Source organism: Drosophila willistoni, chromosome 3R, assembly GCF_018902025.1.
Source record: "Drosophila willistoni isolate 14030-0811.24 chromosome 3R, UCI_dwil_1.1, whole genome shotgun sequence".
Taxonomy (NCBI): domain Eukaryota; kingdom Metazoa; phylum Arthropoda; class Insecta; order Diptera; family Drosophilidae; genus Drosophila; species Drosophila willistoni.
Genome location: NC_061086.1, coordinates 30,209,040 through 30,341,028, shown reverse-complemented (window position 1 = coordinate 30,341,028; position 131,989 = coordinate 30,209,040). Strand labels below are relative to the sequence as shown.

General features: G+C 39.1%; 2 protein-coding genes across 4 annotated transcripts; both read right to left on the bottom strand.

The window, feature by feature from the left end:
- Positions 1-65,460: 65,460 nt before the first annotated feature.
- Positions 65,461-103,203, bottom strand: LOC6649581 (nucleolysin TIA-1). 3 transcript variants are annotated; one of them, XM_023179706.2, is made up of 8 exons: positions 102,424-103,203; positions 78,829-78,916; positions 76,346-76,421; positions 76,172-76,268; positions 69,934-70,123; positions 69,476-69,871; positions 68,966-69,119; positions 65,461-65,608 (listed from the first exon to the last, which is right to left on the bottom strand). In XM_023179706.2, the coding sequence occupies exons 1-8, from the start codon at positions 102,956-102,958 to the stop codon at positions 65,567-65,569; spliced, it is 1,578 nt and encodes a 525-aa protein (XP_023035474.1). In that variant the 5' UTR covers positions 102,959-103,203; the 3' UTR covers positions 65,461-65,566. The 3 variants fall into 3 exon arrangements, with proteins under 3 accessions (XP_023035474.1, XP_002072055.1, XP_023035475.1); XM_002072019.4 differs by lacking the exon at positions 65,461-65,608 and adding an exon at positions 67,282-67,779; XM_023179707.2 differs by lacking the exon at positions 65,461-65,608 and adding an exon at positions 67,282-67,758.
- A 2,841-nt stretch (positions 103,204-106,044) lies between these two features.
- On the bottom strand, positions 106,045-131,522 carry LOC111519359 (protein masquerade). Its single transcript, XM_047011637.1, has 4 exons — positions 131,426-131,522; positions 122,722-123,734; positions 109,558-109,756; positions 106,045-106,091 (listed from the first exon to the last, which is right to left on the bottom strand). The coding sequence occupies exons 2-4, from the start codon at positions 123,649-123,651 to the stop codon at positions 106,045-106,047; spliced, it is 1,176 nt and encodes a 391-aa protein (XP_046867593.1). The 5' UTR covers positions 123,652-123,734; positions 131,426-131,522.
- Between the last annotated feature and the right edge of the window lie 467 nt (positions 131,523-131,989).

The following is a 131,989-nucleotide window of genomic DNA, read 5'->3' as shown; positions in this document are numbered from 1 at the left end:
CCACAAAAATTTTAGTAAACAATAAAGTAAACGACGCAATTTTTGTGTTATCAAGTTAAACAATATCTAGAATTTCCATAAGACTCTTTTAGCCCTTACACTAATCGAAACCCAAACTATTTTTTATAGCCCATGAGAATAAGCACTACTGACTTTTGGTTAACAAATGTCTACAGAAGTATCTACACGAAAAGGCTTAATCAAAACCATTTTCATCCAACTTCAACTAACTAAAATGATTTCATCAACGAAATTGCGCTTTAAATATCAAATCTATTTGTATTAGACTAATCAACGAAGCATTATAAGCATATTGGCAGAGTTGTTTTTCTTTCATATCTAACAATAATAAAAGAAAATGTAGAACATTTTGCAAATGATAGAAATTTAAGACTCTAAGTAAATTGATGGAGCATGTAGACAGGCTAAGGGCTGGTGAACATCGCATTTACAAGGGAAATAAGTGAAATATTAATGCTTGTTTTTCGGCAAGTCTTTCTTTTTTTTTTTAAGTCGGGCGGGCGGGCAGGCAGGCAGACAGACAGTCGAAGGTGCTGCCTAATGGAGGTCACACTTGGCCCTTTAAATTTTTTAATAGGTGTGTCAGATAATGAAAATAAGCACTCGGTTGGGGAGTTTTTTTTGGCTGCTTTAGATGAGGTTGAGAAGCAACGAGCTGGCAGAGATACAACGGTAAGACTACGTATACATACGTATTCAGGCATAGCCGCATCCCTGGTGTCCTCTCAGAGGAGTGTGTGTGTGTGTGTGTGAGGGGTTTGTTGTAAATTTTGTGTAGCAACATTTCGAGCTGCGGCCGCCTGTCACAGTGTTTTTGTTTTCTTTGCCCTCTGGATGGGCTGCAGTGCGCCATTCTCATTTGATGCCACTGCTGGCTCGGTCGCTTGCTCGGTCGCTCGCTCTCTCGCTGGTTGATGTTGATGGTTTGTAGGCCGCCGCCATTTGCCTTTTAACTTGGCTAACGATAATTTGTTTGGCAACTGCCGGCAACTGAAACGATGCCGACCCGTAATGAATTTTTATGCTCCTTTAATGTACTTTACGCAGATCTAAAATTATGTGACCAAAGTGACCCCCCACACCTCTGTTATACACACTGTGAGCTTTAGCTTCAGGTCTCTGCTAACGATTAACACTTTATTGCATTAGAGTATATACATATATATGCAGAAATAAAGTCATTGTCAGAAAAAAAAAACCGATTTCCTTCTTCTTGACTTCATTCTAATTCTGCTGACACATTTATCACTTGAATCTGTATAGCAATCGGTCCACACTCGAAATGAAATATATTTCACTTGTCTCTCGTCTGTGTGGTGTGAAGAGTAAAATTATGAGGGCCAGTAATGGGAAACGAAAGCGTGAACATTTACAGCGAATAATGTGATGTAAAGAACTAGAATTGTGTGAATTTAAGTTGAGTTAGTGCAGCCATTTGAAATCAAATGAAATCTATAAGTTATGATAGGGACTACTAACTCCGCCTTTTGGGCTTTGGACTACAGAGATATTTGAATATTAGTTTAGTATTCAGTAGAGTTGGCAATCCTATCATATTTGAGCTGTGGCTGGCTTTCCTCTGATTTGCTTTGGCTTTGCTCTGTGGCCAAGGCCAATTGCCTGCCACGCGCCTTGTGAATTCCGTTATAAATGGCTCTAGTTCCATCGATCTGTCGCGACCCCTTCCCATTCCCAGCTATCGTATTCGAATGTGCATAGCTTTGGCAAATTTACTGTTTAAGTAATATTTTGTTACACCAAAAGGATGGGATGGGTGAGCAATTGGGTGGGTAGCAGCAGCAACATTAGCAACTGCAGGCAGCAACAGCAACAGCAGCAGCGGCAGCCCGGCTGGTTTACACTTACTGCACATAACTGTGTAATTTATATTGCCCATTTCGCTTTGACTCACTCGCACACTCCCAAAGTGCTTTTGTGCGACAAAGTAAATTGTAAAATGTCACCCATAAAGCGTAAATTGTAACAAAAAGCACTCCAGGCCACGCAGTGATTTAAATTTTGTAGTCTGTAGGCTTTGGCTGTAAAGTTATACGACACACATACACACACATACAGACATACATATACAGAATGTACATATATATATATATATATCGTTCCTCTGTTTCGTTGCCCATTCGCCCCATTGTCAGTGCAAAACGCAGCTGGCAGAGCGGTCTGGGCCTACAAGACACTTGGCAGCAATGGCGACAAGTTTTTGTATGTGCCCCCTCTTTGCCGAAGGGGGAGAGAGTGTGGGGTAGATGGTGGTTTGAAGCTTGGCTAGCCTGTAACTGCCAACCCGAAACTGTATCTGCGTGTCCACAATTTACACAATTCATAATTCATGCGAAAATATTGTTCATACAATATATAGACGATGGCAATGTCGGCGCATATAAATTTCTGCATTTTGTAACCAGCGGCAGCGACCGCATCTGCAGCTCCTATGTAATTGTAATTGTATCTGCATATACATATATATGTATCTCTATCTGCAGCTCTGAATCTCTGCTGTGTGTGTGTGTGTGTATCTATGTTTGCCGGTTTTGTATTTAATTGAGTTTTGGTATGCAAAACTCTAGGCCAAAGTGACAAATTGATTATCAATGCTCATGCTTTATGCAGGGCAAAATGGCTTTAAATTTCATTTAAAATGTATCTTCAAAAAAATCTATAAAAATATATTCCAACCCAAAAAAAAAAAATAACCAACTAACCCAAACTGCAGCCAAACTGGCAGCTTCTTGGATGGCTAGCTGGCTGGCTGGTAAATTAAAACGGAAACAATTTATTTCACGCACTATTGAACTTTAGAATGAACGATTTTTCTTTGCCGCAATTTGAGCAAATATTAATTTTATTTTTGTATTTTTTCTTCCTGCAGCTGACGTACTCGTCGCCGCCGCCGTCGTATTCATGAACCTATCCGCAAAAGTCTGGCATTTTCCTTTATTTTACAACTCTGACTGTGTGTGTGCAGGCAGAGTTTTTTGTTCGTTCTTCATTTTGCTTCGGTTTTTTTTTCCAATTTTTTTTATGTGTTTTCTTTTTTTTTTTTTTGCCTCTATACTTTCCTACAGTCGAGGACAATCAATTTTTCTTCATCACAAAATTGCATTCTTCAAACAGAAAGGAGACGATGAAGAGAAAGAGAAAAGGATGGGGACATGGAGTTGGTTGAGGTGGCGGGAGAACACAAAAATTCGCACTTTATTCATTTCCGCAAGCGCCCCGGGCGCATAAAATGCTCTCTGTCATTTGACTGGCCACGATCCGGACTTCAGAGCTCGACCACGGCTTGGTGGTTCTGGCTGTGCTCTATTCTGTTCTGCGTCTGCTTCTGTATTCATTAATCAACTTTCAAATCTTGCCACTACAAACGAGATGTACACACGTGGATGAAAGGGGCCGCGGTGTGCTGTGCTGTGCCGTTGGAGGGGAAATAAACAACGGATCAGGCCGGCAGCGTCAAGGGGTAGTGGGGCTGGTCATGGGGGATGGTTATTTTGCACTAATTTGCGGCCGCGCCATTGTCGGTGACTGACAGTTGCAACAAGCAGCGACAACCTGTACATGTAGAAACCATGTTCCTCTTTCATTTGCCAATCGCTCTTTCCCTCACAGCATGCTTCTTCTGTCTTGCAAACGTTCACTCATTCTGTTTGTATCATTTACGCGTAGTGAATTAAATCGCCTTCGCCACAGTCCAGTTGACCAGCTGACCACATGGCGTATGCGTGTTGCTCCATCACTCACCGACCGGCAGTTACAGTTAGCGAGTGTCAGTTTTCATTTGCGTCAATTGTTTGCAACTGGTTAAAGTTTGAAAAGCAACATCAGAGTCCTTCTCTCTCTCTCTTTCTCAGTCTGTATCTCCCTTGATACTTGCTTTAGGTGAAGTCTTTGCAAAGCTGCCTTGAGTATGTTTCTTCCCATACTCCCCGCCCACTTCTCCACATCTGACAGTCATTAACAACCGGAGATGAGTTTGGTTTAATGCGGTTGCCGTTTACAAATGGAATTTTTTAGTGGTCCGGCTAGCAGTCAAAATGCCAGTAGCAACCAACTTCCCAGCATTGCTTGAAGGATTTCGGTAACGGAAGTCACTCCATTGCCATTGACTGCGTGCCAACGAGTCGGTCCGTCAGTGGAATGTGTGTGTGTCTGTGTGTGTGTGTGTGTGTGTGCATTTCACAAATTCTTTAATACCTCGTTTATTTCCAAATATCGTACAGTCATTATTCCTCCATGGCTGCTAATTCAAATGAAAAACAAGGATCAAAATTATTTTTAGAGATATTTATTCTGCCTAAAGAGGATAATCTTGCTACAGAGAGCCCTATGAGGGTATTTCAAAGCGAAGGTAAGGAAAGTATTCAAAATTTATCAATTGATAATTGGAATTTTCTCATTGAAGAGGCCTATATTTGCGGAGCCTTAAAATATTATCACGAGAGAAGAAGTTGAAGAATAAACTATTTTAACTCAATATTTTTATAGCTTAGCATAATATCAGATCTAGCTTGATAATTCAAAGTAAGTTAAGCTTGTATCTAGTCAAAATATGTTCATTATTTTAAAATATTCTTAGAGTACAAGAATTTTGAAAGCGACACTTATCTTACTCACTTGACTCCTCATTCTTGGCTAAATAAAAACTTATTTAATTTTCAAAATTTATGATTATAAGGTAGTAAGAAGCCCCAAATTTTACTTTCTCATCTCTTTATAATTCTCTACTTAGGTCTAAAACGTACGCATATGAAAAGATAAAAAAACTAATTAAAAATCTTCAGAATTTTTCCACTTTTCGAGCGGGTATGTATTTTGCATGCCTTTTTGGTTGTAAAATTTTCTCTGTAGGAGTCGACGACATTGCTTGGCAAAGTTTTCATTAGCCACATTTAGGTTGAAATTAAAAACGAAAAAAAAAACATACAAAGTTTGAGGCGAATCTTTTACACTTGCATGGCAAGCATCGTCGCCTACTTATGGCAAAATTTTTCGACAAACTATTTATGCAGTGGAAAGTTTATGGCAGGCCCATCCCTACTCATCCATTCAGTAGGTCCGTGTCCGAGTACAAGTCCGAGTGCTCAACTATTTATGTTAGAACTGCAAAGCGTAGCCGAAACCAATGAAATTTTCTAAAATACTTACGACAACGCGCAAAGTGCACTTTCACCCCATCAACCTCTTACCACCCACCCACGAGTGCACCCTTTATAAGTGGGTGGGGCTCTGAGTGGGACGGCCTATGATGCTTGCTCTCTGTGTGGGCGGTAGCCACCACCTGGTCATAGACTTTGACTTTACTTAGTTGGCTTTTACCTTAAGTTTCCAGTGATTTTGCCAGCCAGGATAGGGGCTGGGGGAAGGCAACACACATATTTTCTTTCTTAGCTCAACCTTAGCCACTTGGCCTGTTCTTATGATTTTACTTGGGCTTGTTCAGGTGGATGGTTTGCCTGGCGTGCGAGTATGGAATGAATAGGTCGTGTATGTGCATATTTTAGAAGCGTTAAGCTCGGTGTATAAGTGCGTGTAAGAGCGTCTGGGGAGGAAGAAGTTTTTAGACTCTTTTCAACTCCCAAGAACTAAAGTCAATGGTCAATTTGTTTGAGATTTGCAGATTTGGTATAGCCCTGGGGCTTGGGCTAATTAAAATTGCATTAAAGCTGAACCTAAATTTACTTTAAAAGAAGGACTCACTTCTGGGTTTTGGCCTTCGCCTCTGCTTTGCTCTGCTCCGCTTTGCTCTGCTCAGTTAGCTAACCAAGCGAAACGCGAACCCCGGCTCCATACAAATTGCAGTCAACATGGTGCGTAAGTCAACCGGAACTGGCAAAGACAAAATGAAATACACATGGGCATAGGCATGAGATCAAGATGGAAGCCCAAGGAGGTGGCGGCGGCGGCGGCGACGGCAGCAGCACATTAGGCCAGGCAGTGACAAATAAACAGTGACAGAAGGCAAACAAACGAGGACGAGCTGAGCAAAATGACAGAGAATGACTGCCAGCGAGAACGGGAGCGAGGCCAATTCGTTGTCATCAGTTCAACTTCATTTTGGACTTGGTGTAATATTGTAAGCAGCAACGAAAACATTGCAGACATATGAAATATTAAATATGTATGTACCTACATACATACATATATATGTTTGAATCTAATATGTATGTAAGTAGGTTTGCCCACAAATACAAAGACACGGGAGACATAGAGACAGACATACACGCACACGATATAAACAATCATTTGGCCCCAAATGTCTGCGAATATACATATACATAAATTTGTGTGTATGCATGTGTGTGTGTGTGTGTGTGTGTGTGTGTGTGTCTGTGTATGTTGTCTGTCTAGTAGAGAAGCCTGCAAAAAGGAAATGACAGGCTGATGATCCCATTTCCGAGTGGTAAGTTATGCCAAGGCAGCAACCAAAAGCAGCAACACCAACAAAAGTAAAATGTGCGGAACAACCTTCAATGGGACAGAATCGACTTGTGTGCATTCGCTGCCTTTTCACTATACTGCAAGCCATAGAAGCTTTATACAGAGAAACGCTGCCTCCTATCAGGGGCATATGATTCTATGAGTGTGAATGGAGTAGGAGGAAAATGTGGGTTAAATTGATGGCAACCAGCAGCACAAGGAGCAGCAGCTAGAGTCCTTTTCATTATAATTTAAGCACAGCAACATGACAACGTGGTTAACTTTTGCTTTTTTCCCCTCATTTTGTTACTTTGTTGCTGTGATCAGTGACTGCAGGGACTTTGCCGTTGCTGTTACATTCTGGTGAAATGAAATTGCCTCAAAATGTTTCCCCACTTTTATTTTTTTTCTCTTCTCTTGTTGGTGGCCTTTGACATGTCTTTATATCTATATGTATCGGTGTATCCTTGTATGTGTTTGTGTGCTGGGTGTTTGTGTGCAAAGGTTGAAGCATTTAATGAGCTGAAATTTGGAACGTGTGTCCTTGATATACCAAAAAACAAAAAGCGCCACAAAAAAAACAAGGAAGCAGCAAGTCCTTTAAATGAAATTGAGGGCACTCTAATGAGACACTCTCAGGCAGCGTCGTTGAATTGAAAATCATTTCAATATGAACTTATTGTTTGCCATTAAAATGAGTCACAAATTATTTCAAATATTCCGATTCAGTTTGATGCTGTGACCTCTTGTGTGGTTAATATTTAATACAAACAAAAAAAGAAGAGAAAAATATGAAATTTAAGCACTTAATCACCCAATTCCCCCTCCCCCCCTCCATTGTAAACATGTTAATTAAATTGTACGGAAATAAATTTGCATGCAATCAAATTTAAGAACTGACATTCCGCCCGAACCACAGAACCACAGAAGAAAATCCGCATCACACCCACAGAGAGAGTGAAAGGCCAAGCCCACTCCTTCTCTTGGGCTTTAAGCGGGTGACATGTGCTCGCAATTTGTATGCGTAAAACAAATACTTACACTTATCCCATACAAATGTACATACATACAAACATACATATATGTGAATGTATTTGTAAGACGTTTTTTGGGGTGAACCAAAAGCATGAGTTTCTTATAAAGGATAATTTGGTTTGGTTAATATTTCGTTTTGACAAAAAGTGTTAAGCTTAATTTTCCAGAGAATGGAAAAGGGGATAAAACAAAGCATATTTTATTTATATTAGTTTATTGTAAAGTTTGCAATTTAATTGATAGACATGGCGGTTAATATTTAAATGAGTTTCCTAACAAAAATCTTTTAGATTTTAGGTTTAATTTTGAAGAAACTTCTTTCTCGCTTAACAAAAAATCATCTATAAAAGTCGTCTCTTATAATATAGGATATTATTTAACACAATGCTTTTAAAAAATCATAGATTTAAATTATGTAAGCACTTTTGAGCATATCAATATATTTATGAATGTTTGAATGCACAAACAAAGAACTAAAGATCCAAGCTGATCTCATCTCAGAGACCTACAAACAGCCAAGTTGAACGATAACTGAAAACTGTTTCTTACATCAGTTTGAGACCATCCTAATTTAATATACATATTCATACTAGCGTATTTATACATGTATGTAGAGGCCTCTTTATTATTTATTTTTATGCTTTACAATATTTATGCTTTTTGTCAGCATTTCGCATACGAAACAGCAAAAATCGTCTTGATGGGCAGCGCATTTAATTAATGAAGAATCCGCCGAACAATCACGGTCCGGCAGTGGCTGAGCCAATGGCCAGCAACGGGGATTATACATTGGAGGAGGGAGAGTGAACAAGCTATTGTTGGGGGTAGAGGATGAAGGGAAACGCATTAAGCCTTTGACATGCGCCAATCGTAAATCTTGACCAACATATCTGAGCAATGTTTGCCCAATGCCCCAGGGCAAAATGGGCTGTCCAGGCAGCGATGGCATCACATGTTACCAAAAAAAAAACAAGAAAAAATTTACTGGGCGAATTGCTTTGTACTTTGACATGAGGCAGCCAGCCAGCCAGTCGGCCAGTCAGTCAGTCAGTCAGTCAGTCAGTCAGTTGGTGGGCTGGCTGAAACAGCGGCGGCATTGACAAGGGCGCCTATGCAAATATTTAGTAAATGAATCAGCGCTTTGCGACTGTTATCATTTATGCCCTGTGCGCGCGGCCCCATCTCGAGGCCCAATCTCTGCTCGTCTCGCCTTGTGTCCCGTTTTGGTTGCTTGGCATTTTTCGGTTTCGCCCCAGAAAACAGAGAGAACGGACTCTGACAGGCGACAGCGAATTTGTCAATTTGTAGCAATGACTGTAAACAGACTGAAGGCTTCTGGACGGGCCGACCCAATGCCCCCTGCGTTACCCTTGCCAAGCGTTGCACATGCGGCCCCAACTAAAATTTATGGCCCAGCTCTTGGTGACGCACTTGTCCGGCCATGGTTGGTGCTGGAGCTGCCCCGAAGCGGCTATGCATACAAAACGCTGCGGCAATTATCTCAAATGCAAATGCTCTGCCCTGGTCTATGAGGAGAACGGAGAGCGGGAAATGGTACGAGACAAGGCGAGGACCGAGGGCATTAGCTAAGCACGTAATGAATTGTCTTTTTGGCCATTCGATAAATTTGCAACTCTATGAAGCTGGCTACGAGCTGGCGACCAGCTCGCACAAGCTATGTAGATGTAGATCCAGCTGCAGCAAAAGTGGCATCTGATTCGGATTTCGTATACGGGGGATTCGGCATTGGCATAATGATGATTCGGCTTGGGCTTCGGTATATACATATACACACATACGTATATATATTTTATTTTGGGTAAGGGGTGATTTTGGTGTGCAATCTCGCATGCCTTCACTGCCACTTTAGTGAGGCGCCCTGAAGCGTTCGGGCGCCGTAGAGTATGCAACGTTTTATGGCGCGCGAGAGAAGAGAAGCCAAGAGCCAGGGCGTAATTAAAAATCATAAGAAATGGAATACAAACAGAAATAAACATGCCATAGCCGAGAGCATAAAAGCAGATCCCTCCATGCCAGCAGTTTTCTTTCTCTCCCTCTCTCTCTCTCTTATTTTTTTGTGTGTGTGTTTTTTTTTATTTATATGTATCTGTAGCTGTTTCTCTGTATTTCTATCTGTGAATGTGTAAGCGCAATAAAAATATGCCAAAAGGAAAAGCAAGGCCAAAAAGGAAATAAAAATAAAAGCTCGGGAATAAAATAAATTGCACTCAAAAATCCTTTTTCCGTGCCTGCAACTCATTACAAATTTTATTACATAGCGGCACACAGAGGCCCAAAAATAAAAAAAAAAAAAACAGAGGCAGAGAGAGAGAGAGGGAGAGAGAGAAAAAAAAACAGCATCAGCCAGATACACACACAGAGATCCAGTTACAGTGCCGACCCCCCCTCATACCCCCAGATAACTGCATATCAGCATGGATAGACTGACATTTAATGCAAACACTTGATGTTGCTCATTAAAAGGAATTCATCGTGCGCATTGGAGCTGCTTCTGGCCAGCCAAAAAAAAAAAAAACATATACAACTAACACACACACACTCATACAAACAAACAGATATTTATATGTAACATCTCAGTCTCAAAAGTGAATAGAACTTGTTGCCGTATAAACAGCAGCAGCAGCGCGAGTAGCAACCAAAATACAGCCAAAGACAAGACAAGGCATCGCAATGACTGCCAGGCAACAGTATTAAGCATACCATGTACATACATATGTGAGGGGGAGGGGGAGGGGGTAGTTCTCCTCACAATCCCCAATACCCTCTAGCATTTAAGTGCTGCTGTTTCTGCTGCTGCTGCTGCCGCTGGTTGCCTTTGGCACTGCGACTGGCTGCTGTCTTGTCACCTGCAGCCGGTGACGACTGCAGCAATGGCAACTAGCAAACGATGGCAACATGACTACAACTTGTCTACATTGCGTCTTCTTGTCTGTAGTTGTAGTCAGACATGTGTATGGCGAGGAGGCAACAGCAGCAGCTGCTGTCTTACTGCCAGGACCGGATTATCTATCGGACTTAATGGATGCCATGGATATCATGGGCAACTTCTATTGACATTTGTCATGAATTATTTCATCTCGAGAAGGTTTAATGAACATTAATCTCACAAATGAAAACTCTAGATGTAGAATTTTGAAGAGAAACGTAGATTTGTCCTTCCATTTAATAGCAGATAATTTGAAATTCGATTCTATTAACCACTTTTGGGTTATGCGAATTCATAATTTAATCTGTGTCTCTTTTTTCTGTACTATGAACTTATACCTCATTGCGCTCCTGTTGCTGAATGATGCCATTGTGAATTCTCTTGGTTGCTCTTGTGCGCTGCGTCTCATTTATTTCATATACTTACTTCTCCCACTTACTTAACGCATTACGTGGAAATTCATATGCGTACCAGAAGTATCAACTTTTTCCTTTTTGGAGTCGGATGTGATTATAAAGAGCATTTTGAACGCCAACTGCATAAGTGTATATCTATCTGTGTGTGTGTGTGTGTATCTGTATGTGTGTGACTTTCTCTATGCAAAGAGATATTAGTATGAATGCAAAAAACATAACTGCTAGCATTTTTAAATCCTTTAAGTCCTTTTGGCCAAAGAAATCAAAGAACTCTTCAATTTTCAAGAATTAAATCTGACTCACTTTTTGTTTTGCTTTGCATGGGATGATAAGTTTTTACATATATGACCGGTTTTTTTTTGCGGAAAAGGGTGAGGGAGGGTCCTGTCAAATGTCAAACTTATCATTTTCATTGTCCTGAGCAATACAAAAGTTTTTATTCATATTTTATACATTTCTTTTATGCTCCAATCAAGGCCTATAAATATGCTCTCTCATATACGCTACAATCAAGCTGTATATGGTATATATAACATGTCTGAATGTATGTGTGTGTGTGTGTGTGTGTGTATAATATGTATCTGTGTATATTGTGTTGGAGAAGAGAAAAACCCAAGTATGTCAAATTAACAATGTCATCAAAGCGATTTAACATGTTGGCGCTCCATACTCTGGCCATGTCTTTTCTCTGCCGGCGATTACAAAGCAAATCTTTTCAAAGCTTTTAACAAACATGCTCAGCCATATAAACACACATCACACGCACACACACACGCACACACACACACACACACACAGGCACAAAGGCAAGCCAATAACTTTGAATTAAAATGCGTTTATTCCGGCTCTTTACACGCTTCACTGTGGGGTCATCAGACGAGGACGACGAAGAAGAAGAAGAAGAAGAACAAGACGAAGAAGAAGTAGTAAAAGCTCGGCAATTGAAATTGGGCGACAAAATTCTGAGCGTGGGTGGCGAAAAAATCTTAACCCAAATAACTTGGAAAACTATTCAAAACATTTACTTAATATTCGCAAACGGAGCCGAGAAAAGAAAGAAAGAAAGTGGCAAGGGAAGCGTGGAATATGGCACACACACACACAAACACAACCACATACACATTCAGACACTCATACTCACTATCTCTCTTGCTCTCTCTCTCTCTCTCTCTTCAAATGAAAGCATTTTGTAATCCTTTGTTATCTTGATCTCTTTTCGGTCACATACATTCTAACACACTCGCATACACACACACACAGCATCGCCCTTCCACTTGCTGATGTTTAATATTAAATCATATTAAAATATTCAAAAGGCTCGCTAAGCATTTATAAACATTAGCACGCAAACATGGACGCGAGACCAAAAACACGTTGGCAAACATGGATAAGCCACCAGCCCAGGCCAACCCCCTGCCCCTTACCCCTGCCCCTCTCCCCTTTCCCATACACATACTACGAACAGCCAGCAGGCAGCAGCCACCAGCCAGCAGCTAAGAGCCAAGTGCTAGGAGATTGTGCGCCTAAATGTATGCAATGCCAGAATCCTAAAAGCGTCACACAGCGAGTCAGCAAGTTGGCAAATACACACACACACATACACACACACACACACTTTCTCTCTCTATCTAGGTGTGTGTGTGTTAGCGAGATACCGCCCAACCCCCTTTTTACAAAATTGTTTGCAAGCATTTTTGAATAATTTTCACAAGTGTGTGTGTGTGTGTGTGTGTGTGTGTTTGTGTTTGTGTATGTGTGTGTGCCTAAAACTCTTTCCAAGCATAAACTGCATGAGTTGTGCTAAGAGAGTGTTTAGAGCTAGCTTAAAAATTCATCAACGGCATGACAAGTGCGGCCGCAAGGCCCTTCTCCCCCTCCCAACGCTTGGGCCGCCTTTCCTTTTTGGCGCCCGCATCGTTTTTCAAGCATTTTTACGATTATTGGTGCCTAATGGCTCAGCGGCGGCAACTTTTTAGCCTAAAGTCACTCAAAGACAAATAGTTTTGTTTGTCAAAGCATTTTTTTGCATTTGTATGATGAGTAGATGAGACACTGAATTCCCTTTTAGCTTTTGACTTGACTTTAAACACAAAAAGTGCCACAGCAGCATTAAAAGTTATGCGAATGAATGATTTACAATGAAAGACAACAAATTTGATGACTACCCTTAACAATCTAATGATAAGTTTTATATTCAAATTGAGGTCTATAAACGACTTCGTTTTGTTTAAAAGAATATTTTGTATTTCAAACATATATAAATGTAGTTGAGCTAACAACATGAAACTTGAAAATATTAATGACAGACCCAGGTCTTGTTTTATGAGGCAGTTAAATATTATGAAAAAATATCAAAGAACGGACGGACGGACAGACAGACATGGCTATATCGACTCAGCTTCTCATGCTGATCAAGAATATATATACTTTATGGGGTCGGAAACGTCTCCTTCTGTGCGTAACAAACATCTGACCAATTTTATAATACCCTCTGCAAGGGTATAAAAAGGAAGCACAAAACTCTAAAGCTTTGATGAGAATCAAAGAGTCTGATAATAGAGAAATACTTTTGAGAATGTCAAGTAAATACTTAAAAAAATGTTAAAAACTAATTCTTTAAAATATATTCTACGCAGGAAATCTGGCATTTTAGGAGAAAATAGTTCTTGGATATCGAAAAAATGCTTTTCATCATTAACTAAACTGTTTACTGGCCCTTTAGGAGAGTCGAAATAAGTACAGTCGATCTATGGACTCATTAACTTATGTATCTAGTAGAAATTTTCTGTCGATCTATGGACTCATTAACTTATGTGTCTAGTAGATATTTTCTGTTAATTTATAACTAAATGAATTTTAAATTCAAATTCAGTGTATACAACTTAAATCTGAAGCTTTTAATGCACTCTACCTGGAGAGGATTAGTTGCAAGGCCGAAACTATTTATGCTTAAAATTAACAAGAGGTGCAATTTGCAGCCATAGTTTCTGAAAACTCATAAAAGCAGCGTATGAATGCATTGGCCTTGGTTAAAAGATGGTTTTTGTAGTGCTTTTTTTTCCCCCGATTTCCTTGTTTGGACTTAGTAGAGAGTAGTTGAATGAACAGCCGCAATTAGCTGCACATTTCTTTTGCTGCAACTTTATCTCAGAGCAAACAACACACGACAATGAATAGTAGAAGTAGTAGTTGCTGTTGTTGTTGATGGCTATGGCCAAACATGGTGCACGAAAATCCAAAGAACATTTAACACTTGCTGAATGAGAACGAGCACATAAATCTATGGCAGTCTGGAGAGTTGTTGCAGCATCAGGTGCGGCAACAAAAGCCGAAGTAGTAGCAGCAGCAGCACCAAAAGAAAGCAGCGCAAGTTGCATTTAATTAAACTTAAACATTTTCATTGTCAAGCGAAAAATAATTAGTTGTGTGAGGCGGAGAGTCAAGACGATAGGCAGGACTTTTGGGTGAGATTGCTGTATGTATGTATATATCTACATATATTGCTCTTGTCTGCTGTGTGTGTGTGTGCAACGGAAGTAATATGCCTGGCACATGCCGACAAACGGCAAGCGGGAAGTTTCAAAATTAAAATGAATGCACAGGCAAGACTCCAGAGAGCGAGAGAGAGAGAAGACGATGGCACGACAATGGGAGCCGCTAAAAAGTAGTAACACATCCAAGACTTTTGCAGCAACAGACATTTACAAGCGCCAGCGAGCAAAACACACATCCAAGACAACGGATGGCAGTTATAAACGACAAAGTCACATGCATGAGGTTGTCAAGAAACTAACTAACAAAAAAAAAAATAAAAGAGTAAAACTATGAAAACACTGGGTAAAAGGATCCCCAACTAGTTCTCTGGCAGCAGCTTAAGGAAATCTGGAGAAGGACGATGGGGAAACCTAGACCCAAACCAAGCGATGCTGTCGAAATAATGTGCACAATTAACTAACTGCGCCTGCAAGCGACACCAGCAGCCAACCAACCAGCCAGCCAACCAGAACGAGGACTTCACACAAGTTTACCAAGGATCGGGGCCAAAGGCGGCTGCAACATTATATATTTAGTTAAGGTATTAGCAGCGCTCACACACAAGCAAACTCCAACACTGCTCACCACAATTAGGATGAAAACTATCGAATAGCTTTTGTAGGTCATGGTTTTCATTTGACTTTAATGTTGTTAATAAATACGAATTAAGCAATTAAATTTTAATTAATTGGTTAATTTAATTATTCTTCACTATTTCTATGTTGACTAGTGTAACGAGAAAGCCGCACAACTTTTTGCAAAGTCTGCCTGCATGGATTAATTAAATTAGAGCCACGTCAAGCAGCAGTCTCCTCTCCACTCCTCTCCCCTCCTCAGCCACCACATTGAGACACATTACAATTTTCTCGCGGATTTTCTTAATAACATTTTCCCCTGGTTTTTGGCTATGGCAATCGATGGACTTAATATTTTACACATCATTCACAGGAACTCGATGCGCTGCCAAGCAGGCAGGCCGCGGCTCCAGCTAATAAATTAATGCTAATTATGTTTTCAATTAGGCAACAAAGGCTAATTTAATATTTTACCATGTCGGCCATGTCTCTCTGTCTGCCTGTCTGCCTGTCGGTCGGTCGGTCGGTTGTCGTCAGTAGTATGCGTGTGTAGTAAGTTTGCGCCTCTGATTGATGTGCGTCGCAATTTTTCGCGTGATTTGAAACTGCAAAAAACATGACACCGTGTTGCAGGGCATTCTAGGCAGAGTAAGGGGCATGGGCAGAGGGGGTTGAGGGTTGAGTTGCGTGGTTGGGCTCATTGGCTGCTGGGAGTCTAATGGCAAATGGCTGTATACAGTTTGCTTCTCTCTCTCTCTCTCTCTCTAGAGTTTCTTTTTTCCGCTTTTTGTTCTTTTTTGCTGATATGTTGGATCGGCCAGGCCTCTCCACTCGTTGGGCTTTTGGGCGTAAATTTAATGGAAATTCTCGGCATAGTCAGAGCATCAAATCAATATGTCATGAGAAGGGCTACCCTGATGCCGCTTGATGTTGCTGCAACAGCAACAACAGAAACATGCTGATGTGTTAACGGTGTAGAGAGTGAGATGAAAGAGAAGAAGTGTAAGTGGCAGAGGGCAAAATATACAGAAGGCATCAAAAGGCATGCATATTAGAAGCAGGACCGGATATAGACCCACTTAGGGTCATCATTTCTCTATTGAAAATCGAGAAATATCAATCATAATGTGAGATCATTTTGAAAGTATTATATATGTATTTTAATATGGCCTGCCTTTTCTAGGAATATTAAAAGTATCATGAACCAATGAGATGAAGTATAGTTGATTGACAAAATAGTTTGACTATGTAAACGCTATTGAAAGCAATAATAATTTACTCTACAAGTTTATTTATTTTCCTGCTAGCTCTGCTTGTTATTACTTATTAGCTAAACTAATAGATTTAACTCCATTCAGCACTTTCAAAACATCATTAAGTAGACTGACAATTTCATAGCCAGTTTACTTTATTCATGAATTCGTTTAAGATTCCATAATGAAAGGGCTAACCGCCTTTTTAATCTTCCATGGACATTTTTCTTTGCAAATGAAAAAGAGAAGACAGGATATGAAATCTTCTTTTTCCTATTTTTTGAAACATTGACACTCTAACTGAAAAACCGCCCTTGGTTTAGCTATGACTCGTTATTGCGTATACGCAATGTTGTGCACACTTTAGATGATCAATGAGTGAAAGGTAGAATAGTTCAATTTATAAGCTACTATAGAAATGTATGTTTGAAAAGCAATTTCAATGGAGGATTAACAAAACAATTGATTCACAATGGAAATGTCAACTCTTTGACTAATCTGTCATTTTATTTATTTAGGTGTAGGGTATTCAGCATATAGAATAGGCTTTAATCTCTGTAAAAATGCCAGTTAGCTTTGTGTTGAGTATAGGCTAAGAGATGGAGAACAGTTGGGAGGGTGTAGGAAAAATGATATGGAAAAAGTTGCCTTGCATGTGCCTAAATCGTTGATTTACGATTCACGCCACACTGAGGAGCCACCGCCGAATCAGTATACCAGCAACAACAACATGGAGAAGGGAGATGTGGAAGCGAGTGTGTGTGTGTGTGTGAGTGTGCGTGTGTGTGAGTGTGTGTGTGTGGTGGCAATGGCACTGGCACGCATAACAAACGCGCAGGCAGCCGTGCAAACCACTTTGGCGGGCAATGCGTTGCCGTTGGCCGTATCCTTCTGACACTGCGGCTCCTGCATACACTGTGAATGTTTTTGCTGCAACGCATAATAAAGAATTTTAAAATTTATTACATGTCTCCAGCCAATATTTCACTTTGACATGCAATGTCGCGAAATGAAGCTGTCCAGTTGTGGCTGTTGCCCAACTTGTCCATGTCTATGTCCGCTCTCTCTCTGCCGCCTTCTCCGATGCCGCCGCTTACATCTTGATCGGACCGAAGTAAATTTGCTTGCCATGCCCAGAATGAACTGCGCCAGCTGCTTGGGCTGCCAATTAAAATAACGCGCACAAAGAACTGACTGAGTTACCCGCCATCAATCAATATATCTTTTTTGGTTAATTAAAAGTGTACGACCCTTTCATGTGTTGTAGATGAGAAATGCCCGCCAAAGTCAGATGGGTCCATCAAGGTAGAGTAGACTTCCCATTCCCCATTAGCCGAACTGGTAATTGGCTTAGCATTGGTCTCAGGCCCCTTTCAATTTTATGCGTGTGCAAATGAAAAGGAAATGTTATCGTTTAATTTTATTTTTGCCATTGGCTTCATTTCATAATGACTGACAGACAGATTGACAGAGGGTTGGGGCAAATAAGGCCATTGCCGCGATTCGCGATGCCTCGTCTAGCGACACATTGCATCGCATCGCATCGCATCGCGTCTTTTGCCCATAACTTGATCCTGCACATTGCAAAAGTGGCGTGGCGTTTAAACATAATTAAAGACAAACAACCGAACACAGTAGCCATCAAGAGAAGCATCCCATTTCGTGGCATGTTCCTGGTTGGCATTGGCAACGCATGAAAGCAAATAAAGGCTATAACCGGATCAGGAGGCACCCAGTGCACATGGACCATGGAAATCTTTGCTATATAAAGAAATGGTAACCCAAAAATTCTGCATCATATTTTTACGCAATTAATAAAGGAAACTCCCAATGCCAATGGCAGTGTTTTTACCATTATGTCTTTCAGTTGACACCCTCTTTGGACGCTCCCTTCTGGTGCAACCCATTACTTCGACATGTGGAACTATGCCTCTTTTCTCAGATGCAATGGGGCAGCAATTTCGAACATCATTTTACTTTCATTATGCTTTTAACCTTGCAGTTTGATAGCAGCTGCAGCAACTGCTGACTGCCACACCTCAATCTTTGGCCTACCTCTTTGCTTTCTTTGGCAATTCTCAGGTGTGTGAGTGTGTGTGTGTGTGTGTGTGTTGGCAAAAAAAACATTGCGTGGGCTTGAGCCAAAGCTGTCTATGTGGACTTCCGCTCGCTCGGGCAGCAAAACGAGCAGAAGTTGTTGTTCAATTTTCCATTTTTAGTTGGCAGCCGTTTTTCCCCCAGAGTAAGAGCGAGAACTGAGCACCATGTAAGATAATGGCAAACATGGCCAGAATGAGAATATGTAGAAGAGTTCTACGCATCTGTATGTGTGTGCGAGGTGTGTTGAAAGCTATGCAAAAACTGAAAACAAACAGAATGCGGCTAAACACAAACACCTTTGATAGATGTACACACCTTCATCTGTTATCATAGGTGTAGCCAGTTTACTCTAATCGAAAAGATATCAAGGACAAAGGAAAACCATAGTGCAATAGAGATTGAGTTTGTCTTCTTGAGATTCAATCAAACGTCACTTCAAGTTAACGCAACTTTCAAAAAGGGGACCCAATCCCCTATTCCTAAGCCCATGGCACCTTATATTTTAGCATAAAAAAGGGCGACGAGTGAGGTAAAGAGAGCCGGCATTTGTCTGTGTTTATAAAAGTCAGCCAAACGCAGTGCCAGAGACTGAGGCAGAGGCATAGAAACCACTTGGCGTGCCCCCAATACGCCAGCTGAACAACATGGCCACCCACGACCACCATCAGCTCCTCCTTGCCCACTCAAATGTTCAAAGTAAAAATTATATGCGATTTTCCCGCTCTGCTCCTACTACCTGACGTTCTCTCTGTATGTCTCTTTTTTCCGCTCGTTCTCTCTCTCTCTCTCTCGCTCTGTCTTTCCCTCACTCTCTCTTTTGCTCTTGCAAAACTGTGCCAACAAACCATAATTAATATACAATTTTTTTTTTGTTCTGTATTTCTTTTGCGAGCTACTTTTTTTCTTTTTTCGCTTTTTCTCTGTTGTATAGTTTGAATTTCGAAAAGCTTTTCCCTCTGCCGCTTTGTCGACCATCTTGTTTAAGCTATATGCAATACGAATTCATATGTGTCTGTGTGCGTATATATATGTGTTATGCATTTGTGTGGCTGTATGTACTTATATATGATTGTGTTTGTGTTTGTATTTATGCTACAATGCATTCTATATAACTCAAACATGTTTAAGAGTTTAAGTGTTTGGTTTGATTTTCAATCAATGAGACCAGCGTAGCGGGAGAAAGTAGGCGGGAGTAGGCGATAGAGAGAGAGCGGAATATAGGTTTGGTAAAGTAAAATCTGTTAAACCAATAAGTATGCTATGAATAATACCATCCACACACACACACACACATAACAAGCATGTTGAATGGTGGATTTACCATAAAGTTTCTTTCTCATTAGGAAGCTTTCATGGTGACTCGAATTGTAGTTTCAATTAAAAATTATATACCTCAATTCATTTATCTAATTTTAAATCGTTGACCAAACAGTATAAAAAAACTGATTAACGTTGTAATATACAATTTATAGCATTTCTAACAATTAACATAGGCACTGACTCTTTGAAACTCCCTTCATATTACACTAACGACGGCGCATTTCCAGTACTGATTAATTTTGGTTTGGGCATTTGAAAATGAAAATAAGTTATCAATAAATCTCACACTAGGTTAAGTAAGTCATATTTTGGCTTAAATAAACAGTTACTTAGGTATTTAATTGCATTCAACATGACACGAGTAAAAGAAGAATTTGTTATGATAAATAAAATGAGTTTACATTACAAATATACTAACAATTCAAAAACAAAGTGTTTAATTTTCTTCTCTTACCCATTGAAGTGTACATTCTACGATCTCTCTACAGATCGATTTATTTACATATATTTTTTAAGAAATTACTGAAACTGTTGAGATTTATTGCTCATCTGAAATTGTCTGTTAAGCTATGTGTGTAAATTTTTCGTTTGGTTACCATTGCACACATTCATCGTGCTCTCCATTGTTCACAATAAACACAAAAATTCTTCGTGTCCGCCAAGGCGTTGTACGCAAATGAAAGGCAAACAGAAAGCGGCTACGGCTACGGCTCCGGTACAATTCTGTTTTTTTTTTCCGCCGAACCAAGTGGACACGAACGGCTGCATAAGCGTTGCAAACATACACACACACATACAACAAAGTCAACAGCGGGCAAAAAAAACGAACAGAAAACTGACGGTAGTGACGGTTGCATGTGTGCGGTCGTGAGAGGATCCCAATACCAACAAGAAGAGACCTCGTGAGCAGAGTAAGCAGAAGAGGAAGTGCAAATAAAGTTGCAAACGCCAACGTCAGCAATGTCAGCAGCAGCAGCAGCAGCAGCAGCAGCTCCAACACCAACAACAATAGCCAACAACAATATTGACTGACCTTCCACATTGGCCGCAGTAAATTGCGCTGGGTAATTTCCAGTATTTTTGCTTGCTACAAGAGCGAAAGCGAGAGCAATAGCCAAAGAGCCAAAGCTAGTGGCAACGGCTACAATAACAATATTTCTGCATTTTTATTGATAAAGCCATAAATAAAGCTGCTGGACGGCAGCATAGATGGGCCACTCAAAATGGCTTACATATGCGTATGTCATACATAATCAAAAGATTAGAAACTGCTGCTGCTGCTCTGGTTTCTTCTAACTGCGGGGGCTCCGCAGTTTTGGCAACTTTCTTTGCCAACAACAAGTGCAGGCAATAAAACGTTTGCAGAATAACAACAACTAAAAGCATTCAGCTACAAATGCTCCACTTGGACAGGCATCAAGAAAAATTCGAAAGGAAGTTGCCGCCTGTTCCCCTTGAAATTGTATGCGTCTGTGTGTGTGTCTGTGTCTGCCACAAACTGATGCAGCAACAATAAAACAATAAAGGACGCAGCCAGCCAAAACAGAATCCAAGTTGGCCAACATAACACAGAAGAAAATGGCAATGTCGCAAGTGGCAAAGAAATAGAAAGGGGTTGTTGCCTTTGAATCCGAGAATGTGAAAGGCAATAGGGTGTCTTAAAAAAGCAGCAGCAGATCCTGCGTACATGTCCTTAACCAACACACACGCGCACACACACATTCATTCACACTGAAACTCGCACTTTTCCGTTTGCAATGAAATTCGGTGCCAAATGTTGCATTTATTTTGTGAGTTTCCGCTTGTTGGGTAGACCAAGCGACAGTGTGGCAACTCAACGTCAGAAAGGTAGCCATTTAATGTGAGCAAATGCAACTGTCCCAGTTGAGTTCAAGATAACCCCATGAAATATACAAGGCATTGTCTAAGTGGTCTCAGCTTTACCTTTGTTTCGATAATGAATAACAATATCTTGTACATTATTAAAGATAAAAGTGATTTAAAGTGGGATTATTCTTTTGTAATTGGTTTGGATTTGTCTTAAACTTGACATATTTAAAATTTGTGGGCTCTTATGATTCGATTCTTCTATAAAAATAATAATAAGTATAACGGGCTGATATAAGAGACAACTAACTTGCCCATAATGATAGTTTTCATTCATTCGTCTATTACATTATTTAATTCAATAGTTTAGTACTTATTTTGTTATATTTCTAATATAGTCGCGCCAAACAGACAGAAATAACCATGATATTTGAGCAAAGTAAGACGACACGTGTCCAAATGGATAAATATTTATAAACTTTGCCATCATCTAGTTTAGTAAAGCGATAAATTTATGGCGACATATTTTAACAAAGTTATGCTGATAGTCAGCTGTCTTCGAGGCAGAGCGGGATAGAGAAAGAGAGAGAGAGAGAGAGAGACAGAGAATGGACATCCCACAAGTTCATCAAAGCATCACGCGTTGACCTTAATACGAATACTAGTATATATTACCATCTCTGAATTCAAGACTATTACAATGTAATCGCTATCTGCACTTAATTTGCGCATTTCTTTTGCCATAGCAAAGACAATTACTGTAAGTGACCGAAATTTCTCCAATTGCTGGACAAGTTTCAATCTCCCCCGCCCCGCTCGGCTACTCACACCCACGCACAATGTCTTCATAACAGCCTCTCCTTCGTCTCTGAAGTAAGTGGCACACTTACACCCGAAAATTCCAGGCCGTTTCTAGTGTGGCTAAGGCACCTTAACCCTTCGTCGTTTGCCAAGCAGCAGCAGCAGCCTTCAGGCACTTTAACCACATGTGTTTTTCTTTGGCAAAGGAGTGAACTAACTTGGTCCGCTTCATGAGTAGCTGTTGTTTGTCCAAATGGGGGGCGAGACTTCATATTAGAAGGCCGAGTGTGGGGCCAGGCAGTTGGAAATGAAGAGCAAGTGGGATAGAAACAGAAAACGAAATGTGTGAGAGAGAGAAACAGTTTTCTTTCACAGCCTTTCACTGACTTAACTGGCAGCATCTGGACCGAATGACTTTGTTAAGAGTTTTCGAAGCGCAATTTTCTTTACTCCAACTCTGACCTAATCCTACTTTTCTTACTCCATCCTGTCTTCCTCATTTTCTTACTACTTGGCTGTGTGTGTGTATTTGTGTGTGTAGACATTCTCACACTCTGCTAAGTACCTAACAGGACAATGGCTTCAGGATGACGAATAAAAGTGTCACTTTCTATGGCAATTTCATAATTGCATAAGTGTAACTGGTCAAGTGCCTTGCAATAGTTTTTCGCTCCGCCTCTGTTCCCTGTCACCCTGGCTTTTGTTTGCTCGGCATAAATTTTTATTTAGTGCCCACTTTTCCTAAAAGTTACTTACAAAGTGAAGTTTTAGCTGCAGCACTCACACATTCTGTGGTCAATGCCATAAATTTCTTGTACTGCCTCTGTCAAGTTTGCCCATCTTTTTCTCTCTTCTCCAACCATCACCCCTACTTCCACCCACCCCCTCAAGCTCTACCCATTGTGTCTGACGTTGTTCATCTCTTTTTGGGTAAAGTGCTTGGAAGTTTGCATGTCTGTGAGTTGTCTTAGTTTATGTGCTGGCTGCTACCATTTTCCGGTTGCAAACTTAAAACTTGCCTACAATCTACAATTTTTTATACGTTTTTGGTCTGCCACAGTTTCAATTAACCTGTTAGAGCATCACCGAGAGGGATAAGCAGAAGACTGTCTATGTTTTATGTTTGCAATTATTAAAATGGCAAACGACTTTGCGCATAAAGATTTTGATATGCACTACCTCTAATCAATTCGCAAAAGGGTTTCGTATATATTTTCAATCAAGAGGAAATATCTGTGAATGATAAATACACGATTACTGATGCGCTTTTGCGAGGATGCCTTTGATTGACACTTTTTGGGATCAACACTTATGAAATATTTGAAGCGACACGAGAGCAGAAATCCATTTGGGAGTGCAAACAGTTTTCAAAGTGTCCACCAGACACACCAATGGGAGGGCGAATTGCAATTAACACAGCCACAACACCCTCCTCCCCTTAGTGTTTGTATCCTGTATGTTTGAGTGTGTGTGTCCTATAGATTGGATCCACACTTTTTTGCCTTTGGTCATCAAATGCCAAAAGTGTTCACTCATCGTCAAAGGACTTTGAGTTCCCCGCTGAAAGCGATAAGGCAATTAGAAAATTCATCGCTGACCAGCCACGCAGGTGCATCCAAGCGATGTCAATTATTTGGATTTCCCTTATTTTTTTGTGCGGATGGGAGTACCTTTCCTTTTTTTTTTATGTTTCTGGTGTTTGTTTGTGTATTTTTTGTCAATATTCCATCAACGCCGCCGCCGCCGCCGCCACCGACGCCACCGCCTAATGGACCAACCGACTCTGAAGATGACTTGCTGTCGTATCCCTATGTCTGGGTTATTTTACTTCTTTGCCTGTTTTTATTTTCCTTCCCGTCTGTTTTTTGTCTTTGTTTTGTTTTCTTATTTGTCTTTCACTGCTGTTCCGCTGTCGTTTTGTTTAGAGATGAATATGCAAATATTTTGGTAAAAGCAAAAAAAAACTGCCTTGTAAAATGGCAACGGAGCACGGCCATTTCGCGGCGAGGATGTTGTGCCGCAGGATGCGCATCATTTCCGCTTAAAATGCAGCATAAAACGGTTTCTTTTTCCTTGCAGCTTCACCAACAGCTCCGCAAATTGAAAAAGGGGAAAGAACCACACATAATGACAACTAGATACGTGGTAGAGCAAAAAGAGGTAGGCGGAGTGCAGGAAGCTTGTAATGGCCCTGCACTTGGTGCATTGGACATTTAATATGCGCCGCATCATTAAACGAAAAATCAAAAAATACGTTGCAAAATATTTCAAATCGAATCGCGAGTCTTTCGCTAAAAGAGTTCCCATGCTCGCTGCTTCTATCAGCCTTTTATGGCGGGGGCAAGAAGAATTGAAGTGCTGACCAAGCGACGACGAGCTGTGGCATCTTCTACTCAACGTTCTGCCGAGCTTGCCAGCTTCGAATGGTTTGAGTTTTGTGTGTTTTTCTGTTGTTGCACGAATTAAATGGGCGCTTTGAATTTTTTACGATGCGCACTAAAAATCCAATTTAATGAACATTTAAGAGACACACTGGGCAACTGCCAAGACGATGCAGGAAGGCCACACGTAAGCCGGCATTGAGATTACTTATACGTAACGTGAACGGGAAAAAGGGCTGCCACTGCCTTATCCTTTTTAATGTAATTGCTTTTTTAAGAAGTGCGGCGGCGGTTGCTTCTTCTTCTTCTTCTTCTGATACTACTCTTCCTCTTTACAAAAATCTTATGATGATCATTATGATGTTCACGACGTTGCCTGCCATCTTACACTGAGCACAACGAATAATTGTTTCTAAAAATTATTTAAAATGTATGATATTTCGCAGAGCTTATTTATTTGAAGCACTTTATGGTTCCATCATTACCTCATTGATTGAAACATAAACTTACTAACTAATATATATAAGTTAGCTTTGTTTCATAAATTGTAAATCTTGTCTGAATATCTGAATATGAAGAAATTGGTCTAAAAAACACATTTGTTGCTCAAATTAATGCACTTTAAAAGGTTTTGATTTGATGAAAAGAATTTACATCACTTGGAAATTTTTTAAGTGAAGAAAAAAAGGCAAATATCCAGAAACGAAACAGCTTTTCAATTGTCAGAGTCGAACTATATGTAGACGTGAATCTTTAAATACCAATAAAACCGATGACTCAACAGAATTCAATATATTTAATATATACACCAACTATAAAGTAACTTTAAATTAAAGCAGAATTTAATGATTCTTATAAAGTATTTCTAAAGTATTCTACAATGCATATGAATTCAATTTTTGGATTGTGTATCATAAACATACGTTTTTAAGAGAAAATTCCTCGTAGGAGAAAAACTTATCCTGAAACAACAAAGATCCTAATATCCGATAATAGACGACAGAATTAGTTTTCCGAAATGAGACATGAATATGTTTGGGAGTGACATAAATACCTTTCCAAGAAGATATTCCACCCACGACCTTTGAAATCTTGTTTTTCTGGCATTTTGATAATGGTTTCGCTGCACGGAAACTACTAGCGGATAAGTAGAAAACTTTTTATGATAATAATGGAAATGAATTGGCCAATGGCAACGAAGAATGCTGCAGCTGCAGCAGCTCCAGGGTCATTCCCATAGTCTGCTCTGTGGCAATTGAATGCAGCTGCAGCTATTTGAAAGCACACACACACACAAATTGATGTTGCCACATGTGGAAAGAGGTTTCATTTTGCAAACGGCATTTCCGCGGGCCAAGACGATTCTTGGCTAATAATTATGAGCCAACATTTGCTGTAGAATTATATGCAATTAGTTGGCACAGCTTTAAATGACTTTCGAGTGCGTGCGGATTGGTATTTAAAAACTTTTGGCACTTTATTGAAAGTGTGGTCAAATTAGGTAGAGAATTGCAAATTGGAAACCGCAAATGGCATTTACCCAGCATCGAGTACAAGAGGCCATAGAGGGGGGGAGTTGGGGGCGAATGGAAGTGAATGGATGGGGTGTGTATCTTGTTCAAGTTAAAGGTCTCGACATAGGCCAGTCAATTAGCAGCTGCCTTTTCTCTTATTTGCTGTCACTGTAACTAGAAGCCAGCCTCTAAAATGAGATAAAATAAAACGCAAATTGGAATGTTGTCAGAGAATGTTGCACTTCAGTGTGTGTGTGTGTGTGTGTGTGTGTGTATTGTGCATTGTGTGGGTCTGTATGTATGTGTGTGTGTGTGTGTATACTGGGTGTACTGTCTTGTATTTACATGCAAATATGCAAAGCCTTCTACTAAGGAGAAAGCCAAGTGGACGACTGGAGAGGCAAATGGCAACTGTGTGTACCTTTCACAGTTGTCAATATGCTTACTTAGCTGAAGCTTAAGCTGAAGTCCAAGCCTCTCCTGGGTTGAAGGTTGCTCTGCATCACTAGCTATGCACATGCATATATATATATATATATCTGTTTGAAAGAGTGTGTGTATAACATTTTATAACGACATTGCTAAAAAGGGAATAAGATGACTAGAACAGCATTTCATTTCAAAATGTTGACTTAATGTGTTTCAGGCAACGAAAATATACAAAATAAATGTGTGTGCACCTGAATATACTATTGATTTACAAGCATCGATCGGTAGATTAAGCACTGTTTTGTTTTTTAAATAGGACTTACAAATCTCTCTGTCGTTTGCCACTCTCCATCAACTGCTTCGAAGCTTGGAGCAACAACAACAATAGCGAAATTAGCATGAGATATTTTTGTATATCCCTTGCGCAAATTTTGACACGTGCAGCCGCACACAGGTTGCCATTGATACACACACACACACACACATACACATTTAAGAGCATTGGAACAGGAGGATACGTTTAGCCCACTAAAGTTAATGCCGAGGTCCCCCAATCTTATGCCTTTTCAAGTAGAATCCGCACACATGACGACCAAAAACCTGAAAGCGTTGAGGGAGTAGATCTTATGCCTGTCTCTCTCTCACTCTCTCTACTTATCTCTCTCGTTCCCCATTTTGGATTGTGTGTATATGGATTTTTGTGTAATTTAAAACCTCGTAATGTACACTTTCGCCTTGGGCATTTTACTTACAATACACATGTAAACATAGCACTCACACATCCAACAGATGAAGAGGAGCACAAACGCGCGCAGGATTCACTTCGTGTCAGGTATAGGCCGTTCCGCTCTGTATACAAAATTGTCAGATGACGCTTGAGCTTTGCTTACCGAAAACCGGAGAAGATTCAAGCAAAGAAAACCAACCAAAAAAAAAACGAAAGAAAAAAACGAAATCCCGTGAAAGTAAACTGAACTGATTTTACCTCTTTATTGTCAAGGGGTTGAGGTAGTGTATATATACACTGAACAAATATTTGTTTAAATGAAGATGCAGTACACATTCTTTTCTAGCAATTCATTTTAAAATATGAATTCGATAAACCATAAAAACAACATTATTATAAACTCTTTAAAAACAATTAATAATATAAAAACGTAACATCAGTTGGAAAAAATATGAAATCGACGTCGATTTTCGTTTTGTAAAGTAAAACAAATTGAAAAATTGATCAAATTAAAGACATTTGATCATTTGTACCTATTGAAAAATATTTGATATCTAATAGCTCAAAAGAAAGTTTACTCATATTTAAGACTTTGAGCTCCAACAATTTCTTAAAGATCCATTCGCTTTTTATTCTTTCTCAATTCATCCAAAATTTTATGTTTTTTTACAGTGTAAAAGTGTCAATTCCAATGACTGTGTGCCTCCATCAGGCTTAGGCAAACACTGGCGGCGACATTGACACCAGTCAACAGTGTTACCCGCAATATAGAGCCACCATAACACTCTATTGCGACCTCCATTTGGCTGATGTTCCTTTACCATCTAGCTGCAAAGAGAGCTAAGTGACGGCAAATATTCAAATATGTTTTTGATGTGATTTGTTGCCTTTCCCACTCAATTTGCTGCGACACTTTTAGGCTCTGGCTCTTCATTTTCATCTTCAGCTACGGCTTGAGACGCGAATCAGGCCTTTTATTATTGTTGGTGGTGTTGTTGTTCTTGTTGTTGTTGTCAGCGGCAACACTTCAACCGCTGCCATTAGCGGCAGCTGCAGCCACCGCAGCAACAACAAAAGCCAAAGTGGAGAAACACTTTTGAAATCGAAGACATTTTGCTAGCCCCGCGGTCATGTTGAGTAGAGTGTTACTTTTCACTTTCCTAGCCGTAAATTGCCAAAGGGATATTACGCGGTTTGCCTTCATTTTATTATATATGTATATATACTCACAAACACACACACACACACACACACACACACACACACACGCACTCTTACTTCCTACATTTTTATCGATGCCGTTGCCGTTGCCCTTGCCGATCCTTTCTTCTCTGTCGTCCTGTCATTGTTTGCATAGCTTTTTTTGTGGTTTTTTTTTGGTTGCCTTTGCTCCTAGGTGGCTGGCAGCCTGTATTTGTTTGGGTCTTCTCTCTCACTCTCTCTCTTTCTCTCTCTTACACAATTTGAAGGTATTGTGTTTATTTTCTTTAACTTTTTTCCTTCCTTTCTTTTTGTTTTTTTTTTTGTTGTTTGTGTGTTGATTTTTTGTTTTGCCTGTTTCTGCTGTTCTTTGCTGGCTTTTAATTTCCATGCCACAATTACCATGGCCACCCCAAAATGCAGCGGCCGCAATTAATTACAGCGCTGATATCATGCCACTACCACAGTTGCTCGTCGCTTCTAGTTCATACCCTTTTAAAGCCGCACATCCCTCCCCGCACCCCCTTTGATGTCCTAGACCTGCGATAAAACTTTCGCAAATGTAATTTTAACAAAACCGCATCGCCGCCTGCTCAAGACAGTGAATGTTGTCGACTGCGACGCCAAACCGCCGCAACCTCAAAACAGACCCCGCCGAATGGAATGGAACATCTTGGCTAAATCAGCGCAAGTTTGTTTTAATTATAGCAATCGAGCACATGCAATTTCCGCCCAAAAACCCTATTCGATTCAATAATGAAGCCAGAGCTAGGGCCCCATCATGATTAACCAAGATAAGTGCACACACACACACACGCTTAGAAACAGGCAAAGAATGTAAAAGGAAACGTTTTTCATAATTCTAATGGAAGTTTTACTGTGATTCCATTCGAAAATTATGTCAATATCTGTTATTTATGGTATTTGCTCTCAATGCCTGATCTAAATGTCGTTCTAAGTTATATTTACTCACCCATTTCAAAAACTTCTTATGTGAAATTTGTAGGTAAACTGATTTTAAATCAAAAATGGAGTTTCCATCAGTTTGAGTCAACGAACCATCGATTTGACAGGGCATGGTTAAATCCTTTGGCCTGTCAATATGCCAGCACCGCTATTTGTATGAGAGGCCACCCACTTAAGAGCTCTGTAAGTTGGCTTAAAGCACGGCAGCTTAATACGCACACCTAACGGATACTTTATGGCCAAGAGTTGCAGGAGACAACAAAGGGAACAGCAGCAGCAGCAGCTTAAGGGGTGGCTGAGGGAATCAAGGTCTTGTCCACCTAATGGAATGCGAGTCAGCTTAATGTGCTGCCAGCTTGTCGTTGATGTTGCTTATGTTCTTGTTGTTGTTGTTTGTTGTTCTTGGGCATTTGTAGGTTATGTATTTATTACAGTTGTTTCACACAACTTTTTGCCAGGAAATCTATGAGCGTGCGTGTTTTGTTGCGGATCGTATTTGTGTATACCCAAGTGGCAAAGGACTACAACAGGCAATCCGTAATAATCATAATAATGAAAACACTTTTAGCTTCTAACTTATTATTAGCTTTATTTTACAGTTGTCAGCCAAAGCAGCGCCCCTAGCATTTACAAAGAGCAACTTGAATGTATGTTTGTGTCGTCCTTGCCAAGCTCAAGCTTAACCTGAACTTGATAGGATAGGGTAGGGTAGGGTAGGGGGATCTATGTAATATTGAAGTACCTGATGAAGGTGTGTTTGTTGTGTACGATGTGTGTGTGTATGTGTGCACGGGTCACGCCCACTTTTTACTGCATTTAATTCTCCAGTGAAGTATTTAATTTTATGACATGAGATCCTTGTGTGCGTACAGTAGCCTTAGCCAAGGACCACGAGCAACAAACAGAGAGGGCGCAATATACTCTGATAGAGTGAGAGAGAGAGAGAGAGTGAATGCGAGGGCATGGCCCTTGGAGTACAACAAATATGAAATGACTGTCATTTCTTGCATTTAGGGGCACTTTGGGGAGTACTTTGCAGCATGTAACACCCAATACTTACACACACACACACACACACACAGTCACACACACACAGTCACACCTGGTACATGCCTGTTTGGCTCTGCTTTAGCCTCGGCATCATTAGCGTTAGCGTTATGTCGCGTTATGTTATGTTCTGCAATGTTGCTCTTGTTGTTGTTATTGTTGCTCCAGCTTTAGAAAGTGAGAGAAAGTTGAAGAAAGGGAGAGACGTGCTCTCACTCATGCCTGTGGCAGGGTTATCTAATAATTATGCAGCATATAAATGTTTTCTTTGTGCCACCATTTTCAGTCTCTCCTCCTCTTTACCACCTCTCAAACCCTTTTTTATTAACATTCATATGCAAAAGTTTCATAACAATGCGGCAAGGGCGGTTCCATCCCCCTGCACCCCCCCAAACACCACTCTAAGCTAAACTTTCCTCCTTCTTTATTTCATTTCAGCCTGCCTTGTATCGCTCATTAGCTGCTTGCCTTGTTGAAATTTTTCGGTTTTGTGGCACTCTGTGGGGAGGAGGAGGAGGAGAGGGCAAGGGGGGGCCCTCTCATCGTGGCAACTTTCATTTCTTTGCCATAATTTGTTTCATGCTCGTAAATTTATTTCGATAATTGCTTTGCTGCTTGTGAGTTTCATAAAGGTGCAAATAGAGTTATTTGCAGGCAGTGTACAGACACTCGCTCCTATCCCCATCCATCCGACTCTTTCCATGCGTTTTTTTTTTTTGCGGAGTTCTGGCCAAGCCAAGCCGACAAAATTGTGTGAAAATATTAAAATAATAGTTGTAATTTATAACCAAATTGCCAAGAACATTAAAAACTCTTCTTGCTGTTGTTGTTGTTGTTGTTGCTGCTGTTGCTGTGGACCATTAAAAAAGTGTATGCTAATTAAATAGCTTGTGCCATTCGGTTAAGGAGAAGAAGGCTGCCAGCCAAGCTACATAGATGGCAGAAAGGCAACAAACAATGCCAAGATAATGATATTATAAAAATTATATCATAATTTACGGGTAATATCTTCCATGTCTTCCATGCCAACCACCGGCGTATTGCTCTTAATTGAATTGAATTTGATCCAACTTCATAATGTTCTGGCTAAAAATTTACACATTTCTAATTTGCACTTAATTAAAACTTAAAGGCCAACGAAAAAAAAGGGCCAAAAAAACGAGAAAAAAACCTGAATGAAGACTGACTCAAATGGAATTTCATTGCACTTGGCCAGCATCCAGAATGTAAGACCAACAAAATTTCATGACCAGAAGAGACCGACCACCTCCGCCGCTGCCGTTCGTTGTCATAAATATTTATGCGGCAGAGTGTGGCACACTATAGCCAAATGCAATGCAACGCTAAGCCTTGCCTCACCTCCACTCGCCCCGCCTCTCCCGGGTGGCCTGGCCGGAAAAGTGAACAGCCGGAAACGTAAATGAAACTAAAATCAATTTGGAGGCTGCTGATAGCAATCGCTTAGATTGAGATTAAACAAGAGAGACCCAAAAAAACGAAAAAAAAGAATGGAAGAGAATCCAACGTTTCGCTGGCCAAAAACAATGAGATTCCATAAGGCAAATATTTGCCAAGAAAGGGAGCAAAAATGAAAAGCGAAAGAGCAAAAGGAAAAAAATAAATATATAGAGGTATAAAGCAATTGGTTTGGTTGATATCCCTGTGAGTCTATTTTTTATGTATCTTCATTTGGCAGCGTGAAAACGAAAACCTGTAAAAACACTTCACTCCCACAGCTACAGCTACAGCTCCAGCTCCACTTCATCAGCTGCCATTTTTTTGGGTCGGGGAAAGGCGGTTGGGCAGCCGTCGGGATAATGCATAAAATTATGTAAATATTCAGAAATTATCATTTAATTTCTAAAATTGTTTATGTTTATGCACGGTAATAAGCAACCAGCAGCGGGCACCATCCCAGCATCAGCACCCACCATACCAAAAAAGAATCCACCTACCCTCTTTGCCCCGCTCTCAACGTGGCTCTGGCCCTAGTTACCAGTATACAATTTCAACACACTTCAACTTAATTAAAAATTACTTTACAAACGCGAAATACTTTTAATTATTTTCGGTTCAACGAGAGAGGAATGCAGAAGAAGCTGTCCGGGCTAATGCCAAAGTGAGATAAATATTGTTATAGCTGATAGAGAACGCCCATCCACCCCCACACACCGCCACACCCCCACCCACTTTGCCCACAATAATATTATTGTTTTTGCATAGAATTTTCTGGGCTACCCAAAGGTAGCGCCACCCTTCCCTCCTCCACTCCCCCTTCATCAAATAAATAGATGTTTAAAAAATATAGGAAAAAATTCACTTTTTTTTTTTGCTGCTAGGGAAAAACTGCATCACTAACTAGGGTTCGGAATTCGCTCGCTTTTGTATTATTTAGGCCATAAAGCAATTTATGAATAACGGAAAATAAAATAAGAAAACAAAAAAAAAAAGAAGAAACCAAAACAGTATAGCTGAAGAGGGGACGACTGCGGCGGCAGCAGCAATGGAAATCTCTAAGTGGAAACGCAGTTGATGGCTGGCTCCATTGATTTTCCATTCGATTTTACTCATTCGTTTTTATGATTTGCCTGCAAATCGAAACACTCAACTGAAATCGCGCTCGGTAATGGTTGATTGCGCGATAGGGGGCTATGCCCTTCATATAAACCCCGAGACCCCCGCCCCCCCATCGATGCGCCAGTATAGGTCACAAGCTCACCAAATACGCCACGTGATTCGCATTATTTGCAATTTTTGGTTTTTACTTCATTCTTTTTCCTTTTGTATGCCCCTTTTTTACGCGAAATCCCATAAAGACTGCGCGCCATGACAAAAAAAAAGGGTCGCGTTTTTCTATTGTTTAACCTTAACCGCAAAATGAGTAGCTATATCCAATAAAAGTAACAAAAGATTCAGGTATTCTTTAACCAAACCGAAAATCAATCAAAGACTGATTGTCATCTGCTGTTCTAACTGCAAATTTTAGTTGATGAAGCAGACTAAACAGTAATTAAATTTTTACTACAATAAATAGAAGAGGAAATGATTGGATAAATATTGAGGGTTTAATAGAAACATTCTTTGGAAAAGAGTTTATTCTACAATTATTATTTTACAATTATGTAAGGCAAAATAAAATTTATAGGCAATAATGTACTTGATAAGTTTCAAATAGTTGATCGTGGATATCAAAAGTATGAAAGAAGTCCAATAAGTTGACATCTTTCGGTTGTTAATAATCTTAAAAGAAGCTATCTAAATCTTCTATTGGTATAGACATATATATGTGTAGGCGGTGGCAAGTTAAATCATTTAAAGATTGGAACGAAGTTAATATAAGAAAGTTTTCAATCAAGAAATCACAAATAAATATCTGACATTTAATTTCAAAACCCAAATATACAAACTCTAATCAACTACCCACATAATGAATATAAAAGTATAAATTCTAGTGAAAATTTCGAATTTATAATAAAATAAATGTAAAAATCAAGACTCACTCTACACTCTACTCAAATTCCACAAATTGTCTACCATATTAGAGACAGAAGAGAGAAGGCTCTTCATTTTTTGAAGAATTAACTCAAAAGTGGTTCATCTTCAGCAGTAACTGTGCTTTTTATTACAAGTTTACAACAAAAATAATAAAGTTGCTTATACTCATGTTACAGAAAACGGCGACTTCAAAATGTCCTTATGGTCCTTGCTATATAAAAGGCACTATGGATATTTTTTGAAGTACTGTTTATCCAACAGAAATCATATGAAAGCAGAATTGAATGACACAATACATTCCAATAATAAATAGTTCTAAAGATTTCTCTCCCTCTGTCTCTCTCTCTTTATGTCTCTCTCTCTCACTTTCTCCATTCAATTACATTAATGTGGGTGTAGAAAATGGCACAAAAGTTGCCATTGATGAGATAAGGCACACCGTTTTCTCTACTTTCATTCGCCAATGTTGTGATTTATCTATATAACCCAACCGACGACACATTTGCCCTTTCAGTTGTAATTGTATTGAGTGAAGAGGTCTTGCTCCTCTTCACTACTAATGCTCATAACAATTCCTTCATTTCTATTTTCTTATACTTATAGATTTAGTTGATTCGAAAGAGTGGTCCAAGTACAATTGAATTGCATGCAATTTCCGTTCATGCTGTTAGATTTAATAGATTTGATAAATAGCAGCAGTAGTTTTGGCTAGAAAACTTGAAGCTCTGTCTCTGAAGCATCTGCCAAGACCATTGCGTCAAATGAAAAGCACTTCACACCTAGCTGCCAAAAAAAAAAAAACAACAAAAAACAAGCAAAATAATAAAAAGGAATATCAAATGGAAAGGGGAAAAGCCACACAAGCCAAGGCCCGCCACTCAGAAAGCCTGCTAGCTGGCCAAAAATGCTGTACGCTTTTAATTAAAAGTAATGTCATACAATTCCATTACACAAGACCCAAAAATGTGTGTGCGATACACATTTACATATCAAGCATCCAGGAGCTCCAAGCCAGCTAGAAATATCTGGTTGTCGACCATATACTCCTCCAGTCACTGCTTGGGCCTGCTTTGCTATGTTCTGTCATTTGTATTTGTTTTATTTTCCTGCCGGCAGAGCGCACTTCAAATGTTGCCCACTGGCAAAGTGACAACGAAAGTAAATTAATGTGCGTGCATATGTCCCCTTAGACCTTCAGACCAGGACCTCAACTCAGCTCAACCCCCTGCTACCTCAGGAAGACTCTGTATATGTGTGTGTGTGTGTGTGTGTGTGTGTGTGTGGTTTTTGTCGTTGGCTTTTCAGGTAATTTATTGCGTTCAAACATAATGGAAAATATTTTTGCTACCCTTCTATTACGAGAGAACAGTCGACATAACAGACAAAACTCTAGCACTTTGATGACGATGACGAGGACAAGACATTAGCATTAGGTTTATATTCACACACACACACACATACACATCAACTGTCATCAGGTTGATCACCTGACACAAGTTCTGAAATAAAGGGGAGGGCAAAATACATACATATTGGGTATATTAGTTGACCCAAATATAAACAAATTGCCTGCTCATACGTTTTCATTTCGTCTGATGCATTTAGTTAGCAACAATGTGGTTTCTATTCGACATTCTCCCCCTCTTACTCCTTCTCCTCCTCCTCCTCGTCGTCGTCCTCCACCGGTTTGAGTGGGCTCTCCCTTATCGATATCTTACTTAAAAACGAATTGACATTAATTGAAGGCATGCCAATGGCAAACAAAACTAAATAAATAACATCGCCTGGCCAAGGAATGTGTGGAACGTTATCCTCCTCTATACGAGCACTCTGGCACTCTGACATCTAGCATTGTTCTCCACTTCCCCACTTGGAGCAGATATCTCTTAGTGTCACTATTGACTGGAGGCTTTGAAGCAAACCAGATATTGCGGCGGCCTTCCAAGTTTCAACATGGCAAATTCAATTGTCGTTTGATGCGGCAAGAGCAAGCAGCCAAACCACAGCATAAGCAGACCTCCTCCGTGCCCAACCACATCAAGGAGCAAAAGGTGGGTAGCAGCAGCAGCAGCGGCAACAACAGCAACAGCATATTTGTTCAATGTCCTGGCATTCACCTGATGAATTTATCACAGCGTATGCTTTCAGAAGACTCACTCACTTCTCCCGCTCTAACTCTTCTCCGCCTCCATTTTTTGGACTTGGCGTCTCTATCTTCTGTTCAACGACTGTTGTCGTTGTCTGCTAAATTGGTTTTCTTTTTGTCAATTGGGGATTTCGATTGTTGCAAAAGGCCAAAGCGACGACATTGGTGTCGTCCTGGCCCTCATACCGTCGTCCCGTATAGTCGTAGTCGCTGGATTGGCAAAAGAAATGCCAACATAAGTATTAAGTAAAATAAAATCTGAGAAAAAATGGCTGGCAGGCATCGTAATGGCAACAAACAGAGCCAAGCTACCACGGCTAACGCTAAGGCTCAAAGAGAGAGAAGGAGAGAGAGACAGAGAGAGAGCGAGAGAAAGTCCATCCTCCTCGACCAAGGCCCGTAGAGACAAACTGCCGGCAAGAAGTTAAGCGCACAAACATGAATGGGGTCAGCTAATGCTGGGCTACTCCACCACTGCAAACCGAATCCAAATACCAATACCAATCCCAAGACCGAGACCAAGACCAAGCTCAATTGAGAATTGATAAAGTTGAAGGCAGAGAAAATTTTATCCCGTTTCTTCGTGGCGATGGCCCCGAAGGCAATGAGTAAACAATGACATAATGACAAGTGGCGGAGAGTTTAAGTGATAAATAATTAATTGATTTTTGTTGCAACAAAAGCAGAGACACTGCCACTGTAGCGAAGCGGTGCGGTGGGGCAATGTCGGTAGGGGGTTTTGGAACCATTTGAGGAAGAGAGATAGAGAGAGAGAGAGAGAGAGAAAGCAGAAAGAAGTTCGAACCCAACAACGAGATAAGTTAAAGGTAGATTAAGATAAATGGCAGCTCGTTCTACAAAAGTCTGTCGCATCTGCCCAGGCAATGCTCATTCGCTCCACCCTCCCCCCCCCCACCTCACCCACCTATTGTAGTTCTGCTGTTGTATTTGTTGTTGGTTTTTTTAAACACGAATTTGCTAGAATGCCTTGTTTGTTCCTTCGCTTGTTTCGCATAATAAAACAGCAGTCGGATGAGCATTGTAAGAAGAGTAGACAGAGAGAAAGAGAGAGAGAGGGTGAGAGAGAGAGAGAAGAAAGGCCGCCGTATCAACCAGGCCGCTTTGGTCCAGCCTCTTGGGTGCGTTTGGCCAGTTGTGTCCTTTTTATTGGCCCAGAAGCGACAGTGTCCGGAAGTTGTGCTGTTTATTTCCGCTAGCGTTTGATTTTGGAATTGGTATTTTTATGGACCTGGTCGTCGTTGTAGCCGTTCGTTTTAGCTTCTGCTCTAGCAGTAAAGGATTTGGCCAGTGCATAAAACATTAATGAACCAAGTTTAGTTTCGTTACGGATTAGAAGTTCACAGGTCGATGAGGTTGTGCTTTAATTATAGCAATGTCTCTTTTGTGCATAAAATATATATATCTATCTATCTATCTATCTGGCCATCTAAATTCCTATTCATTATTTAATTCACACTCTTACCACCTAAAAATAGTCTATTAAAACCAAGTGAAGCGTGTCCTTAACTCCAAATCGATTTCCCACTTTCCGACTCTCGCTTGTTCCCCTAGGACCAAAGCATTTCATAATCACAATAACTACACTCGAACACAATTTTTTGGTTGACACTATGGAATAATATTAAGACCTAGAACATTTCCTACACTCTTTCCTGTTAAACTCTGTGATTTATAGTTAGAAAATTGTTTTACTTGTTTTGCTTTTAAACTTTAATGTTCTTCCAAGTATTTCTTTAATATTCAATACACTGAAAACTAGCAGCTCATTGGTAAATTCAAAAGAACTGATCAATGTTAACGTGGCCTCTATTGTTAGAGTAAAATAAGCGCTGATTGTTATCTCAATGTCGGCGAACAACAGTAACAAAAACCACGGGGTTTAGGTAAAGAGAGAGAGAGAGAGAAGGAATGAAAAAGGCAAATCGAAAATACAAAAAGCAAACACAAATACGCAGAGTCGACGACATCTATGGCGAGGTGGGGTAGGCGGAGTAGGGCATTTCATTAATTTTCAGCACGCAGGCCAAAAGCTAAGGCCAAAAGCCTGAAAGCGTCACCAGACTGTGGCTTTGGAAAGGGCGTGAGTACATACATACATATGTAAGCATGTAACACCTCTCCCCGTCATTCATATCCCTGTCCCCCGATCGCTAGGCCTACTCCTAGTCCCAGTCAGTGGCTTGGCCGCAAAGAGGCAAAAAGCCTCCTACACGTGTCTGTGCCAAAATCGGCTGAAGTGTAGTCCCAAGTGAATAATTTGTTATCAGCGCATAATCAACGAGACAGCCACAACACACACATGCACACAAAGCACACATAACCGGGTGGAGCCGCTTAGCTAGCTCAGAGGGCACTGGGTCACCAAGTATTCCAGGTATACAGCAGGCAGGGAAAAAAAAGACACCCCTCCACCTCCACCAAAAAAAGAGGAAAAAAGGTAAGGTCCTGGTCGTTTTACTTAACGCTGGCACACACACACGCACACACACACACACTCTTTGTATTTGTACATATGAATGAATGTTTGTTGTTTGTGCGGTATAAAAAGGTTGCCGCCATCAAAATAATTACGATACAAGTTCAAAATACATGCTGATGTTGTGTTGTGTTATAGCCCAAGCACCACCTCTTAACCAGTGAGTGAGTGAGTGTGTGTGTGTGTGTGTGTGTGTGTGTGTGTGGTGCTGAGTGCGTTTGTGTGTAGCAATGCGTGTGCACAGCAACAAAAAGTCATTTAGTTAAAAACCCGACTTTTTATTTGCGCTGCGGGCTGCCCCCAAAGCCGACACACACACACCCATACCCTTCGTCACATCACACTCCAGACTTATATAACCTATACCAAATGCTCATGCTCCCATGCAGTGCCCCATGGAGCCAACCAGGCGTTGAACACTTCATCAACTCATCAGAGCGCGCCCTTTTTTGCATGTCCTTAACCATTTAACGGCGTCGGGCATACTCATGAGTTCCCATTTGTTGCCCCGGCTGCTTTTCGTATACAATTTTTGTTTGTTTTTCATGCATCATCCCGCCCTAAACGCCAATCCCGCCCACTCCGTGCTGCTGGTCGTATCACCTCTGACCCTACTCTTCACCCACACCTCTGCCTCTCTCTGGCCTACACATGCATGAAACATAAAATACACAAAATTACTCTTATGAAAATTAATAAGTTAACTTTTTTCTACGCTTGAGTTCTCCAGGTCTCGCGTAATACATACATATGTATTTGTATGTGTGCGTGTGTACATATATTTTCTCTGTATTAATAATATTTTTCCTTTTTCTTTTTTATTCTTTTGGTTTGTGTGTGTTCTTTTCTTTTTGCGCTTCATTTGAACACATTTGCCCCCGTGTAATGAAAGTAATTGAAATTAAAAGTAAAGAAACGTGTTGCAGTGTCTGTGTATATGTATATATATATGTAAATGTCCGCATGTGTTTGTGTGTGTGTGTGTCTGTGCACTTCGTTAGCTGCTCCAAATTAATCCCTAAAGTAATTAGAAAAAAAGAAAATTTCCAAATGAGTTCGAGTAGCAAACAGACATGGGAAAGGGGAAAAGCTACTCGACTCGTGTGGGGACGGTGAGGAGGCAAAAAGGTTTCGTGCTAAGTGCATATTTTGCACGCGTTTTCCAAAACTTAAGTACCATGGCAACGGTTAATGGTGGCTGTGCTGGATTTGGCTAAGGCGTGGCAAGAATATTTCAATATTTCTAAAACAAACGTCAATGCCATTCACACGAATGGCAATGATGACAACACGTCACAAGTTTCACTCAGTTTGACTTAAGCCAAAATTCTTCAAGTGACCTATAAATACTTAATTATTTTAGGTACACATCGGTTAACAAAGAACTCATTTGCTAAGCCTTAAATATAGTAAAACTTATTAGTTTATAATAAGCAACTAACAAGTGTGACATTAGGAAAAATACAAAGTTATGGTACAACGCGATCTAGAGATGTTTAAGCGGGATTCTTTCTCCCTCAATACTTTTAGTGTTATACTTTCTTATAGGTGCGAAAAATTTTTGTCCTGGAGCTTAAAAAAATATCCATGTTGCATATCCCTAGGACATAATTTGCAAGACGTATTCATCCCATTCAAAAATTCCTAGATGCTCCAAGACTATATAAATCATATAGATTCTAAATTTAAGTCTGAAACATGAATATGGCTTTTTATATTATTAAGCGGAAGCAATTTTTCAAGAAAATTATAAGTATTTAGTGATTAATCTGTCTCTTCTCCAACATGATCCAAGCAATCCGAACACTCACCTATACCCCAAGACTATTCCAGTTTAACTGCAGTGAGCCTTGAGTATCTTTAACTAGTTTTTCTATTTTTTAGATAACTACACTGAAATTGTTAGACACTTTCATGGTCTCTAAGAGCCTCTGCTGTCCTCAGCAATAACTTCTTTGCTGACTATACGACAGATTTTTGTGGCATTTTGTTTACTTTACTGTGTCAATATCAATTGACAGTTGACATTCCCTGATTATAAGCCCATATCTTTGAATTTGAACTAGGAAAAAGTGAAAGGCAATATTGCATGCAACAGACTGAAGCGTTGGCGGTGCAATTTAAAGAACCACACACACACACACACACACACAAACACGTGTGCGTTGCCGCATGCTTCCGGTTTATTTACTTTTGGAAAATGCAAAGTTTAACTGGCAAGCAGGCGAAAGTTGCATTGCTGCAACTAGTCCATACATTTCGGTTTTCCCATTTCAGGTTACAGTTTTCCCTTTTGGTTCACTAACTGCCTTATACCGAAAAGTCACAGTTTTTGGCATGAGCGTAACTTTTCGCGTAGCGGCAAAAAAAGAAAAAGAAAGAGAAATGAAAGAAGAAAGTGGCCACAACGACGGCAGTGGGAAAAAGTTATGACTGCCAGCGGAAACGGAAACGTTTTGGCAGCGTGTGAAATGCCGAGCCGAAAACTAAAATGTCGCGCTCAAAAAGTTATGACTGTCGTTAATTTTCGCCCCCTTTGCAATCTGCTAGTTTTAGAGTCAATGCTTGAACAAAGCCAACTTGAATGCAAAATGCAAGTGCAGCTCTTTGAGTATAATTCTCATTTAATTTCGATTTCCTCGATCACAGCTTGTGGGTGTGTGTGTGTGTGCTGAGGGTGTTAACGGAGAGCGGGTAGGGGCATTAGCATTGTAGTGACAAATAACCAAAGATTTTCATAGCATTTGGCAGTGTTTATCTCCTGCATTAGGCCACGCCATTGGCCGCTACCAATCCAATTCAGCTGGGTTCCTGGCCACGGCTCAAAGCCGTTTCTCACAATGGTCAAAACAATGCAAGTGGTCGAGAGGCAATGCTATGGCGGATGGCGGATGCCATTGCCATTCAACGATAGCTCGCATATTCGCTTATTGACGGGCCCCATTGCTTACTCTGAAGCTCACCCAGAGCTGGGTGAGGGTCAGAGAGAGAGTGCAGGGTGTTTTCAGTTGGTCGGTTAGACAGTTGGTGGCTTCCGCACACAACATTTATCATATTTCGCGTAAGGGTCGCGTAGCGAACGATGCGCGTACCCTCGAGTCCAAAGTCCAACATTAAGTTCCAGGTATTTGCAACTCTTCGACAAAGGATTTTTGGCTGCAATCGCGACCATAAATTATCCGTTCACCATTGCGTCCCCGGTGCGCCGTATTTGTAGTTGTTGCTGGAGCTGTTGTAATGGTGTCTACTTAGCGCATAATTAGCTACATGAAGTTTGATAAAAGGGGGCGGGTCCATTGCGATGAGGTGCCTAAATTAGCTTTGGAGTGAACAGAAAAGGAAAAAAAAGCATCTAACAGAACCTCACGAAATGATGAATGTGGTAATAATGTTCAGGGAAGCGGAGCATTATTTATGGGCCTCCAAACAAAGGTCGCTTTAATCCTCTTTAACTCACACAAAGGCAAAACCAATTGCCACAAGTTTGCAAAATTAATCTCTCATCATGTAATCGAGCCTCTTTTTAAACCTCAACTAGAGCCGCATGACAGACTGAGTTAAGTATTGTGTTAAACAGAAAACCAACTTCATATCCTTTTCCTTTGACCTTTGCTATAAACCCAAACTGAGAACTTTAACAAACGTCCGATATCAGATATTAATTCTCCCCTAAAACTTACATTACTTTTTGTGTAAGAATTTAGTTTCTTGAGTTTTATATCTAGAAACTCTGAAGATCTAGCATTTATACTTTTTTAATAAGTTGGAAATCTAAAAGTATTTTAATTTATTTGCAATTTGTTACATTTTTTAAAACTGAAATATGGAAAGCTTTTGGTAAATTGTTTCAAATAATCGAACAAATCTTGCTTGCTGCCCAACATGAATGCAAAAAATTAAATTGCGACTTTTTGAAAATGTAGAGCATTAAAAACTGAGCAGTTTTCTTCCGATACAGACCTTATATAAATAAATACTATAAAGAATCATTTAGGCAATAACGAATTGGGGGATAAAAAAAAATTGTTTGGAGGGGCAAATTGAAAGGAATGAACAACAGAAAGGAAAACAGTAAACATATCCCTTCGATGGCTGCTGTTGTAGCCTGGCCACAGATTCGTAAATGTATCTTCTTATGTATCTGTGTGTGTGTGTGTGTGTATGTGTATGTGTATGTCTGTGTTTTTCTGTGGGTGCGTGTATCGTTTGGTTGTTTGCACTTGAAGGCATTAAAAAGTTTTTCCTTTGAATAAACGTGAATGAAGTCGTGTGAAATCAATTGTAAACAATGTATCAATGCAAACGCAAACACACCCTGTCTGTCGCTTGTATTGTTAAAGCAAACACACCAAATACACACACACACACATTGAGGATAAAGAGCCGATAATCATAATCAGCTTGCGCTCTCCACGTAAATGTTGTGGGTTTTTTTTCTGTGTCGAGTATCAAATGAAATCCGTTAAATGACACCATTTGTGAAAATTAAAGCGAGCGTTGCACCTGTCATTAACCAAAGCCGAGATGGTTATAATGGTGAATGGTTGCTTGGTTTTGTTGGAGTTAAGTCTTTGTAGGAATGCAACTGCAATTGCAATTTCAACATGAAATAAATAAAATGACTAAGGCTATAATTTTTAAAGACAAAGGCCATGGCCACACATTCACACAGTGTAGAGCTTCCGTTTTGTTCTCTTTTATTTCTAGCCAGAGCTGGAGCTGAAGCTGGCTCCAGTGTGTGACACACAAATATTGTAATCATAAATTTTCATAAACAATTTGCGCTCGCTTGCAGTCCGGCTGTGACTTTGGGACCACGACATTTATAATAATTAATTGTGCGCAAATATATGCCCGCAAATGGTCAGCGGAGGCAGTACAATCTCGTGCCTTCCGTTCCCGTTCTAATGAAAGGCGCCCGGGTGTCGGCCCCTGTGCAAGCTGTGAGTTATTTGTGTCGCTTTGCCATCTCTGTCTCTCACTCTATGTCTGCTTCTCTCTTACAACACACTCACACACTTTTCCACATGCATTGCAATAGAATTTACAGCTCTCGTTTCGGTTGACCCTAGCCGCGTCAGCGGTCAGCAAAGGTGCTCCACGATGCTGTAAAGTCGCAAAACGGATGGTAGAAACAACAACAAAAAACATAGCATACTTTTGTGCGTGGCAGTGGAAACTGAATACTTCCTGGGGTGAACAGGATGAATTGGATGGAGTGAGAGGCTATCTTAGCAGCCATCTTTTTGGGGACCCGCTCAACGCAAAAACCAACAAATTGCAACATTTATTCTGCAAGATGAATGGTCGCTTGACAATTTATATGTGTGGCCATAATTTTGGCCTTCCTGGGTTCTCGTTCTCAGCCTGCGGTATGAGAGTCATTCCTGTGCACGCAATGGTGTCTATGCGAGTGTGTGTGTGTGTGTGACACCAACTCTGACTCCAACTCAATTTCCTTACGGCCGTTTGTCGCTTCTCATAATAGCCAAAAATTAAAAACAGTAACCACCACAAGACACACGGCTCGCCAGGGAAATGCTACAAAGGGAATGGAATGCTATGCCAAGGCTCGGGCAACGTGTGATATAAATTGCTAAATAAAATAAACGAGCGACAGTTGAGCAAACCCTCAAGAAAAAAACCAAACCAAAACAAACTGCCATCAAAATGATTGCAAGAGAAAAACAAAAGAAGAGAAAAGAAAATTAAACGCAATTAAAAGCGATAAAAGCAAATGGAAGTGACTTTAATCGGCATGGCGACAGCATTTAATAGACATCAAAAAAAGAAAATAAAGATTCGATGGACAACAACAAGAAGTTAAAGAATAGATTACTTAATTTTAAATTTCCTTAAAGGTAGATCTTATTGAGAATTTTTAGACCAAGCCAATAAATGTCCCATAATATGTTAAATTAGAGTCAGAGCTTATGTTAAAATTAAATACTGGCCCTTAGCGAAATGATCTGCAATCATAAGTTATTAAACAATCGTCTTATTTTGTCCTCCCTTCCAAATTCATTGAGATTATTGCATTATCTCTATGCGCAATATTTCAAATGCATAAAATCGACTGCCCCAAGATATGGAATTAAATAAATCTTCCTGTACCCTGTGGGTCTATTTTGAATTACATTCCATGTTCTTTGACCTGATTACGTTAGCCTTAAATGTGTAATTAGTATAGAGTTTTCCCCCTATAACCCATTTAGTTTTAGTTACTTGTGTGTTGTGAGTTTCTGAATAAACGAAAATCATTACGAAGATCCCGTAGATTCTTTTGCTCTTGTGAATATGAATTTAAAACACGTAAAATAGCTTTTGGCCCAACTTCTAATAAAAATGGCAAAGTTTACATCATAAAAAAAAGTTTATCCCAATTTAACGCAACTTTGATTACCTTTCTAAGTTAGCAAACGAATGTTTGTGTGTTCAGACCAATTTTGATCGAGCTGACAGTTTTGTTTTAAATATCAACAAACTGCTCCTTATAAGCTTTCATTATATGTACTTTCTGTTGTTTCTCTCTCTCTTTCTCTCACACACTTTCTCTGCCCCATAGTGGGTTGCTTTGTCTTGGTTTTGGCCTCGCATTATTGCCATTTCGGCAGTTAATTTTGAATTGTCACTGAGCACGTTAGGTGTCGCTGTGCCGCTAAACAGCAGGACAGCCCATGGACTAAAGTGATGTGGAGATGGCAACGGGTAAGGAATCGGAGGGGCAGAGGCATTGACTGTTCATTATTATCGTCGTGTTATGCACATTCCTCGACAATTAACACGCGAGGCACTTAAGCAAACAGCGACGGCGACGACGACGACGATTTCGATGGCGATGGCGACGGCGACCAAGTGGCTGCATAAATGGGACCCACTTCGATAAAACGTTCGATATACCTGCCCCACACAACATACCTATATCCAAATGTATATATATGTTGGTATAATGCCCTCCTGTTGGTAGTCCTGGACGGGCATGCCGGCTCCTGTGCGTGCTGTTGTTGTTGTTGTTGTAAATGCTGGCGTTTGTCTGCTCATGGTTTGATTTATTTGTGTTTTTTTTTCTTTTTTTTTTTTGGTTCTTCTGTTTGTTACGTTTACGTTTCCGTTTTTCCTTTCGTTTTGCTGCTTTTGTTAGCTAAGCCAGTCCTGTAAACCTGAACACCTGTTGTCCTGCCGAGTCAGTCCTGCGTGAGCTGGCGACTTTATTTGGCCTGGATTTTAATTGCCCTTTGTTGTTGTCGTCGGCGTTGTCGTTGCCGTTGTCGTTGTCGTTTGTACGGCTCATTTATTTACATTTTGTTAACATAAACAATGCGTAAAAGTTCGATGGCTTTGCCCAGCGGGGTTACTACTCGATTGAGTAGGCGGAAGGTGGCAGCAGTTGTCCACGATAATTTTGATTACCAGTCCTTTTTTTCCCGTGCGTGTTGGCCTGCTGCTAATAAGCTGCTCAACTATTTCTATATCGTTTGGCCAGACGTCCAGGAAATTGGCCATTGTGGCGCCAAATGTGTGTGTGTGTGTGTATATAATTTATGCACGCCATGTAAATATTCAATATTGACGCGACTTTTTTGTACCTCCCCCATCCGACTATCACAAAAATAGTGCTTGAACAAATGTCAATTAAAATTAATTTGCATTGCTCAGCACCCCAAAAATGGTTGTGAGAGTCCTGCAAGTCGATGGTGCAATCATAAAATCACGTTAAGGACAGTCATTGTTCATTGGGGTGTAATTCCGGCTTTCTACTCCTTTTTAGCCTGGGACTGAGTCCCGAATATGAAAAAAGGAATACAAAAGAAATTTGCTGAAAAATTTCGATTCAACTTTCTGTGGTGTTTACGCATCTAGAAAATTGCGCAATTTCCTATGCCTTCCAGATAGGCAAGAGAAATTTATGCGCAATACTTTTTGGCAGATTCATTAAATGTTCTCTCCACGCTGCAAATGCAAATTTAAACATAAATTTCATCTCAACAGGCAAAAATGAGAAACTCCCCATGTCAGGGGAGAGCTACAACATGTATCTGTGTACATTAGATTGGATTTTTATTGCAAATGAATAACTCTACCTAAATATTTTCAGTCTGACTGAAATAAAGGACTAATTTCCTCTTGATGCATGAGTTTAAACAAACAATGAGAAAGCATAAAAGATATTCCATCCTTAATTATGTGAAATATGTTGGTATCTCACTACAGCAAGCGTCTCATGGGTTTATGTTTGTTTAGTAAAATCGAAATACATGGCCACAGCTCGAATTGCTTCAATTTAGAGTTATTTGTAAATGCAACTAATTTAACAAAGACAAAGGGGACAAACTACTCCAGGCCTTAATTATAAGCTCCGTTCTGCAAGGGTTCGGATTCGCCTCGCCTTTGTTTCATGCAATTGCTTAGAAGGAAACGTAGAGAAAGAGAGTGTAAACTAGTGCTCCGATTGAGAAAAATCTGCTTAATTAACAGGAAACTAGAGCAGGCAAATACAGTTTTGAATTTCGTTTGATGTTTTCAAAAGGCGAGCGAGCACAGTTGGCTTTTGTTTTCTAGGAATTGGTAAAATTATCTATACAAGTGCATCTCAAATGCTTAGCTGCTTTTGTTCATTTAATGATATTACGTACAAGGGTAATTGCAATTGATGGAATCGAATAGCCAAAGAAAGAAAGATGCAATTATTTAAAGATTTAACAATGCTTCGAACTATGATGAATCAAAATTCATCAAGAGACGCTGATAGAATTCAAATGAAAACGATTGAAAGAGGAAATACGGAAAAAAGGGACCAAAAGCGCAAGCGTCACAACGTTGCCAATGGAGGCAACCGCAACAGCAACACCAACAAGAAGAGCAACAAAAATAGCAGGCAAGGACCTTTTGCTTGTTACAGCAATTCGAGGTCTATTCGAAATTCTTGTCCTTGTTTGCCGTTGTACTACTCGTTGTCGTCAATAAGTCAAAAGTTGGAATTTCATTATGCCCGCCTAAAAGTAGGCAACGCATTTTGGCATACAAACAGGCCGCAAGCTTGACGCTATGGGAGAAGGGAAAACGATGACGACGACGACAACGACGACTAACTGAAACTAAAACCAACTGCCGCGTTGCCATTGCCATTGGTTGATGAACCAACCGCTAAACTGCCTTACTGACTGCCTCATGCCCATGCCAAAAAGACAGAAGCGGAAGAGGCGGGCGAGAGCGAGAGATAATATGCGCTGCAAATTTGTCATTTTGCCAAACATTGTAGTCTGGGGTTTTGAGTTAGTAACCGACAACTGACTACATAGAGAAGGACGACAAGGCTAAAACCCAAGTCGCGCTGCTGCAACAATAAGCGACAAAAAATAAAACTGAATCAAGTTTCAAAGCGGGAAGAAAATAAAAATTGAAAAGGCCTGACATTCGTTGCCAGTTAAATGATAAGGAATGGGGGGGGGCAGAATGAGTGTAAGGAAGATAGCTAGAGCGCTAGAGGGTTACAGCGATTGGAAGTGTTTTCATGTTGAGAACGCAAGTGGAAAATTAAATTCTTGTTTCGCACGTCATTTAAATTCGACAAAGCCAATGTGTCAGTGTGTGTGTGTGTGAGGATAAGACAAGGCGTTTAATTTCATTTTGTGGCATTCTCTGTCTGTCATTCAATGCAGCAGCAACTACTAGCAATAGCAGCAGACGCCAGCGATTTACTCCTTTGCAAAACTTTACTCATTCTCCATTTGGCATTGCTATTGAGACAGGCCACAAGGCCATAATGGTTCGCGAAGGCTTCGAAATAAATGCAATCAGGCATAAGCCTGACGACAAGGCAAGAGAGACAAACAACTTATATACAATAATGATCCAGTGAGTGGGAGGGGTGGGGCGGGTGACGGCTAATGCTGAGTGAGTTAGCGTTAACATTTAAAGTGCGCTTGACACGAAACTCCTTCAAGCTCAATCTCTCGCCTCTCTAACGCTCCACACAAATTGTATCGCATCGAATGTTTTGTCGCAGTTGGCGCCTTAAAATGGCAACACAAAGCAATTATTTGGGTGGCTTGCATATCGCGTGGTTTGGGCATCTTCTGATGTTCGGTCACTGCCACAATGATGAAGTCGTAAAGTCGTAAAAATTATTTTGTGACAAATCGTCCACGTACGTGAGCCTCATTTAAATGTGTGAGTCCCCAAAAAATGTTATTAACAATTCAACGAGCTATCCCAAACAGTAGTTCGTTGGCTTAGATGGGTCAAGGGGATGATGAAGGGGGGCGGAATACGTATCATCGTTGAGTGGAATAAAGTCCAATGGTGGATGATGTTGGTTCAAAAGGCCAAGCCCAAGTCGAAACCGCTGAAAAGTGCGCATCAAACTATTTCAACTATTTTGCCACGCACATGTCGCCTGCTTGCCTGCCCGACTACTTCACCCCCTCTCACAAGATCCTCTTGCTTCTTCTCTCCTACTCCTACTTCACTTAGGGAATGCTAACAACAACGTGACATGGCTGAAAAAAGGGCACGACTCAGAGTGAGAAGTGAGTTTCTTTTTGGGGGGTGAGGGGTCTTTGGGCTCTGATGCCATTGCTTGGGGATGAACTGGATTGGGTTCAGTCACTCAGTGAGTGATGTAATATGCGACTATGATGAGAACTTGCTTACAGTTTGCTAAGCTGTCGCCGTCGACGTAGCCGTCGCCTGCATGTGCCGTTGTGCATGTGATATGAGAATCGACTTGCCCCTTTTATCAGAGCAAGAAGTAAGGGGGGCACTGGAACGTTTTAAAATAGCGCACGCCACAAAGGCTCTTGCCACACACACACACACACACACACACACACACACACACACACTTTTCTGCCATAAGCGTCAAATTGCGTGCCATGGAAATTGTGCGTGAAATGTAAAATATATTCATCCTCCCCCTCCACCACCATCCGCCCAACTATACATGCTCTCCTGCCAAACGCAACCCCAACAGCAACACTGTCATTCACTGCCATTGCTGCATTGCTGGGCCATGGAGTCGGCTCTTGGTTATGTTGCCGCTAAAATAACATAGGGCAAGTTTGAGGCACTCCCTCCCTCCCCTTTTTTCCCCTGTATCAGCAAAAGTCCTTGGACACCGCATGCACATACTAGACATAAACATACATCGTCCTTTTAAGTAAATTAAGCATAAAAACGTTAAGTGGAAGCCATTACGCGGCCGCCAGCCTTTGGTCAGACAGCATTTACGTTGACATTTCAACGTTCTTTAGCAGCTCTTTAATATATTTATCGTCTATTTTTACCATAAAGAAAGATTTCCACACTACAACTTTCACTGTTTCTTACTCTTGTTATATAATCTTTTGTTTATCTTTCCATTTAATGGATTAATTTGTGCATCCAATTAGGTGCTTGCATACACCTTTAGTTGGATTCTGTTTTCGTTATTGATCTTATTTACTAAATTACCTAATTATTTAATTAAATTTACTAAAAATGTAATGGGCAACATTATGTACTTAATAGTTTAAGGTGTTTGCTTGAGAGATAATATAATGTTTACTTTACTAATATGTTACCTTTTCTTTCGTGTGTGTGTGTGTGTGTGTGTGTGTTTACCGTAAATATAAAATCTAAAATTACTTACAACTTATTTGATTAGGCTCAATTGAATGTGGTCTAGACAACATTAAATAATACTTTGATTGGACAAATTTATGCTAATGTAGTCTAGACTAAGAATGTTAATTAAAGAATTCAATAAATTGTACGTGTTTATTGTAGTTAGTAAGTATACAACACTCGTTTGTGTTTTTATTCCATTTTCATTCAGGAACTCCCTACAATTTCAATTATACCTTAATGTTGCAGCATAAAGTGGCAAGAGGTTGGACCTTTCCTTCACTTGAAATTTACTTAACATACTCAGGAAATAAAAATGTTTTAAAAAAGACTAAGCGATTCATTTGAAAAACATTTGTTTAAAAGGAGAAGAGATCCTATCACACGCAATCCAAGAGACATTCATCTGATCGGTGAAATATTTACTGAGATTCTACATCATAATCCTTTATGTTGGCCATAAAAATGTTTAGATATGAAGTAAAGACTATACAAAAAAGATTGATTTTCATTAACCGCTTAGGACTCTTTATCACAATAAAATATAACTTAAGATATTTATAGTAACACAAAATGAAAGCTATTAAAACTTGTATATTTATTTCATATTCTCGTAAACCCTTTAGATGAATAATTCATAATTAGGTAGTCACCTAATCCAAACTCTATACTTTAAACTATAAAAGAAATTGATAAAGAGACTTTAATGATTTTCATTCATTTTATTTGCCATAAAAAAAAAAAGTTATTGTCAGTGGCTGGTTTTATTGTCATTATTATTATTCAAGTTAATATCAAATGTTTTGCATATCTTGGTTGCTAGTCTTTCCACCTTTCCACTCACTAACAACTAACTTTTAGCTATAAATAATGATTATTTCATGACTTACGCCTAACCCTCGCAACTGTCGCACAGTTGATGCAAAAATTATGACCCCTTTCATTCAATGAAGCGTTGAGCATACCATCATAGATCAGTCCCTGTCATGGAAGGTCCGGGAGGTGGGCAGGTAAGGGGGCTACTAAAAGTTGGACTAGTTGAGTCAGTCATAAAAACGACCATAAACTTTTTTCCACTTGTTTCGGCAACTGCTTCAATGCTCATTTAATTTTTTCAACACGAATCGTTTTCCATATCGTGGTAAAAGACTATTAGCCATTGTAACCTACTCGTCCCGAACTGCCTGGCAAACGATGCGTAACGGAAGCTTGTCATTTGGCCAAAATGTTCGGAGTGAAAGAGAGAGTGAGGAGAAAAAATAAAAAGGAAGGCGGCTAACGACGTCGACGTCGACGCCAACAAGGCATTGATTAGCGCGTGCCATTTGCCTATCATAAATGTCATAAATTGATTGTCGTAAAGAAATGTAAACGAAAGTTTATTTGTTTTATGCGTGGCGCGGGCATTGACAAAATCAACAAAACATTTTACAGTCACTAAAAATGAAATACAATACGCGACAGACAGGCAGACAGACAAGTCTTGTTCAAGTAACTTGCGTAATGAGCAAGCAAGCAACTCACTGACTTTGGGGATCCATAAAACCAATTTTTACTGCACATCGACAATGCCTTACATACACCATAAATTGGAGTATAAATCAATGGAAAATGCTTGACGCGCCTACATGTCGTATACGCAATTAAATGGCCACAAATATTGAACCGAAAATTGTGAAAATGGAAATCGACAATGGCGTGTGATAAAATAGAGTGATAGATATAGAGAAGGGGTTCAGTGGGAGTTCAGAAAATGAAGAAAAATCACCGAGAAAAGGTGGCAATGTTTCGAATTGTCACGCTAATTGTCTTACATGTAGCCAGTTTTTGGATGATTGATTTTGTCGGCTTCTTGGTAGCTGTCGCTCACAGCAGATAGCTGGTAATAATAAGAGAGAGAGGGAGAGAGGGGGCACAAAAAGGGGCGTGTCCATTCTATATGCTATCAAAAGCATTTCGTGTTAGCAATGTTGCTTTGAAGTCAGGCGGCTGTCACTTACATACCATGACACTTTGGTGACTTTAGCTTGTAATTGATTAACTTTGATTTCGAATTATTATTGGAATGCCTGAGACCGAAAGAGAGAGAGAGAGAGAGAGAGAAAGGGACAGATTGAGAGAGATAATGAAATAAGGAAAGCTCAAACTCTAAATCCCAACAAAATATATGCAAAACATAAAGCCAACAATTCGTAAAACTATAAATACATTTTGTTGGAACATTTCAAATGCATAATTTTCACATGGACGAAATAATTCTCAAAATGTTAGAACTAAAGCCATAAATATTTGTATATTTCTCTAGCATCAGGAATTATAAAGATGCCTTACGGCTTAACAGTAAGGTAGAGATATATGTATGTATGCAAATATAATATATGTATATATACATACATACATATATTTGTAGATGTTCTCATATGGTAAAAAGAAGGTTTTGGGCCAAGGTAAAAGTTTTTAGCCAAATACGTTTTATTAATCAGTGTGAATGTAAATGTGAGAATGTGAGACTGTATTCTTGTGCATGTTTGCCACTTGACTGCACACACACACACACACACACACAGAGAATAAGGAGAGAGACAGCGAGATACAACAACATAGTCTTGACTGTGCTTACACATATTTATAAATGCATAAATTGAAGGTAAATTCGCAAAGAAAACATTTCCCATCACTTTATATTAAAACTTTTGCCTCCGCCCATTTTGGTTGTTCATCTTTTTTCAACTGACTCTCTCTTTCTCTTTCTATCTATCTCTGCAGTTGGCTGTGTCTGTATGTGTGTGAGTGTATTTTTCTTATGGCCATCTGCCGCTCCTCCCATCATATGCATGTATATTTGTGTCTGTGTGTTTGTATGTGTGTGTGCCAGTCTCCTCTGGTCTATGTTGTTTGCTTTTAATTTTCGAATTTTGAAATAATGCCTGCAGTTATTTGCTTAAGTGTGCGTATAAAAATCAAGTATACGCACTGATAACGTACCATTTTAGGCATATGTATATGTATACTCTACATATTTACTATACATATGTATATATGCAATGTGTCTGTGTGTGTGAGTGAAATATCATATCACTTGTCACTGGCTTAGACTTGGTAAGTCTAAACAACAAAAAAAGGGGTTTATCTCTCTTTCACAGTTCTATGCCGCTTTGGACTGCCCCTGTACAGTCTCAGTATGAAACACTTTTTTTGGGGGCATCTTTTTGGTAATCGACATGAGTAAATCACCTCAGACAGAAGGCTCTAGCATATGCTATGGTTCCCATTAAATTAATTAACAAGGCATCAAGGCTGGAAAAAAAGAAAAATGCATCATGTACAATGTACAATGTACAATGCCAATACCAAATGCCAATTAAGTCAAGAATGGTCTGTAAATGTTGCGAATTGTGCTGTTTGTCAAACAAAACGAAAGAAGCCAACAAACAGAAGTGCATTGACAAACAAGGATAAAACCAATTACTGCCAATATCTGCTACAGTAAAGTCAAACCGATATGAGGAGCATAAAAACAGAAACCACAAATCCCAATATGAATGCCAATCATTTCTTAATGACAAGCAGAAAGTTTGCGCCAATTTGGCGAGAGCAAAAGGAATGCCAAATGCGCAGCTAACTAATCTAATTAGGCAAACACTTACCCACACACACACACGCTGAGTGAGTGAGTGAAAGAGAGAGAGAGAGCTGTATGTGCGTGCGCCTCATAAAATTAATTTTATGACAATGCATAAAAATGTTGCATGAAATTAATGAGCAAAAACTAGATATGAATCAAAAGGGAATGAAAGAGATAGCCAAGGCTAACATTAAGGATGAGGCAACAACTACTTAAATATTCAATGACCGCAATTGACATTTATTTCGGTACAACAAAGGATAATGGAAATAAATGCAATTAATTGAATTTATTGTTGCATTTGTTGCCTTTCTGGCTGGCAATAAGCTTATGCGCGTCGTTAAAGTCAAAGACAAAGAGAAAGATAAGTAACTCACACATACATACACATACATGCAACAAGGATAATAGCTAATTGGAACTGGGCCTTGGGGGAATGAGAGAGAGGATCTGTTTTTTTTTCTCTGCTTTCTCTCTCCCAATCCCTCTGCGTGTGTGTACAAATTTATGGGCTTTAAATTACGCATGTCCTTTCACCATAAATCATAGTCAACTAGTCAGCCAGTCATCTGGTCATCTGGTTATCTGGTCAGACAGTCATCTAGTACATGATATGGAATGTCCTTTGCCATCATTCCATTGGCCATTGGCCAAATGCAATATTCACATCTATTTCAAGTATTGCCCGCACACGGCAAGTGTTTGGGATACAAATGTAAATGGTGAAGGCAACAGCAAACATTAAAAGCATCATCATGCTCTAGACATACCAGGCTCAAGAGGAGAGAGAGTATCACCAAGGGAATAAAAGAGTGAGAGAGTAAGAGACTTTTGGCTTTATTTTGCTTTGCCATTGCCCGCTGACCATTCATCCGGATCCGGCTCTTCCACTTGCAAGTCGTAGTATTCCTTTCCTTTTGCTACCGTCGTTGCACATTGTCACCGGAAGTGGCACACAACCGCATAGCAGGACACACATCAGCTCGCACATACGAATGCAAACACACAGATGGCCACAATCCTAGTGTCATTTAGCCGTTGACATGGCAACCCACCGACTTCCTATGGCTTTGGCTTCTTTAGCTTCTCTGCTTGTGCCTTGGCTGCTCTTTGTTGCCATTGTTGTTGTTGTTGCCTTCATCTCATTGCCATTGCAAATTCTATGCAATTTCTTATTTTGTTTATGTGTCAGGCAACATTGGCATGCAACGCATGCGTGTGGCACATGCCACAATCCATGGACTCTAGTCGAGCAGGTCCCCGCATTGTGGGTTATCATCGACGCGCTTCTCTGCTTGTTCTTCTCAATCTCCTGAACTATGCCATGGCAAGCGATTAAAGCGGACCGATGAGCATCATCATTTTTAGATATATACCACAATGGCTCAGTCCCAAGTTTTTATGGCACGAATTGCGAGAGCCCCATCAAAAGCTGCAAGGTCTGCCATAAAATGCATAAACGTAGCGCGCGGACTCAGACTTCACATTCATTGGTTGCACAATGTCATTACCATTACCGGCTCCAGCCTCTTCACCTGGCTTCACCTGGCGCTGCTTCTCATCTTCATTCGCCTTTTGCTCACATTAGATGTCAGGTAGGTTTTTTTTGTTGTGGGGCGTTGAATTTTTGCGGCGGTGATAAATTTCATTGTCTTGGCCGCAACCTTGCTAGAATATTTGACTCCACTTTTTTGTCCTCTCTCAGTTCATCTTGCAATCAAGTGTGTGTGTGTGTGTGTGTGTGTGGGCATCGGTTAAATCCAACAAACGACATAGAACTGCCAAACCAAATCACAATGAGTGTCACTCGAGTTTCGTCGTTTCATCAAGCTCTGTTTTGTCCATCTCTCATTCTATATCCATTTCGCTTCTCCCATAGGGGGTTTTTTTTTTTGCTGCTGCTCTCTCTCCACCCATTCCCAGCTGCGGGCTAACGAATTTTGACAGGTGCCATTATTAGTTCAACACTCTGGCCATTTTTTTGTTGCCTTTTGCTCTTGTTGTTGTCGTCGTTGTGGTGTAGCGGTTGAGTTTGGGTTGTTGTTTTTTTTGCGGGTCCAGTGCGTTCTAGAATTTTATGGCCATAAGAGTTTTACTTCTCAGATGGATGACAGCAATAAAAGGACACACCGACACACACACATATGTATGTAGGGAAAGAGAAACGAAACCTTGGCCGTTTTATCACACGAACACACATTGCTCATACGCAACGTTAGCCACAGGCATTCTGGCTTCCCTTGGCCTCACTGGCTGCACTAATTAAACTTGTGCTTGGCTGTTATTATGGCTGCATTGCATGGCATCGGTTAATGTGAGTTACACCATCGCACAGACATACATTTAGGACACGCCCACAGGCAGCCCACCTGTTTTTATGTCGTCGTTTTCGTAGTCGTCGCCGTCGCCGTCGTCGTCGTCGTCGGCATTGTCTTTGACGAGAAGCAGACTACTAACTAACCAGAAGCGGACTGGGGAGGCTGCGGTAAGAGCGTTAAGCATTTATGTGTGCGCGTCTAATTAAAATAAGTTCGCATGGCAATGACACTTCAAAGTCTAAATTGTCCTTATGGCTTATTTCGTTTCAGCTTTGGTCAACCCCCGAGGGCCACAAAGAGCAAGAGAGAGAGAGAGAGAGAGACAGAGACAGAGGGGGAGACCCATGGGTAAGCGAAACAACATCAAGGGACAACATTAAAAGACCGTGTAATGTCTCTGGGCCTGCATCGTCTGACACACACACACAAACACACACCTTAAAAGCAGATACGTAATTATAATATTTTTTATTGGCTTATCTGATATGCCAGCAACAAGGAAATGGCATAAATTCTCTGTGTCTCTGCGTCTCGTCCTTTTGGCCTTCGTTTCTCGTTTAGCTACAGAAAAAGCTTTGATTTGCCGCACTGGGAGAATAAAATGTAATGAAAACGGAAACTTGAATGCTCTTGCTCTTTCTTCTGCCTTGTGAACCTAATAAAATATTATGTGGACTTTATTTTATATTCGTTTTGATAGTTTCTACGTATTTGCTTCCATTATCATTTACTACTACTTCATATGTATGTTGTGGGGGTATACATGACATTTGCTTATCTAGGAGCATTATCAAATTTCATCGCCTTGTTTTAAGCAAAGGCGGCAACGGCAACCGTTTTGACCAATTCAACATGCTTTCTCTCAGTTAATGGCTCATTTTGTAGTCAGTCCATTTGCAGCAATGGAATTGTTTCATTTTTATGAATTTTAATATACTAAGTATCTTTGTGTGTTTCATTTCACTATAAGAAAACACGCCCAGCTATGCTCAGCTTTTCTTTTTTTGTTTCCTTTTTTTGTATGTCGTTTTATGCCTGACCCAGGTGGGCGCCACAGAGGGCCAGAGACAGAGGGCCAGAGTCGAAGTCAGACCTTCAGCTCGAGTCACAACAGTTGATAATATAAATGGAAAAACGAAAGGTCGACATTTATTGTGGGTCTTTATCTGCAAAGGACATTTGTTCTCTTTGGTGTTATGAGTCGGAGGATATTTTGGCTACTTATACCACAGTGCAGGACATAGATATGTGTCTGCAAAAAATTGTTCGCTTCATTATGTTCCGTTGTTGTTGTTCTTGTGGAGATTGTTTTTGTCCATTGTCCTGTTTAGCTTGTGTTTTCCTTTGAGAGGGTGGCATCAGTATCTGTTTGGGCATCATAAGCGTCCGGTAATATGCCAAGCCAAAATATTGTTACACGTGTCTGCCCACTATAAAAGAGACAGTAAGTATTGTCCAGCCCTTGCTCTCCAGACCCATAAATTGTTACCCACAAGTACTTAATATGTTAATGATGGTTGCAAGTTGCCGAAATCTTGATGTTTGGCCAATTAGTGGGACATCTTTTTGGTAGAAATTCAAATGCGGAATTCACATCTTAGTCTATAGCGGCCAGAGGAGCAATCGATTCATTTTGTGTCCCATTTTCCCCAATGTCTGCTAAGTGCCATGGCAGGACGATGATCTGGCAGCCACTGCCACTGCATGTGGTCCCCTGTGGCCCGTCATGCTGTGTTCCATTTCGTGCTTTGTGTTGAGCTCAAAAATGCTGTTCAGTGCTTTGCTATTTGCGCATTTCCGGTTTCCGTTGCAACTGCACGTTCTCCTTTTGCAAGTATCCTTTTATGCAGAGAATTCTTCCTGGTTCCTCTCTCTCTCTCACACTACTCCTCTCTTTTAAAGTGCCAACTTCTGGCAGACAAAATATTATTAGCTAAACATGTGACAAGACAAAGAGGCAGATTTTAAAAAGGTTTATTTCTGAACCCAAGATGAATACTCAGCCATATGTATTTGATTAGTTTTAGGTTTCACCTAGAATATGTCACTTTGCTTTCGTTTAACTACATGATATGGCCTACACGAGTTTAAATTTCACTTTTTATCCTCAAATGTGGGTCTATCTATAAAAAGAAATTCAAATCAACACATGTAAAAGCCGGGACAGGCGGGACGTGGGTGAAATGGCGCCTCAGTGAAATCAAAGTCAGATGTAAGTAAATAAAACATATTGTTTCTCTTATAGGAAGACATTTTGCAAAATTGCGTCGATTTGCAATGCAAATCAAACGTAGCACCATTATTTTGCTTACACGCACACACACACACACACACACACACAAACGCACATATCCACATTCACAGAGAAATGAAAGTAAAAACCTCGACGCATATGTTGTTTCAAAATGCAGCCATGGTACTGCCAGGGATCATGGGCTGGGAAAGAGGGGGAGGGAGAGCCAGAACCAACCGAGAACAGATATACGAACATCTGCCCTGTTTGTATATGTTAGTGCTGGAAATCTTTGTGATAATAACGCACACACTCACTCACTCACTCGCACACACACACTCGCACACACAGCCATACAGAAACGCAGGTATACAATAAATATAAATGGTGGATGGGAGTGAGAGTGTGCGGGAAAGGGGACGACGAGTGTGCGGGCTTTAACCTGCGGCAAAATGCGAAACAAGAAAAACACACAAAGCAGCCGCGGCGCAAAAACAAGACACAATACAGCAACAACAAAGAGAAAATATATACATGGCTATATATACTATATGTTGGTAGGTATAAAAAAGGAAAGAAAAAAAAAAGAAATTTGGCAACAAAAAAAATATGTTTTAAACATTTCTTGCTTTTTTATATTTTCTCCCCGTTTTGCATTTTTCTTTTTGCCATTTTCCTTTCTTTTTTTTTTTTTTGGTTATTGCTGTTGTTGTTGCTGTTGGCCTGTTTTTTCTCAGTGGCATACAGTTGCCGGCAGGCTGGCATTTTGGCGTTTCTTTTTCTGTTTTTGTAAATTTTTGATTTGTTATTGTTGCACGTGTTGTCTTTTGCCTCTGTTATGACAATCCATCCCCCCCAGCATCCATCTCAATGGGTAGGCAAGCAGGTGGTAGGCAGTGGCAAAAGCTGGTCGTGAGATTGCGAATGGAATGGGTCATGCGGGATGCGGCATTGCGAGTAAGAGTGGCATAAATGTTTTTAACGAACTCACCTGTAGGGCATACGCATAAGTAGCAGAACGGCTTCTTTACTGTGGAATACTATCCGCGCCCACCACATCTCACCGACATAATGTCAACTGTACAAAAATAACAACAACAGATGTCCATTGGATATAAACCAGAGGCTCTGATTTTATTTATCACCGATGTTCACGTTTTGTATACTCTACGAATTTTTCTCTCTGAAATTAAAATGGATAAAAGTTTTCAAGCATTTACCTTAACATGTGAACAAAAAAAAGTATAGCATACTTATGAGCGAAAATTTTCCCATCAATTCAACAATTTCAGTAATCCCCTTCCAGTTAACATTTTAAAATGTTAAAAATAGTAGAAAAATCTGTAACCCTTTGTCAAGTGTGTTTAGTGTTTAATAACCCATTAACTAAGTAAATGAAAAATGCATTTTTCTATTTTTACAAAATTTTTTTTGGTTTCATTTATTTGTTTCTCTTCAATATATTTATGTATACATAATATAATTTTTGTTGTTTATTTGTTTGCTTATGTTTTGTTTGCATTTTCTTTTCTGTTTTTTTTTTTTTACGGTTCTTTAAAATTATTTTTTTGTTTTCTCATTTTGTTTTTGTTTTTCCTCTGTTCTTGTTTTTATTGCAGTTGTTGTTGTTGTTGCTGCTGCCACCAATTGGTGTGTTTTATCCCCTATTTAGTTATGTTTTGGTTTTGGTTTTTGTTTTTGTTTTGTATGTATGTATATTTTCTCTATGCATTTTGCATTTTGCAACTTTCTTGCTTTCTGCACATTTCGCTTACTTTTTGTATAATATTTTACTTGTTCATATTATTTTGTTATTATATTTCCTTTTTTTTTTTGGTTTGGAGGTTTTTGTTATACATAATAATGTTTTCTTTTTTGTTTTTTGTATTGTTATTTTTGGCGCGTTGGTATACAAATACGCAACCAAAAAATTTTCTTTGACTTTGTTTCACTTTTAACTATAAATTTGTTTCATTTTACTTTCATTTTTTTTTGTTATTTGATTAACTTTTCATTTAATATTCGTTATTTTGTGTTTTTGTTTTCCCAGTGTTTTCTTATGCAAACGATAATGTCTGTGTGTGTGTGTGAGGGTAATGTTGATGTTGTTGTCTGTATCTGCCATATTTGTTATATTAATATATAGTATTATATTTATATATAATATATTTTCTTGTTCTTGCTTCTGTGTATATTTAATACTTAGCTTATGTATTAGGTTTCCAATTTTCGTCTTTTTTTTACTGTTTGTTTTATAATTCGCTACAATATTTTTGCATCATTCTTTTTTTTTTTGCTTTTTTTCTTTATGTCCTTTTCGTTCTGTTTACTCACGTGTTATGTATGTATGTAAGTATGTATGTATGTAGTTCTTGTCCTAAAACACATTCAAACATGCTTAAATTTCTACAAAATATTTGCAATACTGCAGTCGATATCTATACTTTGTTTACTTTATTTATTTGCTATTTACTTAACATATTTTATGTCCGTATATAAACACATATCTATGTAGAGATGTATGTACTATGTATATGCTTTTTGCTTCCATTCTCATTCCTTCATTACAGGGACCAACCAAAGTCATCGCACAGCAAAACATTTTGACTCCAATCTTTTACCAATAATGAATGAAAAATTTGGAATCTATTTATGCATAAGCTGACATTTCTCTTGGGTCAAATAACCTAAATATTTATATTTTATGCGCTAAGGACCCAATTTATTTTTGTGAGGGTTTAATGATCATTGAAAACTCAACTAAATGAAATCGTTTGTGAAACAGTTTAGGTCACTTTTATATATCAAGATTGATGAATTGCTAAATTAGTTGGCAATAAATTGACCAATTGCGAATTATTTCCAGTTATTAAAATCAAATTGCTCTGCTGTACGTGAACGATATGGATGAACTGTATGAATGTATGTTTGTATATATATTATATCGATATCTCTCTATATATGTTGCGTGTGAGTGTGTGTGTGTGTGTTGTTGAGTGTTTTGTCGAATAGATTACTTTTAGCCAAAACATTTCGTTTTTGCTTTTTTGTGTTTGTTTTGCTAGCAGTTTTTGGTTGTTTGCTCATCGTTTTGATTTTTTCATTTTCTACATTTGCATTTGATTTTGTTTACAATCTTACTATAATTTTAATTGCATAATATGTGCACACACCTACACACTCAAACACTGTGTGTGTGTGTGTGTCTGTGCTTGTGTGTGGCATATGTATACATACGTTTGTTTTGGTTTATTGCACAAAAATATGTTATGGTTAAATTGCCATCATCCTATATATATATATTTATATATAGAATATGTATCTTTTAAGTTGATTTCTTTTGTTTTTGTCAATTTTGTCTGGCTTTTTGATTTGGTTCCAACGATTTCCTAGCTTGGCTTATATGGCTAGTACATTTAAGATGCATACACACACATACATAAATATATATATATATAGATATATATATGTATATGTTTGTGTATCTATGTATATATTCACTATAGATTCGACAATGTCAAGCAAAATACAAATTTCATTATTTTTTGCCCTTTGAGTTTATTTTCACACACACTTATAATTCTGGTTAATATTTCTATTTTGATGTATAAATATGTTATGTACCATGGAATTAATTCTACATACATTCAGGTATGCAGAATTCTAGGTATGAATGTATCTTGTATGTGTGTGTGTGTGTGTGTGTGTGAGTATATATATGTATATTGCTGCAGCTTAAATAATACTTGTATTTGATTGATTTTCGGTTTTATTTTTGTAGTTTGTTTTCCTTTCATTCCATCTTTATTTTTTTTAAAACTAATATATATTTTTTGGTTTTATCTCGTTTTTAGTTAATTCATGCTACATTTTCTTTTTCTTTCCCACTCACACACAAAGCTGTCTCTCTCTCTATCTCAGGCGTGTCTCACAAAATTTAGCTACACCTCAAATTGACTAATTCCTAATTGTAGTCTCTAATTGTAAACTATTGTACAATGTACCATATAATTTAGTGTGTGCAAATTGATAACTAGAAATCATTCAATCGAGAAACTGACAAACGACTGTAAATGCTGAACAAATTAACCTTTCTGGTAAGCACAATAATAATAATGGAGATGATAACGATGATGATAATGATGATAACTAAAGAAAATCACAATTTATGTAAAGGGAAACTGAATTCAACTGGTTGACTGCTCTTTTATGTTCTATTTGCTTTGTTTTCCATACTCTTGCTATTAAAATTAGGAATATTTGTCCTCGTTTGATCACAAGTTAACAATTTAAGTAAATGAAGCAAAGTTTTTCAGAGTCTTGTTTCGCTCTCTTGTTAACTGGAAGTAAACTAATCCCAAAGGATCAAGGTTATGGTTAAAAGAACTTTGAAAATATATGTATGGACAATGTTGGCGGACCACTAGATCATATTAATTTCAAGTCCTAGCAATAGGCAAGAGTATGGCCACTGCGGCACAGCCGTAGTTTAAGTCCAGTTTAGCTCTGGTTACTTCTTAATTTAAATCCCCGGACTTCCTATTTACCTATTTTTAGTTATCTGCTTTATTTTTTGTTTTATTTATTGTATATAGACGACTATACGTTAATTATCTTGCATATTCTTTTGCCAAAGTGTATAAATACTTACATATGTATATAAATGTCTTAGCACACTCAAATATTTATAAAGTTACACAACATAAATACACTCCTATATGTATACATACATACATATATATAGGTATGTGTGTATGCGTATATATATATGCATTTATATGTATACTTATATTTGTTTTTCTTTTTTATTTTTCTTTGCTTATATTACTTTTTTAACTCTTATCTAACAATTTAGCATTGATTGGTTTAGTTTTTTTTTTTTCATTTTCCACATGTTTTTTCTTCTTTTTGCCGCCTCTTGCTTCAAATAATCAACTCTTCACTAGATTCTATGTGCCAAACTACCCATTTAACTCTTTACTGATATGTAGCGCAAACATTAACAAACAAACCAATAATATTTTTTTTGTATTTTGTTATTCTTCTCTCTTTACTTTTTACTTTTTGAGTATTTCTTACGTTTTATTTTTGTTCTTAATCATAAATTTTGCTTTTGTAAATGTTAATTTTTAATTATAGCCAAACTCTTCATCTTCTTTCATTTTTCTCTACAACTTTCAGTTTATCTTTTGTTTTTTGTTTAATATTCTTTCGCTCTTTGTTTTTTTGTTTTTTTTTTTTGCTTTGGTCAACAACGTTTTTAATCATTTTTTTTTCATTTAGTTTTTTGGTTTGCCTAACATAAAGTTTTTAAATAATTTATTTCTTTTGCATATAGAAAATGAAACGATAAGGAATAACATAAAAATGCAATTCTCTGCTCTCATACTTATCGATGAGTTTATGCCTCTCTGACTCTTTTTTGTTTGTTTTTGGTTTTGCTTGTTTTGTTTTGGTTAAAATCACACAATCTACATTACATCTAAGTCATTCTGTAGTGGTTAATACATACATATATACCTAATGTGTTTGTTTTGTTTGTATGAGTGTATGTATTTATGTATGCCTTCTGTTTTCACTCCTGTTTTCTTTTACGTTTCCCGGGTTCTAGCCACCATATCTGTGCTTAAAAATGTGTTAATATACATACAATACAATACGAGCTGCACCTAATCTCTATAGTTATGTTTGCGGTTAAAAATCTGTGAGCGTCCTAGACTAACACTAGACAACATAAGAATATACATACATATATATCGCCATATATATATATCGCTAATCATTTATAACCAATTTTTTTGTTGAGGGGAATGCCTTTCTTTCCATTCAAATGTACATACAACTTCAAATTGTTTCTTGGTAAACTATTTATATATAGATCCTTATTTAGTTATTTATTACTTGTTACTTTTCCTGTCCGGGTGTGTGAGTGTGTGTGTGTGTGTAGGTGTAAGTGGGTGTGGGGTCTTTGTATTTGCATTTCTATCATTTTAATTGGGTTTGCTTTGAACATTTAATTGGAATTCATTATCCAACACACATGTAACACAATACATATACAATGAATATAAATTATCGTTCTGGCATTTTTACTTTTTATACACGCATCTATGAATGTGTGTGTGTGTGTTGGTGTGTGTGTGGTTGTTTTCCTTTTTATATTTTTTAAACTTTTAGTTGTAGATTTTTATGACTAGTTTATGTTTCACATTCATGGTACTGTTTGGTTAGCTAACACTTATAGATGCCAGACATAGATACTTACACACACACACACAAAAGGAGACACTCAGAGACAAACACACACACACACACACATGCATAGTGACTTAGCTCGGCATGATTTACGGGCGGGAAGGGCGCTTCAAGTGCTATAAAATGTACTTAAGTATAACCAATGTAGTTCTGTTTTCTGCCATTATCGTTTATGTATATATACCATAATATACTTATTCAATTAGAATATATATATATATATATATATATATATATATATATGTATATCTATATGTATCTGTGTTGAATTGATTAATGTTTGATTGATGTGACTGATATTGAATGCATTCTATTTCTGTGTATCAGTTTGTGTCTAATTGTGATTAACATTTCTCTTGCTTCTGTTGCATGTATAGACTTTGTGTATATATATGTATATTGTGTTTGTGTGGGTGTTAGTGAATGATTGTTTGTATGTATGTAACTACTATGTACTATTGCTTGTACGTAACTATATAGTTCTGTGGTTGTGGTTATTATTATTGCTGTTGGACACGCTTTCATAGTGAATTTTGTTGCTTAGCGGCATTCACATTTTTGAATATGGATAAGTTGGTTTTTGCTTATACCTTAGTTAATGTACGAATATCAACTACTATATCCATTTTGCTAATAATATCAATTAATATCATTCGATGGCATACTTTGATTGTTTTCAATATTCTTTATATATATAAGTATATAATAATAATTTCTTCATTTATTTTAGTTTTCTTCTTTTTTTTTTTTTTTCTGAATATCAATATCTGGGTATGTGTCTGTGTGTGTGTGTGTGTGTGTTTCATACGATTCATTTCGATTCTTTTCGAATTTTTGGCCTAAACAAATATAAACAAATTGAGAACTAACATAACAAATTTGCAGCTAACCATTCCTCTTCTGGCAACTGAAATTGAAAGGCATAAACGATTCATAGATATATATTGAGTATATATAACTAAATAATTCGAGTATATATATATGTAATTTGAAATACATGGTATGTACAATATACAATATATATATGTATGTTTGTCAATTGTTGTTGTTATTATTTTTTTTTTCAACATTTGAAATTTGAAACATTTTTTTTCTTGTTTTTTCTTGCGGTTTGTACATGTTTCTTATGAAGTTCGTTTGAAATTAAAGCGTACAATGGAAATCATAAACAAATTAGATACGAAACATGAAACAAATGAAATGGCTGACTGACTGTCTGACTGCCGTTTGCTGCTTTTACTAATTACAAAGCCAGGGAGGAGAAGAGAGAGAGTGAGTGAGTGAGTGAGTGAGTGAGTTTTGAGTTTTTGTGTGTTTCGTGGCTGGACTTTAGGCAAGTAGTTAGACTGCTGGACTGCTGTTGTTGCTGGTGGCAATTACATACAATATTACATATCATATTTCATATTTTCAGATACTTTTTAAACTGCGAGTGCTGTGGCTATGAGTTATGTGTGTGTGTATATGTTTTGTGTGTGTGTGTTTTTGTGTGTGGACTAGGAACCGATCCTTTAATTACTAAGCAATCACAAATCAAAGTTGCATATGAGTATGACTAGTTTTTCCTCTCTATATATATATGTATGTGTGTGTGTTTTCTAACGAGTTTTCAATTGCATTCTAGTTATAGGAAATCATAGGATAGGTCATGTGACATGATTAGCCAATTTTCTACATTTGGCATGGCAGTTGTCTAGGTGTGTGCGTGTGTGTGTGTGTGAGTCTCTAAGCGTTTGTTTTTTCTTTGCAGTGCATTTTTAGATAGTTTAGGCTCAACTATTCACGTCACATCTTTAAGTTATAGGCACTAGTGCTAAATGATGTGCTGACTGGTTTAGAAAAAGTGTTTCTGCTGCGGCTGCTAAGCTAAGCTAAAGCATCTATAAAAAAAACAAAAACTGCGGCAATACAAAAATTATGGCCTACACTAAAGTAAGTATGTATTGGTGGTGGTGGTAAATGTCTAAGGGCGAGAGGGAGCCATGTTTTTTGGCTCGTACATCACTACGCACATCCATGTATACATATATAAATATTTATACATGTGTGTGTGTGTGTGGGTGAGTGTGTGTGTGTGCTCGCGTAATTAATTTTAACGCATTTTTAATTATGTTTATTTTAATTTAATGCTACGCTCATGTGGGTGAATGGGGTGTACGTGTATGTGTTTATGTTCGTCTGGATTTTTAGGCTTTTTGCTTTTGCATTTGCTTTTGCATAGCATACACACACACACACACAGAGAGGACAACACACAACATACTTAATTTATGTTTTCTTTCTACCAAATTGTATTTGCCTTTTTATATTTATGTACGAAATTTTATTTTTATATTTTTTTATTTTTGTTTCTCTCGTTATTCTCTATAACTTTTTCTGCTTTGCTTTGTTTTGTTTTGCGCTGCTTCCTTCAATTAATTATTATTATTATTATTATTATTTCTTTTTTGTTTCATATACTCGGCATGCTCAACACATTTACATAAAGCATAAATTTATGTTTGCGGAATGTCTGTCAGTAGTATATGTGTGCCTGTGTCTGTGTCTGGTATCTGTGTGCGTGTGGCTGCTTGTGGGTGTGTGTCTGTGTGTGTGTTTGCGTGTAAGCAATTAGGCATATACATACATAATAATTGATGGCCTCGCCTTTTTGCTGGCGCTTGCTTTGCCCCTTTTTTTATGCAATACTTATTCAATGGCCTTTCATACATAAATATTTATGCTCTAGTTATATTATAGTTAATTAATCATTAGTTATAGATATATGTGAGTGTTTGTGTATGTCTGTGTGTGTGTGTAAGTTGCATTTAGCATTTTGGATTTGGTTTAGGTTTTTTCTCTTTTTTTTTTGGTTGCAAGGATGCAGCTTTCTATAATTGGCCAAAAACGTCAACTTGCCATCGATTGCTTGCCCTCCTCTTTCACTTTCTCTATATAAGAATATTTACAGCTCGGATTGGTTTTGTTTCTGCTCAGAAGTTTAGCTGTACGTTTAAATTTTGCATAATTTTTATTTTTTTGTTTTTTTTTTTTTTGGTCTTATTTGGTTTACTGTGCCTGCAAAAGTAAAGGATAAACCTTAAAAAATAATATGGGTGTTAGTATAAATTGGAAAAAAGTAGTAGTCGAAAAAAAACGTATTTTGGTAATGCAGTTAAAGCAATTCGAGGCATTCGCTTGCGAATAATCGAACAATTTGTGTCTTTGGTGCACGAGATTAACAAATAAAACACATACATATAGAGTTTAAAGTTGCTTATACAAATTGGCAGGCAATGAAATGCTTAATATTTAATAGCAGCGAAGGAAACATAATATATGTATATCTACGGGTTTCATTAATGGCTTAAATTATGATAAATTTTGTTTTGATAGCTGTCAATTTAATCAAAGCTAGCCATTTCATTTTAAATTACAATTCTTGAGGTGTTTATAAACTTGAAAAGCTTTCTTAAGGTAATTTAAAAGGACCGATTGATGAAGGAAATGTAGTTCGCCTAATTTGTGACTAATTACTCACACATAGTTATGAGTTTTAAGTGGGAGGTAAATGTTTTATGAAGAAAGCAAACAATTTTCGAATACAGCTAACCAATAGCTTGACGTATTAGCAAGTTTATTAGCAAACTAAAACAACCAATTTTTGTTTGTGGAAGACTTAAAGCGTTTTCTATATGAAAATTTCAGATTAGAAGACATCTGTTCAAGTTCTTTAGAAAAAGAAAGATGTCTTTGGATACCTCAAAAGGTCAAGAGCATTTCATTACTTAATGCAATTAAAACCAATAAAGAGTGACAACTTTTCAGTAGAAAAAGTTTGTATTGCCCGTTGCCTACTTTTTGGCGATGCTTATTGCTAATAAGAACACAATCTAATTGGCATGCTTGTGAATAAAGTATAAAAGGGCTCTCCCTTTATTTTTAGATGGATTTGCCAGGAATCTATAAACTACGTATGCATCTAGAGGGTATAGATATGTATATATATATATAGATGAAATATGAAACGAAATAACGAACAAATAAATAAACAATTCAGCAAACTAACAAACCAAATGAAACAAAATCTAAAATGCATTCAAAAAACTTTCAACGAACGCACAGAGAAATGTACAAAGAAAAAGGAAAAAAATGTTTCAATGTTGACGAGTTGATGTTTATGTGTGTGTGTGTGTGTATGTATAATGTATATCTATGTACGAGTATCTGAGTAAAATGAATGATATGGGCATTCGTATACGTATTGGTGTTGGCTTGCACATACCTGTGGGCTCACTTGGAACTGCTGTATGGGATAGGCAACAACGCCGGCGGCCTGTGGTATGGCAGTGCCGGCCACGCCTGTTGCCAATTGTTGGGCCGGCGATATTTGGGCCTGTGTGACTCCTTGCCAGGTGGCTGGTATCTGTACCCCCATGCTGCAACGACACAGAAAATAAAGGGAAACATCAGTAAAGAGTTGAAAAACATGCACTGATCTACAAATTCCCCCCTCACTAAGGTCTGAGAGGACAATGACAATGGCGGATGGTAAAACCAAAATTTACCCATCTGCCACATGGAAATGGCGCGTAATGTTGACACATTCAAATGGCATGCTTTCTCTGTCTGTGTGCGTGGAAAAGTTTTGCAATTAGCAAATGAATTCATTCATCCGTCATGCTGTCATTGCTGATCCCTGGTGGCGATTCAATCATAACCATCCCTTCCTCCCTCTCTCCAACTAACAACTAATGCAATTACAATGGCCTAAAAACGTGTCTAGTTCACTTACCCCATGTATCCTTGCTGATAGCCACCGTATTGACCGAAATGATATCCTTGGATTCCCTGCAGGAATTGATTCTGCACAGCCGCTGCACTGGCCGCCGCTGGCGTTACAGCTGTAGCAGTTGCCGAGGACGTCGGATAAGTGGGTGTCGGTGAATACCAGCAGCCAGTGGCGGCCAATTGCTGGCCATAGGCGGCAGCAGCTGCAGCAGCAGCGCCCACGCCATACGGATATCCGGCGGCAGCGGCTGCTGCATTGCTAAGGGCTTGACTGGCAATTGTCTGGGCATTATTTGGGTCACCGCTCTCTTTGCCCCATGAGCATTTAACCGGTTGAGCATTGAGCTCTGTGTTATGTACTCCAACGATGGCATGAGTGGCGGCCTCCTTGGTGGAAAAGCTGCACCGAAACAATAAAGATCAACAAAATTCGATCCGTCTCTGAGGTATAAATTAACTTACCGCACAAAGGCATAGCCCTTGTCCTTAAAGACGCGTATCTCCTGTATTGCACCATATGGGGTAAATGTCTTTTGAAGGATCTCCTCGCTGAGTGCGGTAAGGGCACTATTAACGCCGCCCACATAAACGGTACAATTGGAGGGACTGCTCTGATTATAGACTTCATCGAAGGTCAATGGTTTGACGTTCTCTGCAAAAAAAAAAATAACCAAAACGAAAAATGTTCGTCTTTAGATGGATTACATTTTAATGTCGTTGCAGCCTCAAAAGGGCAATTTATGGACGGCACATACACATATGTAACTGTGGTGGTGTGTACACAATATTTTTGTTACCAACTGCATGATTAATATGCAAATTAATTAACGGATTTACCCCCAAACAGCAACAGCGACAGCAACATCAAGTAAGCAACAGCAACAGCAACAACTGCAACATTGTGCCCATGGCAGCGTTTTCAACGTTTTGGTAATTAAAATAACCGCATGCACTTAGTCAATATGCTCGTATGTGTGCGTGTGTGTGTGTGTGTGTTTGGGTGTATGAGGGTGCGGGGATTATGTGTGCGACACCATTTACCGTTGCCGTCGCTGTTGCCGTTGCTATCGTTTTTGATATTGCTGTTGTTGGTGCATATTTAAAATTGTTGCGGTTGTTATTGCATTTTTTATTATACGTATTTTGTGGATATGCATTTTTCGTACGCCATTTTATTGTCGTTGCTCTTTTTGCAGTCACTGTTGCTGCTGTCCTGATTCGCTATTCGACATTGTCGTTGTCGTAGTTGGCCCTTTATTTTTTATATTTCTTTTTTTTTTATATCGTATGTATGCACGTATTTGTATGCAAAAGTTACACTAATTACTTCCTTTGAGGTTAAAACAAAATTTGCACTTTTTAAAAGTAATGTCAGCTTTGCGTGTTTATGTCTTTGTTTAGTTCTGAACAATTTTCAGGTATTGTATGCGATATTTTTGTTGTTGGGCAGTGTGGGTGGCTTTTATTTTCACTTTTTTTTGGGTGGAGAGACGACAATAAAAATAGTTTTGGCTTAGTCAAAAACTCTGTATCGATATTCCATTCAAACTGCACTTTTAATTCATTATGAAATCAATAAAGTTTAACATCAATGGCGACCTGAAGGTAAAAGTGTCATTATTTTGCCTTTTTTACAGAATTTTTTGTGAACACAATCTATTATTAAAGTGAATTTATTGGAGCTTAAGAGAAGATTTATTGTGGTCTTAGCGGACCTGATATAAACTTTTGGAAATTCCGGATTCAGAAATTCTAGAAAAGTCATTTCTGTTTACAGAGTTCATGCAACTGGAATCAAGGTAGTGTATAGTTCTGTTAAACATGGCCTGGTCCAATCAAGGCTCTCCCCTCCTCACATCACTGTAAGCCCCCCCCCCCATCATCATGAAAATGCCATTGTATGGCTCCTCTGGCCCCCGACTATTTTTCGCTCTTTTCGCTTACATTGCCCTTGCGGTTGTCTGAATTTGTGTAGCGCAACATGCCAAACAACAAAAACACAAAAATATGGCTCAATGACATGCAACAGGATTGCTGCTGTACAGTACCAACAGCTGCAAGAGCAGCAGTTGCAACAGTAGCAGTAGCAGCAACAGAGGCAACAACAACAATCAAAAACCTATTGCGAGGGTGCACCAAAAACTAACAAGCTCGAAAATACTTTTGAAAGCTTTCGCCACAAATGTATGCGCTTTAGCCACGCACGCACTCACACACACACACAGAGCTCACGCATACACTCATGCATGCGCTTACTCACTACGTTTCTCTAATTTGCACGATGCTTTATATTTGTATTCCTTTATACCCTTATCTAATGTTTTCTTTCCTTTTATTTGTATACTCTTTCCAAAAGGATATATTCAATATAAGCCTAAGTTTTGTAGCTTTAGCAATTGGATTTCATTTATATATTTCTTTTTGAAACAACTATTCTCTAATAATATTAAATTTAGCACGAAATGAGAAATGAAAAATTATTTTTTATTTGTTTTCAAGTCTTTGTCTGAGATATAATTGTTTTAAAACCTTTAGATCAAAGTACCATCTGAAGAAAATAAGTTAAGGTCATCAAATATATTTTGATAACTTTTCAAACTTAACTTAACTTTTTGCATCTGTCATACTACCAATTTTTGGTACACTTCGATCTTTGACATTATTTATTTATGATATTCAAAATCTGTACGATTAGTTTGGAAGAGGTTTTATAATAACCAATTTTCTCCTTAAAACTCGTCTTACAAATGTTTTTGTTATTGCTACATTTCTATTCGATTAGGGAATTGAAATGTTATATTCTTTAACTTTTGATTAGTTTAACAATCGCCTAATTTTAATTATAATCGAACTATTTAAATTTCGATTGATTTATTGTTAAAAGCCAACGCTAAGAGTATACAAAAAAGCCAAGTTCTTTTAATTCTTGCCTTGGCTTGGCTTTTATTTCTGTTTTTTTTTACGCTTTTAAATACGTGTAATTAGATTTAAAAAAGAAATTACCTACAAGGCGCATATTTTTGCACGTAGTAAGCCTTGGGGCTTGTTGCAGTTGTTGTTGTTGTATTTGTTGACCCCGCCCCATCAGCCATCCCATTGGCCTTATTCGTTTTTTTGCCTCATTTCATGTTAACGTCAAATTAAGGCACTCAATTGTGCAATGTAAGAGAGTGGGACAAAAGCTGTAATTATCGCACATTTTTGTCTATGATAAAATTTACAGCGAATGCATTTTAACAGCCAGAATAATTAATTAATGTCTGGCCAAGTAAGTAATTGGCATTATTCTTATATGATCTAACTATAAAGAACTGAGTTGTGATTACAAATTATAATCAAACGAATGAAACTAAAGCCATTAATGTAGGTATATACATAAATCAATAGAACTCGACATCAATGCAGACTTAAAAATCACCTCAAAAGGCTAACATTCCAACCCCATTAATGGGGACAACGCCTTCTCTATGTATGTATGAATATTTAAGTATATATATATATATGTCCACACCTGCTGTTCTGTTTGTGAAGTGCTCCAATTTTTAGTGTACTATTTGAAATTTTAATGAGCAATTACAGGCATGTAAAACGGAATCATGAAATAATCATAAAATCATTAACATAAATAATTTAAATTTTTACACGTCGCAACAGCAATAAGAACATTAAGTGCCCACAAGAACCTCGAGAATGCGTCGAGCACTTGGCTCACAAAAACTCAAAAGTAATTAATATGCAGAAAATACAAATGCAGAAAACACACATGAGATGAAATTGTTAGGGGCGTGGCGAACTGCCATAAATTGAAATTGCATTGCATACTTTTTTTTCTCATTCCATTATAGTTTATTTTCCGTCATTATCCCTTTTGTCGCACCTCCAAGCATTCCTGCCTATCTTTCCCCTCTCTCTCTCTCTGTCACTCTCTATTTTCTTAAGTTCTCTCTATCTCTGTCTAAGTACATTACCGTGTGCTACCTTCTCCATCTTCAGCGCATCGAGGCATTTAAACTTCGACTTAATTGTGCGCAACTCAGCATAAAATTTTGATTTATTGCGTCAGGTAGTAACTGAATGGCTGGCTGGCTGGCTGCTTGACTGGCTCCAACTGCCATGCACTGCTCGCCCACAGTCAGGTAAATTGTTTGTTCCAAACTTATTGCCTCCCTCTCTCTCACTCTCTCCATCTCTCTCTAGTACTCTCCCACCCACTTGTGCCACAGTCAAAAGTCAAATAGTTTTGCCAAAGAAATTTGTCATACTATATTGTGAGGTCTTTGTTCTTGTCGTCGGCATATTGTTTCTGGTTAATTAAGTTATTACCATAATGAGCTTGTAGGTAGTAGGTATTTTTGGCCTCTATTTATGGCCATGCATTTGCGACACACGGAAGCCCCCGTGAAACCTCAACAACTGGTTAACAAAAGGCAAAAACTTTATGAGAACTTTCGCCATGCGCTTCAAAACTATTGGCGATAAAAAAAAACCCCGAGAAAGAAACAAAAAGAAAATACCAAATGCGTTTGTTATAAACCCGAGAAACAAAAAAAAAAAAGAGAAAAACTTTTGGCACAAAAAAGGGGACAGAAACGGGTAAAGAAAAAGGCAACGAAATTGCAAAGCGACGCCAAAATTGTCACAACTGTAAAATGCGCAATTGCGCTGGCTCGTAAATCTTTCCTAACAATAGAAATACACACACACACACATTCACATATGGTATGGGTGTGTGTGTAGACGAGTGGCTCACTAAATACGACTACGGACTGATTGCCGGGACGTAAAATGTGCAGCCTGCTTAAAACATAAAAATGCCGTCTCGCTGCTCAGTTTGAAGAGCCAAAAGACTGAAGACTGAGCCAAAGTGGCTGCGTAAAACATCAAGTAATGTGAGTGCGAAATGCGAAATGAGTTGAGTGCTACAAATCGTAAAGTCGCCCCTTTCCAAAAAAAAAAGCAGAAGGAAAAAATACGACTACAAGAGCAACTAGAGCAACTAGGCTAGGCCATAAAACCAACATCACAGATGTAACATGTAGTACACAAGTACATGTATATGTCAAGTATGTGTGTGTAAACCCTTTTTAAGAGCAAATCTGTATTTCCAGATCTGTCTGTATCTTCGATTTAGCTGCTGACTAAGCAGCTTTAAAAGACTGTTCTCTCTCGTCTCTTGATGGGAGTAACCATCAAAAAATCAAAATTATTTCGCTACCAAATTGCTAATAATAACTTGTATTACACTTGCTTTTCCTCCGCTAACTCCCCCATGTCGTTGCCTCCTTCTCTATGTTAGGCATTTCTATCTACAGACAGAACCGTGACATAGTCAAATAAACAATGAGACCAATAAAAATACGCTTAAGCTTTCATAGGCGTTTTTTATGACAACAATATAAATGCAAAAGGGAAAAATATCCCTCTTCGTTTTACTTCACCTTCCTTTACCTTCTTCCTCATCACTATTCAAGCAACTTCAACCCTTGGTTCACTCTTGTAGTTTTTCGGGTGTCCTCCAACCGAAAAATAAGCTACGAAAACCCTTCAACATTTGAGCCCTTTGCACGATAAATTCCACCTTGACTCTTGGCTAGTTTCTGCGTCACTCTCCCTTTGCGGGGGGTAAAGGGTGTGTGTGTGTGTGTGAGTGTGTGTGTGTGGGCCAAAGAATTCGAAATGTTTGTTCTATAACCATGAAATTTTCTGCTTATGCTAGGACAACTACAACAACTTGCTCCATCTGTGTGTGTGTGTGCCTTTATGATAATAGTTTCGTGTTGGCAAAATTTATTTATCTGATTTACCCTAGCTCCAAATTCTATACCCTACTATCATCCTTATTGTTTGCGTGTGTGTGTGTGTATGTGTGTGTCTAACAAATAAAAATTATGTTAAAACATGCAAATATGCGTTAACTTTTCTGATTTATGAAAGACAAACGGCATCAAGGAGTTGTACAAATGGACGGGCGCATGTTTGCCCGCTGTTAATAATGATTACGATGGAATCTATATAGTTACGGCTACACACAGTTAGATTTGCGGTTGACAAAGCGGAGGGAAGCAAAAATAAATAAAAATAAAAGGAGATATGTATATGTACAGCATAGGTAAGAGGGCGGTGGTGAGGGCAATAAATTTCACGCGGGCGTGTGGAAGCCAAATGAAAATTGATTTGTTGGGCCTAATTGAATGAGTCTCGTTTGCTTTTTTATTTTTGTTTTGGTTTTTTGTTTGTTGTATTTTTGGGTCGCTGTGTCGACTAATTGAAAAAGTTTAAACCAAATTTGGCACAGCCCATTACGGAAATTAAGCGCGTGCGGTTTTTCCCTTATTTTCACAGACTGAGAGAAAGAGAGAGAGCGAGAGAGAGAGAGAGAGAGAGTGTGTCACAGAGAAGAAAGGAAAAATATTAAGAAAACATAATCTGGCAGAAAATTTGTGCGACATTTATAAATAGAGAGATGGAGATGGAGATGATGATGTAGCAAACGGTCGGTTGCCGGTTAACATCTACCCTGCCGGTAACCAGTAGCGACTCTGCGTCAAGCCACCTTTGGCATTCATAGCCATAATTTCCTGTAATAAGACTGACGCTTCTGGGTCTCCGGGTCGGAAACTGGAGGCAGTTGAGAGTTGGTTGGGTGGTGGTTTACTTTCTCTATAGTACCACATTTGGGTGACACTCTTGATTTCCTTACCTTTACTCGCCGGCGGTTTCCGTGTGGCCCAATTCGTGCGAATTGAACGGGAGCCCAGCCATTGGCCATTCATGGCCGTAATGGCGCTTTCAGCTTCCTGTATGGCGATAATAAAGACAGAGACAATGTTTAATAAAATGCAAATATATGCACTTAAATGATGGCAATTCTTACCGATTTCTTGATGAAGGACACAAAGCCATAGCCCTTCGATTTCAAGGTTTGTGGATCGCGTACCACGCGACAATCGCTGCAACATAAAAAGACAGACATTAATTTTGAATTGGAAAATTTAAAATGTTTTTGTCGATTAAAACTGATTGAAGCATTAATTTTTCTTTTAGTTTGCATGGTTAGACAATTACAAAAGGCGAAACGTTTGAAGGACACGCGATTACTTACTACGCACAAGTAAACAAAAGTATTCACGACTGGTTGTTGAAATTTTGGTTAAGTTCTAATTGCATTAGAAAATTAAAGAGTTTCATTGTACGGAACTTTTGTTCAGCTGTCAGCTGAGGAGGTTGAGTTTTGCTCATTTTCGGCCATTTAGACAAACGAACCACCCAATTTACGCAATTGGCCGGCTTCCGCCTCTCAAATTGATTTCCCACAGCTATTCTATGAGTTCCCATTTTGGCAATTGCGAGTCGCGCCTCAATAGCTCTAACCCCCTGCAAAAAGTGAACCACATAAGCAAAGCAGCCAGCAAACTTTGGCAATTACCCCCAGTCCGGCAGTTTACTTTTCATTTATGAAACATAAACCATAGTGGCGGCGGCAGCGACGACGTTGGCGACCATGGCTGATAAGTTTTTTTCTTTTTTTCTACATTTCGGCGGCGGTTTCGGTGGGTTTTTTTTTTGTTTTTATGATTATTCCAAGTAAAATGCCGGGCGACCGACCTGACTGGGGTCTGGTCTGTTTTGGTCTTAGGGGCTCGTAAGCCAGGCGACTTATTAAATATTCACACGCGCCGCGCATTTAACAAAACGAAACAAAAAACGCGCCTTGCCTTAAACATAATGCCAAAACCAAGCAACAACAGTAGCAAACAACAATTGCAGAACAAGGCAGGGCAGGGCAGGGCAGGGAGCGGGGGCGACGCAGAAACCTCAGTCAAACAAAAAAAGAAAAGAAAAGGAAAAAAACAAAAGGGCAAACAACGAAGCACGCATAAAACTTTTGACAAAGAAGTCAGTCCAAGGGGGAAGAGAAGCTCTGCTGATCCCTGCAAGCCGCACGACCGAATCCTCGACTTGTCCCACTCACTATGTGTGTGTGTGTGTGTGTGTGTACGTTAAGCGTCTTGACATGTTGGCTACTGCCAAAGCAAACAAAAAACCAAAAACAAAAAAAAAAAAAAAAAAGAAAGCCAAAAAGGCCAAAAACGAGAAAGAAAGTTATTTAAGCCAGGGACGCGACGCCAAGATAATCAGGGCGCGTCGTTGTGGGTTTCAGCCGTTTCCGGATGACATGTACGAGTATCGGTGATAATGATGTCAGTGATATGTATCGCGCAAGGTGCCAATCGATTGCTCAATAAGACATCAATTCGACAAGTGACACGCGTAGCCATTGCCATTGGGAGACAAGATTTTGATATTGGAATGCCTTTGTTTGGACCGCGTTTGGACCGTGTTTTTTATGACGGAAGCGGAGGTGAAGGCAAAAGGTGAAATCGCTATCATTGCTGAAATAATTAAGCGACATGCGTCGCTCATTAGCAACTGCGAGAAAAGTTGAGAGTGCTAAAAGGCTTTTAGCCAAATCAGGGCCATAACCATTATGAGTTTGAAAATTATGAAAATTTAAATTCAGCCTTCATTGATAATGAGTTGAGTTGAGTTAGAGGGGGTTAAAGGATTGCCATGGGGATGAGCAGATTGCCTGATTGACTGGCTGGCTGACTAACCGACGAGAGTGAGCCAAACAAGCGAGAAATCCAAAAATCAAATACTTTGTCCTAATTTTTGATAATCAGCCTGCGGGCAGGACTTGGTATTCTCCTTCCCCCGAAAACAAGTATACCAGCTGACTGAAACTTTGCGCTTCAGCAGCAGCAAGTTAATTAAGCCAAGTTTGCTGGCCTGCTTTTGCCTTTTTGGGACCAGCCCCCCCAAAAAAAAACCGACAACTTAAATATTTTAATGACTCCCCCGTCGTCGTCGTCGTCGTCCGTCTGCGGCCTACATATTCTCAGTTAGCTGGTGTTATTGCCGTTGTTACTTTAAGCCAAGAAGACGCTAGCGGCGGCAGCTGCACAATGCCAACCAGAGCAAAAGAGTTCGACAAAGTGAAATTTGCATAAATTTATTTTTGTCGCGCAGTTATGAATTTTTTATGCCCTGCCTACCAAGCGGCTTATAGAGGAGCCATCAGAGGGGGAGCCCCTCTCCTCTTGCCCATTCTGTTGCCAATAATCAGCGACAGAGTGAGAATGTGAATGGGTGAGCCACCTTCACCTCCAGCTCCCCTTTAAAAAAAAAAGAATGACTGAAAAATTGTCACACGCCGAAAGTGCGGAAAAGAAATGAAAAGCGAAATAATAACGGACTCCACCAGGAGAGTGTATGTGTATGTGTGTATACATACGTACGTATAACAGCAATTTCAAGTTAACTGCCAAAATGGAAAATTTGCATTTTAATACTTACGAGATTTCGCCGAATGGTGTGAATGCTTCTCGCAATTGCTGAGTTTCAATTTCTGAACTCAAGTCACCGACAAAAATGTGGAATTGTTCTGCAATAAGAAAACAAGAGCACACAAAAAAAAGGGTTATATAAATATAAGTATCCAAAAAGTTATATCCATAAAATATGCTCAAGTAAAAGAAAATACGCAATAAAAACAAAAACAATATACAAAAAATCTCTACAAGGCATATACATATATTTCATTTCTTATGCTTAAAACAGATTTATATGCCTGGTACTTAAAATAAATGAAGTTAACTGATAGATAAATGCATTGAGAGAGAGAGAGAGAGAAATATGGAGAAAACGAGGCCCATGGTTACTGTGAAACAGTCAAATATTTGCTTAACATTATCCCCACCCACCCATTCGGATCAAGCTTTGTATGCACATCTCAAGGCTTGCATTATGGGGCAAATCTTCTTTGCATGCACGATGCGGTGAGTGCACATATTCAAAGCCATTCGCTGTCATTCGCTGGCTGCGCAAATACAAATGCAAAATAGTGAGATGCATCAACTTATACACACACTAAGTTACACACACACACACACACACACATACACATAGAACGCAATCATTTATTATTATTTTTGTGTGCTTTGTCTCTTTGGCACAGAAAAAGTCGCGATGTTGCAGTCAACGTCGTTGTCGTTGTCCTTCGTATGCCTTTGTGCCAGCTCAGCTCTGAGTTCGAGCTGAGCTGAAAGCTCTCAGCCAAGTTAAAGCGACAACCACGACGACGACGACGATGGGGGGGGGGGTGAATGGGTGATGGGCAAAGGGGTTAAGGGCCAATCCTGTGGGTTTTTTTGGGGGTCGTTTTCATATATACACACACGCACACAGACTGAATTCTTACCCTAAATAATTAGCACTATTCAGCTGGGGTATAACAACAACAACAACAAAAACAACAACAAAAACAACAGCAAGAACTACGGCAACGACGACGACGACGACGACATGGCGACGCTTTGGTGATGGGCGCGGCTTTGACTTGCCTGAGACTGCTGCATGTGTCCTTCGTCCTTCGTGCTTGTTTCTTCATTGCCTGCTGACTGCTGCACGTGCAGAAATTAACATTTCCGGTAATTTTGCGAAAATGAAAAGCAAAGCGAAAAATTAACGGCAGAATTACCGACTACGACTACGGCTACGGCTACGACTCTGCGACTGAGACGAATGCTACTGGAAAAGCAGAAAGCAGAATGCGGAAAGCTTTTGTGTTAAATAAATATTAAAAGGAATTTCCCCGAGCAGCAGAGGCTGAAACGAATGACTGGGATGTTGGGTTTTTCTTTGCTTTTTTTTTAAAGAGAAACAAACCAAACGAGTAAACTGCTTCGTGTTCATGTGTGCCCCTGCAACAACCTGGGGTACCCCCCATCCCCATTTACTCTGGCTGTGTGCGTGAACACTTTTTATTTAATTGGAAATTGCGTATACGCCACCGGTAATGAGCCCATTGTGGAAGGTTGGCGGCAGGCAGAAGCGCGGCTTAGTTGGGTTGGCGGTTGCCATTTGGTTCGACTCGAGTCCCTTGGCCCAAGTAGTTGCCATTATTGTAAATCAATCGTCAGCATCGTGCTCGGTTTATTGCTTTCCCCCCTTTTTTTTTGCACAGCGTCAACGTCAAAGCCAAAAGAGGCGGCAATTGAGGCATGCACGCAACATGCGAAAGACCGACAGGCAGGCAGACAGACAGACCGACAGACAGACCGATTCGACGACTGACTAACTGACTGAGTGACTATCTGACTTGCGGCCCATGTAATATTCATGAAATGAAACTCGCACGCGCCACTTCCATCTCTTCCTTACACATATGGCATATAGCAAAGAAAGAGAGACAGACAAAAGAGACGGCCACTAATTGCAGCCAAAGGCTGCTTTAAATTTTCTACCGTGGAAAAAAAAAAAAGAGTACAGGCAATGTAGATTGGCAGTGCGACAACTCCATGTGGGATTCAGCTTGGGTGTCATCATGTCAAATGTTTGCCATCGGTTGGTAGGTGGGTAGGGTGGATGGGGTGGGTGGTGGTAGTATTTCGAACACTTCTGGTTCGTCTTGCTTCATGTCAACTCGTTGGCTGATTAAAACGGTGCGTATGTAATGAGTTAATTAAGTTTTTGCCATTCGTTTCGTTAGTGGCTCGTTGTCGTTGTCTTTGGCGTTCTCTTTGCCTACGTTGCCACTGTTGTTGTCGCTTCTGTTGTATCTCAGAGAGACACTCACACACACACACACACACGTGCACATAAATTAATCATAAATCTTTGCCGGTGTATATATGTATGTATGTACACCAAGTAGAGGTACAAGTGTTTTGTATATTTACGGAGGACGCTTCTGTCTCGTCTGCGTTGACTACAACAAAGCCAAGTGGAAACGAGTCGACTATCCAAGTCACAACAGGCCTACTACAACAAGCGGCTAAAGTGTGTCAGCAGTGTTGCCCTGCCACGCCCACTTGTATCTTTTGATTAAAGACGGAAACTACTCCCGGTCTCTCTCTCTGTGTGCGTCTCTGTGTGTGTGTATGTACTTTATCCTCTCTCTACCTCTATTTTGTTGGTTTTAGTTGTTGTAAATTTTATGTTATCCGTTTTCATTGTTTGTATGCCTTTATTTATGTGCCGGCCCCGGTCTAGTATTAGTGTGTCTTCTTCTATGTATGTGTGTGTGTGTGTTTGTGTACTGATTTGCCGTTGTTATTTATGCGTTTGTGCTAAACCTTATTTCCTGTTTGCCTTACATAAGCTGCAACGCTTAATTACACTCATTCTACCTAACTTCTACCCACCAAACAGGTGACGATGATATAAGCAACTGAACTTAGTTTACATGTATGTTATATGTATGTATTTACTTGGATAAGGGAAGGAAAACTAAAGTAAGGTAACTTTTCGATTTCAAGGGAATTCCTTACAGTGATTGGAACAACAACAAAAACTAGAGTTTAAATCTAAATTTTTCAATCGATTCGGGATTCGTATCTATCTACATAATTGATGGGGCCATGCAGTCAAAACAAGGCCAATGGAAAATCAAAATATATATATGAGTTTAAATGTAAGTTTCAAATGTTTTCCCATCGATATTTAGGACTGAATTATAAACTAGCTAATATGCAATTGAATTGCATTTATAATATCGCTTTTATGACTTTCGTCTCTCTCTCTCTCTCTCTGTCCATTGACCCCGACCACAGGACGTATGCGTAATGGCAATTATGAACTCACTCTCTCTCTCTCTCTCTCTGTCTCTCTCCCACTCTGGCTAAATAGCACTGCATTAAAGCTAAAAGCGTTTAGCGGCCAGTAGGAAAAACCACCAGCTGACCGACTGCTGGGACTACCCGCTGTCGTATGAAAGCCCAAAACAAGCAAAACAATTTGACGCCAACAACCGCAAAACGTGCAGAGCAAAAGCATTCGACCCAAACCCCCAAAAACCGAAAACCCAAACTCAAACTCGAACCCAAAACTGACATCAACTAGCAGCAACCGAACCCAAAACCGCCCACAGTTTAACCCGAAAAAAATTGATGAATATGTAAGCAAATATACAAGACTAACACGCAGCAGGGGCCTTGTCCATACATATATACTATATGAAAAAAAAAAGGGATCAAAGTCCTGAGGCGCGTTAATTTTTCTAGACGTCAGCAAGAAAAAAATAACGTAGTCCTAACAGACACACACACACACACGCACACATACACAGATACAAGAAGGAGCCACAAATTATATTGAAATGTTAATAATCCAGTTGCTTAGACGTGCTGGGCCTGAGCCACCACAAGGAAAGCAACACAAAAAAAAAGGACAACTTAACTGTAAAAGGATATTTACATGGAGATTTGTATGCCGCTGACTTATGACTTTGATCAATGCCGAGCACCCAATCAATTGGGTCCACATTCCCATCAACTGGCCCAACCACATTTATGTGCTTTTGAGAGTCACTTATGCCCACAATTTGGCACTGCGGTTATCTTGGGGATATTCTTCTGTCGATTCTCCTTTTGATATATGACACAGGCACACCCACACACACACAACCACAATTTGCCTTTCTTTGACAAAGATGTGCCATGGCATGGGTCTTGGCATTGGTTTTGCAAATCTTTAAATTAAATTTTCTTAGCTCAAATCAGCGAGCATTATAAAGTATAATGTGCTTTTAATTTCATTCATTTGCATTCAGCGTTGGCCGTCTCTGCTAAATGAAACTAACAAAAAAAATAAAAAAAAAAAAAATCTAATTAGCGTTGGCCAGAGCGCGAGCATAGAGGCGACTGGCATCAACTTAAAGCAAACTTTCTACTTTAATTTCAACTTAATTACGCCAGCAAGGTCCTCTCTCTCTCTCACCCCCTTTTTTACTCTGTCTATCTCTCTGTCTATAATGCTGCAAAAACTGCAAATGCAGCAACTGTTTGTTCCTGTTTGTTCGTAAAACTAAAAGCCAATCGACTCCAAGTGACTCTCTGTCGGCTAATGAAACTGCAGTCACTTTAACGAATTTCAACTTTACTATTAGTTCGAAAAGTCAGTCATCCTCGTCGTTGTCGCTATTAGAGCAACAGCAACCGCCTGGTTCACGATGATGCTAATGTTTAATGTTGATTTTCTTTATCTTTTGTGGAGAGATGACGGCAGACACCAACAGCAACAACACGAATAGCAGCAACCATTTCCGCAAGTGTGCGTGGGACTAAAGTTCCTACTTAACTGTGTGGTAGTCTTGACATTTTCAACCATTTCTCCCCTCCATCCATCCATCTATATGTCTCTGTTGTTGTTGTTGTTGCTGCTGCTGGAGGCAACAACCTCTGTTTTGTTTCGGTTGCCGTCGGCATCATTATCCTGCCGCCCTCGTCGCCCCCACATCAAGTAGTCGCGTCGCTCTAATCAAATGAAAATTTCATTGTGTTGTGTCGAGCTTTGGCGATACGCTACCTTTTCGTGCTTCTTTGCCGCAAAAACTTTTAGATTATTGTACGACTATATTGCACTACTATTCTTAGCTCCTTCACAATCTGAGTGTGTTTGTGTGGGTGTGTGTGTGTGTTTGTGTGTGTTTGTGTGTGTGTTGCCGCCGTCGTTGTTCCCGTCTCTGTCCCATTTCACGTTTCGCCTGTCTAACGTGTAAAACAATGACTCATTAAGACTCATCTAAATTCTAATGAGATTCAGTAACTATTAAAAACAAAACATGACAGAGGCAACAGCAGCAGCAGCAGAAACAAACACAACAACAACAACAACAACATCAACAAAGGCGGCAAAGGGTTGCTGTGTTGCTGTTGCTACTGTTGGTGCCCTGGGCAACATCCACACTCACATTCGCTTTTCGCATCCCTTGACTTGCTCCTTATCACCCCAAACCCTTCACAACAAAAAGGGCTTGGGTCACATTTTGTGCTGATTTTGCTTTTGCTTTTAGAGTTATAAAGTCTCTTAAAGTCTCTCTTGGCCCAAACCAAAAAAAAAAAAAAAACAAAATTTAAGTCATTTGTATGCAAGTCGTCTGCCCTGTCTTTAAACAAATGTCAATAATTTGATTTAAATTTGGCACAGTAAAGGATAAAAAGCAAGAGAGTAAGAGAGAGAGAGAGAGCTAGCCGGAGAGTAGGACCTTTGCTTATAATACAATCAGAACCTCACACCCTCTTTCCGCCCGCCTTTTTTGGCCCATCCCCTTTTAGCTACAATGGTCCTTATTCTAGTTGCTGATCGCGTGCAAATTTCGCATTTAAATGCCAGTCATAGGAGCTTGTTTTCCAATTTTCTACGATTGAGGATGGGTAAAGTATGGCAGAGAAGTACAGGTTCAGCTTAGTTTGGTTGCCATTTGCATTTACTGTGCTGACAATTGTGTGAAAAGACAATGCAGTGGCAACAACAGCAGCAGGAATCGAGATGAAGACGGAGGACACAACAAATTTGCGTAACAGAAATCGAAAAGAGGCCGCCCAAAACCGGCGCACAGGCGGAACCCAAAGAATGCATTCAAAAGTTTTCCCAAGGCGAGCAAACGAACATGTTGGCTTATAAATTAGAAAGCACACAAATACACGCACAACTACACATGAACACACCCAAACACACACATGAGCACATGGAAAATGAAATGAAAATTGCGTTTTGTTTGTCCAGGGGGTGGAAAGCACTCGAATGATTTTCTCTTCATTATGTTCTGAGAGGAAAATCGTCTAAAGTTTCTTCTTTTGCAATTACAAGTTATTATTCGTCCTTTAGGCTTTTCTTTCAGTGCATTCGATCAACTCCTCTCTTGAACTGAACATTTAAGCCAACCAGTTGTTGTTGTTGTTGTTAATGACGAGGAGGCGAGGAAGTTGGCTTGGGTGGGTAACACATGTTAAAAGTAAAAAACGCACAGGGAAAACTCTTCGCTTTTACCAGCAACTATGTACTCCCTCCCTCTCATTCCCGCCCATTTCATCCAATAGCGACACATGCAATCTGCATATTTGTCGGGCGCCACGAAATGTAAAGCAAGTAAAAACCTGGGTCAAATTGCGGTTACCGTTTTTATTCTCCATTTTCCATGCTTGTCATCTTTTTCTATTCCTATTATTGTCTCTGTTGCTCTCTCTCGCTCTGTCGTGGGCGTATGTAACCGTAGGTGTTGATATATCCCAACACTTACAGACACATGAAAATGTAGGTGGTAGGTATATGTAGTTCCATTTGTGAAACTACTAAACCGTTGCTTTTGTTTTTCCTCTGTCTCTCTCTCTCTCTCTGTTTTTTTCGTAATGTTACCGGTCCGTGACATGACTTGTACATATGCGTCGAAAAAGGGGGCAGAAGGAGAGGGAGGTCCTGGGCGTTGGCTGGCTAATTGTAAAGAGTTTGGGTTGGTTTTTTTGTTTTTGGTAATTCCAACAGTGACTTCATTTACCTTCACACATTTACAGCTAATTAATTTGAATGCCAACCAGAGGTAGGAGATGGAATGGACAACTGAAATTCCAAAAGTTCTGAGAGCTGTTAAACTCTATATGTGTTTTTTTGGTTAGGTCATTGTTCCCAAGTGTAGCCATATTTTGGTTTTGAATTTCTATTCAATATTCTCTCTCTCCCGTTCTCTCTGAAATCTGTCCACATGGGAACACTCAGCATCAATTGGCAAAAAATAACGCGAACACAAAATTTAAAACTGAATGGATTGTTGAAATAGCAGCAACCTTCACAGTACATCCCAGTTTGTTGCTCCTCCTAGCTTCTCTTGTTCTATCGTCTTTATTGTGCATTCTGTTAACGGTCAGGGCAGTTTGTCCAACCTCTTTTAACTTTTTCCCCAACATTTCGTTTTTGTTTTTGCATTTTACCCATTGTTTTTGACTGGGCATATAAAATGCCCTAAAATGTATGCTATACAAAATTATATAACGTATACGCAGAGTGATTGCTTGCTATGATCGCAGAAATGATCGTAACGAAATAGTTTTAAAAAAAACTTTTGAGTAAATAATATCGAATGCGTTAAGATCGAATTTATTTTATGAATATTAATTCAAAACTATTTGAATATAAAATACTTTTGGGTAGCCAACAACTCAACAACAAAGTTCAAAAGATTATACTTCAATATCAATATTAAAATATTTTATTTGGGGAAAATTGGAAGTTCAGATATTTCAATTATTATCTCTTCTGGCCGACGTTTTAATTAAACTAACAAGTTTTAAGGTTTACTTTTGGATAGCATGAACTATTTATTTATTACCTTGTTATTAAAATATCTTTAAACATTATTAAATAAACATTTTTCTGTTGGCCATGTAGAGTTTTTCAAACATTTGTTGGGTATTTTATGGTCGAAATTGTTGAGGACTTTTTTGTATGGTTTACCAGACTCTTTTTTCGTTTTTGGCTATTTTTACTTTTGCCAGCCGCGCAGCTGCTGCACTTTATTTCAGTCAGTTGTTTTATATGTCCTTTTTTTCTAGATTTCTTTTCTCCTGTTTTTGTTGGGGCAGTAGATGGGCTTGGAAGGGTGAGAGAGACGAGGCAAGTGGCTTGTTTTTGCCATGTCCTCGTCTGTGTCGGTGTTGGTTTGTGTGTCTATGTTAGTATTGGGTGTGTGTGTGTCGGTGTGTTTGTGTGCGGCTGGTGCTGTATGCACCGCGCTTTTGTGTGCAAGTGTGGTCATTTAATTTCGATTTGTGTTTTAGATTGTTTTGCGTTGCATTTGTTGATTTTTGCCATTTAAATAGAAATTTTTATTTTGTACACGTTTTTGGCCACGGCCGGAGCAAAGCGTCGCCTTTTTGTGCTTTCTTTTTGTTAGCTTCTCCCCCTTTTCCTTTTGTTTGTTTCTTTTCTTTCTTTTTTTTAAACGCATGTCCATGGGGCATGACCAACGCCAGGCTGGCAAATTGGATTTCACTTTTTACTTTTTTTCTTTCATTGCTAACATTTGAAACTGACGAGCATCTGACTGCGGGGAGGGGGGGTGGAATGGATTGGGATGAAGGCATAAAATATATGCAGTTGTTGGCCACCGTTTCTATTGGCTACACGCATTCATAAGAGCGGAAATTTAATCTATGCCGCAGTTGTATTTCCATTTTTTTTATTTAGCTTTTTTCTCAATTTAAAGCTGCCGGCAAATGCTATCAACTCGAAATGTTAGTTAAATATTTAAATTGGCGCAGAGCTAATGAAATAAAGCCAATGCGAAAGCGATGCGAGGCCAGTTCCCAAGTGATTTGGCTTGGTTTCAGTTGGGTTGGCTGTTGGGTTGCCAGCAATGTTGGCCGTGCTATTTTTGTCATTTAACAAAATGCTTTACGCTGTTACATCCATCGGAGGGTGGGAAAAATACAGTCGCAGAAGGGAGTCAGTCATGGGGATGGTACAGAAATAATACAGAAGGGATGAAATTTGAGATACCAAAATCCAAATGACAGTGGTACAATTATATATAATATCTGCGACAATATTTGTGCATTAGAATCGAGAACTTTGAATTTAGATAAATGGACTTAGTGGCTGAACTTGGTGAGCAATAATTTGCATATAAATTAAAGTAAGTAAAGTTGTTTACCCTTTTTTTTAAACTACAATTTAATCTAAGTATACTATAATTAATGTTCTTTTATTCCTAATGCATATATAAACATTTTCTTTTCACGATTTTGCACAGTTTAACCAATGTAAGAGAAGTTGAGTGGTTTTTGGCATGCGGCACACGTAGCATCTTGCTTTAAATGCTTAAATATAAGCAAGTACGCCAAAAAAGTATTCATCAACAAGAACAACAACAACAATAACAAACTAACAACAATTCAGTGTATATATAGACACACACACACACACATACTTATATATATGTATATAGGGGAGAGGGCCCAGTTATGACCCGGGTTTTGAAAAACCTCGAAATTTTTTCTTCAGTTCGGGAAAATGAAAAATTAAGAAGTTTAACATTTAAATATTAACCAAACGCAACTTTTTTCCAAAGAATGTATGTTTATTTGAGTTACTCAAAAATTTTTGAAACAGATTTAATTTGGATAACTTTTTTTAACTTTAAAAAAAAGTGGCCCAGTTATGACTCAACTTAAGAAATTCACTGAAAATAAGAAAATATGAAAGGAATGTCACACGAATTGTTGTGATTTAATGGTTTACTTATTTTGAAGGGCTTCAAAGCCAAAAACAATGAAAAACCCAAAAGAAAATGGGCATAAATGAGAACGATTTTAAGCCCTCGTCGTCCATGTGACTTTCGCAGTTTTTGCAAGTGAAATAACTTGCTTGCATATTAGCGCACTTCGAATGAACATTCCCGATGGAGATCTTCCAGAATATTCTTGGACAAACTGGTCTCAATATGTAAATTTCCTTTCCTTGTTGTTAAACAACAACAAAAATGTTGGAATTTGACAATTTTACATAATCCGAGTGCAAAAAAAAATGGGACATAACTGGGCACCCCAGCTAAGTCATAACCGGGCCTTTTTATAGTTTAAAGTTTATATCTATATTTTTTATATACACTACATAATCACATAAATTTTTATAGAATCACAAAATATACGGCAAATACAATACTTTGATGCATTGCACTCACCTTTTCACTGTTGATTTCACAAAATTTTGGTACTTTGAAAAAAATGGAAAAAAACTTTTTCGCACGATTTTCAAAACGATGTTTGGTACGCGTATATACAATACGATTATTAACGTTGGGGTCTGTCCAAAAACTGCAGAACGTCTAACAAACATGATTTACAGGGCTCAAACTGTCATTCAATACCGCATTTCAAAAATATTTGAGAATGTCACAACTGGGCCTGAGTCACAACTGGGCCCTCTCCCCTACATATAAAATTGGCATAAATAAGTAAAAGCGGCTGCGGCGGCTTTAGTCTACGTCTCCGTTTTGCCATATTGCCCATATAGCTTTTCCTTTTGCTTTGGGTGTATATGTCTGTGTGTGTGTGTGTGTGTGAATGTCAGTGTGTTTGTATATTTACTCAACTCGTATACCCAAAGCGCACTTGAGTGTGTATCATCATCAACATCAGCTGCTCTTCAGCCCGAACAGAACCAGCACCAGCACCAGCACCAGGACCACCACCAGGACCAAAACCAAGACCAAGAGCAGGGACAAGTCACAACTACCGTTCAAGTTGTACAGAGTGCCGAGTGCTCCGGCTTCCCGCAAGCGCTAAAGATACAAAGCTCCAGATACAACCAGAAGAGTCGACTGAGTGTGCGTGTCTATATATGTATGTATGTGTGTGTGTGTGCGGTGTGTGTGCATATACATGACCACTACAGTGACAGTATCTTTGGATGCTTAACAGCATTACAAGCTGACTTATGAAAGAGTCGGGCGTCCCGTCCCTCCCCTTCAGCCTGCAGTTCGACTTGACTTTTACGTATCGTCAAGTACTTTTCTGGTTTTGCCCACTCGAGGGACATTTGTCAGTCAAGAGACAAATTTAATTTTTGCTATTTTTCGTACAAAGCCAGCGAAAGAGACGAAGAAACCAAAAGGAAGAAGTGGGGAAACCTCCACGATGTCTGCGTTTAGATATGAATTGCAATGAAAGTCATAGTCATCATGTGTGACGAGCAAACGAGACTGACTCCCTCTGGCAGCCTGCCCTCTTGTCTGTGAAGTTCTGTTCCCCGATTCCGATGTGTGTGGGACTGGTGCCTTCAGTGGGTAAGCCCGTTTTTAATATGCCGCCAGCCAGTGGGCGCCACACACACGCAGTATGCGTAATTTTATTACAGCCCGATGCAATGAATGGTTCGCAACTATTTTCGGCATGCCTTTGTCTGTCTTTGTATGTGAAATGGGTACAGAATTCATTTCGCATTGCAATTGCTGTTTGGAGAGCAATTAGCTGAAATTATTGTTGCTACGTGTGCGTCGACACTTGAGTTAAGGGGCCATGAGAGCCAAAAAGGGCGGCCATTATTTAGCCACCAACAGCAACAATGAAAAAAAAATAACCAGAAATGAGAGAAAAAAAATGCTGATTTGCGGTCTGCCCATTGATGTCGGGGAAAACTAACCTCCCACAATTCACAATAATTTACTAAAGCCAAAAAAGCATCCCCCAATGAAGCAATTGGAAAACCGAAGGCAACTCCAAAAGAAACGAAATTATGCCAAAACAAATCAAGCAAATGAAAATATCACAGCCACAAAATCAAGGCAAGGCACACGCAGAGCCAGGCACAGCGGTAGATTCAGATTGACGGCAGGAGCCAGGAGCAGTGTCTGTGTGTGAGTAGGCGTAGGGGAGGGGCAATGGGCGGTGGCGGGGCAAGTGCGTTGGGGTGCCACAAATGCTGTGCTTAATAGGCATCAGCTGGGTATTAAGTTGTTTTTTTGTCGTTGTCTACGCTGGCAGCATGACAACCTTTTATTTTCGCTTTCGTTTTTTTTTTTCGTCTCTTTTTCTTGCTATTGTTATTTTTGTTGTTGTTGTTATTGTTGTGCTCTGCCTCATTTTGTTTTTTGGTCCGCTTAGATTCAACTAACAATTTTCGGAATGCCATTAGATGACGCCCTCTCCTGAAATTATCTCTGCCTTTAAGTTTTCATAGAATGCCAAGTGAGACGAGAGCTGATTCAATCACATCAACTTTAGTTAAAGATGTGCAATCCAAATAGGTACAAAAACAATGTGTAGGAATTGTTTATTTCAATATAGTAACTTTAGATAAGATACTTCAATAAGTAGTCCAACTAGTTTAGCATTTACTATTTCAATTATTGTGTTTCACTTAAAGTGAACTTCAAAAAGGAATCAATCCCAAATTATTTCAAATGGATCGATTAGATTTCATAGAAGTTTCTCTCCATAAGGATTCATTCATGGAATTTTTAAATTCGAAATTTTCATGACACATTAAATTAAACTTGGTTGTCAAACACATTCGAAATACATTAATCTTTAATCGCAACCTTTGGTTAAAATGAATCAAAAAGCTTTGATGTTTGTCATATTTCCTAACAAAATTAATCATTTTCGATAGATACTTTTATCGGTTTTCGTAATTAAAGAGAACTCTACAGAAATTCTCGTTTTAAAGAGTCAATTTAATTACATTTTAAACTGATTCTCTATATATTATAACATTCAACAATTGGCGGTACTTTATGAGGACAACAAAAAAAAACCTATTGAAATATTGCAATATTGCTGCTGCATGTTAAACACATTTGGTTTTCAACCGCGAGAACGTAATTGTTCACAAATACCACATGCTGCCAAATTATATTCAAAACTTTTACTTTTACTTTGTATCGGGCCTTCAAATATGCCACAAACTGTTGTAAAATTGAAACACAAAAAAATAAAAAAGGAAAACGAAAAAAATGAGAATAAAAATACCAACAACGACTGCAACAACAAAAAATTAAAAATTAATAGCAAACTAGCGAGTGCCAATAGAAACCAACAGCAACAGCAACTGCAAAACAAAAACTAACCAACTAACACAAAGTGTAAAAAACTATTGAGTGCTTCAGACCCTTCCCTCCTCCTCACATTCTACCGCAATCCCTTTAGCCTACTCTCTTATACCAATACCCATGCCCAACCCCCCAGAGTCACCACCAACAAAAATTTCTAATTTAAAAGTTTTACCCCCAACCGCCATCGAGCAACAACAGCAACAAACAGGCTAAAAAACACACTCACAACATTCATATACACACACTCACACAGAAGACAAAGCCAAAAAAAAAAAAAGAGGAAAGAAAAAAGGAAAGCAGCCGAAGCTGGAAAATAGAAAATAGCAACAAAGACGGGCGGCAAATAAAAACGCAACACACTGATAATGCAATTCCCTCCCAGAAAGAAAGTGGAGAAAGCAACTTGGCCAGCTGCAATTTTGTTGCTGCCATCGTCCTTCGTCCTGCATTCCCCATCCTCGTCATAGTCGTCGTCGTCGTCGTCGTCGTTGTTGTCGTCATCGTCATCGTCGTAGTAGTAGGCGTTGTGTTGTTTTTGGCCACATCGTTAGCAAAGCGCATCGGCAACATTTCGTCAGCTTCCGCCAGGCTGGCAGGCCAGGCCATGCCAGGCAGCCATCCAGCCAGTGAGGCATCTAGCCAGCCGGCGGTTGGAGGAGCCGCGTCATGCGCGTTGGCACTGCGTGGGTTGCAATCGTCAACCCGTTGGTGTTCCATCCACCTCCTCCTCCACCTTCGCCTACATCTCTTAACATTTTCTGTGAATGGAGGCAATGGAAGGGTTGGAGCTGAGCTCGTCTTCACTTCTTCACTCGTCGTCATCGTCGTTTGGCAATCGTTGGTTGCAACTATTTTTATATGCTGGCCCAGTCTCGTTTACCACCTCCCCCTTTCCCCCCACCACATGCAATTCACGTCTGTCCCTACGATTCTAGGTTTTTTTTTTTTGGGGGCGTTTGTCATTGTGCATTACTTTTAGCATGCCACGCGGAGTATCCTATGAGGGCAACAATGTAGACGTTGCCATACCCTCTTTCGGCTGCACCCAGAGATGGCTCTGGCATATTGTTGTAATTTGCTTGTTGTTGTTCGGTTCGTTGGCTTTGCCGGTTTTAGGGCGCATCGTATGAGGTTTTCTTTTTGGTTTTTTTGTTTTTCATCTTTTCTGTTTTCTCTTGCAATTTTTACGATGATTTTCATATTCGAATCATGTGCTCTCTCTTCACACTCCCCAAACATGAGTGAATGGAATGGTGTGTATATGTGTGTGTGTTGCTTGCAAATCGAATTATATTTGCTGCCACAAAGTAGACAACAGACAAGACCGCATTTCAATGCCTGCAGCTGGTGTGCTCCTCACTTCCTTCTTTCTTACCCCCCTCTCCCACTCTAGCCCTCTCTCACTCTGTCTATTCTTCATTGGTTTGGCTGCATTTTGGGGGCATTGTTGTTATTGAGCTGCCTTTGGCCTTCGGCCTTTGGCTTTATGCACTTTGACCAACACTTTGGCTTTGGCTTGCGGTGCTTTTATGTCGTATCACAAAAATTACCTTTCACCCAAAAATTGGCTGCCAAAAAGTAAGCAACTCATACAATATTTTATGGCCAACCAGCTGCTAGCTGTGTGTGTGTGTGAGTGTCACTGTGTGTGAAAGTCGAGGACCCCATTTAAGACCCAGCCTCATATTTCGTATTTTACTCATTTTTCCATACCCTTGCCAGAGGCATAATAATTTTACCGAGATCTTTTCAACACAACAGAAAGCTAACACCCTAATCCAAGTCACAGAACGAAGGTTGAGCATATATATACTCTAAGCAAAGTTTTAAAGGTCGTTTAAAGGATATGTGAAGAAAAATGTCTTTAAGGATTTATTTAATATATAGAACCGTGAATATATTTTAACTTCTTTGCTTACAATTGGCAATTGAAATGATTGCTATATAAATTACATAGATTAGCTTAGAACTTTTGTTCTGATAAACTTTTAAGTTTAAAAAAATTGCAGAGTTTTGGAAAGTGTACATAATATTCGTTGTTATACACATATATTCTTCCTAAGTAAATTTTGTGTTTTTTGCGTTGACATTTTTTAATATGCATTGTATTTTGTTGTGCATAATGTTGACATTTCGACGCGCTAATAAACATAATTTGCTCATAAAACACATTTTATTGCCTCGGCTCCTTTATCCGGCCGCTGCTATCTGCCATCATTTATGACTGACTGTAAGTACAGGTTGGAAGGGGTGGGGGAGGAGTGGATGAAAAGAGCATCTTGCTGGCGGTATATGTATTTGTTCAGCTCCGGTGAGTTAATATCAACATCTCTCGCAGAAATGAGCACAGTTCATTTTTCGAGTACCGCTTGAGTGGTCCCAACATCAAATTGAATGATGTATGGTTAACTGAGATATATACATACATAAGTATATGGTGACAATCTTCAATGTGTATTTGCATCTGTTAGAAAACGAGTTCATTGAACTATTGAATACAACCCTCTCGTTGCCTTCTCGGCAACATGGATCGTTGTTGTTGTGCACATGTAATTTAACCACATTTGCCATACTCATATTGCATAATTAATTAAGCAGCGAGTTGGTCTACCCCCTGCAATGCCTGACATATGCCAACTCACCTGAAGCCTTTCCCACTGTTGGCCAATCAACTAAAAATCACATTTTCTCATTTTCCACACACACACAAATACACGTGCACGGGGAACTTCCATTCTTATTTATGATACAATTCTCGGCTCCATGGGAAAGAGCAAAACATTTTTAAATATTTATTAGCAACAGCTTACAAGCATCATCTTATTTGCTGTTTGCTTTCATCGGTGACTTCCTTTGCTTCCTATCCAGTGATAAGTAATTTCGTTATGGGCGAAAACATGCGACCGCCGACCCACAAAGGATGCCCCCTACCTACATTTTCGGGCTACGCCTTTTGCTCGTCCTCGCGCCTCCTTCTGCTTGTCGTATTTCTCGAACTCCTCCCACTGGCTTGTTGATGCCATTATCTTATTCAGCATCCTTGTCATCTCATAAAGGATGCCTATTATAAATTAATTTTTGCCAGCCAGGACGACCCGGCTCTCGATTTCTTCGTCGTTCTTTTAGCCTCTTTTAGCTCGTTCGTTTGTCTGCTTTCTCTCTGCACATCAGTTTTATAACACAAACTGGGAGGACCCGCACCTAAATACCAAACATGTTGCTCCTGTTAACCATCTGACTGGTGTGTGTGTGTGTGTGTGCGTGTGCGCCTTTTCTTTGGCTATATGACTATATAATTTTTTGATTTAAGCCTGCTGCTGCTGTCGCAATTTTTCAAAAAACACCCTCATGCTTTTATTTTTGTTATTCTTCGTGTGCCGTAAAAGTTGGCATACTTCTTCATGTCCCCCTCCTTCTGCCAATCCGCCAAAACCTTGCACATGTGTGACATTGATGCCCTTGCTAGCTGCGCTGTTTTATTGTTATCATTAAACTGTAACACCTCCCACACGTTGCCCGCCAGAAGAAGAAAAAAAAACTCCGTCGACATGTTGTTCTCTCTGTATCAGAATCTCGCGTCGAATGTTCCGTCTTGTCTCGTGGTCTCGATGCGGGCTCCTTGAGGCGCCCTCAACAAGTTTGACATGAACGCCATACTACTGATCCCATTATGATTAAAAATTGTTTTGCCAGTCTTATCTTTTGCGGCTGGCTGCAATCATTAATGAAGCAAAAAGTAATTTCTGGCCTTGAGCATTGAGCAAAAGGGAAAACGCTTTTGCTTTCTACCCTCGGGTCATGATTAATTGGTGCGCCATATCCAAATTTCGAATCGCTTTCACAAGCTGGCGCCAAAGCGACAAATCAAAAGCAAAGTCAAAGCGCTGACGCTTTTCGGGTGTTAACTGCATTACATTCATCAACGCTTGCTAACCGCAACCAGAGAGGGTGAAGAGAGAGAGAGAGAGAGATCGGGATGTGGCACAGGGGTTGGCTATGGGGCAAAGAGTTGCCGCTGCTACACAACACAGCTGCATTGGAAATTCAAATAAAATTTACCACAGTTTCTCGTAACTTTGTCAACGATGCGAAACGTGAGAAAGGAGATGCTGCCATCTAGACATCTTCAGCGCTTTCGCAAGGATGAGGATGCGGATGGGGATGAGGAGGGTGCCTGCCAACGATTCGCGGCAACGAATTGCAATTTGCAATTTTATGGCAGCACTGCGAAAAATAGAAACTGAAGAAGCAGCCACAGAAGCAGCCGCAATACAAAACAAACCAATTTAAATTTTCAACGGTGTTGCGGTGACTCTGTCGCCATTCGCCATCGTCGTCGCTGCCGCTGCCAGAAGCAAACATTGTGAACGGTAGCTGGATCCACATAGCTGGATTGGGAGCTGGCGAAAAGGGCAACAAAGCGTAGCTGACAACAGGGTGAAGAAGAGAGAGAGTCAGAGAAATTCACAATGACAATGAGAAAGTCGCTTACGGAATCGGTTAACGGCGAGTCAAGAGAGCGGTTGCTGTTGTTGTTATTGTTGCTGTGAACCGCGGTCTGTGCGAATGGCCAAGCACTCAATCAATAAATTATGCTGCCACGGAATATACAAATCAACGGACATGGCCAAAAGGATGGGTATGGGAATGGGTAGCGACAACTCTTGTTTGCGCGGTCACGCGGCATCTGTGGAACAAAGGCCATACCCGTCGGGACACCCCCCGCTCCTACACCAAACGAGACCGAGTCCCGAGTACGAAGCACAGACGGATGTGGCTTGTGGGTTTTCTGTGCGACCGCTGCCTCTGTTACCGCAGCTGCTGTTAGTCATTTTAGGAATGGGCTTGGGCTTCACTCTGTATAATGTTGACGATATCCATGGCCATGGCATGACCAAGATAACCCAACCATAGAAGAAGGCACAGACTCTATACAACAACAACAACGACAACGACAACAGAAGAGGCAAGAGAATCCTCGGCAGCGACACCGACAGCGACAGCAATGACAATGTCAAATGCGTTGGTTGCATTGTCCAAATGTGGCTGTTGGCCATCAAAGACAAAGGCAAAAAGAGCTGCTGCACATTGCTGGCAGTAGCTGGCCAGAGATGGTGACGGTGCTACTAGTGCCCCGAAATTGCAAAATGGCTGCCAGGCCAAAAAAAAGGGAATAGCCACGCTCTTGCTGTTGACCCCAAGCTGACCTCGAGGAGAGCGCGCCTTAAAGCTGCTGCTGCTGCTGCTGCCAGACAATGCCACGGAATCGATTTTCCAAAAAGCAAACATTTGCATACACATACATACACACATACATATATAATGTGTATTTTGTGTATGTGGATATAAAGTGTGCCTGTGTGTGTGTGTATGTCTGACATTTTAAAATTTTTGTATACAAAATATTGATCATGATTGACGATTGCAGAATAACTAAGGAATGGAGATGTGGGGATATGGATGCTGTACCCGCAGGCAAGCAAACACAATGCCATGCCGTAACTTCTCTGTACTTTTTCATGCGGCACTCGCGTTGCCTCGCCTTGCTTCGCCTCGCCTGTCAACCCCTCAGTTTGTTATGATGCGCCACCCAAAACATTTTATCTCTGACCGCAGCGCTTAAAAGTATGCAACGCTTTTGGCCAAATGCTTGCTTTTTATTTTCGTTCACCAGACCTTTCACGTTTTCCTCTGTCTCCAGCTCTCTCTGTCTCTCTCTCTCTCTGTGTCTCTCTTTCATGAGGGAAACAAGGACATATGTGAAGTTGGGATGCTGCGGTTGGGTCGCCTGCAGCTAAAGTGAAAAAATATAAAAGGATCCGCCATATTTTTCTTTTTGGCTTTTGATTGTTTTTTTACTTTCCTTTTTTTATTCTTTAATGTCGTGAAAATTTGCCTTGTTCAGCTTTAACTGGTTTCGATAGCTCTATCAGACCAGCATTCATCCCAAGACCAAGTGCTGAACCCAAAAGTCCATCTAGCTGGCATCATTGTGACTTTCACATGAAGTCCGACTAAGCGGAAGCTGTAGGTATTTAGCAACGCTTAAAGTTTAATGCTTGGTACAACAGTTTTCATTCTTTCTGCTTCGCACTCGAGTCAGTGTTGTATACATGCATTGTGTGTGTGTGTGTGTGTGTGTGTGAGACAGATTTTTTTTACTGCCTTGACTGTCGTCTGTTGTTCCTGTCCAGTCTGCCTGCCTGCCTGCCTTGTTACCCACTCCAATTGAACCTAATCCGGCTGCTAAAGTATTAGCTACGTAGTTGTGTACTCATCCTGAGCGACCAAACTGCCTTATGCTGCTTTTGTTGTTTGCTGGCATTTAACAAAAAAACAGAACAAGAAATTGACAAAAAAAACAAAACAAAAAAATTAAGAGAAGAACTAACGAGAATGCATCGCATTTGAAGTACCCTTTACTAAAACAGAAAAAGAGCGAGGATGAAAAGTTAAACGAATAAGATATTTATTCAATGATCTTTGCAATTATTTTTCTTATGTCAATTTTTCAACTTTCTCCCTTTTGTATCTTATAAGAGTGAAAATTATTCCTGTTCAATTAGTGTAGAGATCCTTACGACAAAACTTTAATACCCTTTATAGTAGAAAGACAATAGAGCGAAAAAGAGAAAAAAATAGAACGTAAGAAAAAATTGTTTGTAAAAAGTTTGTCCCTCCGTCAGAGTCTGTGTTTGAGATGAGTCGGAATCTGCAGCTTCTTGCTCCAACTACTCGTTATCGTTGAAAGTCATACTGGAATGAACGAGCCATCACTTGGCGGCGTGGCTTCTGAGAGGCATACTAATCTGTCGGCCACTCGGCTGGGTTGGCCTTTCTGTAAATTAAGTGCCCAGCTTTTAGTGTTCGGCAATCATACAACCGAATTGTCCACTCCCTTTTCCCCGTCTTTCTCTTCGTGTATATATATATATATATATTTGTATGTACATATAGTTGAGATAAGCTGCATTCTATATAGCAGCACCACAAAGTGGACAGCGAATGGACAGCCCGACAAAGACGCTAATGACAGCCAACAGCAATGAGTTTAATATCGTTGGCTGGTTTTGTGTGTAAGCGGAGACAGGTAAAGCAATGTCAACATGGCGTATGATTGATTTTCAAGTCGTAAACTATAAAAGAGCGAGCGCAAGAGCTGTGCGCTCTGAACTGTGCATGAACTGAGTTCGACCAGATAAGTGCGGCTAATATTAAAGAGCGAATAAGCTTGGAAAATAATAAAAGTTATAAATCTTCTTGCATTGCCTGCCGACGATGGCAAGGGCAAGCAAAAGGACAACGACATGCTGCAATGTGGCGATAATAACAATTTATTGCACACGCACACGAAGCAGAATAAGCAGCAGCACAAACACACACACAACCAGAGTAGGACTTATGTGCCGAGTTGCCAAGTGGCCGGAAAATGCCGCGAGACACAATTGCAACAACAACAACGACAAGAACAACAATGATAAAGCTCAAAAGGCGAACACAAGAAACCATACAATAATAAAAATGAACAATGACAGGTTAATAGCAAATAAATGAAAGCCCATAAGAAAGCGCAACAGCAACACCAACACCAACAACAGCCACAACAGAATACGAAAATGGTAAAAGCAAGGACTGCATCGTGGACAACAAACTACTCCGAACAACGCCACCCAACCCTTCACCCCACTTTCAGCAACCAAGCTCGCATTTCCCCCATTGTCTACAGGCCATTGATATATGGCTTTCAATTTTAAAATCCATTGAGCAGCTGCTGCCATCATCTCTGGAGAGCAGGAAACAAGAATAAAAAAAAAAGAGCAAACGAAACCAAAAAAAAAAAAGATGCCAAGCAAAGACTTGGAGAACGATGTTGGCATATTTAAGGAAAGGCATAACTGCACACAAACACATAGAGAGAGAGACCGACCTTAGAGGAAGATTCGTGATGCTGAGCAGGCAAAGATAATGGCTGCAAACGTACTTAACGGCTACCATAATGACGATAATGGGTAACGAGTTGGCATGGTCGGGATGCTTCAATGAACAGGTTGACAAAACGCATTCGCCATGCAATGCCAATAACCATCATCGCCAGCATTATGGCCATGATGAGAGGCAGACTCTCTTTTGCTAGTGCTATTAGCCATAGATATATTGCAACTGTAGTCAGGAGCGGACTTAGTGAGTCCAGATTGAAATTACTTTTCTTAAAATGGTCTAACTATTCCGTGAATTCTTAGAAAGCTTATCTTATCAAAAAGTATTTTGATAGTTATTGTACTTATTTTTTTCTCATAGTTGTGCTCCTTGAAAAGAAATGTTCTTAATATTAAAATGATTGGAAAGCAATTGAAATGGAATATAGTTAGTGATAATTAAATGCATTTCATTTCCATTAAATAGTTATGAAAGTTATGATTTTTTGGTTCAAATTATACATTTTGCGTATAATAATGCCTCAGTTTTAATTGTTTTAACATTGCCAAATGTTTTGCAGGTGCCAGAAAATTGCAATATTCATTTGCATTTCAATTTTCATTTTCTAATTTTTATTTTTTTTTTTTGGTTTTTGTTTCATAATCACATTCAGATCATTGAAAAATTCATTTAATTTTCACAATTTATTGTTACAATTGCTGTTCTATATAAACATTTAATATGCTTATTTATTCAATCAAATACGAAACGATAACAGGGCTAAAAACAAAAAAAAATACATAAACCGAAACACATTTCGCACACGCAAAAAAGTAGAGAAACTTTTAGCCAAATGCAACTATGAATATGCAAATCGTTTGAACGGGGGCAGGGGCGGGGCGGGATGGTTGGTTGGTTGGTTGGAGGATAAAAATATATTTCAGTGAGTATTCGATAAATAGCCATAATGTGTCGACTATTTATTTGATAGATTTAAATGTACATATAGCATAATAAATAAAGGCATTTTAGGTGTCGCAAGCCGCCTGCAAGCGGATTAAAGTCATCTTAAATTCACGCAAAACAAGACAAAAAAAAATAAAGCGAAAAATAATTTTATTAAATTTGCACAAAGTTCGCCCAACTGACAAAGAGAAAAATCGATCACCTGTTTAAAGTTTACTTGCAGGCGGAATGGTGGAGCAGCCAAGTTGGCAGCTGTGCCAGAATAGCCTGGCGAACGCATCAGTCAACGTCCTTACAGTTTAACAAAGGACGACATTTGCCGTCTACACAACTGGGAATGAGAGAGAGAAAGAGAAATAAAGGGAAACAGAAACCAATAGGGCGAAACTTTGAGAAAGAGCGGGGCCACTTTATAAGCCAAATTCAACGCCCCTTGTGCCTTTGTCTGTTTGCTGCCTTTAGGAACGACAACGACGACTACGACGACAACTTCTTTTATTCTTTTCGCTTTCCCTTGCCACGCATTTGGCAATTTGTTTCTGCATCTAACAACGAATTCAATTGAAAATTTCAACAGACACTCGCTGCAAATTTAACAACAACAGCAGCAGCAGCAGCAGCACCAACTTTTTGCCAAAAGAAAGAGAAAACTTTTCGATTTTCAATTCTCACAGCTTTTTGGCTTTCAACTGGTCAAGTGTGGACGTGCGTTAAATGTACGTTACGTATACGCCATGCCATTCAGCTTGGAGTGCACTTCAGTGTCTCGTCATCGTCTTGGTCTTGGTCTTCGTCCACGTCTACGTCTTTGCCGCCGTCTGCATCTTGCTTTGGCCGTCAACTGTTTGCCTAGTGCAATTTTCATTGTGGGCGTTGGCACAGAAACAACAACTACAACTACAACTACAACAATAACAGTCAAAGGCGGGCCCCCAGATTCGCCTGATATTTGCTTTAGCCTCCCACGTTTCTTCCTGTCTATATATGTGTGTATGTGTACGTTTGTTTGCTTCACAAAGCATTGGCATGTGAGTGAGAGTATTTGTGTGTGTGTGTGGGTGTGTGTACATGTTGTGTGTGTTTGTTTGCCTTTCGTTTAGTCACAATGCCAACTATGACAAAATCAGAATCCAAATCGAATCGACTCGCTGAGCCAATGCCAATGTGGAAATTGTCAATAATTTCAAATTGATTTCTATTTGATTTAACACAACAACAAAAACAAGGAAGTGTGAGTAAGAGAGAGAGAGAGTGGAATGGGAAAGTAAGAGATTGAAACAGAGGACAGGGCAGAGACACCTACAATTCTCCAGCTATATATAATTGTACTAGCCATATATATATATACATATATTGGGCGGGCGTGTAAGTGGAAAAGTAAACTTTGACAAACACGCGGGCCTCGTTTTGAGGCCAAATAACATTAGACAGCTATTAGAGGCTTGGCCGACTTTTACGACGGATCTATAAAAACCATTACTTGAACTGTGTGTGCCAAGCCAAGCCAGCCACTCGTAAAACTCTGGAAATTTGTAAGGCAAAACACAGAGTAGTAGAGGATAATAAAAAAACAACAATAGGCAATCGATAAGTGGACAAAGTGTTGAAAGTTCCCCATAAACAATTTCCATGATACTTTTCGTTTAGTTCTCTTAAATTTATAGGGTATATCAAGGACTTACCCTGCTTGGGAGAAATGCTCAGGATCTGCTGCTGAGGTGATTGCTGCTGCGAATGGATTTGATATTGCTGCTGCTGCTGCTGAACGACAACTGCCTGCTGCTGAGCAGCACAGACTGCAGCGGCCACGGCCTGTTGCTGCTGATGGTGAGCAGCTGCTGCAGCTGCTGCTGCTGCCACTGCAGCGGCTTGCTGCGATTGCTGCTGTTGGTGCGGTGACTGCGATTGCGAATGCGAGTGCTGCTGTTGTTGCTGCTGCTGCTGCTGTTGCTGCTGATGTTGCTGCTGCTGCTGCGTGGTAACAATTGTCATTTGCTGAGTCTGCTGCTGTTGGGACTGCTTGCCATTTGGTACCTGCTGCTGCTGCTGGGAGGCGGTTACCTGCTGCTGTTGTTGCTGCTGTTGTAAGTGGGTCTGATGGATTGCCAGCAGCTTCGTCTCATACGGTTTACCATGGGCGGTTGCCACAGACAAGGGCTGACTGCTGAGCGTCATCTGTGCAGTGGCTGGCATCATCAGCGTGGGCATGGCCAACATTTTTTCACAGTTTTTTTGTTGTTTTCTTTTTTGGTTGTGCACTTGTTGTGTGTTGCAGTTGCTGCGGTGTGGAATTTGCACGTTCTGCGGTTACACGCAACTTGCTTTGATGTTTAATGAAGTGCCCACTGCTCTGCCTCGCAGTTGATGATGATACAAATTGTGTTATAATTTGGCAAAATAAATTGTCGAGCTTCCCTTTTTTTATATGTATTTTTTTTGTTTTTTGCTGGTTTCGTCGCTTTTTTTTTGTTGGTATTTATTTTCGTTTTGTTTTGTGTGAAACCGCACTTTTGTTTGTGGAGTTTTATGTGCAAATCATTTGATGCGTTAAATAATTTCTACAATTTTGCTAATTTGAAAAAGTTGCCTTTTGTGGTTTCTCTTTGCGTTCGTTGCAATCCTTGTTGGGTTGTTTTTTTCAATTTTTTATTAGTTTCTTATTATGACTTTTTGCGTTTTGGTTGTTGTTGTTTTCGTTATATTTTGATTTTATTAAAAATTTAGCTTGACCTTTCAGTATCACAGACCAATGAAATTTGTGTTGAAAAAGTTCATTTAATATTATAATTATTATGATGTGCTTTTTTTTATATATTCTTCTCCGTTTGTCACACACACAATGCAAAATAATGCAGTTACCCTTGGGTTTTATATTAGTTCAGCTTTTTTTTTTCTTTTTTGGAAAATAAACATTATAGAATTTGCATAAATTTATACAAATTTTAAGAGACTTCTAATAGTTTTAGCTCAAGTGGAAAGGAAATAGTAAAAAATAAATTCTTAAACTATATTTAAAAGTAACAAGCCCATTTTTACTTTAGTTTGGCATTAATTTGTAATATGCAAATTCTCTGAATTTAAAGTCCCAACATATTTTAAATCTACTGCTCGAACAAAAAAAAGTGTAATCAATGCAATTTATAAATTTTCGACTCCATTAAATATTCTAAACTCATCACATTTGCTGGGGGAAAAAAGTATGCCAGTCACTTTCTCCTCTGCCAACATCAATTTCAAGATATAAGTATAATTACATTTTCCCCAATCGCTTCACGTCTTACGGTTTACATTCCTCTTCTTTTTTTTTTTTATGTGCTCCATCTTGAGCTACAAAACAACCATTATCATATATCAAGCCTAAGCCATTCACACATCATTTGAAAAATTAAATTTAATATTTTACGATTTGTGTATGTCTTACGCTAGCTGGCTCCTGAGTTGTCATGGCGAATTCCCTTTGCATACCGAAAATCCGCACACAAAAAACAAAACAGGGCGAACTGAGTAGCGAAAAAAAATGAGAAACAAACAAACAATGAAAAATAAAATGTTATGCCAGAGACGTAGCAAGTACGTGTAACGCAAATGCGTAAGTGCTACAAACAGAAGCAGCAACAACAACACCAACCGTAAAAGGCAAGAAAAAAATTATAACAATAATAATAAAAGCAGCCGAATACAAGTGCCAGCCAGCCAGCCACAAAAGAAGAGTAAAAACTCATTGGGGTTTACGAGACGACACAACGAAAAACGACTGTGGATGAAAAAATACAACCAACAACCAAAAAAAGGAAGCGAAGGAAACCCAAGCCAAGTGTTGGCAAGAGTCAGAATCAGACGCAGCTTCAGTCAGCCGCGTTGTCAGTCAAACGTTTCCTGTTTTTCGGTTTTTTATAACGCCAGACTTAAAAGACAGACAGACCGACAGACAGACATGTTAAGTATAAGTATAAATTTATATTTTTATTTCTCTGATCCAGAAGACAGGGCATGGGCGTTGCATGCATATGGAGCTCTAAAAAGTGGACTAACCATTGAATTCCCTTGCAACACACATACAACAACACTTACTCATTCAAACACACAACAAAACTCAGGCACACACACACACACACAATGCTGCATTGGCCCTTCTCATATAGCCAAAGCCTTCGTTGACTGTTGGCTGAAAGTATTTATTGGCTGGCTCGTTGTCGGTTTATGTGCCACATAAACCGAAGTGGCAAAATCTCTTGTTCTTGCCATTGCTCTGTTTGTTGTTATTGTTTGGTGTATATAATATAACCAAAAATACACAACAGAGACAAGGCAAGGCAATGTACATGCACGCAAAATTGTTGTCATTGTCTACACAGTGAAAAATATATAACTGAAATCGATGACAAGAACATTGAGACAAAAAAAAATTGAATCAAATTTCATTCAAAAATTTAAATTCGCGGGGGTCAAAATTCTGTTCTTATTTTATAATCACATTCTCACACATTACTCGAGCTAAAACTATTAAAATTAACACACAAAATATTATATATTTAGTTTGTTTGTTAGACAAAACTTGGATTTAATTTATATTTAGTTTGGTTCATTGTAAAGTTTCTTTGTTGATTTTTTATTTTGTTCTTACTTTTCGTTTATTTTATTTATTTATTAATTTATTTATGTTGTGTTTTTTTTTTTATTTATTAATATTCTTTGTCAAATTGTTGGCTTTTGATTTGCTTTGCTTTGGTTGGCTTTTTGCTTTTGGGTTTTTGTTTTATTTTCTTTTTACTTTTTCTTTCTTCCTTCCTTTTGCTTTTTATTTTGTGTTTTTTTTTTTTTGTTTTTTTTTTGGTTTGAGAAATTATAATAACAACTTAATAACAATGTAACGAATATCCTTTCTTTACGAGGACACAATTCAAACTGAAGGCGAAGCTCATTCGTCCGCCTCACAAATAGTCAACACATCGTTGGCATACCGTTATTCTGTCGGCGTAGAAGTTGACTGCGCTGCTTTCGCTCCGAATCCTTTTGAAGAAAACGAGTTGGGTCCTTCCCCGATGTTGGCCAACGTCAGCAACCGAACACCAAACGAACATTCCTCCTGATTACTCTCTCAGGCATGCGCTGTAAATAATTTCGAATTGCTGGTTCTTGTCCTGGCTGTTTTCGATGGTATCCTTTCGTTCGTGTATGGCAAAGGGCCATTGAGGAAATTTTCCCACTATCTTTGCCTTATTTATGGCAGCATTTCTAGCTCAAGTGTTATACTCGGTTGTTGTTGAGTGCATTTCATCTCTGTTAGAAGCATCAGATGGCCCTTACATCGGTATGCCGGCATCTGCCTTGGTTTTCCTAGCTACTCCAGCTGTATGTGATAAAACATGACATTGTGGTTGGCCTCGTTGTGATGGCGGCTGATGGTGGTGGCGGCTGATGGTGGTGGTGGCTCTGATACGCTATTCCACCCACACATGCTTTGTATGTATTGTTTATGTCCTCAAGGGCCAATAATCCACTCTCGTTTCATATCGTTCGCGCGCCCTTTTGCCAAGCAACAACTTGGAGCCGTCAAGCAGCAACCACCATTCCGGCCTGGCTCATCTCGTGCCATTGCTGCTATTCAGCCACAACTTGCTTTGCCTTTGGTCTTTGCCCTTACCCGCCACCACTTAATTTCTACTTGATTTGTCGCTTAAGAAAACTAATTGTCTGCCTTTTGTTGAGCGTGAAAACAATAGAAAACATTTTAGCAACTGTTACTTTGGCCAAAAGCGTATTAGAAGCAGGCAAAGGCTAAACCGAAGAAACCGAGAAACGAAAACGAAGACACTGCTGAATGGTTAGGGGACAAGAACAACAACAATTACGAATCGCGGTGGCCATGCAAGGGCGGTAGGGGTAACTCTTTGGAAAGTGTCTAAGGAGATGGCTGGCAAGCAACTTATTCTTAAATGGCTCAGCTCTTGTCGAACAAGAGATGCGGTGATGATAGTTGGTTTTATTTTTGTCATTTTGGTCAGATGTTCAAGGTCATTTGAGCAAGCAGCTGAAACCCTTGAAATATTTACTTTAATCATTAAATCTTTTTTAAAATATTATAACTCGACCACAATATTTAAGACATTACTCAAAGAAAGCTTGACAAAATTATCAATATCTACTTTTCCTAAAAGTAATTTAGAGCATTAAATAGAAACAAAAGGTTTTTGAATCATATGATTGTAACCAGCAGAAGATAATGCATTGCACAGATAATGTAAGCAATTTATTTAAAAACCTCTTACACAAGACTTGTTAGGATTCTACACAGATTTGTACCTACATCTTTCACTCAGATTAGGCTTTATACAACAATTGGAATACTCAACCACTACGAGTTTAACACAGTTAACTAGATTCAAAATAGAACCAACTTATGTTTTATATTCACTTATTGTTCAAACTAAGAATGTTGTTTTATAAAGTTGCATAATAATTACATAATTTAGAACCTTATAAAGAGAGACTATCCGTGTCTGAGGCCAACAGAATATGGTAAACGATAACCTTTAAGATTTTCATCACATAAACTCAATGGATTTCCCCATAGTTCATGTGAAAAGTAACCCGGTTTCTAATTGATTTCGTCTTTGCATTATAAATGCAAAAGTCCCTTCAACCTGTATGCACCATCATAGTCGATGACGATAGCAACATGGCGACACATTATCCGCTTGCGACTAAATATGTAAAAAAAAAAAACACAACAGCAACAACAACAAAGTCAACACAAACACATTGAAGGAACACAAGCAAAGGACTCACGTGAGCGATTAAAATCTGAAGGAAAGTATTTCTGTTTTTCTTTTTTCTTTTTTTTTTCGTTTTTGTTTTACTTTTTTCCCCCCTTTCTATATACCAATGCCTGGCACACTGTTCAGGGTTGTTGTCGTTGCCATTGCTGTTGCTGTTGCTGTTTCTGTTGCTGCCGTCGCCAGCTGAGGTGTAAATGAGTCCGCGCTGAGCGAGGAAAAGCGTTAGGGAAAGGGTTGCTTGGCAGCAACGTAGGCAGCGACGTGTAATTGGAGGCGAGTGTGTCGTGTAAAATGTAAAACTTGCGCCGTAAATAAATCAAAACTTTCTGACTGAACAAACATTCAGGTGAGCGAAAAAATGCAGCAGCGCCAACAGCAACAGCAACGGCAACGGCAACGCCAGCAGCCCGAAGTAGCAACAGCAGCAACATGAGCGTTGCCGTTGCGAGGGGGAGCCCTCGAAAGGTAGAGAAGGCCTTTACATTTTACCTATTGACAAGTGTTTCATGGGGTGGAGGTGGGAGGTCGGAGAGGGTAACTCAAGCACTGGGGCAACTCAGACCCGTACATGAAAGAGGTTTGGTGGGGTTATTTACGCTTAAAATTGGAACAGCTGCAAAGTGAAGCGCTTACAGCTGCTGCTGCTGCTGCTGCTGTCGCTGTTGATGTTGCTGCTTCTCATGGGCTTTCTTGGATTTCTGTTACTGGCATAATTTGCATTTATATGCTTTAATTTACTTTGTTTTTTTTTTTCTTTTCTTACCCTGCAGATATTAATATACATAGTTTAGCCTTCACGCAAAATACATTTGCCTTTTCCCCCAACTTCAAAAATAGTTTATTTAGACAGATTCCCCCAGTTTTTGGGGTTTTCAAGTGCATATAGAATAGTATTCTTGGTCATATGTAGTAGTCATAGTATATTCTATTCATATTGATTTATTACACAACATGTTAAACTAACTGTTGACCCCCGTTTGCAGGGCGTGGTGTAAAAGTTTTTTGTTGTGATTTATTTATTCATTATTTTGTCATATTTCTTTTGTTCTTCTCGCTGGTAAAGCGTAAAGTGAAATGTAAGTGGTTCTTGGACTGGGCCAACACAGTAAGATAGGTTAGATAATAACTATATATGTATTTGTGTATAAAGAGCGTTTAAGTTGTGGCCAAAAGTTTTGCCCACAATCCGTAGGGCTAAAGGTAGTCACACAACTTGGCCAAAAGCAGCCATAGCCATAGTCACATTTGTAGTCATAATAAAATGATAAAAATATTAATATAAATAAACAGCGAGTAAAAGAGATCTTGGAACCATTTTGCCAGCTTTGTTTGCAGTCCAAGCCAGCAAGAAAAACTTTCATGATATCATCTTTAGCACAAAACGAATACAAAAGTCTTGTAACGGGACAGACAGAAGTTTGCCATAAGTTGACAATTTTTTGCCGTTTTGCTTGGATTCATTCTGGTCTCCCACACTCTCGTTCTAAATATATTAGGGCTGAAAACTTTGGCTATTGCTGGGCGCCCAGCTGCCCAGCTTAGAGGCAAGCTTGTCCCATAATTGATGGTCACCGTTTAACTTAATTGTATATAGAATGTGTGTGTTTGTGTGTGTATGGAATCAGGTTTTGAGTTCTTGTCACAGTGAGTAGTAGTATAACATGGTCTGTGCCTCTACCTTCACCCCATACCCCTAAGCCCACTGTCTCTCTCTCTCCGTCTCTGTCTCGGTGGCATGCTGATTGTGTCAAGATATCATTTCAATTTGCGCCGCGATAAGGCTCCGAGACATAAAAGTAAATTGAAACGCCTGACGCTGACATGGCCTTCAACTGTCCATTCAGAGTCTGGGTACCAGTCTCGTACGATTCACTTCCAGACTCATCCCATCCCATCCCATCTCATCCCATCTCATCTCATCCCGTTTTCATGTAGTGCGAGTGCGTCACGCACGTGCAGGTGGCGCAGTTTCAAAAATTTTTAATTGAATTTGCCACTGGCCAGAAGAGTATGTCCAGTGTCGGTTAAAGTACTCACTATGCAATGGCGGCATGTACTCCATTTCCGAATCGCTGCTGTCTTCCATGTCCAGTTCACCTCTTGTGCATGCTGTTGCTCCTCCTGATCCGGCTGCTTCTGTTGATGTTGCTGCCGTTGTTGTTATTGCAAAGGAGTTGGTACGTAGAGCCATTTCCATGGCACGCAATGCGGGCAGGTTTCTGGGCAATTTGCCATTCTGCAATGAAGTTAAGTGATGGCATATGAAAATTAAACATAAATAGATAAAACAAAACGAATTGAGAGTGAACCAAAATAACAAAAAAACACAAAAAGTGGACACGTGCCGTGTGCCATATATAGAGTTCTCTCTGCTACTGAAGGTTTCCTTCTAATTGAAGCATTTAACTTGATTATGGCGTACAACTGTCTCACAGTGGTGTGAAAATCATGAGGAAGGATTACAGGCAGTAAACTTGGGAATAGAAATAAATGCGTTTCACCTGACATAGGTTTGAGTTACCTTTTCTACTTGGGGGAACTGCTCTGGAGGTCTGGGTTTTGGACAGTTCAAAAGCAACAACGATGTGACGACAACAATAACAACTAAACAGGATACAGAGTGAACGACACCAAAAGAAAGAGAGCAAGAGAGAAAGAGATATAAATAGAGACAGAGAATAAGCCAAAATCCAATTTCAGCAAGTAGCACGACATAAATTTCTTTCCTCCACACATTCACACACTCACACACGCAATGGGGTTGCTGTGTAAGTGTGTGTGTGTGTATGTTTGTCCATGTCCTGCAAATGAATTCTGTTAATGCAGACATTACTCGAGCATATTAAAAGTCCAAATGGTCATTTCGTACAGAATTTTATAGCAACTAGCCACACAAGCCGGAGCTACTACTACCGGAGCAACCGCTGCTCTATCAGCAGACACCGGGGCTACAAATAGGCACATTTGTTCCGCCACCCCCCCCCCCCCCCCCCCCCGAAAAAAAAAGAGAAACCCCATCACAATCATGAACCATCCCCAACCCCTTAACATCCCTATTCCCATTTCGGTTGCAGCCAATGGGCAAGGTTGTTAGCATGGGCATATACGCATATTTGTTTACCTTGCCACGACAATTGTGGTTGACAACAACAACAACAACAACAACAGTAGCAATAACGACAGCAACAACTACATACAACAACAACGACAGTTGCTGAAGGGAAATCGACCTTTTCACCCCCCGTATGCCACCTTTTTGCTGAACCGCACATTTAGTTTATTTGATGTTGCGAAATGAAAATTGTGACATAAAAGGGACTAAGAACATAATTAAGTAGTGTCCAAATGTGCAAATCCAAAGGAATAAAAAACAAGGCAAGCCAAACCAACAAAACAGGAAAAAAAAAGCAACGAAAACGAATCTCCATTTGCAGATGACGATGACCAAATATCCATCCAAATGTTGCAGGACGCCGAATGACACTTAAAGGATTTGCCTGGGCTAGCTTTAAATATGCTCAGCGTTATGGGACAACATACATATTAAGGCAAAAAGCAGCAACCAGCATCGAGGAGGGCGAGACGATGAGACCGAGATATGGAATCAGAAAAGAAAAACAAGAAAGAGCAAAAAGAAAAACACACATTTCTACGGCCGACTGCAACCCACAGAGCGCACATTATTTGCTGTCCCCCGTTTGTGGCAATAATTTGCTCCAATTCGGCTTTCTGTTTTTCGCCTTACATTTTTTTTGCTTTTACTTTTGCGCACGTGTCGTCCACAAAGGGTCATGATTAGTTTGGTTAATAACGGATATAGTTCTATAGAGCTGAATAAAAGACATGCAAAAAAGAAAAGAAAGGAGAATTTCCCCACAACAATTTCAACGCCTCGCCGAACCTTACACAAATTTGAAGTGATCTGACCCTTGGTAAATTATGTGCCACCAAATTGCTTAGAAGATATAACATAGTATTTATGCTCTTTCTTTTTTTTATCTTCCCTGGTCTGCAATTAATTTTAATGCATATAAAACTGGACAAGGCAGATATCCTATTTAAAATATCGCTAAGCTATAGATAGTCACTTGACACTTTTGAGCCTTTTTTCTTCTCTATTGTATCACTTAGTTTTCTTAACATCTTATTGCCTTTGTATTTATTTTAGAGATTCTTTGACTTAACAACAAATATTTAATTATTTGAATATTTTCGACTTGTTTGACTTTAAATCAAATCTTTAATCTGCGTTATCCATCTTCATAGAATTGGATGGTAGATAAAATAATCAATCTCATATAATCGAATGTTTCATGTACAATTGTATTACTATGAGTGAAAGAAATTTGATAGGATGAATTTCATAAATGACTTTTCATCCCAATTGTATATTTTGGCACGAATTTGTTGTTCTTTTAATAAAATGTACAGAAATTCAGAGCCGTTTGTTTGTATGTATGTATGTATCGTGCTTAGTTATATCTCGGTTGTACTTTATTTGCTCATTTTTCGAGTATTTGATTTCATTTCTTTCATTTTCTACGCTTTGCGTTTTATATTTTCTCCCTCTCTCTCTCTCTCTCTCTGTCGCCTGCCTTATCTCTGTATTTCTCTCTCCCTCTCTCCCACTCTGTTTGTAGCACACACAGTTTTTTAATAAAACAAATTCAGCGGGCGGCCTGCGGCGAACATGGCAGGCAAAATTAAATTATTTCGCTGTTTTGTGCGATATGACTGAGCGGACTGGGAAAAGCTGGACGCCAGCGTTTTATCATTGCCGTTGATGTTGACAGGAATATGTGCGTCAACAGCAATCAGATGAGGAGCAAGGAGGTAGAGGGGGCAGGGTATTTGTCGAGGGGTTGGCATTTGACAAGCCTGTCAGACCGGAAACGAAATATGCCTTCGGATTTGCGCTATTTTATAATTTAATGACCATCATACAGACTTATCGAGTTATAACGTATATTCATACAAACATTTCATATTTTACTGTTATCCAACATATATTTTTTGTTAAAATACAACAATATAGACTTTGTATCATCTTGTATAGCCTGTTTCCATCTGTTTTGGTGTATCGTTCGTGGCACTACATCAATTACAAACCAATTGACTTTTTCAGTTTGAGGTCCTCAAAAGTATGCTACATTTTTGATTTCATATTACTCATACGACAGGTTTCTGAATTGAACCTTTATTGCAAAGAAAAACCAATTTTAATCATAATCAAGTGAGATAGGAATTGTCCCATGTATCTAACATTTAATAAACATTTTAAAGTACTACTTATTTATTTATTAGAGCTTTTTTGCTTTTAAATGTGTTGCGGAATAAAAATTTATAGTCTTTTAGTGGTAGAATACTTTAATAAAAAGTTAAATGAATTTGTATGCATTTCTTCCTTTTGCCAGATTTGCTCCGTGCGTGTTTTTCTTATTGCAAGTTGTGCGGCACAACTTCCGTTTCCTGTTGCAGTTCTTTCTGCATATAATAGACATTGATTAATGACACGTCCTTCGTTCAGGTGAGGTGTAAGCAACTAATGGCCAGCCATCTACCCAACCCACTGATGGCATAGTATTTTATGTATGTTTATTTATGAGGAGAAGGCGCACAATTAGCAAATCACAAGACGGTCGGGGACAATCATCAGTTTAATACCATGAAATTTTCGCAAAAGCCTTGCTTTGACAATGCAATCTGGCTATGTGGAGCAAATAGGTCGAGACTATAAATTAGATTCTTCGTTCCTATTGGCTATAGACAAGCAGCGGCTAGAGAGAGAGAGAGAGTGGTGTCCCTCACCAAAGGCATGCCAAAGGCATCAATCGTTAAAAGTGCTGCTTGTCGAGGCGAGCGTTCTGTAAAGGGAAGTGGCTTGGCAGCCAGTCCGGAAAGACACGCAACATTGCATATTGGGACCACACGTCGCATGAGCCAAGCCAAATGTTGCCAATGGCTGAAGCAACGTCATTCCAACAACGACGAAGGGCTAACTGGCTGCGATATCGCTCATAATTTCCAGTTCTCATATTGTAGCCTGCAGGCCCAAACCCACAGTCAACCAACAAACCAACCAACCATCCAACCAGCCAGCCAAACAAACCAACATGCAAACAAACAATGATTGAGCCAGCAACCGTATTGTCTCAGCTGCATTTTGCATATCCTGTGCTGAATAGTGTCCTTGCTGCTGTCGCCTTTTGGTCTTTGGACGATTGCGGCCTGTTGTTTTATAGCGTCGTAAAACTTTCATATACAATTTTCTCATATCAATTTCAATGAATTTATTAGTATTCAGGTACAGGAAAATTTTGCCTGCACTTTACATTTGCATTTATCTTCTTAGTAATCAGTTGCAAGGCTTACAAAAATGCAGGCATGACATTTGTTTGGCCATTTAAGCCTAGAACTCATCCATGTGCGCCTGGTTATCGTTTGACTGTGGTTAAACTAATGTATAAATCAAGATGAACTAACTAAGGCCATCTGCAATTGGCCGAGTTATTCCAATTATTTGGTTCAATCGGGTGCCAATTCTTGTTTTGTGAAATTCGTTTGTTTTGTTGGGCATAAATTTAAGTCAATCTTTATATTTTTTTCTGTTTGCTAAAGCCAATACGCTTAATCGATGACAGAAACTACAAAAGCAGCTGCCATTTTTATCGAAACCAAACTAATTGCCTTATAATTGACAGTTTGACTGCTTTGGTAATTTGTTTTTGCATGTTATGCTGTCAAAAAGTTTTCCCACCATTTCAAATACCCTTTCAGGGGCTACTTTTATTTATGCCAAAGCTTTGGTTACTAAATACTTAACTCAATGAATATCCTTTACCTGTACCTACCTAATCAATATAAAGAGTTCTTGTCAATTATGCTCTCTTGATTGGACCCAGTAATATTAGTGTATATAAAGTACGGCTAGATGTTTTTTTAAAAATGATTTTAATGCCCCAAACTTCTTCTTCTTCGTCTTGTTTGTGGAACCGCCAAAAATGGGTGAATTTAATGAATGTGGGTAGTTCTATGTTCATAGCCAACTCACGAACTCAACATCAGCAACAAGTCAAGAGTTGATTTGGCAAGTTATTTAGTTAACTTTTAGAAACTTTTTGTTGAGTGTTTAGGCTGCATTTCGCGTGACCCTCTTCATTAATTTCCTGGCTCGCGCTTTGACTATTCTAATTTTATAAAGTCACAGTTAATTTAATCTGACAATATTCATATTTTGATTTTGTTGAAATTTAATAGAATCCATAATTAAGAGAGCAACACGGACCTGTGGCTGTCTTATCTTATTGGCCTTTTTGGCCATACAAAGTACTTTAAGTCTTTTCAGCAGCTTTTGTGGTAAAATGTTGATTGAATGCAAGAGTTGCAATTAGGCAGTGTATTGTTTGTGTCAAGATTTACCAGCTAGTTAGGAATAAGCATGTTATCTTCTATTTGCAGCTGCAATGCCTTTTTCCTCTCATACAAAGAAAGCAAGCTTTATAGTAAGGCTTTGTGAAAAATAAAGTAAAATGAGAATTTATTTCCTAAAATTCTGAATACATTTTCTTAAAGGAAGATTCAAAAGAACTTCTAGTTGGTTGGCTCAAGATAAATTCACTGAAATAAACATTTCTCCTCCTAATCTGTTCAAAATTGATCAATTTATGGCCTTACAGTGTATCTTTAATACACATAAGTCAAATGTTAGTCTTTTTCAGAAACGAACAAACAAACAAAGGTGTTCTTTTGGTTCTTGTCTTTTTTTTGTTTTGGGGCACCTGTTTGTCTTCCCACTACCTCGCAGTGTCGACTCTGTGAAATTCCACCCCAAAAACTGTTTCCCCTCCACACCTTTCAATGGGCGTATTTAATACTCTTCATTGAAATAAAATATCTACAGGCAGTGCCTAATTTATGTAAAAGGAAAATAAATCAATTAATGTCAAACAACCTGTAAGCAAAACAAAACATACCGCCACAGCTAATTTATGGAAACCGCATTTTGTATACCCTAAAAGATTCAGCCATTCTCAACTGATGACTTCTATATTGAATACTGTGTGCTAGAAGACAAATCTAGCCTTTGATAATCTTTTATCACTCTATGTAATGAGTAACCAACATCAACACTTATGGTAAATACCCTAACTTGAGTATATTTTTATATAGGGCTAGGGCAGGCTTTCTATGTTCGTTAGCCTAATAATAATTAGAGGCCAACTGACATTTTGAGTTGAAGGCAAATATAATTAATTATGTACCACAAAACACAAGGGCAACAAATTTTAGCTGAACGAGAGCAATGAATTGTGGAAGCAGCATAAATATCAAAATCAGCCCAATGCTTGCTGTATCAATACTCACAGAACAAAAACTTTGCCATTTGCTTTGAGTATTTTCTAATGTTTTGATACAAAGCGAGCATCTATGTATAAGTATATACAACATAATGAGTTAGATGCTGGAAGATGAAATACTAAGAAAAAGCAGCCGCAACAACAACAACAACAACAATAACAACTCCAATCAATTATACGGCCAATTAAATGGGCAAAAAGCAACGGAAATACCGAAAAATGTAATGAAGTCGTTGTGAATGGTCTACTATACACCCTTAGACCACATGGTTTGGGGGGAGGAGGACAGTTCTTTGAGCCAAAGACTCGTGTGCCTGCAATTTGTTTTATGTTCAAGTGTATTTGTTATTGAAAGCAAAGATGTCCTGGCACGTTTACGAAAGATAAACAGAAACACACAAAACCGCCCAGAAAGACAAAGCTTGCAAACAATTTTGTAATGAGACAGAAACAAGACAAGAGATCTTTTGTCAAAGTTACCAACCTCTGACCAAATCCACCATCCATCCTCCACTCCACTCTCTCATACACACGTGCTCACGCCGTGCAGTCACACATTAATTTGCAGAAAGAATTGACCATCTGGAAGTCTTTATCTTAAAATTTCAATACCTGTCCATTAGTTGCATTTTAAGTATGTTCTTAGTAAGTTAGTAACCACCAACGACATGTAAATTAATTGACCAACTAAATGAAACTATAAGGATATGCCAGGAATGGAGCCATTGGGCAGGCATCTTGGTTGCAACTTCATTTTGCGCATCACTCACTTTTATTTATGCTCATCTACTAGTTACGAGCATGTTTGTGCCAAGACAGGGCCAGCAGCTAGCTAGCTGGCCAGCCAACTAAAGTTATGTGAGACATTTTCCATTGAATAAATTTCGAAATAAGCCTCGAAAGAATTTCAACAAATATTTACAAGAGCAAGTCCAGCAGACAGGCGGCAGTTGAACAGGGGAGCAACCAAATGAAACGTTGAAGTAATAATGTGTATCGAACGGTGTTTTGTGCTCTGCCATTTGAAAATTCATACAAGAACACTGAAAACAGGGACGAAACGAACAGAAACAGGATCTCACACTGCATCATTCAATACCGAACACTTTCAGACGTTTAACTATTATTGAAAACTTTAGAAATACAGCTAAAAAAATTGAAACCTCATTGAATTAAACTATATTTACGTTTTCCCATTAAACAATCAGCAAATTTCTTTTACAAAATTGAAAACTGTTTATTGACAACCAACGATATTCATTATATATTAAAATTGTTATTAAAGAAAGTATTTAATGCAAACTCTTTGCAAAAAATTAATAATTAAAAATGCAAAATGAAAGAAATGATTCTCTAGACATAAGTGAAAGAACTTCCTACAGTGGGAGCACAAACACATTAATACGAAATTAAAGATTAACAATTAAAACTATTAAAAACAAATGTATTTCGTCCCTGATGACAATGTATCTATCTATGTTTCTTCACATAGCATTTTCAGACAAATTTGTGGTATTGTTATTGTTTTTTTCGTACAGCTCTCTGTGTTAGTAAATAGTTTAGTATGTGGTCGTAAGCTGCTAAATGTTAATTTAAACAATGCTTCGGCATTTCAATTACACATTGAACACACATAAACACACACACACACAGGAGTTGCATTTCTCATTTTGGTAATCACTTAACCATGCAGAAAATAGATAAGATGGAAACACAGTTCACTTTAACACATTCGATTTGAACGAATGGCAACAAATCACCCAACTGATGATTTAGAGTGTGAGCTAATTATAATTAACAATCAAATGCATAGCAATTTGTATAAAATATAGGTTGCATAGATTAAATAACGAATATAAGCAGTACGAAAGAGAGAATAATTAAGTTTCATTAGCAATCATCAAAAGGCAGCTGAGCAAACTGTCTGTTAATATTGAGTAATTATATATTCATTACAATTTGCTTGCTTGCCATCAATGGCAACGATTCATCAATTAAACTTCAAAATGATTTAGTTTAGCCATTATTATTATTATCATTATATAACACTGATTGACTGACTGAATGAATCGCACTCAAGGCTTTGGTCCTAACTCTTTCAACAAAGTTGCGCGCGCCTTGTTTGCTACGCTGTTTGCCTCTAATTTGACAGCCGTGGCTTGGCATTGTCGTTCCGTTTACGTGTTGTCTATCTTTGTCAGCGACACGCCCCCTTGGCCAGCACTAGCGATTTCTTTCTTGCTCACATTCGGCAACAATTTCTTTGTCAGTTGTGTTTGGTTGCATTTTATTGTATTCCACCAGAGTTTGGTTTTAGTTCTATTTGATTTTATACTCTTTTTTGTAGAGCAGGTATAATTGCAATCTGATCTCTTATTGCATATTGCAAAGGCTGAAATCATGTATAATCTATGTAAAAATAAAATTTTAATTGAGAATCAGGGATTATTCAAAATAATTTCGTTAATAAAGTAATCCAAAAGTCACTAGAGTATATAAATTTCGTTCTCGACAAGTTAGTTTGATGCCTGCTTTGGGTTTTTCTGTATTTTCTGGTATTGCAATTGTGTTGCTAGCACGGTATTTGGGGATTTCGCTTGACAGCTTGCTTGAAATTACAACTGTCAATTGCATTTAATTCGGTTTTGACCTTACGCGAGCGCAAAAAAACAAAAAGAATGCGAGAACTAAGTTTGCGGCAAATTAAATTAGTAGAGCAAATAGTTGTTGGGGTTTGGTTTGGGAAATGCTTAACTTGGGGCATACATATGTTGTGGCTTACATATAATATATTTTTAACATTGACAAGTTGAAGCGGCCTGGGGACTGCTATTGAAATTGAAGCGGCCGATATCGTTTCCCCTTTCAAAGGTCGCCTCGAGTGTCGAGCAAAATAAACTGTTTGGTTGGTTGCGACAACAAAAAAAGCTTTTGCACGAATGCTTTTGAAATTTGGCGCCCTCGCGCACAGAGACACAGCATCAATGGGCAACAAAAGAAGCACTTGACAAGCCCGCATACACACAAAACACACACACACACACACAAATGAATAAATATACGTATACACAGAGGCTCTCACACAGGGACACTGGCATTGTGGTAAAAGCTTTCAAGTGCCAGCACACACACAAGAGCAGTAAGGCGAAACTGACTCTCTGCCTCAGCTGTTGGCAACGTCAGCGTCGTCCTTAAGAAGACTTTTTAGTAACTCAATGCGTCAGCAACACATTCACACGTACACACACAAACACACACGTACACTTTGGCACTCAGTTGGATGCGGTGAAATTCACGATATTCAACACCAGAGATTGCATTAACGCTAACGCCACCTCGCGGCCAGTCCGCAGATTAAATTAACAGTGCGCTGTGAAGCAAATGATTCCCATGGTGAGGTTCAGAATGGAGACGACACGGATTTTGGTCCAAGCGAAAAGCCCTTAAGGCTAACTGAAAGTAGAGAAAGTCACCACAGTAGCTGAGCTGTTAAGGCTGTCCGTCTATTCTCCTTGCTCATATAAGTATGCTACAAATTTGTAGAAGATTTTCAAGGTATCTGATTTTGTTTTGAATTTCGGTTTCTTTTTTGCCACTGTCACTGACATCTCTCTCTCTCTCTCTCTCTTTCTCTCTGCCATGCTCGTGTCCAATTTACCAGTTTTAACTGTCAACAATTTTGCTTGAGTTTTCTTTCCGCCTGTCGCTGGTGCTGGCCACAAAGCAAGCCTTTGATATTGCATCCTTTGGCGCAAATATCAAATTTCTCTTTGCTCAAAATGTAACCAACATTTCTTGAATTTCTATTCGACAGTGACGGCTACCATTTTTGAGTATCAGTTTCAGATTTTCACATCTTTAAGCAAAGCAACCATCAGTTAAAGAGCGAGATGACACTTTTTAGTTGAGCAAACGAAATCAACGATTCACCAAACCAATGAATGCGTTCTGAAACAAAAAAAAAAGAAATCCAGTGCACTTTGTGTGTCTGCGCTTTTTGTTGACATGTTAACGCAATATATGAAATATGAATTCACTTACGCATCACACTTTGGCTCCCGAGGCCATTAAGGCAGCGCACATCCTCAGCCAAATGGAGTCTTGTCCTTTGCCATATCTCCGACCCACTCCACATCTCAACTATATGTTTTTTGTCTGTACTTTTTAAGCCACTTTCGGGCCAACAATAATACGAATGTCCGGGCAACTCGCCTCCCTTCAAAAGTGCTGCATGCGAAGTGTTGTCAAAGGAAAATTCTTCCTTTCCATCTCTTGATTCGTGTAAACAAGTATATCAAAATATTCTTGCTGAAAGATAGCTACAAATAAAATTTGTAGTTCAATTATAAAAACTTGTGTCAACTGGGATCCGAACTCTGACCAACTTTAAAACTTTAAGGATAATCAGAATGGAGAATTGGAGAAAAACCCTAAAAACCTAATACTGGTTCGGTAATAAAAGCTTATGCAGTTCATTCATTGTACATTTCTACCTAGTGTTGGGTTTACCCTCAGAAAACATTAAAAGCAAACAAAACAAAAATTCAAACTCTAACAACGAAATCCGCTTTCGAATGCTCCATAAGTGCACATGGAATATGAGAAAAGAACAATTATTAGATGGCAACCAACTGTTATTTCAGTATAATGCAAAGTGGTAAATGGAAGTGGAGGCTGCCGCAGCAACAGTAGCAGTGCAGGACTATAAAGACTATGAAGGCTTCATGTGATTTGCAATGCAACAAGCAGCAGCAAGTAGAAAACAAAAAAAAAAAAAAAAAAATACACAACAAACTTTTGATGCATTGTAGTTGCCTCTGCACCCAATAATATTTTTGTGAGGTTTATACCACACACACACACACCCGCACACAGACACATTCACTCAGTCACATATATGTGTATCTACATATGTTCTATATATAGTATACTGTGTATATGGGAGTACATTATAACAATGGCCAAGTGGAAGCATTAAAGTGAGTATATAAAATGCTTTCTTTGTGCATGATAGCGCGTCCAGTTTGACAGAGGATGAAGCCAGAGAAGCAGGAGAAAGAGATGAAGCAAAAACAAGCTATAGCCATAGAGAAGATGAAGGCATTGCTAAGTTGTAGGAAGACCACAAAATATGCACACACACACACACATACACAAACATATCCTTTTGAGATATGCCAGATATGGACAAACCAACTTCGAGATGAAGAGACAGAGATGGCCGACTAACAACAACAACAAAAAAAAAAAAAAAAAAACATTTCATGAAAGATTTAACATTCAAATGTGCAGAAAAGGGCGAACTTTCCTCTGCTTTTTGCAGCTAAATAAAACTACTTAAACATGTGAATGAGCAGCATCACAAAAGGATACAATCTACCACTATTCTCTATGTATAAATGTATGTATGTTCGTCTGTAGGTAGCACTTGAATTTATTTAAAATGCAAAATATAAAATATATTTTATCCAGGCAACTGAGAGGAGAGAGCTACCTGAAATTACTATAAGAAACCCTATGAATTTTCATATTGTAATTTGGAATGCCAAATCCTTAGCGTAAACGATATCCCAGTGTGTGTGTGTGTGTGTTTGCGTCAAATGTAAACTGACCACTTGGGCAACAACAACGTAAAGATTTACAAAAAATTCAGTTGAAATATCGACTTGAAGATACCCTCAAAAAACTTTCAATGGATGAAGGTTACATCTCATTTGATTAGTTAAGAAATGTGCCCTGCGGGTGTAGGATATAGCAAAATACTATTCGAAATGTTGACATCGCAGTTTTAATGCCAGCTGTAATACTCAGTCTCTGCCGTGGCACTGCCTCTTGCTCTTCACAGCTTAATATACATATGTATGTATGTATATATGTGTTTGCAGATTCTTAATCAGGACAAACTTATCTAGTATGCACAAGTAGAGCAACAGCAACAACCGTAGTTGGGGCTGTCAAATAAACGAAGCATTGGACACTACAAGGCAGCAAGTAGAAAAGAAGGAAGAGAAAAGAGCAAAAAAAAAAAAAGAAACACAACAAATGGACAGCAGACACTATCTCTTTGTCCTTGTTGCGGAGAGCCTTTACCTGTAAAAATCTGCAGGCAACAACGTAATTTAAAAGAACTACAAACTATGCTTTGCATGTCGCTGGGCCAAACCCCTCTATATCTTACTTCGCACCCCCTTGTTGAACCCATCCCAATCCTTAAGTCCGGCTCACATTTCAGTTCGTCTTATGTTGCTCTAGTTGTTGTCCTGCTGCGCTTCTTTACTCATATTAAATGCAAAAGTCATTGAGCGTAGGACAACAACGCGAATGCGGCTGCAAGAGAGCCAAGCGATGGGTTGGGTGAGGTGGGTTTTTTTGGGCTACAAAAACGACGAGTTTATATCTACATCCTTGGACATGAGTTTGCTGTAAAATTTCGTGTTGATGATCTTACTAGGTTATGCATTAGTTTTTTGTGTAACGCCCCGAAACCTTCTCCTCCTCCTCCTCCATCACCTTTTTCCCTCCTGTCATTTCTCTTTTATCTCCGTTGAGCTTTCACTTCCGTTTCTACCTTTTTTGCATTTCCTCTTTGGTCCTTGTAACTTTGATTTTTTGTGTGCTGTCGCTGCGTTAAATCTTAGCTAACATGCATACAGATTCTCTAGCTTTGCATGTGTGTGTTTGTGTGTGTATATGTGTGTGTGTTTGTGAGTTTATTTTGTTGCATGTTCTTTATGTTTATGTAAATTGAAGTTTTTGCTTTGTTGCCATTGGGGCCATAAATATTAACCATGGTGTGCACTCTCGCATTGGAATTATTTTTCATTTTTCGACATTTTCGACTCACCTTCTGATATGCACTGATGGCATGAGAAGCCACCGATTTCAGTGATAGCACACGTCCATCCGTCGTCAATTGTGGTGCTGGTGGTGGTGAAACTGCTTCTGTGGTTGGCAATTGACAGGATACAAGCATTTGAGGCATAGGCGGCGGTGGTATTAGCGGCTGAACCTGAACTGGTACTTGTTGATACTGGCAGGCCAGAGTTAAAGGTGCCGGCGGCTGTGGCGGTTGAGGCGGTGGCGGTACATTTTTGGAATAGATCAGAGTTTTTGTATCATCGCTCGAAGATTGCGGTAAAGTTGGCAACGTAAAGGGTAGAAAAAACATTGGTGTTCCTTGACCCTGGCAGGTCATTGCAGGTGCAGGTGCAGGTGCTGACATGTGGCTGCTGTTACTTTTACTGCTGTTGCTGTTCCTAATGTTGATGTTGTCTTGTCCATTGCAACGGGGATGACAATGATGCGGTGGCACATTGCTCATGTACGTTGTTCGTGTTGTTGTTGTTTCCGGCATGGCCAAACAGTTGAGATTGCCCCCAGGCAACTGCTGCATCTTTTGTGTTGTTGTTGTCGTCTGTTGAAGAGTCGTTATACAGTTGACCTGTTGCTGTTGCTTGTGCTGTCGATATTGAGGCAACGGCGGTGGTGGCTGCTGATGCTGCAGCCGAGGTACAGGCAAATGCTCATAGCTCTGCTTACAGCATCGACACTCCTGACAACAACTAGCAGGCGTTGTCGTCATTTGATTGCTTCCATCGTTGCAGCAATTGGTTTCGTTGATGGAAGACATTGCGGGATATGGTTGTCCGCTCGAACGAGCCGCATTGCCGTAGCTAATCAGCTTGGGAGCTTTACCAGTTGACACTGAAGGAGGCGGCGCCGAAGGCTGCTGCTGCCACTGTAGGGTACAGGGCAGGATGCCAACAAAGCGCATTCCCGCAGCGGGATTGTCTGTCTGTCTGGCACTTTGATTGTCTATCTTGGCGGCTTTTCTAGGTTCGGTCAGCAGCAGCTTAGCTGTAAAACAAAAGAGAAAAACGAGAGGAACGTGTTGAGTTTTCCATTTCGACGAACCATTTTCATTTGTTTACCGTAAATTATGAATTATTTTGTGTGCGCGGAAGCGGAGATCTCTGTTCGGCACGCTTGATTAGAAATTTGGAGTTTTTTGAAAGAAATGTATATACATTTATTATTATTATTCTTTTTTTTTTTTGCAGAATAACAATGGGGAAAACGTATTTTACTGCTACTGCTGCTGTGTTTCTCTTACTGTTTCTTCACAAAATGAAAACATTTGTTGTGGACTGGCGTTACGCCTTCTGCTTGTTGCTTACTTTCCATGTCGCCCCATTCTGGTAAAGGTCTGGCACTCGTTAGAGGCTTTCAGAAATCACTCAAAGTTTGTCAAGAACGAGAAAACCAATTTTTCAGCTGAGTGCATTTTAATTTCGTATACGCCCCGTGTGCTCCCCATTGAGTTTTGTTAGTCAGGTTCATGGGCGCGCACTTGGGTTGCAGGGCAGCCAGGAAGGGGATATGAGAAAAAAAGTAGAAGGAAGACTATGTGGTAGGTTAAGAGATGCGAACAGGGGGCGAAATGGAGTGCGAAAAGCAACCAACTCGCCTCTATTGCCCTGCCACATTGAAAAAGTTTGCTTTTCATTGCAACACGCTTGAAATGGCAACTTGGACAAACAGCAGAAGAACAGCAAAAACAACTACAGCTGGAAAAAGTTGCCTGCCTGCCTGCCAGCCTGCCTGCTCTGCCCTCCTGCCATTTTTCTGTTTTTTTGGCTCCTTCTCTTTTCTGACAAAATGCAAGAAAAATTGGTTGTGCCCATTCTCTAGGCCTTTTTTCACTTCTCGGGCTTCATTGCACCCTTCGCCAGCCTGTTGTTTCCCTGCAGCTTTCTATAACCAATTTGCATGCCTCTTTCGACCGAGCATTGTTGACTTCTCGTGCGCAACTCCTTCTTGCCCGCCCCACCGAGTTCATGCTTCCTACGTGCACGCATTTTGGCCAAAAACCTATCCGCACAGAGAAACCCAATACAAACAATAGAATTTTAGATGTGACAAAACAGGTACACGTGTCCAGTTCCCATTTTTGCTGCACCCAACCGATTGACCATTGACCATGATCATGTTGAATTGTCAGCATATACCATATTTTTTAGCTCGATGACAACCGAATTTCTCTCATTTAATCAATCAATCAGACATCTGGCACAAGTACAGTTACAACATTTAACTAATAACTGACAGAAATTGAAAAATAAACCAAAACATGGATACAATTTGTATCCATCATTCTAGTCATTGAATCATTTGGTAAAAACAAACAGGTTTATGAAGTTTAATCTATACACGTATTTCATTTTTATTGCTAATCCATTTGCAATGATAGAGAAACAAGAAGAGTATTTACTTCAATTGAGGAATAGTTTCAATAGACTAAAAGTTCGCTCAATTATCAGAATTTATGTTGCTCTAACATTGGGTATTAAGACGAGCTATGGTAATTTTTAAAAGGGAGTAATCGGCTTAAAAATTATAAAGTAAAATAGGATAAAACATATTCCATACACATGAATAATATAATAAACTTACATTTTGTTTAAAAAAATGTTCATCATTATCAATAACTAAATACTCGCATTTTAAAAGCAAATATAGCCAAAATAAAGAAATAATTCTCTTATGTTTATATCAGAAATCTCATATTATAAATTAAATATAGGCAGAGAAAGGATTAAAATTTTTTTGTAACTTCATTTACAAAATTGGTCAAAATATTCACCTCATAGATGGCAAATTTTATGAAAATTTAAAATAAAGGATGCAAACCTCTGTTAAAAGAATTGTTTTAGGTAAAGTTTGTTTTGATAAGAGCTATCTGGTATATTATTCCGTAATATAATACGAATCTTTTTATAGTATTAACTTAAAGAAGAGGCATTTGTTGATCCAAAATTAAATTTTCGACCGATAGTTTTTAAGCGAACTAACTATATGATATCTGTCCTGTTCAAAGCATACTTAAAGTAATTTTTGCAGCAGTTAAGGATTGCAACTTCATTGATCTAGAAGAAAATGCTATTGATTTTGACGTGGGAAAATTTGTAAATCTTCTATAAAACCAAAAAAATACTAAGTTTAATGTGGGGAACACTTATAATACAAATTATTGTACACTAGTTGAAATTATATTCTGCTAAAAAAATTCTTTAAACAGGAACTACACAAGTCAAGGCTTAAATTTCAGCATTGATACTAATTCTTCACAGCTTGCGATTTCCAAATTTTTTTTTTCTTTAAAGATAAATCGATAAAATAAAGAGAAAAGCTAACATTAAATCTTTTTAGTCGCAAAAACTCTCCACCCACTGGCACACAAAGTGAAATATTTTCCATATAATTTATCCTAATTCCATAAATACTTCAGCCGCATAATGAAAAATATTTGCAGAAAAAGAAAGTACCAAGCTTGTTCGCTCGCAGCTCAAGATCAAAAGTTTTCCATACACACACACACACACACAGAGAGAGAGAGCAGAAATAGTTTTGTGATACAAGACAGCAGCAAAAAACTTTTTGACTCTGGCCTGGCGATTAAGTTGCCAGCAGTGTCGAAACTTTTGTTTGCACAACAATTTTCCAGCGTGTTCAATTTAAAATTTTTCCAAAAATATCTTAAGAGATACGAAAGCAAATGCATGCAAGTTTAGTGTGTCGAGCTTAATTACAAAACCAAAAGGAGCTAAGTCCGAAAGTAATCAGTGACAAGGACACACACATACATACACTGACATACACACAAACAATTCAAGTCCTTTGTCGGTTGGTTTGGTATCTGTGGGATACGCACCGGCCGACCAACGAAAAAAAAAAACAACAACAAAAACGACAAAGTACAAAGAAACTTTGCAAAAAGAATTTGGTAGTATCAAAGCAAAAATTTTTAATGAATTTCTTGCCAGCAAAACGTAAGCCTCCAAAAACGCACTGCACGCAAATGCAAAAAGGGACCCAGAACATCAGCAAATGGGCATGAGGTCGGGGTCAAAGGTCCAGGTTCAGGTCCGGGTCCTGGCTTCAGCCCAGATATACCAACAACTCACTTTCCCCTTTGGACGATGGCTCGGAAATCGTGTTGCCTCGTTGGTGGCCTTAATTAAATTTAAATATTTTATCACTGAAAAATTGCTAGGCGGCAACAACTGCAGAGCCACACCAACAACATGGCCCATGAAAAGGGTGCAGAAATGTTGGCACTCGATGTATGTGTGTGTGTGTGCGTGTGTGTGAGTGTCCATGTTTGTGTATACGAGTGCAGACAGCCGAAAAATACTGATGTGGGTGTATTTTTCATTATTTGCCCAGCGTTGCAACTTTTTTTTACCCGAATGCTCTGCTCCTGGTCCTTCCCTCCTTTCCCCCCATACTTCCTGCCTTGTCCCTCATCCGCTGCCGTAGCCACACTTCATATTCAATTGTGTTGAATAATTGCCATACGGTTTTTTGACCAACGGTTTTTGACACTTTCCTAAAAGGACACACGCGCTCTCTCAAGTGCCATAGCCATGCCCGGCCACTCCCCGCCCGGCCTTGCCCTGTCAAGTCCCGCTTTGCCGCCCTTTTTGCCGCATTTGAAGTTGAATTTCCTTTTTTCTGTGTTGTTGGGTTTTCAACCAAAAAATGAGCAAGCACTCTAGAAACTGCGGACCTCTGGACACAGAAACAACACCAACGACAACAAAAAGAAGCGGCAACAGGAAGAAAAAAAAGCAAAAAACAACAACATGCCAAAAGCGTTTTTTGAAATATCTTTGTAAATATTTAAAATGTTCTGTACATGCGGGTGCTTCAATCAAACCGAGTAGTCTCCATCGGACAACAGCAACAGCTAAGGGCCAACTGATGGAAGGGAAGGGGGAAAGGAACGGTGACTGTGGACAGGACTGGTGAGTTCGGTCAGCCAAGAGATGGGGCAATCAACCCCTGTAGTTAGTTGGGTGTAAGTTTTAAATAGTTTTTGTTGGCAAATGTCAAAATGCAATTTCGTATTCATAAATTAATGAAGTGCCCTTGCCAAACAAATGAAAAGCAGAAAACGAAAAAAAAAAACAAACAAAAAAACACAACCAACAAAAAACAAAATCTGTTCAGATTAAAAACTTTCTACATAAATTATGTGGGTGTGTTTCGGAAGCTTTCACTAATGCCGAACCGTTGGCATCCGATTTAAATCAGATTGGTATTTGTACATGAAATGTATGTAATCCAAATGTGATGAGCAAAATTACCCTGAAAAGGGATGTAATAAGAAAATGTTAGGCATTAAAAGTTATTTAAGGTAACCTTAATTGACCGTAACATATTTCACAGTCGAACGGAAATCACATATAAAGAAAACTGGTTAATTAATTGCCAGGAATTGCGAAGTCATAATATTTTACAGGAAATCTTTGCAATTGGAAACAAAATTCTTTAATACATTAAAGAGAAACAATACAAGTAGATTGAATGTTGTCGATTTTATAATTTCAAATGGAAATGAGATTGGAAACCAAATTTTGTGCAAAACCTTATCTAAACAGAATATTGCTTATGGCTTATAACAATGGTAAAAAATAGTTTTTGCATCTTTTGCCTTAATAACAAAATATTTATAATTCAGTAAATATTTTAGAACTTACAATATTACCACTAACCATAGAACACATAGATGGGACAAACTCATGATTTTTTGATTGCAAACGCTAGCCTAGTCATGGAACCCCAGAGAACTTCGGGAAAACCCGAACGCTCTCACTCTCAATGAGAGCGTAAAATGGGGAGAGGGCAAAGCAGCTACGAAAAAATTTCAGTCTAGCACAGACTACCGAACGACGAAGGCAGGCCTACGTCGCTTGTGATTTCGTTCTGTCTATGTATGTGTACACTCGTCGGTACATGCTCAGGCTTCGTAGTGTGTGTGTGACGTGAAGTTGTACAACATCGCATTTCAATAGCTCGCTCGACCAAAATTTTTCATTTTCGACAAAACAGCGGCAATGCGAATAGGATATGCCCCTGTCGAAAGAATATCAAGAAATATTGGCATCAGCTACGTATGTATCCCGGTGGCTGTGCCGATAGAGTGTTTGCTTGGCAATAGGAATGTCGCTGGTTCGAATCCCAACTCGATTATCGTTAACGAAGTTTTTTTTTTGTCTATTTTTTTTATTTATATAAAAATAAAAAAATAAAAATAAACAAAAGGAAAAAAAACAAAATGAAAATAAATAAAAAAAAAATCAAAAAGGAACAAAATAAAAAATAAAACAAAAAAAAAACAACCAACCTTTTGTTTATTTTTATTTTTTTATTTTTATATAAATAAAAAAAATAGACAAAAAAAAAACTTCGTTAACGATAATCGAGTTGGGATTCGAACCAGCGACATTCCTATTGCCAAGCAAACACTCTATCGGCACAGCCACCGGGATACATACGTAGCTGATGCCAATATTTCTTGATATTCTTTCGACAGGGGCATATCCTATTCGCATTGCCGCTGTTTTGTCGAAAATGAAAAATTTTGGTCGAGCGAGCTATTGAAATGCGATGTTGTACAACTTCACGTCACACACACACTACGAAGCCTGAGCATGTACCGACGAGTGTACACATACATAGACAGAACGAAATCACAAGCGACGTAGGCCTGCCTTCGTCGTTCGGTAGTCTGTGCTAGACTGAAATTTTTTCGTAGCTGCTTTGCCCTCTCCCCATTTTACGCTCTCATTGAGAGTGAGAGCGTTCGGGTTTTCCCGAAGTTCTCTGGGGTTCCATGACTAGGCTAGCGTTTGCAATCAAAAAATCATGAGTTTGTCCCATCTATGTGTTCTATGGTTAGTGATATTACTCTCTGAGATATTCTTGCAATCTATTATAAATTTCATTCCGAAATGGTTCCTCACATTGTTGGTTTTGTACCTCTTCAGGTATTCCAACCAGTAACTTCAACATATTCAAAGAAAGTGATTGTTTAATAATATTGCGACTTTTGAGAAAAAAGAATATGATTATTGTTCATAGGATTGCTATATGTCCATAATAGCTCTTCTTGCCTATGTTCTTAAAAGTGCTGCTAAAGGATGATTATATAGCAATGAATCAGAAGAAACAAGTTATAAACAGAATTTGATTGACAACAGGAATGATAGTCAACTAAAACCAAACAGCAAACAGATTGAGCTTTTTAGTTAATCAATTGAGGAGTTACGTAATCCCATCACCAAAATTTACGAAAAAGACAGTTTAAGATCTGAAGACTTGATGTAAGAAAATGAAGAATTGCGGATAAACGCATTGAATTGTAGATATCAGATAGAGCAGGTCGATAAATAGATTAAGAAATAAAATTCATGAACATAACATGTATCTGCCATGTCAAAATAGGAACAAAATTAAAGACAGAAATAGAGAATCTGAAATACAACATGGCAACAGAAGTGACAAATCAATGTAAGGCCCGAAAAAAAAGAATTAGATGACTACCAGGCTAAAAGCTAATAGTATTATAGGAATTAAAGTAATGAATTAAAGTCTCACACTCAGTAGACTTACAAAAATACTTGAATGAAATTTTCTACAATTAGTCGAGTGCCAACAAAATTTCAGAAACTTTGAAAAGGCCTCTCATTGGAAATTCATAAATTTGAAATATTTGCACCATTTTATACTCTCTGCTGCGGATATATAGAAGGTGGGTGGGTGGTATTTACGATATTTAAAATGTTAATAGAGTTTGGACTGATTATCGTAATAGCATCGGTAATTTAGACGAGAAGTTTTTTCTTGACGAATCATGTAGCCTCACTAATTTGCAAGCTCATAAACTGCACGTCCAAATTAAATATTCTGATGGAAGATTCAAATTTAATAGTTAAAATAGTTTTATAGTTGGCAATAAGGACACAAAATACAGACTGGAGTCACTGGGATAATATAGAGGGGCAGATGCATTTAGAATGAAAGTACAGTCCAAATCGCTTTTCGGTTTCTCTGGGTTATGTTTTTAGAGAGAACTCTGCATAAATGATTATCATTTGCGTTTAGATAAAAGTTCCAACAGGTTACCAAAGTAGCAGACATATGTAATTTCACAACACATTTACAGAATTTTCATCCTACTAATCTGTGGAACAAATTATACTCTGACATTTTATTCATTATTGCATTCTTGAGTATATACTGGCGGATTTATTCGTATTATCATTGGCTTATGATAGCCTTTTAAAAAAGAAGTAAAAAACCTAACGGCTAAAAATCATACTATCAAACTATATAGACATGCGCACGTTATGATTTTGAGCTGATTTCCTGCTTCCGTGTTGTTGTGGTCACAACAAACCATAAACAAGGCAGAAACCGTTGAAAAAAAAAAGTAGCGAACAGGCAATACAACTAGAAGAGAGTCAACTGCTGCATCTGCATTGTTACTCACACTCTCAGTTGCAGAGGCCAAGGCGTCGTTCGGTCGCCTTTAGCAGCACACACACACATACAACACTCGGTTGAATTGGCACACTTTTAGTTGTATCGACTTTGTTTCTTATTTTTTGTTTCGTGTGTTCGCGCGGATACACAACAACAACAACAACAACTACAGCGACACTGACAAACAAAAACAAGAACAACAACAATTATTAACTCACTGAAGAGCACGTGGCATGCGTAGAATTACGCACTGGGACACCGTCTAGAAGGGCAATTGCTTAAGATGTTAACGATGACTTTTTAGGGAAAAGCAGCGCCTCGTGTCGACGAATTAACACTGAAGAGCCAAGTCGGCGATAGTCGGCACTAGCTAGCACAGCTGGCGTCGTCCACCGGCAGAGGCAGAGGCAGAGGCAGAGCTGCACTACCACCAAAAAATATAAAAGAGACTAAAAAAACACAAACGCACACACACATTCATCTACTTGTATATATGTAAAGGGGACACCAATGCAGGCCACGCAAAGCAAAGCAACCCAAGCAAAGGGGACGAAAAAAAAACTCTTTTCAAGTCAGTTCACCGGGCGGCTCCAAAAGGCGCGCTCTGTGGTTGACATTATCATGTGCAACTAAATCGCACACAAATACTCACACAAACACGCACACTCACACACACACACACACACACAGATGCAGACGTCGAGATGTCTCTCATACCGCTGCCTTTCATCGCACCGCCCCCTTTCATATGCTCATTCGTCTGTACAATGCGGCGTATGAGT

Coding starts and splice junctions, on each gene's coding strand:
- LOC6649581 (XM_023179706.2), bottom strand. CDS start 102,958: ATGTTGGCCATGCCCACGCTGATGATGCCAGCCACTGCACAGATGACG. Junction 76,269..76,345: donor TGTCCTTCATCAAGAAATCG/GTAAGAATTGCC, acceptor ATCGCCATACAG/GAAGCTGAAAGCGCCATTAC. Junction 69,872..69,933: donor AAGGGCTATGCCTTTGTGCG/GTAAGTTAATTT, acceptor GTTTCGGTGCAG/CTTTTCCACCAAGGAGGCCG.
- LOC111519359 (XM_047011637.1), bottom strand. CDS start 123,651: ATGCGCTTTGTTGGCATCCTGCCCTGTACCCTACAGTGGCAGCAGCAG. Junction 109,757..122,721: donor CCATCAGTGCATATCAGAAG/GTGAGTCGAAAA, acceptor ACTTCATTGCAG/AATGGCAAATTGCCCAGAAA. Junction 106,092..109,557: donor GTACATGCCGCCATTGCATA/GTGAGTACTTTA, acceptor TATCACATACAG/CTGGAGTAGCTAGGAAAACC.